This window comes from Protopterus annectens, chromosome 4.part1, assembly GCF_019279795.1.
Source record: "Protopterus annectens isolate FY-2018-M chromosome 4.part1, PAN1.0, whole genome shotgun sequence".
NCBI lineage: Eukaryota > Metazoa > Chordata > Ceratodontiformes > Protopteridae > Protopterus > Protopterus annectens.
Window position 1 is genome coordinate 378,973,960 of NC_056734.1, and position 144,179 is coordinate 379,118,138.

The following is a 144,179-nucleotide window of genomic DNA, read 5'->3' on the forward strand; positions in this document are numbered from 1 at the left end:
AGGTTAAGGGCCTGTGGCTGACAGTTTGTGGATCAATATAAACAGCTTTCCATCTGGCTCCATTTTCCAGCATAGAAGTACAAATGCTACCCAGGACCATGGCCTTAAGACAATGCCAAGTCGGTGCTCTTAAGCTGTTTAACAAAGGTGTCAGAGGTTAGAGCACTCCTTGCCCTTCTGCATCGGTCATACTTATCTAGGAAAAGGAGCATTTTAGTCAAGAGTTATCCCTCTACTTCTCCCTTCAGACGCTTAATACATTACCCCTTGTGGTATATGCACCTCTATAGGACAACTGTAGCTTCTCACCAGTACTATCAAGGGCTTGACTGCGCACTACATACTGCCTTATGGCATTTAAGATTTGAGGGGGGAACCTCTGCCTTGCCTACAAGATCTTTAGGATCTACTCCTCTACAACTAGTGCCCAAGTTTAAACATTCACAGCTATCTACTTTCAAGCTGCAACACATTAGCTGCTGGTGAAAGTGACAGCCTTTGAGTGCAGTCAGATGGTGGGCCAGTATTCATTTTGCCTACTAAAAGCAGTATGTCAAGGAAGCCATCCCCTCAGACATGTTACCCATTGCCGCAGTGGTAACCACAACAAGTTTTGGGGAAGCATTCTATCCCAAAGGCACTAACGGACAGCAATATGCCAACTATACTCAGCATACCCCTAGATTGTCATACTTATGACTATCTTGTCTACTTGGCAATCAGTAATTCAGTTTACACAGCTATGTTCATTCACAAATGGAGGTACACTGAGGTAAGCCCATGTTCCTTGTGAAAAAGTTTAAGAACCTATGGAATATGTATAAGTGAAGCTACATGTTCTATGAAAAATTTGTTCAAATGGTTGAAGTTTGTTACATGCAGGGAGCTCTTCCACTATTAACTGGGAGTGTGACATGAATCCACAATTCATAACATATGCATAGAGTTTTGGATGTTTTAGGTTAATCTCTCACTAGTACAGTGCATACTCCCACTCCAGATTAGGCCATCTTAGCCCCATATTAGATCTTTTCATATCAGTTCATATGATTCTCAATACTGGGTCCTTATTTTTTGTTCTTAAAATTAATCCATTTGTTAATCTTACCCATTCTGCTTAGGACAGCTGCTCTGTGGCGTGGTCCTCGGCAGGCAGTGGCAGGGGCAGTCGAGCTGGTGGAGCTGGTCCTCGCAGAGCAGTGGAGGCAGTCGTAGCTGTGGAGCTGGTCCTCGGCAGAGCAGTGGAGGCAGTCGTAGCTGTGGAGCTGGTCCTCGGCAGAGCAGTGGAGGCAGTCGTAGCTGTGGAGCTGGTCCTCGGCAGAGCAGTGGAGGCAGTCGTAGCTGTGGAGCTGGTACTAGGCAGAGCAGTGGAGGCAGTCGTAGCTGTGGAGCTGGTACCAGGCAGAGCAGCAGTGGCAGTCGTAGCTGTAGAGCTGGTAGAAGGCAGAGCAACAGTGGTAGTTTCTAAAAGTAAAATTAGAATGTTAATACCAATCCTTACCTTTGGCACAATTGGCTTAGAGAATTGAAAACCTTGCCATTAGACTTACCAGTTTTAGTGGTGGCAGCAGCTATTGAAGAGCCAATTGTTGGTTGTTCAGCAGCTGTTGCAACGAAGAACCTAAAAATTAGCATCTTGGACAAACTGAATGAAATGCATGCAAATTCACCCCAGAGAGATTCTGCAAGGCAATATACAGTCTACATCTGCAGCACAAAGCTAGTGCAAAGTTCAGAAGCAAGTGCCACAGTCCTTTTAATCTGATTACATGTTCACTAGTGGGAACTTGAAATAGCCTTTGGTCATTTGGTCATACCATATCCAATTCCCACCATGTAGATATATCTGCTTTCTTTGCTAAAAATGGAACTTTGTGCAATGAAAACTGTTGCTTCCTAAAAAATGCATTAGCCAGGCTGAACACTGATCCATGTGGGCAATTTTCTGAATCAGCCTGGAGATTAAGTGAAGTTAGTGTAAATTTTACCCAAATGCACCAAGTGTAGAAGCCATGCAAAACATGTTCTTGCAGACAGCCCCCTGTGCCAGTTTAGCTGGCAAGCCAGTTATGCAGGTTTCTGTACTGTCTGATAGTGCAACCAATTAGAAGTTTAGTGCCCAGGTTAGATGGTCATGCAACATCTTGACATCTCTAGTCCTGCCTGCCATATGGCAGTGTGGAATTAAATGAAATTTGGCATGGACAGTGGGGTGCAGACTTGAAATGGGATCCGCTCCTAAAATCCAGGGGTTACACCCATACTTGGGTGGAACTAGTGTAAGCAGACTGGTATAAAACCCTGCTGATCATATTGGAGAGGCCCTTTGAGGCCAGTTTGTGGATTTTGGCAAAATGTCATGTTGGAGTAAAGCCATTAAATCAACTATGCCTCTACTTGCTACCAAAGTCTAAAACTTCAGGTTGCAGATACAAACCTCTCCTGAAAACTCCCCTCAACCCTCAGAACAGCAAAAGCAAGAGGCTGTTATGGCACAATACCACTGCCTAAATGCTAATCTCCTAGTTTAAATCCTGCATACTCGTTATTAAAAGCTTATGCAGTCTTCATGTGCCACAATTCCTTGCTCCAGCAATGCTTCCACACAGGGTATAGATGCAGGGAGAGAATAGGTTAACATATCCTCCCAAAAAGTCAAGTTTACAGTTAAGTCGCAAGATCCCATTTAGTCATTCTAATGCACGTGTATACATAAATGCAAACGGAAACCTTTAAGCAGATACGAGTATCCACTGAATTCCAGCATTAGTATTACTTTTAGTCCAGATATGGAATTCCCAAAAAAGAAAAATCAAGTGATATGCATCAGGCTTTAATCTGCATGCAGCCTCACTCTAGCACTATGCAAAGCAAATGCTACAAAGGCAGTTAAATGTAGTCTTCGTACTCAACACTACAGCATTAAAGAGGAGCTTTAAATACTGGCTTCTTTAAATCAATCCTGTATACTCTTGTATAAAGAACTCCGAAAGATTAAAAATCTTTGATACAAGGATGAGCAATTACTTGCAGCTGCAGATATGGCTGTATTAACAGTTCTGTAGGTTGCCACAATAACAGTTTCAAATGGTAGTAGTCTAGACAGTTTTCTTTCCATTTCTGGGAAAGAAATCTTAGGCCCTGGAATACTAAACTTGTACCCTTGTTAGGAAAACTAGGGTAACAAGGCAAGAGCTACAAACTTACATGCCAATAGCTCACCCAGAATGTCTAAATAGCTTCACAAGGCTTACTAATTCACTGCTAGACCAATATACCTTAATCTTCCTAAAATTAACATCCAGCAAGGTAACTGAACCACACTAAGAGCAGTTGGTTCTTAATTCACTAAATGGTAGGGATAGGATACCAACTTGCAGCAACTCGCTTGCTGCCAAACCCGCCTACATTTATCCTACCAACTCAGTTGGGCGGAGCTTGCCCTGATTCAACCCACCCTACATCTGTGCCTTAGTACAAGGACAGACATCTGATTTGTCACTATATCCCTTGGGCTTACCATACAAGGCATTAGTGGAAAATAAAGGTTTGGACATCTTTAGAAGTCTGCCTTTACTACTGGCTAGTAGTGCCATTTGGTTTCTGGAACCAAGCCATACCTCAATATTTCACTACCTTCCTTGGAAATTAGTCCGAGAGCACCAGTTGAAAGTATGGGAGATCTTGCTTGGAAAAAAGTTGTACCCGTGTGCTTTCAAGAAGGAAAGCACAGATCCTTCACAAAGTGAAGGGCTTAATTGGGCCTGCTCCAAGCATTTTATCAACCATTTTAGATATTGGTATATTATATTCAGCAAGACAAGCTTGTTAAGAGTACAAATTCAGTGGTTTGATAGCTTAATACTGTCCTAGTCTTCACCACAGGAGAAACTGAGGCCAAGCAACCCCCCCAAGTGGCAAGCAGTATGCTCAGTTTCATCTTTCCTAGTGGGAAAGAGCCTATTTCCCCTTTCTCATAGCAAAGGGCCAATAAAATGAACAGCCTCAAATGGAAGGCTAGCTGCCTTGATATACTGCTACATTGCATAGCGTTGACAGCTGCTGGACCCATTCTCTTCAATTATTAGGATGGAGTTAGAGTCTCCTACTCCATACTTTGCCGCTTCATATCCCTTTATCCCCTTCAGCTGCTCCTTTCAGTATTCTGTGCTAGCAGTTTAGTGCTAGATACTAAACCATCCAGACAGCAGATGCAGTTTTGCTCTACTGCATGTAGAACAGGGTTCTTCAGCAATCACATCCCATCAAATCCTCCATGCTGATCTTAAGAGCGTTTCCATTGCAAACACTGCAGCCACTGCTATGCCAACCAGTGGCATGCTTCCTGAGGAGTCTCAGGAAGGAGCCATTTACCCTTTTCCACTTTAACAGCACCTTCCCTGGGGTTTGAGGCTTGTTCCAAGTTAGAAATCTGCAATGTGCATCTGCGCCATAGCCTTTGGTTACCTGGACACCATGAAAATTTGTTGGGTCTAGTAGTAGGAAAATAGTTGGTAGTTCCAAATTACTAAGTGTTGCCAATAGGAGTAATCATCCAGGAGCCAAAAAAGCACTTAAATGCCCCACACTCCCATACCTCAATATCCTTGAATGTGCAAAAAGCAATCCACCCCATTTTACATTCAAACCAATGTGCACCACTACTCTGCCTCCAGATATTCCTCCCAGATGCAACCATACACCTATCTAAAATTAGATATTTGCTACTCAACTATTGTACCATACAAATGGCATTTTATCCAGGACCCCATCTAAAACATGCAAGACACCCCATTAATGGACCGTGTAAATCCTTGCATCACTTAATATGTACCTGTTTTACTACAAAAAATCTGAAGCTAGACCTCTCCTCCAGGAAAGCCAGGATGTTAAACACCTATACAACCAGCCATTTCATGCAATGGTAGTACAAATTAAGTCCATGCCAAACCAGTGGGCTAGACCTAGAGGGCCATGCATTCCCTTCCACTATGCATTAAAGTACTAGGATTACATTATGCACCAGGCCAATGGCAACCTCAGTGTAACAAATTCTAACACTGGGCTGACTTAATTGCAAAAATCTGACAGGGCTGACGTTGTCAAGACTCAAAGGACAGTAGCACAAGATGGCAAGTACATGATCTCTTCCAGAGTGGCCAGAGTCAACTTTCAATAGTTTACTAAAGTGCATCTTGTCAAGAATCTTGCTCCCAAAAGCAAGATGCCATACTAGCTTTCATCTGCTTTTCAAAAATCTTCCAGTAGAGGGAACTGAGTGCAGCCCGTCAAGCACCAAAGGACTGAAGAAAACATCTTAAGGCAATCTTCAGAGCCATACTATTGCTTCCTGGCCAGCAGCAATTGTAGGCTTCAAATTTTGTTTTTGAAACTAGTGTAAAAGCATGGCCTAAGCTTCCAAGGCCTTAAGCACTGGCAGAATTTGACTGGCAAGTTAACAGCAAGTGTTTAGCAAGGATAGTTTGTTCCTAAAAAATTAACTACTGACAGGAAGTTTAAATGAGTTGGAAGGTTGACAGTATATAGCTAGAGGCAGAGTGCAAACTGTTCTCAACCCTAGTGACTTTAGGCAGTCTGCTCACTTACAAGTGTCCAGATCATAAAATGAGGCAAAGGTTTTGATTTTCTTGGTCTGTTCCTCAGTTTGGGCTTTGTGGAAATCTTTGAAATTAGTGATATTTGAACTTGACATCAGATCCTTCAAAAAGTGCATGTTAATGAAAATCCAGCTATTCTAGCAAGTTGAGAAATATTGCCCCAATTTTTAGCCTTTGTACCCATTTATTGGCTTTTCCAGCATTTGAGCTTAGTAGAGGTAAGCATCCATCCTTAATCCATTATGGGATGTAGGCAAAGTTTCCTCAGAATCTGAGCAAGGTCTACCAAAGTAGCATGTTAGAAGCCCGAATAGTTGCAAGTAATCTCAACTCTAGATATATACACAAGTTACTGAATCAACTTCCAAGTAGCAGCAGTGCCACCTCAGTGCTAGTTACCATGCTTGCTACTCAGACCCACTGATTGCTGAAGTTCTGTATTCCAAAGGCAAATCACAGGCAATACAAGACCTTCATATTGCACCAAGAACCCATGTTATATCCCACCCAAGTATACTCACCCACAGCCCTCAAGGGAGATTAAAACAAATTGAGACTCAGGTGGAGACTGTCCTGCTGGGACATTAACTGGGCAGCCTACCAAATACACACATCACTTCCTAGATTTCATACATTTGAAATCCTAGCTGGTTTAAGGAACCAAACTCCTCACCAATATAGCCACTATTTTCTCCACCTGCAGTTGCCCCTTCACTAGTTAAATCTGACCATTCAAGTACAGGGACCCAAACCCTAGATAGTTATAATACATTTGTCCTTTACTACAAGATAAAATATCTGCTCACATAATTGAACCAGACACATCAGGAAGTAGCCCCTATGGTGGGATCTTGACCTACTCAAACTTTCCCTGCATTAGTAAGTCAATGCCCACACCACTAGCATCCTGGATCCAAACATGTTGGCAAATTCAGCCTTCTAGAACCATTAAGGCTATTGAATTTCAGCATCTACACTGATGCCTGGAGTGGAGAGCTGCTAGTTATCCCTACCCAAAAATGGATCACCAAACCTGGTAACCTGCCAGAGTATCACTAGAACCATAGTCTACAATCTCTTGACCCAAACCAGTTTGACTTTTTAGGAGGGCTATACTTTCAATGAACAATTACTAGATGCAGAAATACCATGCACACTACCAACTTAAACCTGAAGGGCTCCGATGCCATCCCACATTCTACCATACCAGCTAAAATAAACCTAAACGCAGATCTAACCCATCGGGATAGGGAAAAAGCCCAGTTCAGATGCACTTTTGAAAAAGTTGACCAACAGCACACTCTAGGCATTTGTCCTTGGGTCAGGTTCTTTTTCTAATGTAAATAGTGCAGTCAGCCACAGGTCCTCAACTACAAACTGATCTTTCCATCCCTACACCAATATTTTCCAGAATGGTCCATGTACAAGTAATGGAATCAGGACCATGGCCTTAAACCAGTGCTAGGAAATTGTGTCCTTTAAGCAGGTAAGGCAGCACCCACCTCAGCACCTTTAGGTGGGCACTCTGAACCATCATAGTAAGTAGGAATTTCACTGAGCAAGGAATAGGATCAGATCATGCAGGTGGGTCCACTAGCAGCAAGAGGGAATGTGGTTTTGAATACCCTGGGAACATTCAAAGTGTAGAGAAGGTTTCCTATATCAAGCCCTGGTCAGCCCTTAACTTGTGCAGTTCTAGAAAATGGGAAGCCATGAAAAAAATGTGGGATGAAGTTGGCTGCCGAGGTTGACATAAGACTACACAAAATGAGGGTGCAGGCCACAAGGCCACACTGGTGAACAGCAAGTACAAGCAAACTGGAGTCCTAGCATGGCCTGCTGGAGTGGTCTGAAGTTGCCTTTTGCTGAGGAAGGAAAGGTATATAGTCTGTCAACAGAAATTGTGGAGGAACACAGCTCCCAGCTATTGAATCAAATGCAACACACAAACTAAGTAACCAAGTTAAATCTGATCTATGAAAACCCTTTAGCAAGGGGAATTCTGTCAAAGGCGTGTTAGAGACCATCAGCAGTATTAAAAAATAGTGAACATTAGAAATGGCTTGAAATAAAACCAAAACTGGCCACCAGGCTTTTAGTGCAGATGCTCAATATATTTAGGCTGCAGCGGTTAGAGTTATCACCTCACAGCAAGAGGTTCTGTTAGATTCTCGGCTGAAGCACCTTTGTGTGGTGTCTCCTCCCTGTGGACAAGTGACAAAAAAAAAGACACGCAGGTATGTGCGTGAATGGGTGTGCCTTCCTTGAAGGTTGGGAGTTGGGCTGGCAACTCTGCACCATAATCCACTGCCAGACATTAGCTGACCAGAGTTCTGCTGTGGCAACCCCTAACTGGGAAAAGCCAAAAGTTTTGGTACAGCCATGGTGGTGCAGAAGTCAACATTGTCACCTCACAGCAAGAGGCTCTCCAGTTCGATCTTCGGCTGGGGTGTCTGCACATCCTAAATCACACAAGGAATGCTGAGAACAAATCACTTTATGACGCAAAGCTTTCGGGTATGAACCCTTTCTCAATACTAAATACTGTGGAGGTGTGGGTGTCCTCTGGGTGCTCCTATTTCCTCCCACAGCCCCAAAGACATGCTGCAAGTGGATTGGACATGCTAAAAATTGGTCCTTGGCATGAGGGAGTGTGCCTTCTGTGGAAGGTTGGGCACGGGGTTGGCAATTCGACACCGTAAAAACTCCACTGCCAATCATGAGCGGACAATGTGATCTGCTTTGGCGACCCCTAACCAGGAAAAGCTGAAAGAGCTCAATATATTCGACTTCTGTGAATTACATTGCAGCCAGTTCTGGCAGTTTGGGCTATAGATGTAATTTGTACTCCTGCCACAACCCTTCAAACTTTGCACCTTCTAGAAAGTATTAGAACCTCCCATTACTATACACATTCACTCAACACTTCAATCCAATCCACCCTACTCTAGCCAGCAAAAGGCCATGGGACCCATCATACTTGCAAGCCTCATCCGTTAACCCAAATTTCTAACCCATTTCAATTCATTGTTCAGAAAGGTGGAGCCTAAATGTTTAGGATCTCCCAAACATATGCACAACAGGTGTGCATTCACAGGGGGATTTGTCATGAACTACACTGCGGAGTCATTTAGGCACTTATCTAGAAGTTTGCCAAATGTCCACTTTATGCAAAAAGTACAACATATGCCAGACTCCATCTCCATTGCAACATAGTGGAGAATCAAATTCTACATAAAGTTTTAGCTATCAAAAAAATCAGACCAAACCCTCCTTACTATAAATTCAACCCACAAAACATGGAGTGTTCTTTAACCTCAGCCAGAGAGGAGAGCACCTTCTAGCTATTAAAACAGCCCACGTCTCAACTGTCCAGATTCATTGTGTATTTTTGGTACATTACTCAGTGGTTTTCCAGAAACAGTTTGACTCATTTGACAAATCAGAAAATACATGCCATCACAAGTCCTGTTATTCTAGCAAAGTTCCAAGTTTGAGAGCAATACAAGTCACTGTTCTTGGATCCTCCCTTTATACTTTACTCCAGATTTTTTGTTTAAGAGATTGAAGTTGCAGTTAACTGGAACTGCCTCCAAGTAAAGGAACTGGCATGTTCCCGCTTCTGTAATGGGCACTTAAAGATGTATGAACTGCTTGCAGTATATGCCAAAAAGCATTGCATTTCAGAATGCATCTCTACAGATAACTGGGTGGAAGACATGAGAATGGTCCACACACCCCTTATCCATTGGGGCCAGAACCAGTTCTGTTTAAAGGAGACTGCTGACAGTGGGCTGACGCAGCAAGCAGCACATGTCTACAAATGCCAGCTTCATACCAGGTCCTGACTGCTCAAATAGAAGACTGGCATTTAACTCCAGGCCACAGTAGCCAATTGTATGAATCTGGGAAAGTTGGAAAATTGCCAACTCTTCTAGGACACTATGTACTGCAATTCCAGCAAGGCTTGCTAGAGACCAGGTTTTACATTGATTCAAGTGCCATATTTTACATTTTATGGCATGTGCAGAAAGGGCCCTCACCCACAGGGTGTTCCACCCATGTGAGCCAGTTACCCAAAAGGGGCTAGCACAGGATGCTAGCTACTGTCAATGCACACCAGGAGTTAGCCTCTCAAATGGTCAGCACCCCATTGAGTGCTGCTTCGGCAGCTTAAGGTTTACCCAAGTCACAATTCAGCTACAAACTACAGAACTCTAGTTTCTGATGTAGAGTCTTCATAGTGCAGCACAAATCCCAAACCATACCGCCTGTTTTGACAGTCCCTTTGCAGAAGTGAAGTTAAAATAAAGGCACCAAGGGAATGGCTTCACAGCTGGCATTAATATACTTAGGAGGGGAAAGCCTAAAGCAATGCAGCTTAATCTGTATTGAATATGCAAGGCAATTCAAAGGAACATGCATGGCAAATTGAAAGGTAAAAGCCTTTTTCCTCCAGCAAAAAGTCAGATGTTGCCTTTCTATCCTTTTGCAGACAGCAATTGTCACCTCACAGAAGTTGCACGTTCGATTCTCAGAGTGGTCTTGTGTGTCTACATGCATGAATGGGTGTTCCTTCGCTGAAGGTTGTGCGTTAGGCCCGGCAAGCCAGCATGTGCCAATTAGCGGACCGGATTTCTGCTGTGGTGACCCCTAACCGGGAAAAGCCGAAAGAGTTTAATAAGCTGCAGCTAAAGTTTCAGGATCACATTTTCTTTTGCTTGCCAGAGGAATGGTCTTCCAGTCAGAAAAGCAAGTGCTCTTGCATTTCCTACAGGAATCTATCTAGTATTTTACTGAAGGTCTGAATTTTTGCTTCACTTTTGATCCATTCATTCAAAATTGTGATCAGTTTTACCACCACTATTGGAAAAAACATACCTTGCCATTTAGTGACTTAAGGTGTATTCAAGCACAGGTAATATACAGTAGTTCTAAATATAGAAGCATTTAAGGCACAATTAAAAGGGACTACAGTTCTCCATGTCATCAGCTCAGTACTTGCATTGTAACCAACACAAACACGTGCTTTGTAATCTGTTTTATTCCCTCAAGATGTCAGCATGAAACGGTTATTTGGCATTTTTCCTATATGCTTATATATGTAGCTAGTGGTTAGCTTGTATCTATGTAACCCTTGGCTGCAAAACCCAGTTTTTAATGCAGTTTAAATAGCTAGGTATTCAAGATAGTTAAATCAGTGCATCATTGTAGATAAACATTTTCACAGCACTAATCAAGTGCTTAGATTCAGTTACAAGCGGGCGCAAAAACTGACCCCATTTTTTTGTGTTAGTCATTCAATTCAATCCAGCAGGCCCTGCAAAAGTGTGCCAAATCTGTCAGCATTTTTGCCAAGGGTGGCCATGAACAGATTTGAATTAGCAGACAAGCTTATTTCTTGGTATATATTCCCAATACCATATTAGAACTAGAATGTTCATTTACCAAGGCAAGAGCAGCATTTTAGTGCACCAGTGTGCATCACAAATCTTTGCCCAGCATTTGGCATCTTGTCCCAAGAGCAAATTAAACTACACAAGACTGCACAAGTGTCATTTGATGTGGTGCCTTGAAACATTTACAATTTGCAAAACCAGTCAGATACACTAGAGGGCTGTTCAATACTAGGGAAATTCCATCCTGTACACCTCCCAGAAAGAAGTGACCCTTGGACATTGGCTCAAGTCAACTCTGACAGCTGGTGAATGTGATGGCCTTTTCACAGTGCAGTCTGCTGTTAAACCAGAGTGCTATTGTAAGTCTGGGAAACAAGTCAAACATGGAAGCCCTATAGGCTCTAAGATCTTGCCATTGTCACATGGTAGGAACACTAAAAAGTTAATCCACAAACCTACTATGTTCCTGTACATTTTTTTAATATTTACTCCATTCAGTAGCATTGAGATAACCCAGCATGCTGACTAAGCTCACTGCTGGACTGCCAAGTGACTTTGAGAATCCAGTGACATGGATTCCCAATCACAAACAGTTCAGAACACTATTTAGAAATGGAAGGTACATTGACCAAAATCCATGTTCAGTGACATTGACCAAAATCCATGTTCAGTGACTAACAAGTGAACCCAAGTTTGGAGGTTGAAATAAAGCTACATATTCCACAAAATCTGGGTTCAAATGGGTGAGGTTGTCTCAATTTCTCAATCCTTTGCCCAAGTCATGCAGGGAGGTTTGCTACCAGTTACTGCAATGAATTCATGTGCAGTCCTTCACTAGTGCAACAGTTTGTCCAGAACAGACCTTCAACCTTCACCCCAAAGCAGACTCATCTATGATGGGGCCAAGAACCATCAGTTCATAAGACATTTCAAGCTAGTCTTACCTTAGGCAGTTTTTAAACCAATGTAAGCCATGGCTATCTTACCCATTTTACTTGTGGCAGTTACAGTAGAGCTGGTATAAAGCAGAGCAGCAGTGATCGTTGTAGAGCTGGTAGACAGTATGGCAGTGGTAGCTGGGGCAGTAGAGCTGGTAGTAGGTAATGCAGCAGTGGTTGCTGTGGAGCTGGTAGTAGGCAGTGTGACAGTGGTAGTCATAGCAGTAGTCTACATGTAAAATCAACTTAAATGTGTGAGAAAATCCTTGCCTTTGGCAATGTTTATGCAAACTTTGAAAGCCTTGAAATCTTACCCATTTTATTCATGGCAGCAGCTGTTTGTTGCAGGCAATGCAGCAGCTGTCAGGACCATTGTTTTCATAAGTCACACTGGATAATTAAATGCAAAGTCATTCCAGAAACCCAAGACTTTGCAAGTTAATACATGTGCATAATTTCTGCAGTTTGGTCACTTCACTTTTCTATTAAGCATGTAGGAAGTAGCCTTTGGGCATTTGTGAAAATCTCACCATTCAGCTGCACTATATATCCATGCCCTCACCTTACACCACCAATGGACATTCAGTGTTTTTCCTGGTTATGACCAGAAAGCCTGAAACGTACAGCAAGTATAATGGCAATTAACCCAAACTAGCAAACTATGCAAAAATTCTTGCAGAACCCACACCACCAGTTAGCTACAGACCGTAGTTATGCAGACTATTGTATTGGTCTGGTGGTACTAACCATAAACATCCAATGGGGAGTTTGGGGGACTGAAACCTGGACATATCCTTTACAATGCTGCTAAATCTTGGACCCGGTCCCAATTGGCCATAACTTGTAAAGTTATGGATTCAATTGAATTTGGCATTTTAGGCCATAGCAGTTTACTGCAAGCTTAAATTGAGTCTGTTCTGACATCCAGGCATTACACACATAGCCAGGTCAGTTTAAATTGACCGGTATCAAATCCTGCTGATCATATTGCAGATGTCCTTGGGGGTCTACTTTGTTTTCTTGAATCCCATTTCACTGAATTTCATTTTACTGACTTCACTGAAAACTCAACTATAGTGTGATCCTGTAGTATATAGTTAGGGGGTGTGGTGGGCATAGCCCCCCCAATAAATTTGAGTACATAGTCTTCTGGAGTCATTGGTGTTGCAACTATGCACGTCTATTGATGGCCTCCACTACAGTGGGGAAAAGGGCATATATGTTTTACTTGCCTTACAGTACTGTACACAGTGCCATATATATCAACTGCAGTTCAGTGAAATGAGTTTTCAGCAAAGTGGTCAGGGTAAAATGAAATTCAGTGAAATGAGATTCAACAAAGTAAACCTGTCCCTGGATATCACAATTCACTCATTCCCTACCACAATGTGATGCTTTATTCCAGAGAATTCAAAAAACTTCAGGAGACTAAATCAGCCTGTTCACTCCATCAAGAACTCAGAGACAGTTCATTAAGCAAGAGGTTATGTATACCCATCACAGAACTGCCTAAATGCTAATCTCAGGTTGGACTTGGAAAGTTTCTCTGCCCCCCAGTATGGAGTCGAAGCTTATGCAGTCATCCCATAATTCATTGACCTAGAGAAAAAGCTTCAAAAGCAAGGTATAACATACAAAATATTGGTAGCTTTCCTTGCTCATCTTATAGGTTCATAGGTTCATACTAGGCTATCTGCCCTAGGGCATTTTTAAGCCTAGCCAGAGTGTGTATGGCATTCGCCACCCATATTAAATTAATTTTGCTATGCCCTTTTTCAAGGTTAGTACAGTGACACAGAAGTGATACTCTGGTAAACCTACGATCTCCCATCCACTCAAGATTCCTCTTGAAGAGAGGAAATGAGGGACTCTGCCTAACCTGGACTGGGATTTTATTCCAGAGTGAAGGGAGCCTCTGGGTTATGAATCTGTCCCTCCAGCATGTCCTATTTATTTCAGTGCTGAGGTTAAAGTCCCTCGAGCGCGTAGCTCGATGGGATTTGGATTTTGAGGTGCAGCATGTCCATTAATTCCGGGTTGGACATGGCTTTATGTCAGGCACAGATCGCCTCTGAGCAGGCAGTATGCCACTGAGTAGAGCTGGAGTTTCTTTAACCGGGCAGCATATGGCATCTGTTTGAGCCCCTTGATCCTCTTGGTGAGGTACTTTTGGGGTCTTTCCAGTTGCTGCAGGTGTCTGGTAAGATACATCCCAAAAGGGGCATAATTATGGGTCTGATGAGGGATGAGGCACGATGACCTCCCCTGATCTAGATGTGAATCCCTTCATGATTAGGTGGGCTATATAAAATGTTTTTCTAACCACTTTGGCCACATGGTTGTCAAATGAGAGATTGCTATCAACTTGGGTCCCCAGGTCCCCAATTACTTCTGTACTTAATGGATTACCACCTATGTGGTAATTTGTGGGCACTGTTTTTGCCAAAGGGTATGACTATACACTTTTTGGCGTTTAGCTTGAGGCCATGGCTCTGGCACCAGTTGTCTGTTTCTAGGAGGCCCTTTTGGAGGATGCTTGTGTCGGCTGGAGAGTATTATGGCGCCCAGTTTGCAGTCATCTGCAAACTTGGTCAGCCACAGTCCTTCCATGTTGGCCTGTACCTCCGAGAAATATATACCGAATAAGAGAGGTCCCAGGACTGAGCCTTGTGGGACGCCACTTGTAACTGGTTTGGAGTCTGACATGGCTCCAGCTATTCTAACCATGTGGGTTCTGTCCTTGAGCAAGTTTGCAACCCATCTAGTGACATAGGGGGTTTATATTTAAGCTGGTGAGCTTATCTATAATGCCCGAGTGGGGTATTGTATATCAAAGGCTTTTGCGAGGTCCAGGTAGGCTGTGTGGACCACCTTCCCCTCGTCAATGGCCTTGGTGACAGTTTCAAAGAAATCAACCAGGTTCAAGAGACAGGATCTGCCCTTAAAGCCGAACTGAGTAGGATCCAGTGTCTGTAGGTCCCCAATATCTTTATTTATAAGGTCCATGATGATCCTTTCCATAGCTTTGCAGACCAAGCTAGTGAGACTTATGGGGCGATAGTTTCCAGGATCCGTTGAGGCACCACCTTTGTGGAGAGGGACCACTGTTGCTGTATGCCACTCTTTGGGTACATATCCTGTAGTAAGGCCGAGATTGAACAGTAGTTTTAGGTTTGGGTTTAGCTCTTTGAGTTCATGTAGGATGCAGCCCGGGACACTGTCTGGTCCCATTGATGCTGTGTTTCTTGCTTTGGAGAGGGCAGCTCTTACCTGAGCATCTGAGATGTCAGGGGGGCAGCACTCTGCTGAGATAGATATTAGCCCTTTTGGTGGGGAGGGGGGGGGGAGAGAAGTTTGCACTGAACCTGTCAGCTAGGATGTTGGCAGTGTCTGTGGGTTCGATGTACTTGTCATTTTGGACTAATTCTGAGCATATCTGGGAACTCCCACCCAGGTTCCTAACTAAAGAAAGCCTTGTGATTATCCTTCGTGTCCTGTGCAATTTTTCAATAAGCTGGCCTTAGACGATTTTATGAGTGCCCGTAGTTTTTTTGCCAATACTGATCAGAGATGCCTTCCCTTTTGGGATTTTTCTCTATCATGTAGTAGCTTCCTCCTTCTATTGTATAGTTTGTTTATGGCTGGGGTCCACTAGACAGGAAATCTGCCTTTGGAGGATTGGGTCGCGGTTTTATTTGGGATTGCATGATCCATGCATTCCTGAAGGTGTTCATAGAATGCGTTTATAAAGGATTTTGCGGTCTGGGCCTATTATCCAGAGGCCCGGGGGCTTTGAAGGATTCCACATTGGTTTTGAGGAGTGTGAAATTTGCTTTAGAGAAGTTTTTCACTGTGGTTTTCTGGGCATGGGGTGGGGTTGGGATGTGAATATCCAGTGAGATTAGTTTATGGTCTGATCTTACCAGTGAGGGATACTTCTGGTCTGGAGCATAGAGTCCCCATGTTGGTGATGATCAGGTCCAGTATGTTTTCCCCTCTTGTGGGAGTGGTAACAAGTTGTTCTATAGCATTTGAGTTTATAAATTCTAGGAACCTTTGGGCTAGGGTGTTGGAGCCAATGTTCAGGAAGGTCGAGTGGGGTTCCTGGGTTTGGGAGGGTGGTCTGTAGCAGGCTATAAACTGGAAGGCAGTTTTACCCACTGTTAGTTGCACATGGATAGTCTCTGATGCTTCGTGCTGTGCCACCAACCTGGAGGTGTGGGTATCTGACAAATATTGATACTCCCCCTCCTTTTGTGGTTCAGTCCAAGTTTTGGGGCCGAAAAGCATGGTATGAGGTATAACCTGGTAGTGCTGGGGTGGTCTCGGGAGCCTTGAACCAGGTTTCTGTTACTGCACAGATATCGATGTTCTCCATGCCAAGGAGAGTTTCGAGTGCGTGCATCTTGAGGTTTAGACTTCTGGCATTGAGTAGCATTACTCTTAGTTTCTTATCCCTTGTGATACCTATGGAGGTGGGTTTGTCTTTTGAGCCTTGCCTAAAAAAGGCACTATGGGGGTAGCAAGAGCCTTTGCCAATATCCAAAAGCCCAGGGGTGACCGGTGCAAGCCGTCACTAGCAAAGCATCGTGGCTTGTAGAGCATGTCATCCCAGGCCGACAGGCACTGGATCCCCTTTGAATGACACCAATACTTAAGCCAATTGTTGAAATTATCTTGTCTTCATACTGTGGCATCATTCTTGGTGAGGGTAAAATGCTACTCAAGGTCAGGGTCATACTGGCCTGAACTACATGCTCAGAGAGCTCCTCTATGTCTCTTCATGTAGTCCAGGGAGGTACGTCAGGTACATCTCAGGTCATTCACACCAGCATGGACAATGACTGAGTCATATTTGTACTTGCCTTGGCATGACCTGAGTGCTTGTGTTATGTGGCGGATCCTAGCGCCCGACAGGTAGCTCACCGTGACCTTGTTCAGCCTGGTGAGTGGATGTCAGTGTGCCTGATGATAGTCACCTATTACAAGTGTATCAGGTGTGTTTAGCCTTAAGGGCTGTGACTGTTCGGCACACTGGCTTTGTGAGCTATGTGTTGCACGTGTTTTGTTTTGGGGTAGCGGTTGCTTGGGTGTCTGCTTTGGAGGTCTCTGCTGCTTAGGCAGATTTTTATTTAGAGCCTCCAAGTATGTTTTTGTTTATGTTTGGTTTGCTGTCGTGGTAGGTCTATGTGAGACTGGAATTGTAGCGAGTGTGGTTTCCTTCTCCTGACTGGTTACGCCAGTACTGAGTTGAGAGAGCTTAGCCTCCAGTTTGGCTATATGGTTGCATCTCTCACATGTGTTGGAATTTGTTGGGAGGAGGAGAGGGTTGTCTGTACATGAGGCAGTTGTAACATTGCCTCAAGATTCCCAGATTCACCAGCTGGACTGGAGAGGAGATTGACAACTGACCTTTGGACATGCTAGAATAGTATTAGGAATTTCTTTATAATTGAAAATAATGGCCAATGGGGGGAGCAAGGTACTCCATGGGGAGTTTGAGGGTGTAGTGCTTTTAATTTTTTAGTGCTGACTTATATAATTGCTTTAGTGAGCAAGTGCCAGCTAACTTAAATGCAAAAATGACACAGTAACTTTCTTTCAAGTGAAACAAGGAAATAAGTAGAGTAAGCAATGCAGATATCACTAGGGATCCACAGAAGCGCTGAAAAGCCGCGTTTTAGGTGGAATTAGCTTTTCAGGGAAACAAGCATACAAACAAAACTAGATTCAGCAGGCCTGGATCTAGTCTATGCTACAGCAAACAAGGTGTACCAATTACAGTAAGAAATAGTTCAAATATGCAGGCACTATAAGCCTTTAACCAGAAATTCCCAGCTCAGAAGGGCAAAGTCCAGCCTCTTCTGTCTTGGATCTTCAAATGCATTTCAGTTTGGATTCCATTTTCAGGATTTGAAATCTGAAAATTCAGGTAAATTCAAAGTGTCTAATACAAAGTGTCTAATACATTTTTATTAGAAAGGAGAACCCTTGACAAAATGGCATGACTAAAATGGGCTGTATTAAGTGCTGACACTGAAAAATAAACTTCTGATAAAGACCAAAAACTTCAATCCAGATTTCTTTTCATATGTAGTCTCACTAAGCACCATGCATCTGTACAAGGCATCTGCTTGCCAGGCAAGAATTAGTTAAATGCAAGATGTGAAGTTAATGCATTACTCATTTGCTAAGGCTGCATGTTAAGCAGTTTCTGCCAAATTACAAATTTAATTGTAAGTTAGTTTATGCATGCTGCAATATCTTAAAATCAGAAGAAAATTCCTAAGGATACCTGTATTTACAGGTTTCATATCAATATGCAAATAAAATTAAGTGGAATCACAAAAGCTTTTTCAGCAGTTATCAAATTATGGCAATCTCCAAGACAGATAAGCATGTGGGAGGCTAATGATCATACAAGGTATGTCATTAAGCATAAGTCTTATTTGCAATACACAGCTATGATAAAATAGCAGTACAGTTTAAGCAGCGCTAAAGGGTTTAATGAAGTAACATTTTTTGAACTAACCTTGGTCCAACCTGGAAGAAAATCCTGTTATGACTAGACTAGTATACCTACCTTCAGACAGTAACGGCAGAGACACCATTGCATCTTGGGCTTAAATTCAGCAGTCGTTAGACATAAGCTTAGTTTATGTACCCAGTACAAATTCTGTACACCCTTTTCCAGACAATTCTGAAGAGTTGACAAAGGGATGGTTACCTGACATGCTGGTGGTAAGTGGTGCTGCCATGCTGGAAATTGCAGTTGCAAACATGGATACGTTAGCAGTTCTGTAGGTGGCCATGTTAACTGTTGGTCCAAATGGCAACAATCTCGACAGTCTTCCTCCCATTCCTAAAATGGAAACAGGATAACTACTAACTAGCAATATCTGGTCTTAATTTTACCAACTAGTAATATCTAGTTTGTAGAAACCAAGTACTACAGGATTACATGCCAATAACTCCAGATGCATAGACCATATTTGCACTTCCTATAGGATTACACAATACTTCACTGCCCCTGACCAATCTCCATGAAATTAACATCCAAAAACCCTTACAAAGTTAGCTTCTCCACTGGTTCAGTTAACTGCTGCCAATAGATTGCTCCAATACCAGAATGCCAGGGACAAGATACCAACTTGCAGCAACTACAGTTGGTAAAGCCTTCTGCCAAAACTCATTTGGACAAAACCTTCTGTGGACTAGTCCAGATAAAAACTAGATGCAAATCCTTATTTGGCCATGGCAAAATGACCTTGCAGGAGATTAACCAGAGGTTTGCCTTTATGCACAAGGATCTGTTATTGTACTATATCACCAGGGCTTACTATATGGCATTATGGGTCAAAAAGTTCTATATCCAATAAATGAGACTTCGTGTCAGCAGCATTTTTTTCAAGAACCAAGCCATAGCTTAATACTCCATTCCTCCTTTTTGTAAAATCCTACTGTGACCTCTTACCAGGACACCCATCTTTGAAAAAAATGAAACTTTGGGTAAATCTGACTTCAAGTAAGGCAATGTCCTTTCTACAAGGACATTTGACAATGGATTCCAACTATAAAGGAAGGACTCAAGAATGGACCAACCCCCAAGTATTATACTACCTCTAGACCTGAGGGGCAGACCCATATTTAGCAAGCTAGGAACTTACCAAGTTTGATGTCAGTACAAATTCCCTCAGTTTATGTATCCCTTGCTGTGTCAACAGACAAGGGGAGCAGAGGGTAAGCTACCATGCAAGTTCATAGGTAGGTACTAGGCTATAGGCTCAATGGCCTACGTAAGCCTAGCCAGCAAGGTACCATAGCTTACGCCACCCAAGAAAGTTATTTTCCTGTGCCACTGTCCAGCAAAGACACAAGTGATCCCCAGAGTGTATTTCCTATTTCCCATCCACTCGAGTGCTAATGAACTTTGCTCGACATAGATGGGTAGCTTGTTCCAGAGTATAGGAATTCTCTGGGACAGTAATCTATCCCTCCAGTGTCCTGTTTGTGGTGACAAGGTTTAGGTCCCTAGAGTGCAGCTTGGAAGGATTTCTTTAGGTGTAGCATGTCAGCTCTGGTTTGACAGCTTTATATGTTGGGCAGAAATCACCTTCGAGTAGGCAATATGCTATGGAGTAAAGCTTGAGTTTGAGGCGGTCCGTGTAGGGCATTTGAGACCAGCAATCCTCTGTGAGGTACTTGTGGCCTTTCCAGCTGCTGCAGATGTCTTGTGAGGTGCATTCCAAAAGGGGCGTTGTACTCCAATGGGTACAATGAGTGATGAGTAGAGGGGAACAATGACCTCTTTTCCTGGATGAGAACCCTTTTATGAGGAGGTGTGCCACATAGGACTTCCTGACTACTGTGGCAATGTGGCTATCAAAGGAGAGACTACTGTCCACGTGGGTCCCAAGGTCTCTATCACACATTCAGTGCTAAGTAGATTGCTGCCTATGTGGTAGTCCATGGGTACAGAGTTTTTACCAGGATGACACTGCACTTTTTGGCATCGAGCTTGAGGCCATGGCTCAAACACCAGACATCTCTCAGTGAGGCCCTTCTGTAGGATGTCCACATCATTTGGGGACTTTACTACAGCTCCTGGTTTGCAGTCATCTGCGAACTTAAATCAGCCAGAGGCCTTCTGTGTTTGGTATTTACATCTCTGAAGTACAGGCCAACAGGAGAGGTCCGAGTATGGAACCCTGTGGCACTCCACTTGTCACTGCCGAGGTCAGATTTGGAGTCTGCAACATTTAGTGTGCGTTCTCAGTGAGGCAGTTGACAACCCATCTTGTGACGTAGGGATTTATACCTTGTTTAGTGAGTTTAGCCAATTCCAGAATGGGGGATGGTGTAGAAAGCCTTGGCAAGGTCAAGATAGGTTGTGTGAACCACCTTTGCCTCAGTCTCAGGTTCAGGAGGCATGATCTGCCTTTCACAAACCCGAACTGGGTGGGATCCAGTTTGGAGGTTACCAATGTTTTTGTTTACGAGTTCCATGGCCTTGCAGACCAGACTCATCAGGCTAATAGGTTGATAGTTCCTGGTATCAGTGGTGGCTCCCCCTTTGTGGAGTGGGATAACTGTTGCTGTGCATCATTCAGTGGGCACAAAGCCTGATGCAAGGTTATTGAACATGGCGCTTAAGTGGAGCCAGTTCTGAAGTTCGTGCAAAACGCAGCCTGGGATGTTGTCTGGTCCCATGGATGCTGTGTTTTTGGCTTTTGGCTTTAGAGTGCAGCTTTTACCTGCGTAGTTGTGATTACAGGGACTCTATTCTTCCTGTACAGATATGGGCCCTTTAGGGGGGCGAGAGGGGGGTAAAGTTAGCACTGAACCGATCTGCCAGGATGCTGGCAATATCAGTCGGTTCTGTAATTGTTATGCCTTTGTGCTGCAACTCAGCAGATCTGGGTGTTGCCATCTAGACTTTACATAGCTATAGAATGCTTTGTGGTTAGTCCTTGGATTTAGTGGTGATTTTGCTTTTGTAGCTAGATTTGGAGGATCTTATAAGGGATCTCAGCTTCTTACAGAGGTTGACCAGGGAGCTCCTCCACTCATGGGATTTTACTCTTTTGCAACAGTTTCTTCCTTCTGTTGTATTATGGCAGGGGACCACCAGATTGGCTTCCTTTTTTTGGATGATAGCACAATCCATGCACTCGTGTAAGTGCTTAGAGTGCATTTGTGTAGGATTCAGCAGTTGTAATTGTATTGTCCATGTGCATGGGTGTCATGAAGTTAACTTCTGTTTTAAGAATGAAGTTGGCTTTGGAGAATTTTATTGTGGTTTCCTTAATGGGGGCGGGATGTGGATATCAAGGGTGATAAGCTTATGGTCGGATCAGACTAACTAGGAGTTAAATTCAGGTGTGAAACACCAGTCACATGTTGGTAATGACTAGGTTTGGGATATTGTTGCCCCTGGTGGGGGTGTGGATAAGTTGATCTAGGGCATTGGAGTTAAAGTCCAGAAAGGGTTGAGCTAAGGAGTTGGCAAGAGTAGTTTTCCCAGTTAATGGTGGGGTAGTTGAAGTTGCCCATTATTAGGGTGTTTGGTTGAATCCTAATATTTTCCAGTACATCAAGAAAAGAGTGGGAATCCTGGGGCATGGTGGGGGATCTGTAGCAAGCTACAATTTGGATTGCAGTTTTGCCCAGAGTTAGCTGCACTTTCATCACCTCAGATGCATTATGCTGAGCAACTAGCAAGTGGCAGGCAGTGGATCTCAGTTTCATCATAGCACCATGAGATGGTTATCCCCATATTATCCCCTTACCTTTTCAGATGCTTAAGTTTATTCAAGGATAGTTTCCAAGGAGTGACTAAACATTTTCCATTGCATATCAAACTGCCAAAGATCCATACCCAGTTATCCCCTTCAACCGCTATCCTAACATTGTCCTAATATTCTGTAGGATTGTGTCAAATGTGAAAGCCAGATGATAGGGCGGCCCCATCTGTAGCATTGTACGAGGGCGGCCCCATCTGTAGCATTGTACGAGGGCGGCCCCATCTGTAGCATTGTACGAGGGCGGCCCCATCTGTAGCATTGTACGAGGGCGGCCCCATCTGTAGCATTGTACGAGGGCGGCCCCATCTGTAGCATTGTACGAGGCGCCCCATCTGTAGCATTGTACGAGGGCCCCATCTGTAGCATTGTACGAGGGCGGCCCCATCTGTAGCATTGTACAAGGGCGGCCCCATCTGTAGCATTGTACGAGGGCGGCCCCATCTGTAGCATTGTACGAGGGCGGCCCCATCTGTAGCATTGTACAAGGGCGGCCCCATCTGTAGCATTGTACAAGGGCGGCCCCATCTGTAGCATTGTACAAGGGCGGCCCCATCTGTAGCATTGTACGAGGGCGGCCCCATCTGTAGCATTGTACGAGAGCAGCCCCATCTCTGGGGTATTGTACGAGAGCAGCCCCATCTGGGGTATTGTACGAGAGCAGCCCCATCTCTGGGGTATTGTACGAGAGCAGCCCCATCTCTGGGGTATTGTACGAGAGCAGCCCCATCTCTGGGGTATTGTATGAGAGCAGCCCCATCTCTGGGGTATTGTACGAGCAGCCCCATCTCTGGGGTATTATGCGAGCAGCCCCATCTCTGGGGTATTGTGCGAGCAGCCCCATCTCTGGGGTATTGTACGAGCAGCCCCATCTCTGGGGTATTGTACGAGAGCAGCCCCATCTCTGGGGTATTGTACGAGAGCAGCCCCATCTCTGGGGTATTGTACGAGAGCAGCCCCATCTCTGGGGTATTGTACGAGAGCAGCCCCATCTCTGGGGTATTGTACGAGAGCAGCCCCATCTCTGGGGTATTGTACGAGAGCAGCCCCATCTCTGGGGTATTGTACGAGAGCAGCCCCATCTCTGGGGTATTATGAGAGCAGCCCCATCTCTGGGGTATTGTACGAGAGCAGCCCCATCTCTGGGGTGTATGAGAGCAGCCCCATCTCTGGGGTATTGTACGAGAGCAGCCCCATCTCTGGGGTATTGTACGAGAGCAGCCCCATCTCTGGGGTATTGTACGAGAGCAGCCCCATCTCTGGGGTATTGTACGAGAGCAGCCCCATCTCTGGGGTATTGTACGAGAGCAGCCCCATCTCTGGGGTATTGCATGAGAGCAGCCCCATCTCTGGGGTATTGCATGAGAGCAGCCCCATCTCTGGGGTATTGCATGAGGAGCGCCCTTCCTGCAATCACACTAGCAAGTCCTCCATTCTACTAATCTGAGTTTCCATTTCAATCTGCTACAATACGCAGACAGGTAGCATACTTCCTGAATGTTACAGCCCAACAGGGAGCCACATTTGCTCTTGCAACAATGTCATTAACACCAGCACCATTCCCGAGATTTAAAGCACTGCATTAAGAGTTGTGGAATTATCCAATGTGCTCAATCCCACTACCAATACTTAATGCTCTCCAAACAATTGCTATGATCTCAAAACGGTCAAAGGAACCTTAATTCAGGGAGGATTGTTATCCTTGCTTCAAAGATTAACCAGAGAATCATTTTGATCATTTTATAGTGGTTTCCATATGCCGAGAAATTCTCTGGCTACAATATCGCCCCACTGCCCTCCTCTCACCAATATCTAAAATTCTAGAAAAATGTGTCCAACTTTTGCCTTGCCTTACCTAATTCAGAATCACCTAACTCCCACCCAGCACGGCTTCCGTCCTGGCCACAGTACCATAACTGCCCTACTATCCTTCCAGAAACTGTCAATCTAGCTTGAGACTGGACTTTTGTATCCACAGTACTGCTAGATCTTTCTAAAGCGTTCGACACCATCTCCCATACACACCTTCACCTTGCCAACTTTAATCTCTCCCCTAATACTCTATCCTGGTTCTCCAGCTACCTATGACAGATCTCAAGCTGTCAAATTGAAGAACTCCTCCTCTTCCTTCTTGCCTACACCTACTGGCATTCAAGGATCCATCCTTGGACCCATGCTTTTCAACATGTTTATAGCCTTCACACAGTCATCCCTGATATTACAGTCATCCAATATGCTGATGACTACCTTGGTCTGTGCCGCCCCCAACATTCCTGAACTACTGACAAACTCAAATAGCATTTTCCACTACAGAGAACTGGATGCACCAAAACCACCTTTCCCTCAACTCCAATAAATCTAAAATAATAATTTTCCTCCCCTCCAAGGTTTCCTCCTTTGACAAAAACACTTTCAATGCCCCAAGCCAATCAAACACTGCGATAGTAGTCCCCTCTGCAAAACCTCCTTGGCATTACCTTAAACACCTCAAATTCGATCTTCACATTCAACATAAGAAAACCCACCAAATACTAGGTATGCTATATAGGAACAATCAATTTCTTTCCAACTCCTCTAGGAACACCCTGGCAATCACCTACCTCCTACCTTTTCTTCTATAGGGAGCCCCTCTCCTAACCAATCTGTCCACTTCCAACACCTCTAAACTTGAAGCTTGCTAATCATGGAACTCAAGACATTGGTAATTTCCAAACTCTGGACCCTACTCAGTTTGGATTTGTAAAAGGCAGATCATGTCTCCTAAACCTGATTGACTTCTTTGAAGCAGTCACCAAAGCCATAGATGAGGGCAAAATGGTTCACACAGCTTATCTAGATCTCGCCAAGGCTTTTGACACCATCCCCCACTCTGGAATTATAGATAAGCTCACTAAACTAGGTATAAATCCCTATGTCACAAGATGGGTTGCCAACTGGCTCATGGACAGAACCCACACTGTGAAAGTAGCAGATTCCAAATCCAACATCAGACCAGTGACAAGTTGAGTACCACAGGGTTCAGTCCTGGGTCCTCTCCTGTTTGGTATCTACTTCTTTGAAGTGCAGGCCATCACAGAAGGTATTTGGCTAACAAAGTTTGCAGATGACTGAAAACTAGGAGCCATAATTGAAACTCCTAATGTGGACAAACTACAAAAGGGCCTCACTGAGATGGATACCTGGTGTCAAAGCCATGGCCTGAAGCTCAATGCCAAAAAGTGTATTGTCATCCCCTTTGGTAAAAACTCTGTACCCATGAACTACCACATATAGCTAGTAGTCTACTTAATGCCGAAAATTTGATAAGAGACCTTGGGACACAGGTGGGCAGTAGTCTCTCCTTTGATAATCACATCACCACAGTGGTCAGGAAATCCTTCTACGTGGCTCATCTCATCACAAAAGGATTCTCATCCAGAAAAAAAAAAAAAGGTAATTGTTCCCCTCTACTCCCTTATTAGACCCATTAGAGTACAATGCCCCTTTTGGTATGTACCCCACAAGACAAAAACTGGAAAGACCACAGAAATACCTCAGAGGATTACTGGCCTCAGGTGCCCTATGCAGACCGTCTCAAAAAGCTACAGCTTTACTCCATTGCATATCGACTACTCAGGGGCGATCTCTGCCTAACATACAAAGCTATGTCAAACCCAGAGCTGCTGGACATGCTCCACTTAAAGAAATCCCAATCCCTCCGAGCTACACGCTCTAGGGACCTTAACCTTGTCACCACAATAAACAGAACATGCTGGAGGGATAGATTCCTGTCCCAGAGACTTCCCATACTCTGGAACAGACTACCCATGTCAAACAGAGCTCCTCATTAGCACTCAAAAGAAAAATCTTGATTGAATGGGAAATGGGAAATTCACCCTGGGGATCACTTCTGTGACTACTCGACAGGGGCACAGGAAAATTTTCTTGGGTGGCGAATGCCAGGGTACATTTTTTGGCTAGGTTTGTATGGGCCCTAGGGCTACCTACCTATGAACCTATAATAAGATCTCCAAATTTGCCACTAAATCCAAACTCACCACTGCCTCTGCCTTCAATCTCTGAATTGGTTAGAACTCCCTAACCACGTAGACTATCTCCAACTAACCTGCGCTCACAAATTAATATTCTCCCCTGATAAATGCCCAGCCTTAAAGAACATTCTTCCCCCTTACATCCCAAACAGATCTCCGAGATCTGAACACCAAAACCTAATCTCCATTCACAAACCCAAATGTCCTGCCGGCCAGCTTCTACTCCTCTCTAGGTAAAAAATGGAACTCTCTCTCCTTCAAAAAACAACTCTTCCTACTCCTATCTTCCAAATGGAAATGCTCCTGCATTCACCCTACATAACTCTTCCCACTAAGCTCTCCATCCTCCTGCTCTACTATACTCAACCTTATTCTAATTTCTCTAAATAACCTGAGCTAGCAGACTTCAGATAAACTCCAAGCTTGTAAATATTGTGAACTTCCCAAGAGTAAAAAAAGTGTTTTGCTTTTTTAAATTGTCTCATGTATATTACACTTGCTATTTTTTTTGAATATATGAATCTTACTCGTATATTACACTTGCTATTTTTTTTTTGAATGTATGAATCTTGCTCTTTTATTTCATCTCAATCATATGTAACTTTTTTGTATTTTGTAACCTTTGTTGTACTGTATTGCACATGGAGCTTTTCTCCCCAGGCCTCCACTGAAAACGGGCACCACTTGGCCGAGTGGACTTCCCTGGTAATCAAACTGAAAATAAATACAAGCTACACACCTTCATGGAGGTACTTAATAGAAATTTACTCAAAAAAGCAGATACTAGAATAGCCCTCTACCAATACAACCACCTCCAGACAGTGTGCCCCTTCAACCAAAGCCCTAAGGCTAAATAACTTGCTCAATACACTAATCATTGGTGACTCGATGGTGAGGCACATGTCCCACTCAGCTGTTAAGACACAGCCTAGTGTCTTATCAGGTGCCAGAATCCAACACAATACACACTCAGGTCACTCAAGTAGAAGTATGTCATTGTCCAAGTGGGTGTGAATAACTCAAGAAATCTGCCTGGACTACATGAGACATGGAGCTCTCAGATTATATGGCCCAGGCAGGTATGACACTAGCCCTGAGCAGTATCCTACCATCACCCAGAATTATAGTGGAACAAACAATGGACAATTGATAAGTTTGTGGTGTCAAGAGGGATCCAGTATCTGTCTGCTTGACATGATTGACAGACCTCTGCTTTGCCAGAGATTACCTGCATCTGTCACCCCTGGGCTTCTGGGTACTGGCCAAGGCTCTTGCCACCCCTATAGTGCCAGAGTTCCAAATACCAAATTACCACTATAACAGCTATAAAATGCAATCCAAGGGTCATCCTGCTCAATGCAGGAAGTGTAAATCTCAAGATGCACTCGCTTGAAGCACACAAAATGGAGAACATTTGTGCTGCAACAGTGACTTGGTTTAAGTGGCAGAAAGAACCCCTATGCTACCAGGCTACAACATTCCACACCTTTCAGCCCTGAAACATGGACCAAAGCTCCAAAGGCAGTAGGTCTCCATATTCAAAGGATATGAATATCTCCAGACTAGTAGCCCAGCATAACGCATCCAAGATGCTTCAGGTACAACAGTGGGTAAGATGGAGATCCAGGTCAAAGCTGCTACAGGTCCCAACCATGTTCCTAGACTCACTCCACATTCCTAAGCACCCTGGAATCTATCCAGGTCCAACCCAACACTCCCATACTAGGAGACTTCAACTACCCCTCCAACTGGGAAAACTACTCTAGCAGCAATGCACTGCCTCAATGCTTCCTGGAATTCAGGTTTGTGCCCTGGACCAGCTACCCCCATTACAGGAAGCAACATCTGTGACCCGATTACTATGGGCAACTTGCTGTCCCACCAGTAGTGAATTCCTCCCTGGTTAGATCTAACTACACAAACTAATCGCCATGGAAATACACCCCCCCCCCACAAAGGTATCCACTATGAAAAACTTCTCCAAAACTGAGTTTGGACTCCTAAAAACAGAGGTTGCCAACTTTACTGCCAATGGAAAATAGATGCATGAATGCCAAATCACTTACATAAATGCATGGAAGTAGCCATACCCAACAGAACCAAGAAACAGGTTCTCCTCCAAAAGGAGACCACTGGTGGTCCCCTGCCATTAATACACAAGAAGAAACTTGCAGAAAGTCCCAAGACTGGAAAAAATCTGATTAGCCTCAAGTTGAGATCCCTCATCAAAACCTCCAAAGCCAGCTATGAATTGCAGCTGACACTAGACTAGCACAAAGCCTTTGTTATCAAGAATCTCCATGACAATACCTAGATTTGCTCAGAGTTGCTACACAATGGTACCTCCTATACAGAGTAGATTGCCAACATACTGGCTGACAGATTGTGCCCAACTTCAGTGCCCAACTTTACCCCTCTCCAAGGACCAATCTCAATACCAGAAAAACAGGTACCCTGCATTACTGCAGCACAGGTTACAGCTGCATTATCCCAAGGCCAAGAATACAACTTCCATGGGACCAGACATATCCCTGGCTGTGTTTTACATGAATTTCAAAGTGAACTGGCACCACATCTGTGTTTGTCCCTTATTGAATGGCACACTGCTACAGTCATCCCTCTCCATAAAGGAGAGGCTACAGAGCTTGTGAAAGGTAGATCATGCCTGATCAACCTGGTTGACTGAGCCAGAGCAGTGAAGGTAAGGCAGTTCATACAGCCTACCTCGATCTGGCAAAGGCCTTTGATACCATTCCTCACTCGAATTTATATACTAGGCATCAATCCCTATATCATTAGGTGGGTTGCAAATTGGCTCACAGATGAGCCAAAGTAGCAGACATGTCAAACTGCCGACCAGTCACAAGTTGAGTCTCACAGGGATCAGTCCTGGGTCCTCCCTGTTTTGGAGTATACTTCTCATAAGTATAGAACACACAGGGACTCTGGCTGACCAAATTTGCAGCCAACTGCAAGCTATAAGCCATTAACTCCAAGTGATGCAGACATACTACAGAAAGGCCTCACCAAGACCAATGACTGGTGTTGAAACCACGACCTTAAGCTTAATGCCAAAAATGCTTAGTCATCCCTTTTGAGAAAAAATTACATTGATGGGAGCCCACTGAAGGCGTTAAGAGATCTGTAATAGTTTGACAGCAACCTCTGACCACCACATTGCCACTGTGGTCAGAAAGTCCTATGTGGCACTTCATTACCAAGGGCTTTGCATCCAAGATGGATAATTTCTCTCTACTCTTCCCTTATTAGACTAGAGTATAATGCCCCATTTGGCATGTACTTCACTAGACACCTGCAACAGCTGGATAGGCCACAAGAGTACCTTACGAAGAGGGCCCAGGCCTTAAAAACATGCCCTACATGGACAAAACTCCAGCCACTCAGTATCCTCTACCAAGGGAGACCCAGCTCGCCATTAAAAGCCATGTCTGACCCAGCTCTCCATTAGAAATACTACATCTAAAGAAATCCCAATCCCTCTGCACCACATGCTCCAGCGACGTCAACCTTTACCATAATCTGAACATGCTGGAAATAGGTTCATAACAGACTGCTGATGCTCTGGAATAGACTTCCCATACACGTGAAGCAGAACACCTCACTAGCCTTCTTGAGGCATCTTGATGAAGGGATGGGAAATAGAAAGTTCACACCAGGGATCACTCCAGTAGCTCTACTTGATAGAGGGACTGGGAACCAAGTGACAGGCAGCACAATGCCAGGGCACTTCTATGGGCTTGGCTTGGGCCCCAGGGCCATTAGCCTAGTAAACACCTAGGAACCTATGAAGAAATGGTTTCAGAAAGCATCTTGCCAAAACTGACACTATACAAGCTAATATCTGCTTTGCCAACTTTTTCACTCGAGGGAACTGGGAAGCAGCCAGATGTCAGAAGCACCCAAGGACTGAAGCAAAGTCTGAAAAATGCAGCCACACACGAGAACCTTCAGACAACTGCTGCTACTACAGACCAGGAAGCATCAACTACACTAGTTTAAAAGCAAAAAAATAGTTAAACATGGCCCAAGCTTCCAAGGCCTTAAGCCAGTGGGAAAGAAATTGGACTGCCAAGTTTGCAAAGTGTTCAGCAAAATAAATCTGGACTTAACCAAATAGTGTTTATCATTTAAAATTCTCTAATTTTTCCATTCTTGTGTTTCTAATATGACAGGAATGGACCCCCATTCCAAAGTAAAGTAGGTTAAAGTTCATGAAATTAGTATTGTTTCAGTCAGCCAAGTGCTCTTTGCAGCACCTGCAATGTGCCCAGTAACAACTTCTACAATTTGTACAGGGTTACATGTATTGGTAATCTCCAACTGTATTTAGATACAATACCCATTGCTCCTAGTACTATTGGAACTTTATGGGCATCTCAACATTGCTCATTTCTGCCTGCAAATCCTGATTTTTATGACCATTTGAGCACAAGGCTACTTGTCCACATCATTCTAGCAAGCATCTATTGAACTGTTTGTAAAGGATGATCTCATGTCATGTAGACTTATTTTTATGATGCTTTGTGGCTCATGTTTCCAGTGTTTTTCAGCAACCAATACCATGTTTGCACAATCCTCAGTGCACAGTCTTGCCATATGGCACAGTATACAGGCCTTCTGAATTAGTATGTCAACCAGCAACAAGGTGTGCTGTTTCCAATTCTGTTTTACAAAACCTACATTCATCTCCCACATGTTCAACAGACTTTGTAAACCCATGTGTATGTAAGCACACTATCTTGGGTCGCCAATATTTACCCTTCATCCATTTTGAATTTTCCTCAACCATTCCTGCATTCAATCCTGATCATGAGGTTTTTCCAGAAGTATATTTGGCCATTTCCCACATTCCTTTATTTCTCATCTGGTCCTTCACCTTGTATTCTTTTGGCATATTCAGTTGCTGCCCGATCTACTTGTTTATTTCCATTCCTGCTTGACGACGAATGCTTTTGCTAGATTAAATCCAAGATGAATTCTGCTTATTCTCCACATCAAAACTTACATTTGGGTCTGTAAGTCAGCAGGTATGCAGTTCCACAACTGCAGATCTATACATGCAATCAATTTCAAGGAGGCCCATCCCTCCTTTGGAGCAGGGAATATATAATCCTGCTATGCATGGATTTTTATAAATTTGGTGAGCATGAAGCTTCCTTGTTTTCCTGTCTAAACAAACAAGGCCAATCACTCAAAACTATGACAGGAAGAGCAAATTGGTTTATAGCTAGTGTTTTTCTTCCTAGATGTCAATGCTGTTCAGGATAAAGTAAATTATTCCATACCAAGTTTTTTGTATTTGTTAATGTTTTGATCATAAATTCAAAAATATTTACTCCTCTTGCTCACATCTGCATCATTGTCCCAAACCAAGGTTTTCTTGGTGCTGCAGTTTTCCTGCTTTAAAGACTGCTTTTGCACATTTATCAAGACCAAATGACGTTTATATCTGAAAGCGGACTTGCAGTTGTGCTTTCAGTTCCTCATCTCAGGAGCAAGCTGAAGTCTTTACACTTGGTTTTCTAGGATCCAAATCATAGGTATGACCAATGCTCTTGAAAAGCTTATGGGTTAAGGGCAAGACAATACCAGCAGTGAGTCATCCTGGAATACCCCCTTTGAATTTATCCCTGGGATAATTTTTCCCTTATCATGGCTATTACCAAGTGGTCGGCCACTGTTTCATGGTCACTAATTTACTCTGTAGGTGCATCAAACATTTTAAGCACCCTTATCCATGAATGTGGATACTATCAAATGCTTTTTTGTAGTCAATGCCAGCTAGGTTCTCTCCCCTTTTTACAGTTCTCCTTTGTTCCATACAACTTATTGCCATGAGTTCTTCTAAATGAAACTGTCAGCATCAATTCCAGTGTATAGTTTATTAGTCAGAAGGCAAGTTATTGGTCTATTTTTTAGGGTAGCTTGCAGGCTCACTAAGGAGCATTGCTGTTAGCCAGGTTGGTGCATTCAGGGATGCACATATAAATAGTTCTTGCTCATGGCTAAATCTTCATGTAAAGATGTGAATACTTTTAACCAGAAGTCAAGTACTGCATCTGGGCCTGGGGGTTTTCCAGTTAGAGGCCTTATAAACTGTTTCAGTCTCTGGCTACTTTATCCCATTTCATATTCTGTACCTTCAAACAGATATCCATTTAACATCTGTTATGTTCCTCATGATCTTCATACTTTCAAACTCATTTTGGGGATTTCACTTTTTACCTTGTTTCCCCAATTCTCAATAAAACTTGCGTCAATTGCTTATTTTGTACCACTTTATATTTATCTGTGCATCTTCTACATTTTTCTGCTTGCTTTAAGATTTTTAGTTTATTTGTGATGGAACAGAAAAGGATCATGCACCAATACTGTACATTGCTTTTAAAACATGTTTCCAAGTATTGTTGACCTGTCCCCTCTATACTCGAGGCACTTTAATTGCATTCTAGTTCTCTATTCAATACTTCCATGATCATATTAAATTTCTCCCCTTTTCCCCTCACTACCCTGTGTTCTTGTGGTAGAAAATATATCAATTTAACTGCACAGTAATGTATCCCGTTTACTTCTATCACATGGATCTGTATGGACATTCCTAATTAGTTTCATTTGTTTTATCAAACTTCTGACTTTGGGTTTTGACCTTGTGTAGTCTTATTGATCTTAATGTCTCAAATCAAGCAACTTCTCTTAACTAACTTTGTTCTAAACTGAAGGCATATTTTGTTTTCCACTTTCTATGGGCATTCTATAGAAAGTTCTATAGACTTCTGGCACATTCAATTTCATCCTGTGCTATCCACTGCTCTGTCATATGGGAACTCACTGGCCTATCACTCCATACTTGTTTCTTTTGGAAGGCTCCAAAATATCTTCATAATCATACCCGACTAATGGCTTCCTGTTCTACTGGTTTCCCCTCATGTCCATTGCTCTATCCAGTTTTCCATTTAATTTCCATTCTCTATCTGATGTAGATTTTCTACATTGAATCCTTCACTTTGCAGGTACTCCATAACATCAGTTTATTTCTTTAGCTTCCCTATTACTATCTCCTTTTCCTGTCTTTCGTATTGTAGAATTTTCCATGTCCAGATTCCTTTGCCTGTAATTCTCTGCAAATCTTTGGTGATACTCTTAGTTTTGCTTTCTTTGCATAATTACTATATTAGTCTTTCCCCATGTCCATATTTCTTCCCTAGATGTTTCCTGATCTTCCTGTTTCTGCTTACTTTTTGTGAACTCATTCCATCGTTCTGTGATGTAACCTGTGTTAGACCTACACTAAATCTTTCACTTTGCAGACACTCCTAAGAAATACAGGCAGACATCCACATATGGAAATTTCATGGAATCTTTGGGGCTGCCTTTATATGGATTTGGATTTCACCTTAGCATAAATATTACACCATATCAAATTTCTTTCCCATGTCCATGTCTATATACTTTTCAAAAATTTCTAGGTAGTTTATATTTTTGCACTTCCTCAGATGGAAGTTTCTTGGTCTATATGCAGTTTCATAAATCTGTATTAGGAACACAAGTTTGAAGCAGACAGTATTTTCCTCTAATTTCTCAATATTTTTGTCTGGAATTTATCTTGCATCTTGAAATCCTGGGCTTTGCCCAATAGTCAGTCTTTAGGACTCCTTGGCTCAGTTTTTGTGGACCAATTCCTTCAACAGGGAGACATCCTCCACCTTGGCCTCACCCCACTGTAGGAATGTAGAATCCTCAATACAGAAACTACAAATTTTCCAGTTCTGGCACCAGTATACCTACCAGAATTGGGCACCTTAACCCTCAAGAATGGACACCTGTAGTCTGTGGCAATAACACCTACCTCACTGCTTGTAACGAGACTTCCACCACGCAGACCCACCAGAATTGCAGGTTTGCACCCTTGACCTTCATATACTTAAATCATGCCCCATCACACCCATCTCTGCCCCTCCCCCACAGCCCAAACCATATGTAAAACTTGAGTATACCCTATTCTGCTGGAGCATATTAACTGGGCAGCCTACACTGCCACAAATTCTGAACATTCTAGGATTTCATAAATATTTAAGCTCCTAGTTAGACTAACATTGGATCTGGTCCTCTTCAAAGTACCTCACCACTTTACACTTGCAGTTGACCAGTCACTGTAGACCCTAATCTACCAACTCTAGTTAAAAGATTAGTCATGTGATTAAATTTAAAGCATCCTCTCCTGATAACAGCTAACTAAATTGAAATTATCCACCAAAAGCAGCTTATCAATAAACTTTTCAAAACAAAGAAAATAGCAGTGTCTTAGGTTACCACACTTAAATAAAATCACCTCCAGTTAGCACTTTCATCTCAACTCTAGAGACTTCTTCAAACTGAGGTTAACTTCTACAAGTTTCCTTTAAGGCTTTAATTGTCACACAATTTAAATGAACTTAAAAATGGCACTTCCTCTTCCTTCCAACTTCCAAAAAGCTAACTTTGTGAAAATATAAAAAAAAAAATGAAAATACTACAAAAAAGTTTAAAAAAAACATTTAAAAATACACTCAAGAAATACTTAATACATTTAAGAAACACTTCCACCAACATACACCGTTTTTAAAAAGTATTACTAGTGTTTGAGCCTCTTTCAAATACATAAATTCCTCCCCATCATTTAAACCTGGTGGGAAGCAGTCATTAAGTCTGACCTGCCATAAGCATTCTAGCCCACCCAATTCTTCTATATTTATAACAGTAGTATCACTAGGAAGAGCCTCTACAATTTTTTAAAATGTTTGCTTAAAGCATTCTTTTCATCCCCTCTCTGTATTGCATATTTGGGCTCAAATCCTTCTATAGCTTTCTAGTTTTACATTTTTCAATTTACAATTAAAACACATGGAACTCCACATTCTTGCCCACCTTTATTTCAGAGGAATCTATAGAAAGTTGCACATATTATAATTAAAGCATCTTATCCTTATTTGCTACTTCCTTTGGTTTAGTTTAGCTTGAAAGAAGTTCTTACTTCTGCACAACCAAAGTTCTTTCAAGCTACACTAAATAAGCCAAAGGAAGTAACAAATAAGAGAAGGATAAGAGGCTTTAATTGAAATAAAGGTGGGTAAGAGTTCCAGGTGTTTAATTATAAATCGAAAAATGTTCGATATTTAACCTACCTGGATTGTAAATCCTTTTATATTGGCAGAACTAGAGAGCTATATAAAAGGATTTATGAGCACAAATATATGTCAGAGGGGATGAAAAGAATGCTTTAAGCAAGTTAAAATTGCAAAATAAAATTAACTTCTTGATAGTAGAGGCCCTTCCTAGTGATGTTGTTATGGAATATAGAAAAGCTGGGTTGGCTAGAATACTTATGGCAGGTCAAACTTAATGCCTGCTTCCCACCAGGTTTAAATGATAGGGAGGAATTTATGCATTTGAAAAAGGCTCAAACATTAGTAATACTTTTTAAAAACGTATAGTGTAGTATATTTGTATAGTTTAGTAGTATGTTGGTGAAAGTCTGTTTAAATGTTTTCAAATGTATTCAGTATTTTAGGAAATATAAAGTATTTCCGAGTGTATATTTAAATGTTTAACTTTTTTGCAGAATTTTCACAAAGTTAGCTTTTTGGAAGTTGGAAGGAAGAGGAAGTGCCATTCTAAAGTGAACGTATCATGTGATGAGTTTAAACCATGTGACAATTGAAGCTTTAAAGGAATTTTGTAGAAGTTAACCTCAGTCTGAAGTCTCTAGAGTGGAGATGAACGTGCTAACTGGAGGCGATTTTATGGTTTTATGTGCTAACCTAAGACACTGCTATTTTCTTTTAGATTGAAATTATGCTCACAAATGCTGGTGCTGAGCATCAGTCCAGATACAGAATGGTAAAAAGCTTAGTATAAAACAGCCTACTCATCCCCCTGCATCAGTATCCCCCCCCCCCACATTGTATTGGAGTGCAGTCCAGAATGCCATGACCAAGAGCACTCAGTACCTTGATAGAACCAATTCTGAACAACCTTACAAGCCCCTTAAGCTTATTGAATTTCAGTGTTGCCTCTTGATTTACGCTTTATGGTGAATTGCTATAGCCATCCCCTCCCTAAAAGGGGTCACTACTAACCCTGGCAATTCTATACCTACAAGAATGCCATCCCCTCCCTAAAAGGGGTCACTACTAACCCTGGCAATTCTATACCTACAAGCCCAAAGCCAATGTAGAAACAATGGATCACTAGAACTGGACATTTAGTCTGACTAAAATGCAAGTATACCCTGCCTCTAGAGAGCTACTGGTTGCAGTGAAACAGTCAACACTACAAATGCATCCCTGGCTTAACTAAATCCTTGCAAAACTATCTGCACTGAAAGCAGTTTTGGTTACTCCTTGACTTGTGTACTATACTATGGAAGTCAGCATTTCTGGTAAGGTTTTGAACTACATTTCCAGCCACAGCCCTTCATACTATAAACCCTCCCCACACTGTACCTAGAATGGTTTTAAACTATAAAATGTACCCCCCCTCCAATTCTAGTGACCCATCTTGCCTACAAGCCTTATTGACCCAACAGTCAATATCATTCAATATTTAAAATCAGCTCAGTCTTGAGTGTTTTTAAATTTCTCTGCACATGAACTGTCATAGCACCCTCTTGAATTATCAGGAATTTGTCACAAGAGGCAAACTTCAAGTACTGTGGGTTTTAGTCCAATGTCCACACAGCATTTGACATTCCCTTACTCAGGCTCTAAACTCAAAACTGCTATGGAGTCACTTTGGTTGCCAAATCTTTGACTGCACAATGTTGATCACCAAACACTACATTTTGCTGATCCAAATTAGTTCAGAAGTAAATCCTGATGAAAACCCCCCTTCACACCAAATGTCAGAGAACTGGGCTGGATCCCCACAGCCTTAACACCCAACTCACAGTAAGCTAGCAAAAGAGTTGCAGCCACTGGAACCCCCCCCCCCCAGGAGGGGGCAGTTTCAGTTAAGTCCCTACTTCCACAGTTGGTACTTTCAGATTACAACTGTGAGCCATCAGTCGCTTGTAGTATGCACACAACTAACATGGTATCACAAATTCCCACAGTCAGAGGACTTGAAACTAGTTTTCAAAGCTAATGAAGCTCATGGGTGGAAGACCCAAGAATTGTTCACACCCACTTAGATTCTGAACCATTTCTGTTAATTATCTACAGAATGCAGCCAACATGCACACCTGTGGGCTAATGCAGCTTGCAAGCAGTACATGAACTAGGTACAGCAGTAGTCCCCAACCACCAGGGGCTGGATAGTTTGGTACTGGGCCAGAGAAACCAAGGCAGGAAGTGAAACAGTGAATGCATGTATGTTTGTCTGCATGAGAGACTTGCTTTCATGCATGCATTCACTGTGTGAAAATTGAGTGGAATCCCTGGCAATGGCAGCATCAATTAAGAGGTTTGGGTATCTCAACCTCTATCTGGACAGGTCCACAAACAGGGATAGATTTTAAAGTTTGCTTTTATAAACTCAAGTTGCTAGCACTGAAAAACCCTACTTCCATTTCCAGTTTGTCTTAGTGAAGCAGGGCTTTCTACAATGAGAGCAACCAAAAACTAAATTACAAGTAGATTGGACATGGAACAATTCAGGTATCAGTCTCCCATCACACCTAGATGGGACAGTCTTTGCAGGGAAACTGGCTCCCATTGATTGGGTTATGGTGAGTTATATTTATGCTTCATGTTTTTGCTCACATGTGGTCAGTGGAAAATTATCTTGTGTGAAACGGGTCCTTGGTGCAAAAGGCTGGAGACTCCAGAGTTAGAATACAAACTGCTCAAAGCATACAGTAAGCACAGTTGGAGTGAATCAAACCAGCCAGCTATACAAACCAGAAAAAAGGTGGAAATAGCCAGTTCCATTTGATGTTAATTCACTGAAACAAGCCTACATTTGAACCTTGGAGTTGCTACAAGTTTTAGGTTAGGTCTCATATCAAGAGACAAAGTACCAGGCTTTGTGTAGGGCAGAGCCAGAATTATAGCATATGAATTTTGGTGCCTCTACTTTGAGCAACATGGAATGTCTGAAAGGACATGCACCTACAAATGTGCTACTCAAGGCACACTAGTTGAAGCATCTCAAAATTGTCTGTACCCCCATGGAATGCTGTTTCTGCAGCCTGCAGGTTTTACCAGTCAATTCAGCTGTCAAGTACAGACCTGGCTCCTGATCTAGCTCTGCCTTGCATTTGGCAGAAGGCAAGTCAGCAACTCCACACCATCCCTTTTAGTGCATTAAAACTGAATTCTCTCCTTTTAGCCCTTTTGCAGAGAATAAGCTGCTTTTGTTCACCATGAAAAGCAAGTTTTGGTGAATCTACACGATGTCAGAAAGCTAAACAGAAGTTAATTCAGAGGTTCAGAATTCCATAGAAGTGTCCTGTCCTCATTTTTGGTATATTCCCTGGCAAATCATTGAGAATGCTGTCACAAACATTTGGGTTTCAAATTTCATATCCTCTAAAATGTTGGAAATGCAAAACATTTTGTCAACTTTAAAAGTTGATGGCAACTAACATCTTTCCCCGATTTTGTGAAAGTTTCAGATTTGTCCAGAAACTAGAGGTATGGAGGAAGTATTCCTTTAGGAAGGATTGTACCCGTTAAGCCATCCATTATGGCATGACAGGACATTTCTTCATATTGGCTTTAAGGTTATTGGGTTCTACTGGAAGCATGTGAATGGCTTTTACTAGTTATTCTATGAGCTCATTTAGAAAACCAGGGTCACTAAAGGGAACCCTCCATTTGCTAACAGAATTCAAAATGTTGAATAGAGTTTAGTGTAGTAATAGCACAACAAATTCAGTGACTGTCCAGCTGCTGTAGTTGTAAACCTACTATAGAAGGTTTAAAACCACTAGTAGTGACTATAGATCCAACACAATTAGTTCAGTAGCTTGTTACAAGTTTAACAGACTTGTAAACAGTACAAGTCTTGCAGCCTTACTGGTTAAGGAACAAGAACATTAGCAAGTTTTAAGAGCATTGTCAGTTTCGGGTTGGTAAATTAGCAGTCACTAAAGATGACAGCTACATAGCTAAAAATTACCATTTTAAATGCATGAACATGCAGGCATTGGAAAGTTTACAGAAAAGCACAAGTCTGAGACTGTCTTAGTACACACTTCTAGGAGCCATTAGGATCTCATCCAGGAAGGCACTATGGGTGGGGCCAGAAGCACCACCCAAACTGATCAGTGCATTTGCCAAGGCTGACTCTATAGCAGATAGATTGTATATATAAAATCATGTTTAAGCCTTATCCAATGCAGGCCCATAGGTTCATAGGCGTTTACTAAGCTAATGACCAAAAGGGCCTTAAGGCCTAGCCATCCATCCTAAATCTGAAATTCTGATACCCTTGATAAGTAAGCAGGGGCTGGGGAGATTAGCCATTTACAGATTAATCCCAGCCTCAGGCATTTACAGATTGCCTGTGTCCATTAGACATAGGTGCCAAACCAGGGATGAATTTCCCGTTTCCCATCCAATTGTCAAAGTTGCACTAATTGGGTTAGGGGCTTCACAGGATGGGGAGCCTGTTCCAGAGATGGGGTAATCTCTACAATATATATGCTTCTCTGCAGTAGGTCTTAATATCAGACAAGGTTTGAGTCCTTCGATCTCTCCTCAAAACCCTGTAGCAGACAATACAGGGATAGAGCCTTGAGGTGGTCTGCATAGGACATTTTACTTGAGCCCTATATTCTTTTGAGAAACTTCTGTGGAGGTTCTAATTGTTTGATATGCCTGTCTGGTACATACCAAAAAGGATACTGTACGCAAATGATTGTTCCACTGAATTTGTATTCAGACTCATGACTTTCTTGGTCTTAGATGCCATACTTTTTATAATTAGAGCAAAGTATTTCCTCAGTACTTTATGGTCAAAGCCTAGATTAGTGTGTTCCCAAGTCCCCGACTACTGGGTCAACTCTAAGAGGTGTTAGATTGTTACCAGGAGTGGAGGACTTCCCAAAGGATACTATTATGCATGTTGGCATTTAGTTTTAGTCCATGGCAGACAGTTTGTCAGCCCCTCCTGAAAGTGTCTGCGTGGGATTCAGTGATCGCTAATTCACAGTATGCAAGTTTAGTCAGAGACCACTGACATTGGCCTTTACTCGAATGGCAAAAAGCAGTCCAAGGACAAGACTACCATTGGCCTCTTTGTAGAGGTGGACTCTACAATTTAACTTTCTGGGTCCTGTGAGCCAGTTTGCTATCCACCAGGTGACACTAGTTTTACACAACCTCTTAAATTAGTCACTGCTCAAGTGGGGCAGTGTGAACCATTTTGCCCTCATCCATTGGTTTAGTGATTTTGAGAAGGTCACCAGAAGACTAGGCATGACCTGCTCTTGACAGATCCAAAGTGGGTTGTGTCCAGTCTGGAGGCTTACCATCACCATCATTTCCATAATTCTTTCCATTGATTTACAAGAATCAGACTTGTGGGTCTGCAGTTTCCAGTCTGTAGATGGCCCACCTTTGTGCAGAGATTACTGTTCTCCATTTATGAGGCATGAAGCCTGTTTGGAGGCTATAGTTAAATAGCAATTCCAAAGGCCCTGATAGGTAATGTTTCATGCTATTTAGAAGGCATACTGGAATATTGTCTAGGCCCATTGATGCAGTGTTTTTGGCCTTGGAGCATTAAGAACATGCTCCCTAAAGGGGAGTCTATATGTACTTTATTTCTGTATTTCATATTTTTATCTCCATTAACTCCTCTAGCTGAGATCAATAGATGAGTGTAAAATACTGTTTTTCACTAGTTTTATATTCAATACACTCCCCTCCTATTTTCACTAGGTTTTAAAAGCAAAGTGTCTTCCTTAGACACTGCATCTACCTTTACTGATACTGCTACAACTCCTGGGATTAGATCTGTGCTCTATTGTATAGCCAGTTTACACAAAAAGTATGTTTCAAGCTCATACCACAAATTAGTCTGTCTACTGTACAGGATTCCTGCATACCACTGACAACCCCCCCCCCCCATATTTAGAAACCTTGCCTTGGTCTCTGCCACTGCCCTAGCGTCAACCGTTGGCTATACTTTTCGGGTTGTGGTTTCCTTTTATCTTAACTGCAAATACCTGTGTATACCATGCTATAACATCTCTTCCTTCTGTCTACACCTCCCCACCTCTACTTACCTGCTTACTCAGTGTGCTTACTGTTTCCCTCTTGGACTGCTGAGTTTCTTGCGGTGACTGCCATTTCCTGGCCCATCTGGCTCAGTTTGCCCTTGCTACACTCTGGCTCACTTTGATCCCCTCCCACCCACCATCTCATTTCCTTTATACCTAACCAACTAACCCATTCCACACCTAACTCCACCCCTTCCCATCAACATTCTAAACACCTTGCTCTCCTTTACTTATCACTTTAGTCTGCTGCAAAGCCTCCTTCCTACACATCTCCTATTCCCCCTACAGGTTTTTCACTTAACAGGTCCAACTTACTTTTCCTAGTACCTTACCCACTCCTCACTCCATCCCAATCCTACTTCCCCACCTTAGGCCATGGCTATTGCAACCCTCTTTTCCTCCATTACTTATGCTTACATCTTGTACTACTCCCATTACAACCTGTCCATAGGAGACCCCACTAATGCCATACCAACTTCTCATCTGCAGTACTCTTTACAATCTTCCATGAACATCCCCCTGCCTAAAATCAAACTTCCTCCCCCTCACTCTACCATCTAAAACAAAGACTAAAGTACTTGCTTCTATCAGGAGACATGCATCCAAATACTGGGCCCATCCATCACTCCATGCATAACTATCTCACTACTTAAACTATACTTCCTTTTACTGTGAATGCCTGTAGTATTCCAAACAAAGTGAAATCCATGCTTGGATAGCCTTCAACACCCCTGATGTCACCACCCTAACAGACTTGGCTAAAACCCCAAACCTCTGATAAAGAGGTTCTCCCCTGGTTATAATGTACTCTGCATAGATTGCCAAACAAAGTGGGTGGTGTAGCCATACTCTACTCCAACCTTACCATTGCTGCAAGTATTCTGAAACTTATCCCGCTGCAAGTATTCTGAAACTTATCCCGCTGCAAGTATTCTGAAACTTATCCCGCTGCAAGTATTCTGAAACTTATCCGCTGCAAGTATTCTGAAACTTATCCCGCTGCAAGTATTCTGAAACTTATCCCGCTGCAAGTATTCTGAAACTTATCCCGCTGCAAGTATTCTGAAACTTATCCCGCTGCAAGTATTCTGAAACTTATCCCGCTGCAAGTATTCTGAAACTTATCCGCTGCAAGTATTCTGAAACTTATCCGCTGCAAGTATTCTGAAACTTATCCGCTGCAAGTATTCTGAAACTTATCCCGCTGCAAGTATTCTGAAACTTATCCGCTGCAAGTATTCTGAAACTTATCCGCTGCAAGTATTCTGAAACTTATCCGCTGCAAGTATTCTGAAACTTATCCGCTGCAAGTATTCTGAAACTTATCCGCTGCAAGTATTCTGAAACTTATCCGCTGCAAGTATTCTGAAACTTATCCCGCTGCAAGTATTCTGAAACTTATCCCGCTGCAAGTATTCTGAAACTTATCCGCTGCAAGTATTCTGAAACTTATCCGCTGCAAGTATTCTGAAACTTATCCGCTGCAAGTATTCTGAAACTTATCCGCTGCAAGTATTCTGAAACTTATCCCGCTGCAAGTATTCTGAAACTTATCCGCTGCAAGTATTCTGAAACTTATCCGCTGCAAGTATTCTGAAACTTATCCGCTGCAAGTATTCTGAAACTTATCCGGCTGCAAGTATTCTGAAACTTATCCGCTGCAAGTATTCTGAAACTTATCCGGCTGCAAGTATTCTGAAACTTATCCGCTGCAAGTATTCTGAAACTTATCCGCTGCAAGTATTCTGAAACTTATCCGCTGCAAGTATTCTGAAACTTATCCGCTGCAAGTATTCTGAAACTTATCCGGCTGCAAGTATTCTGAAACTTATCCGCTGCAAGTATTCTGAAACTTATCCGGCTGCAAGTATTCTGAAACTTATCCCGCTGCAAGTATTCTGAAACTTATCCCGCTGCAAGTATTCTGAAACTTATCCCGCTGCAAGTATTCTGTAACTTATCCGCTGCAAGTATTCTGAAACTTATCCGGCTGCAAGTATTCTGAAACTTAGCACGCAGCAAGTATTCTGAAACTTATCCCGCTGAAAGTATTCTGAAACTTATCCGCTGCAAGTATTCTGAAACTTATCCGCTGCAAGTATTCTGAAACTTATCCCGCTGCAAGTATTCTGAAACTTATCCGCTGCAAGTATTCTGAAACTTATCCGCTGCAAGTATTCTGAAACTTATCCGCTGCAAGTATTCTGAAACTTATCCGCTGCAAGTATTCTGAAACTTATCCGCTGCAAGTATTCTGAAACTTATCCGCTGCAAGTATTCTGAAACTTATCCGCTGCAAGTATTCTGAAACTTATCCGCTGCAAGTATTCTGAAACTTATCCGCTGCAAGTATTCTGAAACTTATCCCGCTGCAAGTATTCTGAAACTTATCCGCTGCAAGTATTCTGAAACTTATCCCGCTGCAAGTATTCTGAAACTTATCCCGCTGCAAGTATTCTGAAACTTATCCCGCTGCAAGTATTCTGAAACTTATCCCGCTGCAAGTATTCTGAAACTTATCCCGCTGCAAGTATTCTGAAACTTATCCCGCTGCAAGTATTCTGAAACTTATCGCGGTGCAAGTATTCTGAAACGTAGGGGGCTGCGAGTATTCTGAAACTTATCCGCTGCAAGTATTCTGAAACTTATCCGCTGCAAGTATTCTGAAACTTATCCGCTGCAAGTATTCTGAAACTTATCCGGCTGCAAGTATTCTGAAACTTATCCGCTGCAAGTATTCTGAAACTTATCCGCTGCAAGTATTCTGAAACTTATCCGCTGCAAGTATTCTGAAACTTATCCCGCTGCAAGTATTCTGAAACTTATCCGCTGCAAGTATTCTGAAACTTATCCGCTGCAAGTATTCTGAAACTTATCCGCTGCAAGTATTCTGAAACTTATCCGCTGCAAGTATTCTGAAACTTATCCGCTGCAAGTATTCTGAAACTTATCCGCTGCAAGTATTCTGAAACTTATCCGGCTGCAAGTATTCTGAAACTTATCCGCTGCAAGTATTCTGAAACTTATCCGGCTGCAAGTATTCTGAAACTTATCCCGCTGCAAGTATTCTGAAACTTATCCGCTGCAAGTATTCTGAAACTTATCCGCTGCAAGTATTCTGAAACTTATCCGCTGCAAGTATTCTGAAACTTATCCGCTGCAAGTATTCTGAAACTTATCCGGCTGCAAGTATTCTGAAACTTATCCGCTGCAAGTATTCTGAAACTTATCCGCTGCAAGTATTCTGAAACTTATCCGCTGCAAGTATTCTGAAACTTATCCGCTGCAAGTATTCTGAAACTTATCCGCTGCAAGTATTCTGAAACTTATCCGGCTGCAAGTATTCTGAAACTTATCCGCTGCAAGTATCCTGAAACTTATCCCGCTGCAAGTATTCTGAAACTTATCCCGCTGCAAGTATTCTGAAACTTATCCCGCTGCAAGTATTCTGAAACTTATCCCGCTGCAAGTATTCTGAAACTTATCCGCTGCAAGTATTCTGAAACTTATCCGCTGCAAGTATTCTGAAACTTATCACGCTGCAAGTATTCTGAAACTTATCACGCTGCAAGTATTCTGAAACTTATCCCGCTGCAAGTATTCTGAAACTTATCCGCTGCAAGTATTCTGAAACTTATCCGCTGCAAGTATTCTGAAACTTATCCGCTGCAAGTATTCTGAAACTTATCCGCTGCAAGTATTCTGAAACTTATCCGCTGCAAGTATTCTGAAACTTATCCGCTGCAAGTATTCTGAAACTTATCCGCTGCAAGTATTCTGAAACTTATCCGCTGCAAGTATTCTGAAACTTATCCGCTGCAAGTATTCTGAAACTTATCCGGCTGCAAGTATTCTGAAACTTATCCGCTGCAAGTATTCTCAAACTTATCCCGCTGCAAGTATTCTGAAACTTATCCCGCTGCAAGTATTCTGAAGCTTATCCCGCTGCAAGTATTCTGAAGCTTATCCCGCTGCAAGTATTCTGAAGCTTATCCCGCTGCAAGTATTCTGAAACTTATCCCGCTGCAAGTATTCTGAAACTTATCCCGCTGCAAGTATTCTGAAACTTATCCCGCTGCAAGTATTCTGAAACTTATCCCATCCTCTTCTATTGCTGAACTACTTACACAGCTAACCTTAAAAATAAAGTACCACACGACCACAGTAGCAGCCATCTATATTCCTAAAGGAGACATTCCTCTGCTTGAAAATACTCACTTCTCACATCTGCAATGATACTATCCTCCTTGGGGATAGCAACCTTAACTGGTTAACTCAGTAATCCAAACTTATTTATATGGCTTTACACAGCTAATCTCCCAACCTGCTCAAACTCGCATCTAGTACTAGACTGGATACATCTAATCCTAGATATCATAACCCTGAAATCCTACCAAACACCCTATGCGATCAACTCCCCTATAAAAGTGCTTAGGATCACTCCCCACCAAATCACTTGTCGCAAACCAACTTCCATCCAGAAACCTTTAATGCCCTCCTCTCCAAAGTAAACTGGAAATCCCTTACCCAACTCCCACTAGAAGTCCAAACTGTCCACAGCCCTAAAATCTAATCCTAAAAAATTCTGCAACTCTAAATATTACATCCCAGTAATCTTGGCTCCCCAATCCATGCCTATACAAGACATCCGAAGACTGCCACTACCTTCAATACCCATTTTATCAAATCAATATACCTATTTTATCAAATCAATATCCAAGTTATTGATCCCCAACCCAAACTCCTCTAACATCTCCAACTTTTCTTAACCTAATCCCAATACTAGTCCTCAAATACCTTCTCTCCCTCATACCTGTACCTACTAGCTACATCAAAACTATACTCAAATTAAAACCATGCTCAGCACCAGCTGACAATATTCCTTCCACTTTTCTTCTAGCAGCCGACTCTCTCTCCCTGTATTTATCCTAATCAATCACTCTCTGAATCTAAAGTCCCTTCCATCTGGAAGCAATGCTACACTCCACCTATACACAAAGGAGGCAACTCCTCACATCTCCAACTTGAGTGGGGAGACTATGGCAATCGGTCTAAAGTACTAAAAAAATGTAAGTTCTACAGTATCCAATACAGGAAGAACTGCTTCAGACCCAAACCTAGCACCACTACAGCTCTATTCTCCTTCAACACTGCCTCTATAGCCATGGACAACCAAACTTATTTCTTACCTATTCTTGGACCTCAAAAGCTTTCACACTGTCACTTTTGCAGCACAAACCGCATAACCAACTTCTCTGATACTGTTACATGGTTCTCCAGCTACCTCACAGAGATCAGCGGGATAGGACTGCACTCTCCCCTCCCTGTAAAAATGGGTGTACCTCAAGGGTACATCATAGGGCCTACATTTTAAATATCTTTACTAATCAGCTCTATACCTCCCATCATCTTTAGTGCAATACACAGATGATTCTACAGTCATCTCCACAGCAAACTCTCCAAGCTCTTCTCAGCTACTCTGGCATCTTTTAACTTAGTTGAAACCAGCTCATCCTTAATCCTAGAAAGACAAAAGCTGTTACTTTTACCTAAAAAGTTCAGTAAATCCTCCTCCATCAGTCCATCAGTCTCTCAATACTCCCATTCAGGTAGAATCCAGCAAGTCTATGGTTACACCCAAGAGCCATCAGCTTAAATTTGACTTGCATGTTAATAAACCAGAGACTCATTCAAAACTAGGGCTCCTTTACCAAGGAAATTACTTTCCTCTGAAACCAAGATTACTCCACTACCTTCTACCCAGTCTAATATAATCAAATTCTCATAAATCAACTCTGCACTCCTGACCAAACTCTAATCTACTTACAAGGTTGCTAGATTTACTGCCCAACAAACCTACAAATCCCATCAGTCTCAAAACACCACCAGCTTCTCAGCTCCAAGCTCCAGATCCATTCTATCCTATACCAGCCTTCCTACTGCCCAGCACTATCCCTTCTCATCTCCCATTATTCTCCCTCCAGACCACTCTGAAGCTAACCAAGACCTACTACAAATCTACAAACCCAAGTCTAACTTTGGACACAACATGTACAGCTATTACCCTACTATTGCTTGGAATAGGCTCCCACTAGAAATCAGGACCCTTACATATCCTAAACAATTTAGGACAGCCACCAAAGAGCACTTAATCCCTGGTTCTGCCACTGCACTCCCTCCTTAAAACTACTTCATACCTTAAATCTACATTCTGCCCTTAATACACTTTTCACTAGCTCTCTAATCTTCCTAGACTACTTTCTACTGTCCACAATCTATTAAGCAAATTGCCTCTGAGAAAACATTCTATTGTCGGTCTTGCCTTCATGCAACTATATTAGGATAAAACTGGGTTTTTGTAACCACTTGCCCCAAAAGTTATATTCATCTTAATGACTCTTGAAATAGTTTTGCTATAGTCCTGATTGCTAAAATGCATTTTAATCTCTGCTGTTTAATGCTAATTTAATGAAAATGGTTTTAAAAATGGAGCTTCCCTGCGCCAACTCTTCAGCTCAGTTGGACAGTCCTGATTCAAATGTAAAAAATTTCCTGAGGAAGGTTGAGAGGGAAAGGGGGAAAGTTTAGCCAAATTTCTTGCCCAGTAGGTTTGCTGCATGTTCTGGCTCAGTATAGGCAGCTCCATTTACAATGAGCTCTGCATACAATTGTGCATTACCTTTGAGGTTGCAAACCACTAAAGAATGCCTTGTAGTTGAGGGAGGCCAAATACACAAGATATTTTAGCATGAGAATGCTTTATCCTGGGTGCTGCACCTCCTAATTTTTGCCATTTTCTTCCTCCTGTTCTACAGCCTACAGATTGTGATCTCACCAGGGTGGCTTGTTTTAAGTTAGTTCTGTACTTCCTGGATGGGTACAGCTGACTCTGCAGCTATAAACATGCTTGTACAGGGTTTTTGTAAACAGTTCTGTATAGGCAGCAGTGTTGAGGCTTGAAATTCTGCTATCGCTTAATAGCAAGTTAGACTTGGAACAGTTCCTGAATATTCCAATTTTAGCTCGGGGGGGGGGGGGGTCCAGTTTTTACTTCAAATGAGAATTTTGTGGTCTGACCTTATCAGGTCAGACATTGCAGTAGGGGGTGTGCAGCATTCTCCCACATTAGTGAGGACAAGAGCCAGTATGGTTACATTCCTGACTGGTGTACTATCTGGTTCAGGGAGTACAAATCTCTGCCTGCAAGTTTGGTGTCATAGGATTTCCAGTTAATTGTGGGGTAATTTAAAGTTGCCCATGAATATGGTATTAGAATTACTAGCCATCCAACCCAATAAGTTGGAACACATGGTATGGGTTGCCTGGGTCAGAGGGGGACCTATAGCTGGCAAGGAGAGACTGGATTGTGTATGGTGATTTGAGCAAGTGCATTGTCCTGCGCTGACCAGCCTTTAGGTATATTTGATGTTTTAAGACCTCCACCTTTAGATCAGCTGCTACACTGTGTAAGGCATTATAACCTTAAACTGTTGTGCTCTGCAGTTTTAAACCATGTCTAACTGCAGACATCGGCATTCTCTAGGATGAGGAGAGCTTCTAGAAGCATTTAGACTCCTAGCATTGAGCAGTAATACCTTTAGATATTCTTGGTTTTGATTTGCTATGTTGGAAGTACTTGGCATGGTCTTCTCCACAGTGGTTTAGGCAGTGTTTTAGCCAATATTTGAAAGCTTAGAAGGGAGGGAGTCAGATCATCCCTGGCAAAGCAATATGGTCTATTGACCATTTCCTTCCACTCTGACAAATGTTGCACTGCCCTCCCTAGAATGCCACCAGAAAATAAGCAAATTAAAGTAATCTTTTGACTTGTGGCATCATCCTTTGAGAAGGATGAATACTACTCAATGCTAGGCTCATACCAGCTCAAGAGAGCTCCAGGAGGTATCTTCATAGTTTAAGATCTCCGGTCATTTACTCCCAACATGGACTAGGACAGTCCAATATCAGAATACATGTGTAATGCAGTGGGTCCTAGTCCCCGATAAGCAACTGGCCACAACTTCCTCCTTACTCAGCAACTGGCCACAACTTCCTCCTTACTCAGCAACTGGCCACAACTTCCTCCTTACTCAGCAACTGGCCACAACTTCCTCCTTACTCAGCAACTGGCCACAACTTCCTCCTTACTCAGCAACTGGCCACAACTTCCTCCTTACTCAGCAACTGGCCACAACTTCCTCCTTACTCAGCAACTGGCCACAACTTCCTCCTTACTCAGCAACTGGCCACAACTTCCTCCTTACTCAGCAACTGGCCACAACTTCCTCCTTACTCAGCAACTGGCCACAACTTCCTCCTTACTCAGCAACTGGCCACAACTTCCTCCTTACTCAGCAACTGGCCACAACTTCCTCCTTACTCAGCAACTGGCCACAACTTCCTCCTTACTCAGCAACTGGCCACAACTTCCTCCTTACTCAGCAACTGGCCACAACTTCCTCCTTACTCAGCAACTGGCCACAACTTCCTCCTTACTCAGCAACTGGCCACAACTTCCTCCTTACTCAGCAACTGGCCACAACTTCCTCCTTACTCAGCCTGCTGAGAGGGACAGCATCTCATGGAGTAGACCATGACCAGAATGTTGGTGTGGCGCCTTGCTTTATGGGCCTACAGGTAGAGGCTCCATGAGATGCAAGTAAAAAAAAGTGTGACTGGCTGTCGAAGGGTATTTCCTGGGTACTTAATCTGAGAGGTCTGTGGTTTAGGAAGGTTACGTTTAAGTGCCACAGCATATGTAGTCTGTGCCTGCTTTGAATAGTAGTGTACTACTGACAGCCTTGACATTAGGAGTACTTTTATGCAAGTTTTGCCTCTAGTGACATTGTATAGATTACACATACCATATCAGTTTGAGAATTGAGTGTTCCAATGAGAATTTCAACATTGCCTCAATGCCCACATCTGCCAAACTGGTAATGAAGATTGTGGGAAGTACATATCCATGGCAGACATTGTTCAGATAGCTGGAGTGAGCAGGAGTATTCAGTTTACAACTAGTTGTAATTGTGCAACTAGGCATTTGAGAAATTTCAATTCTGCTTTTACAGGAAAAATGTCACTTAAGGCAAGTCTGCACAGGGCATGGCCAAACAAAGGAAACCAATATTTACACCCTGAAAAGTTAGGTATGACATTTAGGCAGATATTCTGAAGTTAGAAACAAAATCAAGCAGTACTTAATGAAAAGAATTAGCTTGCCAAGAACGGTGAAAAAAAGGGGGTAAATGGCTACTGCTGGTCTCGGCACAGTTTCACTCTGCTGGGATACAATGTTCCTTTGCTTTTCAGAAGCAAACATTAACCCCAATCCTAAGATAAGCAGGCCACAACCTGTTTGGTGATGCACAGTACAGTCTCAGATGATGCACAGTACAGTCTCAGATGATGCAAGGCTCTGTATGCAAGTTATGGGCTTTTCTTACTAGATGCCTTAAGTAGCAACCAGACCAAATCAGGTGTGTTAAGCACACTCATGGTCCAGCCAGAAACTGTTGAAATCCATGCACTCTACTCTCATCGGGAGCAGAAGCACAAATTCCAATCTGTCACCTATGAAGCAGTTTAGGCTTTTTTTGGTGATCAGTCTCCAGGAAAGAGACTCCCAGTGCTCCTCACCAGGAGAACAGAAGCACCAATCCCAAGATGAGGCATAATGTGGGATCCAATACAGTTTTGCAATAAAGGTATTGCCAAATGGGTTATAAGCATGGCAGTGTGTAGTGGATATAAAAAAGGGAACAAGTTTCAGCTGTAAGTGGAGACATTAATTTGGAGATTGGAGGGGTGGGCATCATCTTCTGGCTCTGAACACAGTGCCATGGCCAGTAAATTTAAATTGAAGGGGAGTGATAATTGTGCTTACAGCCAGTGAAAGGGGAAAGAGAAGAGTTGTGGTCAAATTAACACAAGAGGCAGGCAACTAGAAAGTTGTTTAACAGGGTGGAGGTGTGACTAGACAGCTGTTGTCTAGTGCCAAGAAAATATGCAATTCAAAGGAAAATTGATTTAACAGTGTAATGAAATCCCAGTAAACAAAGCAATGAATACAAGTTAAAGCCCAGGTTAGACTCTTCCCCCTTACAGCCTTCACTTCTACTCCAGACCATTTCCTTAAGCATTAACGCTTATATCTAAACTCCATTCCATCCATTACTTGCTTGATTTCATCTATACGCCCCTACTTATAAACTCCTTATAAATTAAGTAAAATCCCTCAAAGTATTTCACTCATACGATCATTTCTGTTGTATACAGTCTTAAAAATTCCTACTAAATCTCCTGCACAACTATTTAGGACTTTTAAAACTTTATTAGAATTTTATCAACTTAATGCTTTTCTAATATGTTGCAACTACACTTACTGTCAATGCTGTATTGTATGATTCTGCAGAGCTTTTCTCCCAGGGCCTCCACTGAAAAAGGAGGCATCCAGATGGACTTTCCCATTTAACAGTTAAAATGTAAAATAAAGCAAACTAACCTTTCCCTCACAGCAAGCTGTCAGTCTTGGTGAGACTTTCCAGTAAAGGCTTAATGAGCACTTACTGCTACTGGGACAATAGGAACATTTAGTGCACCACTGTGCACCTCAACTTTTGCCCAGAATTTGGCATCTTCCAGATGAAACACTGAGGGGTTTGTCCAAGTACTTGGATACCCATGTAATAAATGCTGGTGAAAGTCAGTTAGAATTTTAGAACAGACAAAAATGTAGGAGCCCAGTTGCTGCACATTTTAAAGAATATCGTGTTAGTAATGTGGAAGGACTTCAGGTCAGTATATTAGAACAGGTTAAGGTGGATAGGTTCAATAGCTTAAGTATGAAGCTTTAGTCCATGGGACTTTATACCAGATTAATAAGTTTTGTAATTATGCAAATGCTTCAGTTTTTATTTAATTAGCAGAAACTGGTTTACATATAAAGTATGTTTTTTTACACTGAAAAGGCTTTTTAGCTGAAGTGCTGAGATTTTCTGAATAAAACTGTTGAGAACTCTTGCTACAAATGCTGAATTTTAGTTTGTAGTGCTTAATGCCAATCTGATCCTGCCACCCAGGCAACACATATCCAGCCTGGACAGTAGTACAAGCAGATAGTACAAGCTGACTGGTAGCAAACCCTGCATATACCCTTGAATGAGACTGCCTATTCCTTCCACAATGTAGATTTCATTGGCAAAAATGGGTGTTCTAGTAATGACTAAACTTTAGTGCGTCTACACCCCCCCATACCTCTCAACCTCGGAGGTCTGGATAAAGCCATAGAGGGAAAAGGCCCCATAAGAGGGACAAGTTTTTAAAGTTTTCAATTGGTGTGAATTTTCTGAAAGTCAAACCCCATACCCTATCATTTTCCAACTTCTATCCTCAAGGATTTGTCAGAAAAAAAATTGTGGAATATACCAAAAATGAGGCAAAAATCTGAGCAGTTGATGTCCTGCCCCCCTTCCAAGAATACATAGTGTGTCTACACCCAATCACTCCCTCATTCCAACTGTCATCTTTCCTACTGTCTTCACATTTATAAACTGCATATTTAGGAAAAATACAAAAAAGTAAAGCTGATTTTTAAAGCAAGATCAAAACCAAAAGGTAGATTTTTGCACTCTTCCCCCATGTAGCAAATTCCTAGTTCCAGAAGAGCTTCAAAGCTGCATTCAGAACAGACAAGATGCTACAGTGAGTCTTATCCTCACCAAGTCATCTGAAGGGCATTGCTTATCAAAGCAATATTGCGAAATTTGAAATTATCTACCTATAAAAGTATCCACCAATGATTTTAATGTACCTTCTTACCAGGCAAGAATTAAATATCAAATGTACATTCCAAGCAGCTGGTAGTGACTTAACAGGATCCAAGTTTACAGATTGCATATTACAACTACTGAAAAATCAGAAACAGCATGTTGTACTTTGTAACCCATGGACTTCATGCATCTAGCACAGTTATGGCAATGCTCGATTTAGAGCAACATCCCCATGAAGCCAATGACCATTTAAGGGATGGGATTTAAATTAAGCTTTTACTCCATATGAACTGCCAGTTTGGCCAAATGGCAGAGTTATTTTGATGAAGCACAAAACTGCCAAAGCTTTAGAACTCACTTGTCCTGCACAAAACAAATTCAGAATAAAAACACCAGGACTTTGAGACTGCTGTAGGATCCAGTATAAAAATCTTATTATTGGACAAGCTTTTGTGTTTTATTCTGGAGTGGTTTTGAATTAACCTTGTCACTCACTGAAGTCTAGACATTGTGGAAGAAATCTGCCTTCATTAGACAAGAGTCGAGCTGCAATGAGTCCATGCTTAATTTCAGTGGCGAGTTATGTAGGTGCTCAGTCAATGGATATAAAACATGCAGGTGATAAGTGGTACTGCCATGGTAGAAAATATGGGTGCAGACATGATGCATTAGTTCTCTAGGTGGCCACATTAACTGTTCATCCAAAAGGGTAGCCATCTAGACAAGTTTTCCTCCTATTACTGTTAGATTAGTGGCCTTTCAGGTCCTACTAAAATTGTAGTAGTCTGTTACTAGAACTGGCTACATGGTTACATGCCATTAACGCACCCAGAATGAGTACACAATATAGGTCACTTAATTCACTGTCACAGACCTATACCTCAAGCTTTGAGTTAACATGCAAAATAACTTGCAAGTGTGATGTTCTGATTTTACAAATTAGAGATACCATCTTTTAACAGTTGCACAAATGCCTTTTTTCCTAACCAAACCCAGCTGGACAAGTCCTTCAACTTTCTAGATAATGGATGAAAACACCTTTTCGTTCTAGTGAGGTAATTTTGCTTTGTCCAAACCCTCTCAGCTTCACAAGGACTGACATTTCTAGTTCGTCACAGTATCCTCTGTGCCAACTTACATTAAGGTTTGACTGAGGCAAGATGTTTATTACTGCAGATTTAGGGTATTGCCAATATTCTTTATAAAAGAAATAGCACAATACTCCTGCTCCCTTCCTCACTTATTGCAGCATCTTACCAGGGTACCCACCTTTTGAAACGCCTTGAGGGAAGCAGTTCATTTCCTTTCAACAAGTTTTTAACTTTGTAGTTTATCTATAGTAAGGAGGACTCTCCAGACTGGGCCAACCCTCAGCCCATGTAAACACATTTGGTAGTCATTTGAAAAGGCAGATGGCTTTACAAATCCTTGTGTCAGACTAGATGGCATGCATTCCTTGCCTTCAAAGGATGGCACTCATGACTGAATCACTGGTATTGCAGCTAACCCACATCATCCCCTTTTCTTTCCACAGATGCTTTCAAGAAGAGTGACTAACCTTCATGCCATAGCAAGCTTTCAAGAAGAGTGACTAACCTTCATGCCATAGCAAGCTGCCAAAGTAGAGTCTTAAAAATGGAATGTTAGCTGCCTCAGTGTATCACTACACTGCATAGTGTTAACAGATTGTGGAGCCATAACTTTGGTTACTAGAGTCCTCCTACAGGTTAAGAGGTGATCTGGGTTTGGCATATAAAGCACAGATCCAACCCAGAGCACTTTTTGAAACATCTACAAATCAAGCAGTACCAAACACTAGATCCAAGGATATGAACAGAACGTGCAGGGAAACAGATATGAAGTGGAATCCCATCTCCAGACTACCAGTGGATGGAAAATTGCAGATCCATCCCCAGATTGACCCCATGTCAATTACAAAGAGACTAAACATTCCTAGAATACCACCCCCACCCCCCACATATCACTCACATAACACATCACAAGGGATGCTACAAGGGGGCACACTGATTGGGTCAAGTGCCTAGGCTTATAAAAACCCTGGAGTAGCAAGCCTAGTATACATGTATGGACATTTACATACTCATCCCCTCTTCTATGCCCCAAAATAGAATGTTCTATCCCCAGTGCCCCCTTCAGAAATTAAATGCTAGCCTACCATTATCCTTTCAACATGTGGTATTAGCATTTCAGTGCCAATATGGCAGACTCATCTCTGCTGTACAGCAAATAGCACGAGCAAGGCCCTTCTGCAATCACACCCTGTTAAATCCTCCATCTTGCTAATCTTTGTTTCTATTTCAACTCTGCAGCCACTGCTATATCATGCAGACAGTGGCATACTTCCCAAAATCTTGCATCTTAAGCAGCTACATCTGCCCCTTTGGAACCACCATCAGCTGGTAAACTCCACAGCTCAGGTTATCACATTGTGCCAGACTGTTGCAGGGTATTTGCTGTAGAAGGCCATGCAACAGTCCAGATAATTCTAAAACTTGCAAGGCAGCTTAATTGTAATAAAAGATCAAGGATCACTGTTCATCTTACAAAATTCTGGTACCCTTGCTCACCAGTTAAAATCAAAAATCAGTCAAGTTTCACACAGGCATAACACTTTCCATACACCATGGCTAGCAGTACAAACATCAGAACACTTCCTATACAGACAAGTGTAAGAGCTACCTCCATACCAGTACATAAAGGGACTCCATCCTGGGTTGGATCCAAATTCAGTGGCACACAAACTGCATTCCTTGTAAGCATACATACAACCCATAAGTCTCTAGACCTCCATATACAATATCTGAAGTATCTAAGCCTTCATAAAAGACTCCTAGAAACATGAATGGCAGTTCTCAAAAGGTAGCAAATGTTGCCAGCGGCATTCTACTCATCCAGGAGTAGAAGCACTATTTGTACACTACAATTTGTACTCTTAACCATGCTGGGGAATTCCCAAGCCAAATCAAAGAAAGACCTTTAGCTCCATGTCAAAAAATGCATACCATATCCCTCATCTGCAACCCAATAACCAAGCCTCCTCAAATACTTTTACTGGCAATTTAAAATATCCTTCCACTAACCCAGCAACCTACTACAAAATATGCACACTTTAGAGTTCCTGGTTGGTCTAACACTTACATCCTTGGATGCATGTACAAGAGTAGCCCATCATATACACAACATAGCTGGCAGCTTTCTTGCTGCAAAGATATCCATCAGGATGAAACTTTGCTAGATTCCCTGCTTGACAATTGTTCTACCATACAACCAGTAAGATGCACTATCCAGGACACCATCTTGGAAGCTATCCTGAGATGCACTGCTAATGGTGCTTGTAAATCAATCACTGAAAAATAGTTCTGCAGGGACAGCTGCTTTAGCACAATCATGGGTTTTTCAAGAGTTTCCAATAAAACCAGGCAGCTCGTACCCTTGTCTACATCATACTAGAAGGTGGCAGCTCTAGAGTATATAGTTATACTAGAAGGTGGCAGAGTATATACACCACTCCAATGATATGCAATGGAGAGAATCCAACCTCCCCCTTAGCACCTACATAACCAGCCATTTCATGTGTCAAGAGGAAGGCTATGCAGTGCTATGTCAGATCATTAAAGTATCTGAAAGTACCATGCAAGTAAAGTCAATCTCAAAGTACAGTATGTTCTACTTTGCTAACAATCAAGAGCTGGGAACCAGCCATGAGGGAACTCCAGAGCCAGCAAATGTTTTCTGGCTAGTGGCAGCAGCTGTAAGACCTGGGCTAGGTCTGCTTAACTTAAATGTTTTGAAACATCTAAGCTTCCATTTAAGGACTTGTTGGTTGAGAATAGGACTGCCGAGAGCTTGATTAGCATATCAAGCATTTATAAAGTCTGGTTGGTATTTTCATTCTGTACTCCAAAAGATGGAGATTTAACTTAGAAGTTAAAAAGACTGACCATTAAGAGGCAAATGTTACATGTAACCCATGTATATTGAGCATGACTCCTGCCCCACAAAGCCTCTTGCTACTCCATGTTAAACCTGCATATTTGCTCTTAATGGCCTTCCTAGAACTTCAAACTGGCTTCTGCTTAGCTGTAGCAATAGCAACTCCTCAGTCCCATGTTACAATATCCATCTCCAAAAATAAACATTGTGGTAGTGCAACTATTCCCAGGCCAAAATCAAAGAATGACCTTTATCTCCATATCAAAAAATGCATACCATATCCCTCATCTGCAACCTAATAACCAAGCCTCCTCAAATACTTTTTACTGGGAATTTAAATATCCTTCCACTAACCCAGCAACCTACTACAAATTATGCACACTTGAGTTCCTGGTTGGTCTAAGGTGCCACTGATCTAGTCTGACACCAAGATAACCCCACTCTGCTCTAAACCTCTAGTGGACTGTTGCTTACTTCTAAGATCAAACACTGAAGACAGCCAGATCTACAAAACCCTAGATTCAAGGGGGACTAGCCTTCCCTTGACCCAGATTGCCATTTAATATGCATTGGTAAATAGACTCAGTCAATGCAAGTACCACAACCTGAAACTTAGGCAAAGTAAAGTCCTCCAAAAAGCATGAACTGAAAGATATCAGCTATACAAACTGGCAAACCTTCAAAAATCCAGCACTGCACTGAGCCCTCTGGAGACAACCCTACTCCCAACATTCTGCTTATTAGTATGCCCACCTCACCCCTTCCAATCATAACAGGAGGGAAGTTCTGAAGGCTTTGAAACCAAGAACTAGCACCGTGGATCCAGACAAATCAACCTGGCAGAACCCACAGCCTTGTAGGCTTAAGTCTATTGAATTTTATCTTCACTGACTTATGACTGGTGAGGACATAGTCATCTCCTCCGACATTGGCAAGTATACCCACAAGCCTTACTTCAGCCTTGTGTAAAGCAATGGAGTACCACTAGAACTTCAGCAGTCTAGTCTCTACCCAACCAGTGTGGGTTGATTGAAAATGCTGCCCTACAACCTGAAGGTCTTCAATGCCGCCCCTCATTCTTCCAATACAGAACCCAGTTGTAAACCCCTATGTAACCAAATCAAGGCAGATGAAGCCTATTGCCTTCAGGGATCAGTCTTTGGGCCAGTTAAGTAATTAACTCTGATGTCTAAGCCAATTTTAAGGGCCTGTGGTTAACCATGTTTGTAGACAACTGCAAGCAGAGCTATCAGCTTCCACCTGGCTGGCTCCTATATTCCCCAGCATGGTCAAGACTACAAAGTCTAACAAGACCATGGCCTTAAGCCCATACCAAGTGCCCTAAGAACAGGTACCCCCATGCCTTCACTTCAGAGGGTGCCCCTTAAAATTGAGAGATGTGGGCTTTTGCATTTAAACTATCCTTTCCATATATCTGTCATGAAGTCTGTTTATAGGAGCCTACATAAAGGTAATTATCACTACTCCCGTAGACCTAAAATATAAATGCAAGTAAATAGTCAGATGTAAATACAAAGAAAGATCACAAAGATTTCAAATTGTAGACCGCCTCAAACATTTGAGGGGATCCTTTGCCTTGCCTACAAGGCCTCAGTGGATTCAATCTTATGCAACCTCCTACACAAACACCCACAAAGTAACCCAGTCCCAATGCATCATAATCTTTGTAGGAAAACTTTACTCCAGGCCTCTGCAACACTGGACACAAGTCTAGGAAAACCTGGCCTGGCCCCTCACTCATTTTAGAGGAAGGAAATTGTGTTGCAGGGTAAAGCTTACATGAGTTTTGTTACAAGTGATATGACCAGCTTAGTATGAGCAAATCTGCTTAGGCCATACCAGCCACCCTGCTGGTAAAAATCAGGTGGGGAGGTGCACTATGCAGAAGAGAAAACAAGGGGATTGTTCCCACATGTGGGCTGGTCCACAGAGTGCAAGAGGGCATTGAACAGAATGCTTTGCATCCTCTGGGAAAAGCATTCAAATGCAGAGAAATTCTCCATATACCAAGCCCTGGTCATACCTTGATTTGTGCAATTCTAGAAACTGAATACAACGTATAGTTTAGGAAAGAAAAGCCATGAAAAAAAAAAAGTGTTTGCTGCTGGAGCTCCTCTGATAGAGGAAGAGGAACAAGTGGACTTTAGAATTGTTTATTCTAGCAAACTACTGGAATGGTCTGGTAGGGACTTCTATGTAGCCCAGAAGGGCATAAACAGTTGTAAAGGGCAATTGAGGAAAAAGGCAGTCTAGACTGAAAGCCACTCCATTAGTCTACATAAACTAAGCCACTTCAAAATCAGCCTGAAGCTTGGCAAGGAGCCAAAAAAAGCTATCCCCTTTGGACAATTCTGCTGGATAGACTTTCCAATCTTTCACTAGATCAGCAACACTTTAGACCAGAGAGATGTCTAATTTGATTCTAGAGGCCTAGATGAAATGAAAAGCATCAAACTGGCCACCAGGCTTTTAGTACAGCTACTATACACCCAGCTTAGTCCTCCCACTTTACTGTACTATGGCAGCCAGCCTTAAATCAGCTCTGACAAGCTATTTGACCTACAGTTCCATTCCTGTCACAACCCTTCAAGTATGAACCCTCCACAAAATGCATACTCAAACCCCACCCTACTTTCCACTTGATATGCAAGCTAAATATTCCATTTTACTATTTAGCTTCTGTCCACCCTTCACCTCAAAAACCTAGACATCTTCCTTACCAATGTGCCAGTTACTCAAGACTGGCAAACCCATTTCAATCCTTTGTCTTCAAAGGACAGTTTTGCTTAACCAATTTAGAGCTTTATAAAACTAGACATTGGAGCCAAATCACATCCCTGCTCAGATGCTCATTTTATAGCACTATGCTCACTACAAATTACTACATTTCCATCAGCACCTGTGATTGGTCCCTGTAGCATTCTTTACAGAGAGTCATCAAAACATTACACATTGTAGGGCAATCACCAAAACAAAGCTAGTAGTTCAAAATCAAATTCTGATCAAACTCTCCTCCACACAGAATGCAGAGGAAGACTCTACAAATCCAGCCCACTATGAGTAGCAACACTGTTCTGGTTAACTAGAACTTCTCAGAAGGCAGCCTGTGACACTTAGATTACTGCTGGGAAAACTTTCAGACATGCCTTGGCAGTTAGCCAAGAGCTGCATGAAGTTTGCACAAATTAGTTCTGTTTGAGGCATGTATGAACCATTGAGTCTGCAGTATATGCAGAAGCATGGCAGTATAGAAAATGCCAGACTATTTTGGCAGCATTCAAAATATTTAAAGTTAACACTTGCAGCAGAGCTTAGTTTCCAAGCTAGTGATGTAAACAAAAATGACAGTACTAGAGCAGTCTAATAGGAGCATAGCTGGAGTTATCCAACAAATACTATTGAAACTGACAGAAAGTTCCATGTGGTACTATTAGAGTAGGCAAAGACTTAATGTAATTTCTAAAACTGAAAAGGACTTTTGAGCCAAACACCAGGAGTGCCAACAAAAATGTTTGCATCTGAAGTGTAGCTTGCACATGCAGGCCAGAATTACACCATTTAAATAATTTTCAGACTAGAGACTTGTACCAACAGATTTGACACCCAATGTTAGTTTGCCTTGCCACAAATGGCCACACCCAGAGGTGACATTGCCAGTACACACCAGGAGTGCAGACATGGTCTGCAACACAAAGTGATTTTCCTGCAGTTGGAAAGACTTATCTAGGTTAACTCCTGTTCCATGTAGCCTACAAAGTATAGTAGATTTCCTTGCTGCCTTTTATTCAGCTGAAAGCAGATAGTCAAGCCCTGCACCATACCACCCATTATAGTGAGGACAATCATTTGCAGAAAATCAATTAAGGCAGAGGCCAAGATACTCGCAGCTGACAGTCCTCGTTACTTGGGAGTGGAATAACCTGCTGCATGGGATTGCTTGGCTCTGAGTATTAAAAAAGATTAATGCTAAAAGCCATCAGGCATTTGACCCATGAAGAGAACTACCTTTTACATCTAAAACATCCAGCATAGTCTGGTCATTCTTGTGCCAGAGCTGGACTGAAAACAAATGCTCACTGTCAAAGAGGACAGTTACACAATGTTCTACAGGAATCCAGAATACCCAGATTCTTGCCTCATTTTAAGTCAGTTCCTAAAAATATCTGATAATGTCAGATAATGTCATGCCAATGAAAGCATGAATCTGTTCCAGATTTGGGGACTTTGGATTATCAAAATTAATGTGCCATTTACTCAGCCAAGACCATCAGTGCTCTTTGGACGTGCGTAAAATAGTGTTTGTTAGAATGTAAATGCATCAGTTTTGATTAATTATAGGGTAAATCTACGTATCAAGAGGTCTGCAGTATCCAGTGTAAGCACAAAAGTCTGAGCAAGTTGTCAGAATTGTCCAAACCATTAGAAATGGACAGTGCCACCATGGGTGCAACTGAGAGCCAAGTCCAGTAGACCCAAAGTGGTTAAATAGTGTTACATTTAATGCAGACCATGAGGTTGTTTGACGTGACAGATGTTTTAGCAATTTTAGCAATATTGTGGGAGGAATCTTCCAGCATGTGCAATCTATAACACGAGATACAATAACTCCCATTACACCTCAAATCCCTTTGCTCAAGCATTTGATTCCACTGCCCAATGGGTTTCTGATCACTTGCACCACTACTGGAGGGTGAAGAGCAACTAATACACCATATGCACATCAAATTCCTTTATCCAGCACTTAACCCAGACTCAGAGGTCTGTGGAGACCAGATTTAGAAGTAGCTTACTGTTGTGCCCAAACGCATATATTTACCAATCTGCTAACTAGATTGGTTTAGCTACATCTTAGATGTACAGCCGGGAGTTATGAAAGCCTACCCCAGCTAGGAGTTGATTTGCCCTAACTGGCACATCCATGTACTCAAGCCTTAGCACATTGAACAGCTGGTGAAAGTGATGGCCTTTTCACAGTACTGTCTGCTGTTGGGCAGTTAGACAAGGGCTATTTTGTACACCTAAAGTAACTGTTAGGAGAGCCATTAAGTAAAGTAGGACAGACCTACAAACTCCTTGGGCATGATACCCATTGCCACATCAGTTAGGAGAGCCATTAAGTAGGACAGACCTACAGACCCCTAGGACATGATCAACATTGCCACAGTTGAGTAATACTAGAGTTGTCCAAAACATACTATGTCCCACTGCATTTTGGGACGTCTAGCACTATAAAAGTTACCATTCGAAATGGCACAAAATTAGGTTCCAAAATAGACTGGCTGAAAAAATAGGCCTACATATACCAAGTCAGAGATGGACATTTCCCAGAATATTCCCTTCCAAAGTATGGCAATCTTGAGGAACTTGCATCTCAACATTGGTGAGGGTTGCAGGCAGCCAAGAACAGCAGTGTTTGGAGTTTGCCTTCATCTTGTTGGCACTACTTGGAAGCATTAGATGGTGGTACTAAAACACAAGTAAATCTAGGTTGTTTGCACTATTTTGACTTTGTCCCCCCACCAGTCATGCGTAAAACTCCCACCAGTAATGCATGAAACTTTTGCACCCGTCACTGAACTTTTACAAACTGGATTCATAATTCCAGAAGCCTTAAGTTTACTAGTGTAATGCATTCTACTCCAATATATACCCTCACTTTGTAGTCTTATCATAGATCAGAATGAATTTTTGAATGCCTGTTGCTGTACTACAGCTTGAGAAATACTAGCTTCATCTTAGGCTAAAAACTAAAAAAACTGAAAGTTTTATTGGACATGTAATACACTTAGTAAAGTGTGTTGACTACAGTAAACTTAATACCAGTCCATACCTTAGGCACCATTGTTATGGAAATTGATTAGTAATACCTATTTTGGGCAGTGCAGCAGCCGTCGTTGCAGAGCTGGTCGTGGGCAGTGCAGCAGCCGTCGTTGCAGAGCTGGTCGTGGGCAGTGCAGCAGCCGTCGTTGCAGAGCTGGTCGTGGGCAGTGCAGCAGCCGTCGTTGCAGAGCTGGTCGTGGGCAGTGCAGCAGCCGTCGTTGCAGAGCTGGTCGTGGGCAGTGCAGCAGCCGTCGTTGCAGAGCTGGTCGTGGGCAGTGCAGCAGCCGTCGTTGCAGAGCTGGTCGTGGGCAGTGCAGCAGCCGTCGTTGCAGAGCTGGTCGTGGGCAGTGCAGCAGCCGTCGTTGCAGAGCTGGTCGTGGGCAGTGCAGCAGCCGTCGTTGCAGAGCTGGTCGTGGGCAGTGCAGCAGCCGTCGTTGCAGAGCTGGTCATGGGCAGTGCAGCAGCCGTCGTTGCAGAGCTGGTCGTGGGCAGTGCAGCAGCCGTCGTTGCAGAGCTGGTCGTGGGCAGTGCAGCAGCCGTCGTTGCAGAGCTGGTCGTGGGCAGTGCAGCAGCCGTCGTTGCAGAGCTGGTCGTGGGCAGTGCAGCGGCCGTCGTTGCAGAGCTGGTCGTGGGCAGTGCAGCAGCCGTCGTTGCAGAGCTGGTCGTGGGCAGTGCAGCAGCCGTCGTTGCAGAGCTGGTCGTGGGCAGTGCAGCAGCCGTCGTTGCAGAGCTGGTCGTGGGCAGTGCAGCAGCCGTCGTTGCAGAGCTGGTCATGGGCAGTGCAGCAGCCGTCGTTGCAGAGCTGGTCGTGGGCAGTGCAGCAGCAGTCGTTGCAGAGCTGGTCGTGGGCAGTGCAGCAGCTGTCAGGACTAAACAGTTGGAATTTATAGAAATTGTTTTATGAAATGCATGTAAAATCAGAGAGTTTTATTTGGTATTGACAGCAGCTTAAGAGTTGCTGTAAAGATCACTTACTGAAGTAAAGTTTTCTATACTATGCAACTTGCAGTACAATTACAGAAATTCACTTGTGAAATTTAACACTTCAGCAAGTAGCCTTTGGCCATTTGCGTCAGATATACTACTGCACTAAATCCATGTCCCATTCCCACTACACAGATACCTCTGGGCTATGTTAAAACACCAACTCCTGTAGGGAAGAATGTTATTCCACTAATTTGTGGACCAGGAGTAGAAACACTGATGTGGACCACTTTCAGGATTAGCCTGGAAATATAGAATATATACAGCAAAATAAAACTAGTACAAGCTGCTAGGATAATGGCAATTCACCTGAAACAATAGTCGGGCACAAGTTACCAACCCCCATAACAGTTTAGTAAACAGAGCTACAGTGACCCAATGGTATCAAGCCTCCAATTGAGAGATTGAACTGAACTTCCAGTCTGGACAACTTTGCATACAATGTTAATACTATGAATTCTGCTATCAAGTTGGAACCCATCCTACTGGTCATAACATTGCAAATGCTGTTTTACTGAAGTTTGGCATTTTAGGCTACAGCACTTCACAAGTTAATGGGCCTGTTCCTTCCACCTGGACACTAGTTAGCAGACTGGAATCAAACTCTAGCGATCATAATATCGCAGAGGTCCTTGGATATCACACTTTGCCCATCCCTACCACATGTATTTCATTTTGGCAAGTGAAAAATGTTCTAGTAATGGACCATTTGCTCCCTTGCTCCAGCAAGGAATCCTCAAAGAAAGAAATCACACAAAAGGTTGTTAGCTTTTCTAGCCAAGCACACCTCTCAGCCTCTTAGCACTATTTGGAATAGCCTAAAATAATGGAGAGCAAACACCCAAAAATAGGAACAGATTTCAAATATTGCTTATAAACTTGGAGATGCTGGAACAAGATGCGTTAGCATTCGATGAAGTCTGAAACTCAAATGTCATTCAGCACCTTCAATCTTCAGTAGTATGCCAGAAAACTGAAAATTCTATGAAAAAAACATACAAGGTAGAAATCTGGACATTTGAAAAGTATGTGGTTAACATCTGAAAAACCTACAGGGTCAGCAATTGCCATGGAGTTTCAATTTTCAAGATTTGGAATTAATCACCTATGATAAAAGTAGGAACTCTAGTTTTCTACTGCTTTTATACACTAAAACAAATTGACGTAGCTTAAAATGTTAAATGATTAAATTTCATAATTTTTGGTAATACTCCTAGATGAGGAATTCAGTACTTCAGATTCAGTGCCCATTTGGTCTTAAACTTCATATGCAGTCTTACAAGCAGAATGGAAAACCATAAGCAGCTATACAAATTTGTCAGAAGTGCATTTGTTGACAGAAGCAAGGGCTTGCCAAAGAAGAATTAAGTTTCCCAGCATGTGAATTTTTTGCACTGTCGACAGATCCTGGCAATTCTTAATTCAGTTTTTAGCTATATGCCATATACATGGTATTTACATGAGACTAAGGATGCCTTCTCAGAGGATAGAGTTGGTACTCACTTTGCTTATAAGCATTTGGATATTTTCATATGGGCAAATGTGTTACCAGCCTTGCTTGCACAAGTTTAACTGACATTCTAAAATGGAACACATGCTGACACCACAGGGCTTCCAGAGGTCATTTCACAGGCTACATAGCTGCTGATTTCTTGTTCAGATTGCATTTGTGTTCAGTTGCACCTGTTACAGGTCTCTTCCCTCATACCCACTTTCAGATTAAAGCTCCAGATCACTTGAGACCTTAAATTTGTCCATGGGCAAAAAGATAGGGTGCAGTTTGTATAACAGTGTGGACTTGCAATGTGATAAACAATTGTGCACAGGGGTTCCTCTACCATTCATTAGAACATATGTAACAAGTCTGTGCCAGTCAATCGGGGGAGAATCATGCAACTATATATACTACATTTGTTAATCTAGTCATTTCTGCAATAGGTCCTACATCACATGGCCATCACTTAATCTTGCATTCTTACATCTTGTGGAATTATCATGTAACCCCCCACTCCACTTAGAACCATTTGCAGCCCTTAGCCATTGCAAGTGCTCTTTAGAAGTGCCCCCCATGGCACTAGCTGCTGGTAGGTTCATAGGTGTGTAGTAGGCCAATGACCACTAGGGTCTGAAGCCTAGCCATGAATACCAAGTCTGAATTTCTTGTACCCTTGAGAAGTGCAATTCGGTGCTTGGGAGATTAAGCATTTATAAGCCATGTCCATTAGAGACAGGTGCCAAACCAAAGATGAATTTCTTGCTCCTCATGCAGTAGTCCAAGAACATTTGATTTGGGTTAGGGTGGTACTCTGCTTCACATGGATGCACAGCCTGGTTACAGAAGGCATAGTCTCTGCAACACCTGTATCACCATTAGAACCCATTTATCACAGGCAAGGTTTAAGTCTTTAGAAATGTGTTCTTCTGGAGCAGTTTTGTGGATATGCAGAAAGTATGTCAGGCATAGACCTATCAACAGCCTGTAGAAGACAATACAGGGATAGGGTTGAGATAGAAGTAATATCTTTTATGCAAACTATCCTTCGTGATGAACGTCTGGACGTTCTATTTTTTGGATGTGCCTTGTTAGGTATATCAAAGCGGAAATTGTACTCTATGACCCTGTCAAAACTAAATGTGTTCTCTCCCATTTACCATTTCTTTGGATAGTGAACATTGGAGGGAGTAGGTATGAAACACCTTTGTGGAAGAGGTAACTTTACTGTTGATTCAGTTGCAATACTTTGGAAAGAGTTTTAATGTATGCAAGGCAAGAAACTGACTTGAGGGCAGCTATTTACCAAAAAAAGCCCTTACCTACACCATTGATTTCAGTGCACACAGCATATTATGAATCATGAAGCCTTCAGGTGAGACCCCAGTAAACTGTTCCAACATCAAATCTCACTTACAATCCAAGGAATACAAAATGACAGTGGACAGACAAGAGTGCAGAGTAGCATTGGTTGCATACAGCAAATCAGGCTTAACCAAATTGCTTCCTCATCTTTCTGAATGAAGAAATTACATCCAACCATGGAAATTAGTGCAAGTAAAGTGTGCTGTATTTCATTATGGTCCTCCCAGGAAACTCCTTAACCCTAAAACCCAACAGCACTTCTACTTTATTTCATTACTTCCATGAATGAACAGTTTAAGTCAAAGAAACAAAGGCCAAAACACATGCACATATATAGCTAGTGGGGTTTGGCTTTGACCAAAATGTACCTATAAACAAACTAAAGTCATGCAGCTGAAACACTGGTATGTCTAAGGTTGATTTCCATATATCCCATGAACCTTCACTACACAAGTGAAGATTTTACACAGCAAAGACTAGCTTGGTCTTTCCTGCAGTTTAATGAATAGACACTTCACTGTACTAAAATACATTGCTTTATCAGAACATCCCCTACAACCATTGTCCATATGGTTTACTATTGAAATGTCGAATGGCACTACATCGACTGTACTATAGTCGAACACGGAAGTTCAAAAATAGTAATGTTGACGTCAAAAAAACAATCTAGGACTGTGTTTTAACATGGGTCGAGGTAGGGGAGAGGTTTGTAGTTCTGAATACTGAACACCTACCTCGACCCATGTTAACACCATTCCCAGATTGTTTTTTTTGTTGACATTACTATTTTCGAACTTCCGTGTTAGACTATAGTACAGTCGATATAATGCCGTTCGACATTTCAATAGTAAACCATCCATACAGATGTAGCAAACTTTAGTATTAGTTAATAAACATGCCAAGTCATACTCACATACTCACTCTAGACTGAGGCATCTACTAGATTACTATGATCAGAACATAAATAACTGAGAATGACAACTTATGGTGCAAGTAAACTTTTGATCTGAGCAGTCTTGTCCAGTAGGTAAAATGTATGATGTGTCCAACACTTTGATAAAGGTGTGCAGCTGATTTAAATACATCCTTCTCCAGCAGCAAGCATGCATTAATTATAGGTTCTTACCAAGTAAATGGACAAAGGGACCATCAAGAAGCTCAGCCACATCACCCAGTACTGGTGGAAAACTAGTAGTGTCCCCCATTAAGTGCACTCTCAACATATTCCTAGTGAAAATGTAGCTCACTCATCTAGACTGGTTTTAAAGGTTGCTAGAAAGGGCTCTGCTTGATAGGCAAGGGCAACCTATACCAGAAATGAGTGCGCATTGGGTGAAGTTGACACATCAGATGGTATGACAATTTAGGGCTCTAGAATGGGAATTTGCTTGTGTCCTGCCATCTGATCTTATGAGTCAGTTTGGGGCTCTAGAATAAGTGTTTGCTTTACCACTTGTTCCGTTTAAAGGAGTTCAAAGACTGCTTAGCTTCCCATGCTACAAAGGAGCAGAGATCCCCCTATGATGTCCCTTAACTGATTAAGCAATATGGCAAAGTGGCTGTTGTACATACCAGTCTAGCTATTTTGCAATTTACCACAGACAAGCAGTACAGGGTTTTGAGCCTCGCTAAGGGAAATTGACTAGACTTAAAATGATCCACAAGGACAGCTAGCCTAGTACCTACCTTGGAATCTGTACAACATTTGAGATCTTTGAGGAAAAATTTCAAGCAGAGGTCTTTTTGGTTTGGAAACAGATTTCAAGCTGGTTAAGGTACTTGGGGAGGTACACACCAAAAGGTGCATTATCTTCAATGATGGGCCTAATAAGGGATGAATAAAGGGGGCCATCTCCTTTGGACCTTGAGATGCCATAAAGGATAAGATGTGCAAGGGAGGATTTTCTAGCCACCAGATGGTCAAAGGAGAGAGTTATCAACCAGTAGGCATTGGCATGATGGTTAAGGTCTTTACCTTAGATACAAGGTTTGATTCCAACTTCTGGTTAGAAGTCAGGCTTGTAGTCTACAGACTGAACCCAATATTTGCCTTGAGCCCATATGTACCAGAGTCCTTGACTCAACTTTAAGCAGAATGTATTCTATATAGGTAGTGTTATTTGCCAAAATAAACTGCCACATTTTAGTGTTAAGCATAAGAGCATGATTAATGCCCAGTTATTTGGTGCAGCTGTTGGGAGGAATTCAGAATGGGATTCTATAACCATCCCAATTTGCAAATGGCAAGCTTAGTTACAAGTTGCCAGTATCAAAGACTTTGGTTCACAGAAATACACACACAAGACGGGAACCAGGACAGGGTCTTGTGGGGCACCACTGACATTTCTGTTGAAGCCAAATACTGAAATTGTATAGGTTCTACCCAACAGCCAGTTACCAGTCCAGCAAAACATGTACAGGTTAATGCTGAATTAGTGAAGTGTAAATCCTAGCACTGGGGATGGTGTCAAAGGACTTGGCCAGGTCAGAATAGTGTGGACTATATACCCCTTTATCCAGTAACTCAGTAACACTTTCAAAAAGAATTCAAACAGGTTGATAGGCATAATTTGCATTTTACACCATCAAAACTGTGCATAGGGATCACTATCTTTAATCAAATAACCGTTTGATCTTCTCCAGGGAACTTACCACCAGAACAGTGTGATACTGTGCCTTCTACAACCCACCAGAACAGTGTGATGCTGTGCCTTCTACAACCCACCAGAACAGTGTGATGCTGTGCCTTCTACAACCCACCAGAACAGTGTGATGCTGTGCCTTCTACAACCCACCAGAACAGTGTGATGCTGTGCCTTCTACAACCCACCAGAACAGTGTGATGCTGTGCCTTCTACAACCCACCAGAACAGTGTGATGCTGTGCCTTCTACAACCCACCAGAACAGTGTGATGCTGTGCCTTCTACAACCCACCAGAACAGTGTGATACTGTGCCTTCTACAACCCACCAGAACAGTGTGATACTGTGCCTTCTACAACCCACCAGAACAGTGTGATACTGTGCCTTCTACATAACCCTGTATAGTGCAAGCCCTAGGTTAGGAGTGACCAAGTATTATTCATTACTAGTAAATTACTTGCCAGCATTGACAAAGTTCAGATACTACAACACAGCATATTATCTATACTCATATTGCTAAGTACCATCACAAGTAATAACAGGGCATACATTATTTACTACTACAGGGGAAGGTGGCATGCCAATAATGTTCATAAATAAAAAAGCTGACATTTATGGTCATTTTAAGTTGTGTATACAATACCCACATGACCAAACCAGGTCACTTCAGAACTTTCCATAGTATTAAAGGATACCCTAGCTAGAAGCATAGCCTTAAAGACACAATTTGTAAATACTAGTAGGGGAATCAAATGCAGAACAGAATGAAACTCTGTAGCAGTTTGGGACTGCACAACTACAGTCTGAATGTTAGCATAAGCAGCAAAAAATTAAGAGCATGTCCAACACACTTCAGTGTTTCTGAAGAGCAGTACTAAACAGCTTTGATGGGGCTGGGGTGGTGGGGGAGAGTAGCACATGCAGTAAAGGAAAGCATAAAGACAAGGCCAGTAATAAGCACAAGGAATAAAAACTGGAGACCATCATAACAATGGTTCGTTACCAGAACCTTGGACATTCCCTCAACTGTGAAGGAAAGAGTATGCCTTTATTCAACATGCTTTGCTAATATTCTCTCCAGTCTCAGCAGTGAGTTTTTTGCACCAAGAGTCACACATTTAACCTCACATTGTATTCAGAAGCAGGGGGACATTAAAACTTCCTACTGTACATTCTCCACAGCCACAGGTTTTATATCCCAGTCATAAAAAACAGCAGTACTGCAGGTAGTTAAACTGACCTCACATTTACCTGAATTCAATACAATAAGTTATATACAATAATATTACTATCATTTAGAAATTACTGAAAACAGAATGAAGGTTATAGCTTCCTAGATTACTAGGCTAACAGCTTAAGGACCCTTACAAGCCTAGCCAATATAACCCAGTTTCAACCAACATATGGTCCTTAGGGGCAAGAGGATAACTGCCTCAGTCTATAAGGGACATGGGCACTACCCCAGGTGTGAATTTGCAATTCCCCATCAATTGATCCAAGCTGCATTTGAGAGCCAGGGAAGGTGTTTGTTTAAACAAGCTTCCTAGTCACATTAAGCAAAGTACAAAATTATAGTTCTATTGCATGCAGGACTGGTTAGAATATACTGCAGAGGCTACACCCCCCACTCAAACTTAGCCACACAAGTTTCACTAGTAAAAGGCAACACAGATAGGAGTATTATATTGAACCACCTATCAAATACTACCTTCCTCTTGCTTAATCTCAAAATAACTGTATTAAACAAGTTAATTTAACCTCAAGAGTCAGGTGGAGCCTATTGCACCTAGTGCCAAAGGAAATCAAATAGCCAAGAACTTGCAGATATAAAGGAGGGTAAACAAAAATGCATAAACTATTACAAAAGTGTGTCACTATCCAACCTTTCAGAAAGTCAAAGGAGAAGAGTGTCAAGGTACTAGCCCATCATATTTCAACCTCGTATAGCAAGAGGTCTGGACAAAGGCCCAAAAATAGAGATTACCTATTGCTCCTTCAAGCTAAGGAAATTGATAGAACAGGTACCATAAATTTTCTGCAGGGTATGAAATCTGAAACTCAAATGCCCATTTTCTGGCTTCAACCCCTCAATTTACCAATTATTGGGCATAAAACTACAATTTTATGAGAAATATGAGGCAAAAATCTGGACATTCAGCAAAAAAATCTGTACAGTTGAGAGGTACTGCTGCATTATACCAGAACAAGAAATGCAAAACAATACCTGTTTGGGTATTTCCTACTGTAATACACAGCAGTGCAAAACCAATGCAGTAACTCCAGAGCATCATTTTGTTTCTTTTCACCAACTCTCACACTACCATACAAAGAAAACCAGCAACCACAGCACTATACACAAAAAGAAACTAGATGCTTCCTTCACATACAATCAAGAACATTACCTCCAGAATGCCCTTAAATATGCAGCACTTAGCAAGGCGTGGCCTCTGTTGTCAGTTATTCTTAAAAGGAATTTTCATTTACAAATCAAGTTAGTTGCTGCTTTAAGGATGAACAGCATTGTAGCAACACATAACATTCTTTAATTTTCTCATACTGTTCCAAACTTTAAACAAATGTGAGCATTTTGAACTTAAGGGTCCCATCATGTCTGTTTGAAATGAACCATTTCTATTAGAGTCAAAGCAAAATTAAAAGATACATTTGTTATGCCTTGAAAAGGAAGATACTCATTTGCTTAATAAGTAAAATATGTCACTCCTAGAAAAAAAGTATTTGGAGGGTCCCTTAAAATTACATACAAAAAGTAAACAGCAAACAAAAGACAAACAAATCAAGTATTTCATTTAAATATAGATATCTAATAAAACCAGAAACAACTTAAAACCTTGTCTTTGTGGTCTTTAATGTTCCCAGCTGATTAAAATAGAATCTATACTGTGCAATGAAATAAGGACTCGACAATGCTGTCATATTTTAAAACATCTACTAACAATAGGTACATTCCTGTTACTTTAACATTTGTAAGAACAGCCCTATAAACAGTTACATTTCATTGTTTAATCATAACTTAATCACTAATATAAAATTGTTTTGTTATAGTGACCTGTGCACTAACTTACAAAGCTTATAGCTAGTGAGTGGAAACAATGGAAAATGGTAATAATATACAATTTCTGAACTTCGCATTTGAGAAGAGCTAAAACATTGAAAATTGCAAACAGAACATTCCTGTGTGAAAAAAGTATACATGTGTTTTCTGGTAGTGATGTCTGAAAAACATATTTGAAAAAAAGTTGTGAAAAATTAAAATGGGGCTTGGCAGTCAAGGTTTAGCACAAACAACAGAAGGAAAGAGGACAGCAGTTCAAGGAGCATTTACTTCTGATTAACTGGGAGGAATGATTATTGCTGCTGTTTACGTATTGCTTTTTACGCATATTGCATAATTATACAACTGTCATACTAACTTTTCAGTTACCCATATAAGAAATATTTTATGAAGTATGAGGTTTTCAGGGGAGACCACCAGCTCATCTAGTGAGAATGATCTATGTTACATTTATTAGGAACATTAAACAGTAATACCTGACGGGATGAAGATTTTAGAAAAATAATTAAAGTTTAGAAGTGTCACAAAGACCAGTGCCACAGATGGAAGCCCTTTCCATCCCTGGCAATTTCATAATTTTCCTATAATGCCTACCCTGGAGGGTGTTATTGCACTTCGCAAACAGCCTCTGTGTCCATTTTTGGGAGAATTTTATATGCATGGTTCTGTGACTTTTAAAATATGTCTGTTTTTTGGTGGTTTCAAGGAGCAGGATTCGCTTTTCTTGTTTTATGCATTATGTATTAATTGCGATATATAATAATATATAATTAATATAATTATTATTAATAAATAATATAACTGCAATGTATATAATCTAGTCAGCTAACAAAATTTCGCACCTGCTAGTTATTTGCAATTAAAGGCTACACAAATAATAACACTTCTAGAATGTTTAAAATAAAACGTTTCTAGTGTTTTGTGGTAAGGTGGACAGTAGGTGTAATAGTTTCAAGTTTTTCCCTGAACTCCATGTAACCCTTGGCAGCTAGTGACAGCCTTAGTACCTCTCGTAAAGTTGGCAGTGTACTAGTATATTTCTTTAATTCCTGTTAAACCACTTGGATACAAAATCGCCCAATAAGAGGTTAGAATCTGACAACAACAAATGAATAAGCAGGGTACCACATATGAGGGTAGCTGAGCAGGCAGTAAAACCTGCAGGAAGATGCAGGTCCTTATGTTTGGATATTAGAATTTTTGTAGAGTTATAGCCATGCACACATTCCTTTTGTTTATTGTTTTAGTCTTTTTTTCCCTTCCAATGGATTGATGAGCCCTTTTTTCTAAGCCTCCACTGTTATGTTACAGAATATATATGCAGCAAAGTTTGTGAAGAATTTAAAACATAAGGCAGCACGTTTTGAAGTGGCTGTGATGGCTTTCTTGTAATATACAATTAATTTTAAAATGGTAGCATTATAAGACATGCAAGTGAAAAATGAAATTCCAAATCTATTTAAATGCACCAAAACAATAAAATCACAACAGTTTCTGAATAAGTAATCAAGAAGAAGAATAAAGCATTAAAATAATGAATTTATAATTACATATGATAACAGTTGCAGTCTTGTATTCACTTGATATGAAGCCTGTCTGGAGGATATGGTTAAACAGTTATTCTAGTAGTCCTGATAGTTATATTCATGCATGATTTTAAGTACCCCACTATAAACTATGGCTCATACATGACCCAAACATGCAGGCATAGAGATTTCTGAACTTTGTAAACACAAACACCCTAGACCAGCTAGTCTGTATGCCCACTAGGAGTGCTAATCTCCTTGACTTGGTCCTCACAAACATGGGAGAACATTGCACCCCCAGTGTAATGGTCAGGTCAGACCAAAGAGCTGTCTTCTTTGAAAGAGAAATAAAACCTGGGATCCCAGCTAAGCCTGGAACGTTTAGGAGCTATTCTACAGTAATTTTGATATAGGCAAGCTCAAGCATGTCATACTGTCTAACCAGCTTTGAGGTGCTTTTTTTCTGATGTATATCAAAACACCTCACCTCCACCTTTTATCCCTTCCTGTGCAGTAGCTGGTCCAAATATGTGGAAGGCATTCTATCTCTGCATTGCCAGGGTGTTCTCAGCTTTAAAACCATGTCTCAGTAACTGCACAGACATCATTCTCCAAGGTGAGGAGAGCTTGCAGTGAGTCAAGTTTCTTAGATCCCTGGCATTAAGGAGTAGCACCTTTAGATTTTTTGGGTTGCTTTTGTAATGTCAGAAGGTTTATCAGGTTGTCAGTTCCTAAAAAAGGCACTAAGGGAATAATCAAGGTTTTAGCCAATATTCAAAAGCTTAGATTGGACAGGTGCAAACCATCCCTGGCAAACAGTGTGGTCTCTCAACCATATCCTCTCAGGCTGACAAATGTTGTATCCCTTTTGAATGACATCAAAAAATAAGCTAATTATTAAAGTCAGTTATCTTCTCTTCATATTGTGGCACCATCCTTGGAGAGGATAGAATGCTGTTCAATGCTAGACTCATACTGGTAGGTTATGTAGTCTGAGAGCTCCATCATGTCCCTCTTTATATAGTCCAGGTAGGTGCATCTCAAGTCGTTTATACCCACATGGACTATGGCTGAGTCATACTACTACTTGTGGTTGAAATACCTAAGTGATTGTGCCATCTGGTAAACCTTGGGTCCTGACCATGACTCTGTCCTTACTCATCATGGTGAGTGGTACATATGTGTGCCTCTAAATGGAGTCTCCTATAACCAAAATATTGGGTTGTGTGGTAGTTTGCCTTATGGGCTTAGAAGTTGAGATGCCGTGAGAAGTAGTTGTATACATTGTGGTGGGTGTTGTTATGGTAGTGTACTTTTGAGGTTGCTGAGGGTACTTATTATAAATGCAACATCGGGGAGGCCTTTAGAGTTTAGAAATATAATCTTTAAGATCCTCTGCATATATGAGTCTGTGTGTCTGGTGGGTGCTGTGTGTGTGCCTGACAACCAGTTTAGTATTATATGTACTTGTATATGAGAGCCTTGCCTTCAGTAACATTGTGTAACTACATCTCTAGCATACTGGCTCAGTTGGTTTAAGAATTAGTTGGATGTCAGTAAACATTAGACAATTACCTTAGGATGCCCATATCCATCAAACTGTGTGCAGAGATAGTAGGAAAGTGTATATCCATGGTTACAGATCCTTATTACGTGCTCAACAAGTGGATGGTACAAGAGGAGTTTACAGCAGGCTAGTATGGTTAGTCTAAGAGTACAGATTATGGTCAAGACTATCTAAGACTAAACTCTTGGGGCAGTGATTCTTAACACACAAACTAGTTGCACTTTACTTAAATAAGCACTAAGGAAATTTCAGAGGTAGTTTTATGAGGATAATTTGAATTTTAAATTCCTGTGTTAGTACAGGGCGCTGCTAACAGCTGCTGTACAATGCCAAGCCTTGAGTAAAGGTTACATTATACATGATCAGAACACCAGCTCCAAGTATTTCAACTTTAGTCCATTCCAGCATTCCGGAGTAGGATCGATGTTCAGTACTACAACTGATATACTGGACAGTATTCGGAAACGTTTCTTGTACTGCAGCTCAGCAAGAAGTAACACAGATTCCATGATCTGCATACCTCTCAACCTCTTAGAGCAAAAAAGCTGGACAACACCATCGATAAAAGTGGGAGAAAGGCCAAAAATAGGGACATTTTTTAAATATTGCTCTTACAAACTTAGAAAGTTGACAGAATAGCATTAGTATGAATTTTTTGAATGGTATGAAGTCTGAAACTCAAATGTCTGTCATTATTTTTTAACTTCAGTCTTTAATGATTTGCCACTAATTTGCCAGAAAGCCACAATTTTATGAAAAACAGACCAAAAATATGAGGCAAAAATCTGGACAGTTGAGAGATATGATGGTCTGGCATGGCCAATAGCTGATTAGCCATGGATAATGACTGGTACAGTGCCAGTATTCTGAGAAAAGGGCTGAATAGTACATCACTGCTGGTTTGTTACAGGCAGTGGTCATGCTAAGGAACTGTTGGAAGGAACTCTTGGACAAGTCAAATGGTCCAAAGAATAGGAATAAAAAGCAAACACAGGCGGTGCAGTGGTTCAGTGGTTAACATTGTCACCTCACAGCAAGAGGTTCTCCCGTTCAATTCTGGGCTGGGGTGTCTTCTGTGCATGCATGTCCTCCCTACATTCGCAGGGGTTTCCTCCCACATTCCAAAGACATGTGTCTGCAGCTTTTCTCCCCAGGCCTCCGCTGAATATAGGCTCTGTCCTAGTTGGACTTTCCTGGTAAAGAAAACGAATAAATAAATAAATAATAGTGCATGTGCATGTTACAGATAGAATGGCAATTGTATAGTGCAGTCATGGATACAGTATACATACCCAACCACCAGTAGTGTCTTTCAGCTTACCTCAGGCAGGATTCTCTGTGGAATTCATAGTCCTTGCCAGGTATAAAGAAAGTAGACAGAATTCAGTAAATTGTGAACTTGTTAAAAGACAGCAAGGAAACAGACAATAGCCAAAATAGTAAATTAGCACACTCACAATAACCGGTGCTTGCTGGTGAAGCAGGTCATCGTGGTGCTAGGTTGTTATAGTGGCTTGCATGAATTGATGAACTTATTACTCACCATCCTGGCAAGTTAGTGCCAGGCATGCACTTTATATAATGCACCCTCATAATGACCCAGAAGACACTCCTCTTAGTCCCTGCATAGCAGAGACAGAAAATGTCTGGCCTCACGCTTGCAGCAGTTAGGAGCCTTGTGGAAGTGAGCACCTGAAGAGGCCATGTCCACTCATGGTCTTCATAAGGAGCAAAATTGTAGCCCCTTATGCCCAGCTACATATCTGAACATCACATGATCATTCTACTGGATTGAAACTGTACACCAGTAAAAGTATCAGAAGTGCAGAGCTAACGACATATTGAAATGTTAACATCTGAAATGCCAAGTGCTGACAAATCAAAAAAAAAAAAGGCCAAAAATACAGAAGAAGAGCGAATTTCAAAAATCGCTCTTCTCTTTTAAACTTTTGTTTTCAAGGAGGGGCAAGCTGCCCACATCCCCCAAATACCCCCAAATACTATATATATATATATATATATATATATATATATATATATATATATATAAAAGAACAAATCTTGAACAGCTGAAATATCAAAATTGCCGTTCATCAATACGATCTCGGAGTTGGTATATATAATTAGGGGGGGGGGTGTCAGGGGTGCAGCCCACCACAAAAGCGATTTTGATGAACGGCAATTTTGATATTTAAGCTGTTTGAGATTTGTTCCTTTCGATGTTGCGATATAGACCCTATATAAACTCTGAGATCACCATGCTTTAGAGAAAAAGGAATATTCTGAGAAATGGGTCTTGAACTTGCTTTATGTAACTCCAGTCTTTTGGCCATTCAGTGTCCACTTTTTGGGACTCACTCTAGCAGGTACCAACATTTCAAATGGTTAACACAGAACTATATTTCTGTGGACTTCATAAGCTCCATACATGAGTATAATGTGCATACGTCCCATTATCCCTAGGACATATTGGCATGAGTATGTTAGTGCTACTTGGTTGTAATAGAACAATATGTTACAGTAATGGTTTGGGGGAGATCATGCTAAATTCTTTCACTGGCATAACTGCCATGCTATGAGGCCCATTTTAGTATGATAAACTGTAAGGTCACCATATTGCAGAAGACCACAGTAAGAAGAGAATATTAGAGATAGCAATTCTATAGGAGACAATGAACTTTGATATAGGCACAATGAAAGAAGCACGATGCCTGGGTACCTCTGCACCATACTGGACACCTATGGTAGATAGCAACACCAGGGACACATAGGATCCAGCAGATAAAGTAAAACAGTATGTAAAGTAACATAGGATAACAGCATGAGTGGTACATGACCATTTGGTAGGACTTAACGTGGTAGCGAATGCCGCACTAATGCATGGCAGGTGCAGTGATAATATGCATGTTGTTGATGTCAATATAAGACAGAATAGTAATAGTCACAGCAGGACAGTAGACAGATGTGTGGCCTACAAATGGAAGAGGGAGTGCAGATGCATGTGGCTCAGTCAAGGATAGTAATGCAAACACACACACACACACACACACACACACACACACACACACACACACACACACACACACACACACACACACACACACACACACACACACACACACTTTCCAGTATTTGTAACCCACAGCTGTGCATGTCTTTTATGCGCCTATGAGTGATGCAATGACATGAAAAGTTCACAAACCAAACAAATGAGTTGTAGCTAGAGGCCCTATCTATGCACATGGCACATGCATCCTTGACAAATGCAAAACAGACAAGGGTTGCTAGGACCAAGTGTGGCAGGGAGTGGTACAGGACATCAGTGCTGTGGGTGACCATAATATGACACTAGTATGTGAGTGTGATAGAGGGTCACATATATTATGCTGCATGCCAAGACCAAGGCAGTGGAACTCGTCCTGCACTGGAGATGGACCACTCAACACAGAAGTAGAGCACAGAAGTGGAAAAATTCCTAGCTTCTCTGTCTGGGACGGGTGAGGGGACCCTCACACCTGTCTGTGGCTTGGATTTGGGAGTTGGGCTGGTGATGATAGCCTGAGTGCCTTTAGATGATGTATTTCCATGTGGTAGAGTGACCTTTATTTGAGATGTACTTACTAAGCACAACATCTCTGCATACTGTTTTCCAGGTTTATTGGGGCTGCAACTACACAACCCAGCATCATGAGGTATTTATGTGCCTACATGTTGTTCACAGAACCAAAGCCATAGCTAGGTGATTTAGTACCTTGGGAACAGTCTCTCTACTATATCTCCTCAACCTGAAGTTGAGAAGCAAATAGAAAAAAAATGTCTTCTGAAGTTGAAGACCAAAAAAAAAGACAAGTAAACACCTTTAAACTGCTGAACTATAATATACTGAACATTCATGAATTGCTTAATTGTTGTTGATCTGGCATGAGTGCAGCACAACAGCTTATTAACTGAATCATGTTACTAAATTCAGGCCCAAATGACAATTATTAAGCAGTACCAGTTGTACCCACTGACAAGACTGCACCTGGGACACCTGTCCTCTTTCCCCACCTTAGTTATGGTACTACACAGAAGTAGCATGTTCAAGTATGGGGTTGTGAGATATATGTTCCAGTGATGTTACATGTATGCTAGCATAAAGTATGCATGTTCCAGTGATGTTACATGTATGCTAGCATAATACTAGTATGCATGTTCCAGTGCTGTTACATGTATGCTAGCACAATGCTAGTATACATGTTCTAGTGCTGTTACATGTATGCTAGCATAATGCTAGTATACATGTTCCAGTGCTGTTACATGTATGCTAGCACAATGCTAGTATACATGTTCCATTGATGTTACATGTATGCTAGCATAACGCTAGTATACATGTTCCAGTGCTGTTACATGTATGCTAGCACAATGCTAGTATACATGTTCTAGCGCTGTTACATGTATGCTAGCATAATGCTAGTATACATGTTCCAGTGCTGTTACATGTATGCTAGCACAATGCTAGTATACATGTTCCATTGATGTTACATGTATGCTATCATTATGATGGCACATGCTTGATGTTAGCAGCACACCTATACCTAATGATAAAGGCAATCTGTGTATGGTCCAGTCAGATGACACAATTTCACTGTCAGCAGTGCTAAGATTGGAGGGCTTCCATATATCCCCCCCATTTAATGTGATGATGGAGAGACAGGATGGACTTTTGTCATCAATGTTGTTTGAAGCTGAATATAAAATAAGTGTGATTCCACTTGGGCTTCACAGAAACCACCACCACAGTTACCATCCATCTGGCTCATTACAACTGATGTGCATGCACAAAGAGATGGGTTGGTGTGCATCTACACCGTGACTCCAGCTATTTCCTTTACCTGGGTACCATATTTGGCATCAATCAGCAAATGTGCAGATCAGTGATCCAGGCACAGCCATTACCTACACCATGGTAGAAGAAGTAAGTGTGCTATGTATGAGTATGGTATGTGTCCTGGATGAAGATGTGCAACAGTTTAATGAAATGTGTGATACCCTGTGGTAACTGCAGAGTGACCTGGCATACACAGACTTGGAGCAAACATGTATCTCAGTTTATTTCAGAGGTATAGCTATGGTGGGATGAAATGGGCAGCCTCCCCAGGAGCTAGGTGTTAGGGGGCATGAGTGGCAGAGGCCAATCAGATGGTAGTGCAGTCTCTGCATTCAGAAATGAATGCCAATACTGCATTTGCAGTGAGGGCTGAAGCCATTCAGCATTTCATATGCAGTATTCAGTTATAATAAGCCACTTGTTGCATTTGTAGTGCACTGTTTGCTACAGGTTCTTATTTTCAAAGGAAAAGAGTTCATTAAGGATGATAATTTTTTAGTCCTCAACTTAGAGTTGTGCGGGGCTTGCCAGATCGGAGAACTGTACAGGGTATGGTTCTTGGTCATTTATCACCTACATGGCATCCACTGGTGTATCCATTAAACAGGTAGCAACTGTCCCATCACATTAGTGTTCCTGTTCATGTTAATGAAATGTCACTCCATCTTATAAGGAGGGGTTGGGACTGGAGCTGGCATAATGACTAAGGTGTTTACCTTGCAGACACAATGTACAGAGTTAAATTCTCAATTCTGGGAAGTATGATTAGACTTAAAAAAGCCCCCCTGGGGTCATTAACCTAGTAATTACCTGTGAATCTATGAACTGGCTTCAATTGTGCCCCTACAGGCTATACTATATGTGGCTATGCAGGGATCTGACATAAGTGGGGAAAGCTCACTTACTGTGTGTACAAGGATAACACATATCATTCTCCAGACAATATGGCTGTCATCCCTGGACAAAGTAACCAACACACATGGGCCAAAGATGCTCCTCAAACTCCACCTATGGAATGTCACCTTACTGTTCACTCCATTTCCTGCAGTTCTATATTATACATAGCTCACGTTGGCCTACAGAATACCACATTTATCTGTGACCATCATCAGAGTTATTCCCACACCATTTCTAGCCTAGCCTCCTGAGTAGTAGATTCTGGATCCCAAGCCAAGTGGCTTTGTTGCATTGCCCTTCCATCTTGTATCCTGCATATATAGGATGTCCAGCTTCCTCTTTACTGCTTCCTCCTTACCATAATGTCATCCACTTCCAAGCTCCATCCTGTCAGTAAACCTACATTGAGTCTAGCAATTCTTAATTCATGTTTGGTAGGTAGACTGATTTTAAGTCCAGCTTTCACTCAACCGGCTGGCCAGTGGCTTATTGACCCAGGGCTGCTGGGCTTTATGGAGGGCACACATTGGCCAATAGAGGCACATAACCTCTCCCACAGTTATCATGGATCCCTGACATAGGTCGGAGGAGGCTGTTCCTTCAACCCACTTATCATTGGCAAATGTCCATGATCATTTGGTGACATTAGTCAACATGACTGAATCACCCAGAGCCACATTTTACATGTTGAGAGGATAGCCCTGTTACGGCACTCAGTTTGTGATCCTGCACACCACAGTATATGCTCAAAGTGATGGGTCTCTACAACTCTTCCCCCATAGGGCATTGTATAGAATCTGTGTTGCTGCTCACAGCTCCATTCTTGAATGAGTTCTAAATGAAAACACTCAGCATGTTTTTCAGAAATGGGAGGAGTCCCACAGAGACACAGGGAGAACATGCCAATTCCAAACAAGCATTAGCTGGAGGTTAGGGTCGAACCTTGTACCTTATGCAAGGGAGGCAAATACCTTAACCATTATGGCAACTGATCTCAGAAGCTCAGAGTCAGTTCAATGATATTATGCAATCATTTGCATACCATGAATACCATGCAGTTTAATCCATAGCATTATCACATCACATGTGTCTCTGAATTGCTCCACCCTGTACATTGCTGGTTATCATTCTTTTTCACTTAATCCTGCATACTAAATTAATCTGAATATACACCACTGAATGCATGTTGAAATAAGTTAGATAAACATGCTTACAGTTCTTACATTCTCTTTATAGTACTTTTCCAAATGCAAACTGGTTGAAACGTTCTCACTTGTCAGTCAACCCTTTTCTCATTAGGGACTGCTTTCTCTCAAGACTTGGGAATGTTAACTATTTTTTTAACACAATAACATTGTTTTGCACATATTAAAACACTACTTTTTCATTTTTCTTCATATAATAATGCTGTCAAGGTGGATGTTATAAAGAAATAACAGATCTTCCAAGGGAGTAGGAGCCCTCTGCCCATGGTATTGGGCCTCACAATACCCTGGTCAGTCTATTATTTCCTTATAATTGACTACCCTCTTAGTATTATTGATTATTACTTAAAGGATCAGACCCATTTGCAGCTGATTTTTGCCTTGCCTCTGTTACTTGTTGGGATATACTCTGTTCCTGCAAACCTGACATGGATGACTGCAGGTATAGGAAATGGATGTTGCAAAATTGTAGTTATTTGTATTCCTTTTTATTCTGAATAAAGTGTTTCAGTCATAGCATCATAGTTTACGACACTATTTAGAAGAACTTTTTCAAAATACTTTCCTACTAAATATCAGAATATTTGCAATTCATAATGATTTTCCATTGGATGCAAATGCTCAGATTAGAAGTCTCCTGTGAATAACGGGTACAACAGAAGAAGGAAACTATTATATGATAGAGCAAAATCCCAAAAAGGGAAGACATCCCTGATCAGTATTAGCAAGAAACTACGATCCCTCATAAAATCATTCAAGGCCAGCTTCGAAAGAAAAATTGCCAAAGACTCTAAAGATAATCACAAAGCCTTCTTTAGCTATGTCAAGAATCTAGGTGGCAACTCTCAGATCTGCTCTGAGCTAGTGCAAAGTGGCAAAAAATACACTGAACCAACTGACATTGCCAACATCATGGCTGACAGGTTCAGTGCAAACTTTACCCCACCCCTACCCCCAAAAGGGCTTGTGTCCATCCCAGAAGAATGTAGAGCCCCAGACATCACAGACACACAGGTGAAAACAGCCCTCTCCAAAGCCAAAAACACAGCATCAATGGGACCGGATGGTATCCCAGGCTGCGTCTTACACAAGCTCCAAAATGATCTAAACCCTCACCTAAATTCACTGTTCAAACTCAGCCTTACCACAGGCTATGTACCCAAAGAATGGTGTACAGCAGCAGTTATCCTACTCCACAAAGGTGGTGCCACAATGGATCCTGGGAACTATCGCCCTTTAAGCCTGAGTAGCCTGGTCTGCAAAGCTATGGAGCGCTTCATCATGGAACTCATTAACAGAGACATTGGGAACCTCCAGACACTGGACCGTACCCAATTCGGCTTTGTTAAAGGCAGATCTTGCCTCCTAAACCTAGTTGACTTCTTTGAAAGAGTTACCAAGGCCATAGATGAGGGAAAGGTAGTCCACACAGCCTACCTGGACCTCGCAAAGGCCTTGGACACCATTCCCCACTCTGGCATTATAGATAAGCTTACCAGCTTGAACATTAACCCCTATGTCATGAGATGAGTTGCCAACTGGCTCATGGATAGAACTCACATGGTCAGAGTTGCAGGTGTCATGTCCGACTCTAAACCAGTTACAAGTGGCATCCCACAGGGCTCAGTCCTGGGACCCCTCCTGTTCGGTATATACTTCTCTGAGGTACAGGCAAGCACAGTAGGACTATGGTTGACCAAGTTCACAGATGATTGCAAACTGGGGGCCATAATTGACTCTCTGGCTGATTCAGACATCCTCCAGAAGGGTCTCACGGAGACGAATACCTGGTGTCAGAACCATGGCCTCAAGCTAAATGCCAAAAAGTGCAGTCATCCCCTTTGGGAAAAACAAAGTGGCCACGAACTACCACATAGGTGGTAATCCACTAAGTACGGTAGATGTAATTAGGGATATGGGAACCCAAGTAGATAGCAACCTCTCCTTTTATAATCACATTGCCAAAGTGGTTAGAAAATCCTTCTATGTAGCCCACCTAATCACGAAAGGGTTCACATCTAGATCAAGAGAGGTCATTATGCCCCTCTACTCATCGCTCATCAGGCCCATAATAGAGTACAATGCCCTATTTGGGATGCACCTTACTCGACACCTGCAACAGCTGGAAAGACCACAGAAGTACCTCACCAAGAGGATCGTGGGCCTCAAACAGATGCTCTATACAGCTCGACTAAAGAAACTCCAGCTCTACTCGGTTGCTTACTGCCTACTCAGAGGTGATCTCTGCCTGACGTACAAGGCCATGTCTAACCCAGAAGTAATGGACATGCTCCACCTCAAGAAAACCAAATCTCTTAAAGCCACACGCTTCAGGGATTTAAACCTCAGCACAACAATAAATAGGACATGCTGGAGGGATAGATTCCTGTCCCAGAGATTTCCCTTGCTCTGGAATAGAATCCCAATCTATGTTAGGCAAAGCCCCTCACTGACTCTCTTCAAGAGAAATCTTGAAGAGTGGATGGGAAATCATAAATTTACCCCTGGGATCACTTCAATGGCCCTGCTGGACAGAGACTCAGGAAACTATTCTAAAAGGGAGGCAAAAGCCAACACATTCTGGCTAGGCTTATAAATGCCCTTGGGCAGATAGCCTAGTACCTACCTATGAACCTATGAACCTATAAGGTGATAACTCTTTCTACCACTTCCATCCGAAATCTGGTTTGCTGTATATCTCTCCAGTATAATTGCTTTAGAGATTAGCCTAACATAAGATGGCTACTGCTCTTTGCTTTAATCTTACCGTACTAATGGTTGTGACTAAATTACTTCACACAATACCATTTTACGGTATAATTCCTTTCTCCAGACATTAGGACTCATGCTTTCATTACTTTCTACTCGAAAACTGTTTACAATAGCTTTGCACTTTCAATCATTCTGCTGTCTGAAAGGTTCCCTGTCAGCTGTGCACAGTGACAGGTCACTGCTCTGTCAGCAGATGGCAGTACCACCACAATAAAATGAAGCACGCGGTTCTATCTTCCTCACTATGGCAAGACACCGCAGTAAAAAAGTGACCATAGAATAATATATTGCCTCTACTGTTGTAGGTGTGCTTTAGGTTATGGGATGCTCCACTTTTCTTTAATACTATTACTGATATTTCCTAAGATAGTCACAAGGTAATCATGTTTCTAATAACACCAGTTTGACTCAAGTTAAAGAACTTAACTCCAGTCAGTAGTTGCAACCTCAGTCTTACTGCTCCTAGCTGTATAAGCCTATCTCTAGGGGGTTATAATTGAGCCATACCCACCCAAAGTCCCTACTTTATTTATTCACACAACCCTTTATGTTACTTTCCCCTCCATGTATGCATGGACCTACACAGAAACTTCTCCAATTCATATTTTCCATACAGCCCTCTGCACAATGTTTTGAATTTATCAAACAATAAAGCTGTGTATTGAGAGAACTCTTCTAATTCCCTTGACCTTCCAAAGAATACTATCCTCCACTCACTCATCAAATTCCATGATACTCTCCTGTCTCCGTACTCTGGATCTGTTGCCACATACTCCCAATAAGCCAAGTTGTGCTATACTTTCTTTTATCACATGCAGTTGGCAATAAATCAAACAAACATAGTCAGGAAAGCCTTCTATAACATCTTTATAGTCAAGTTGCACCACACCTGAAAACCATGATCATCTTTTATCCCACTTTCCACTTCACTTTCAGTGGCTCGTGCCCCTTTCCTTATTCTTGGCGCTTAAAGTGATAGGTTACTGACAGCAATTTGAACAATAACACACAAACCATCACACAATTCGACCTTAGGGTCTGCTTAATGTTATTATTATTTATTTATTTTGTGAGGTAGGGTTATACATTTGCTCCACTGCTCATTTTATTATCAAAAGGCATTAATGCTTCCCTCTTTCAAGGATACCACTCATAAATATAAAGACATTTGACTGGTTTATATATATGCTTGGATTGTAATTCTTAAATTCACATAAAACAAGACCTAGCCTAGATACCATTCCCTTAACATTTTTGTGGTCACTAAAACCTTTGTCAGATCATCTATAGCCAGCCAATGAAATGACATAGATGAAATTAAATACTGATCGCTCTATTCAGAGTAGAAATACCAACATATTCATTTGTGTGAAATATCATCATTAAACTGCACACAGACTCATAACAGTAATCTCAAGGAACTTAATCTGTCAGTACTTCTGTTTTTATTAAGAAATTACCTTATTTTGGACTGCATCTATATTGTCCAAAAAAAAGCTTCCACTGTTACCAGAAAGGTATTTCAGGTACTAACACCTGTCTACCCAGGTAGTCTCATATAGTAAAGTCCACCCAGGTAGTCTCATACAGTTAAGGGACTTTAGTAATGACTGGTGTAAGATGACAGGAGATATCCTATAAAGCCCTTGCTAGATCCTTGTAGTCCCTCTCCCATCCAGACTAGCCCTACAACAGGCATACATTTACTACAATTCCCACTATCCCCTAAACTAGTCTTTCCATATCAGATATCTTTCTATCTATCACAAGATCCCCAACCTGCAGTCATAGAATATTTATACAAGATCATTGGCTACACGTAAATGTTACATATAAAATCTCCTGCCATTGACTGAACTCCATTTATGCAAATTGCTTAACTGACTATATTGTACCAGAGCAGTCTAAATCCATTTATATAGTGAAGCCTATCCACTTGATGACAAGAGGAATCACTACAAACCCAGCTGCTCATTGGCTTCCTTGTCCAAGTGTCAGCTGTGAAACCAGTCTGGAGCCCAAGCTTTATCAGATTTTCACATTCATTTATAGTATATCCTACATCAACTGCTTCTTATAAAATCACCTTTGCAAATTAATGAATATCTTTATCAAAGAGAGATTAACTGTGGGAATCTTAAGACATTCCTTTCACCAAATGGCTATACCAAGTCAGCTTACTGGTACACAGACAGAAGTAATATCTGTGGATAAGTACAGACTGATTTGATGAAGACCAGATCTCTGTTAAGGGCTCTGGTTGCAACCACTATTAACAAATAGATACGAGAAGCAAAGTCAGGTAATGTCATGCCTTGTAGCATGTGAAAGTAAGCCTGCTGGCGGGATGTGTTGCTGTCACTCAGTCTGAGGGAGTTCAAGCAAACAGCCAAAACAGAGTGATGTCTGCAGTATGAAGAAGCTGTTGCTTTCAGGAACTTTTATCTGTCTCCTTACTACCAGTTTCCAGCATGTATGTGCCAAGCAAACAGTTTCTTGCAGAGAGGGAGAACTCCTCCAGTAAGGGGCTATATCTGGCTAGACTGGAAAGTTGTTTGGGATCACAAAGGGGAAAGAATGGGGTATAACAATAGACTGATGGGTTTGAATAGAGGTCACTCAAGTCAACTGACGTTATATTAGGCCCTTGAATGTAGGCATCCTTACAAGCTTTGTCTCTTAGGACACCTTTGGTAGACCTGTTTCTCTTCCTTTCTTCCCGCATATTGCCTCTACCAATAAACTTCACCTAACACAAAGTCTTATTTTCAATTTTGATACCTTGTGGTTAGGGTAATTAAGGATATGCATCTTCCCTCAAGAAATAAAGCTGTTCTGTTACTGATGTCCACTCTCCATGTTGCATCATATCTGTTGTTTGCAGAGCACAGTCTCTGTAATATAGCTCTGTACCGAAGTGCTATAACCACCCTGCAGAAGCTTGTAAGCACTGTTACCTTCTACAGGACAGATCAAGCTTATCTTCAGATAAACTGCAAATTAATACATCAGCCATGTCCTAGAATGGCTGATTGTTACAGTTAGGATTTTATCTACAACACTAGCAACCTCACTTCCCATCAATCCAGCATTGTCAAGGATTAGAGTTTACAAGAATTATTTTATTATTTTATTTGTTAGTATTTTTTCATTTAATATCCAGGTATCTGAACTGATGTAAAACTAGGCCCGTTTCAGCCACAATCCAAGAATCAGAAACACGAAGGCTCATCAATGTTATCAACTTTTAGAAAGGTGTCCCAAAGACATGCTCTAATGACAAGAGGAACCTCTAGAAAAGCTTACGCCATTTAACTGGAGAAGGGGAACCTCATAGAAAAGCATATGCCATTTTCCTGGAGAAGGGGAACCTTATAGAAAAGCTCATGCCATTTTCCTGAAGTGGAGACTTTGACTAATACTCAGACCTGAAATTCAGAAGAAACAATACAGGTTCTGTTGAGGTCACACAACAGTGAACCAGCATTTAGCCTTGAGCATTTCTCTGAGGTATGTTTGGAGTTTGCTAATTCAGCCTACAGCTGTTCTGGGCTCAGAGAAAGCACATAACTGTTTGCTCCAGCATGTCTGTGAGCATATGAGATAGGGGATGCTACTATATGCTGTCCACTCACTGTATTAACACAGTTGTACCTACATTTTTGGTATTAAGGCAAATGAATTCAAGGTAAATGTTGAGATGTACCAAGGTTGCTTCTTGCCATGACTCCCATTTATAAACTTTGAAGTCAGGATAAGAAGATATTGTTGAAGTTAAGATGGCGTTCAGATTGGGGACGTAGAGCTGGCATGTGTTGTTTGATAATGTTGCCACTTTTTTTTCTTTTTAGCTTTGCCTAACCATTCCTTCTAGCATACAATTTTGCAATATGCAGTAAGGAACAAAAATGTAGAGAGGAGAATTAGCACCTCCAAATCTGAGGTCATAGTACTCACCAAGAAAAGAAGGTGGAGAAGAGCAGCTGTCTTTTATAGGAGAGTTCAAGTACATTAGTGATTTGTTCAAAAGTAATTAAGGGAGATCATGAGATTGGGAAGAGGACTGGGGCAGGGGTCAAAGATTTTTAGGCATCAAACTGATCTGTGATGGTGAAGTTGGAGCTGCATTCTCAAAGATTATATCCTTACTTACCCCTATAGCCATAAGCTGCAGGTAATGGTCAAAAGAACAAGACCACAGGTACATGCATTGCAAATGAGGCTTCTTCACAAGGTCACTCTGCTTGTTCTGTGGAAGGGTGAAGAGCTTGGTGATTTGGAGCAGTATGATAGTACAATCACACCTATTTAAATCAACAGGAGACAAACAATATGTTCAGGCATCTTGATTGATGCCTTATTGGTGCCTCCCATTGGAGTTGTTCTTACCATGTTGTACTAACAGGAAGCCTCTTGGCCAAACCAGGGCATGTTGAGGGGATTATATTTTTGTTTTAGTTAGGAAAGACTGTTGCTCCTGCATGATAGGCTGGAATCTTGGAATCTATGAATATGGAAAGAGAAATTTGTTCTCCCCAGTTAGTCTTGTTCAAAAGTGACCCTAACCTGGAGAAATCAAAAAAAAAAAAAACTCTGTTAACACTACTGAAGGTGCCGACAGCAGAAATGAAAACTGCAAATAAATCCTTCTGTAAATCACCATGGCAAAAACTTTAATCAATATGTAAAACACCTTAAAAAGGTAAAAACCAGCAGGAACAACAATATTCAGCTCTAATAAGCACTTTCAGCTGTATTAGTCTCATTAGAAGGCCACATCCCTTGCTTTAACCAATGAGATGATGTCCAATCACAGTCATTCTAGGTGTCAAGGTGGCCTTCTTATGAGACTATGATTGGTAAGTAAGATTGGAAGCAGGAAATGTAACATGATCTGATAAAGGCTAATACAGCCGAAAGCACTTATTGGACCTGAATGTTGTTCCTGATGGTTTTTACCTTTTTAAAGTGTTTTACATATTGATTAACATTTTTGCTTTTAATATTTGAGCCGTGGTGGTTTACCGAAGGATTTATTTGCACTAACCTGGAGAAATGGATGAAAAGGAGTGAATGAAGAAGATTTAGATCATAAACTATAGATTATGACTATAAATGAACATGTTTTAGTGTAAATGATTCATTTTTATTATATTTTTATTACACAAAAATCCTCTGAGGAGTTCTTTCATCAGGGCATCCCTGGGAGTTAGACTCTACATAAAGGGTTATGAATAAAAACACAGTAATAAAAATAAAACAGAGGTTATTTTTATCTGATTTGAAGATATTGAAAAGATGGAAAGCAAGAGACTGAAACTTTTTGGAGAGAGAAGAAATACCAGTAACGCAGTCAGTGAGTTAGAGGAAACGATACAGAAGAAGAGCAGAGGCAGCTCTGGTAAGGGTGGAGAACCCTGAACTGCGAGAAACAAAAGAACAAAAAAAATCTGTGTTGGGCTGCATTATGTACATGGTCGCTGTTTGACTTGCTGTAAAGTGGGTTGTCTGCACAAGAGCTTTTTCTTATAAGGAACCTGTAAAATCTATACGGCCTTAGTAATCCAGGTCTGAGACTAAATAACCAATGTCAAGCACAAATAAACACACCCTGAGCTTCTGTAAACCCATGACCAGGTAACTAGGCATTGCTGCATGCATTTGTACTAAGTCCATCCAGGTCTGAGACTCAAATAACCAATGTCAAGCACAAATAAACACACCCTGAGCTTCTGTAAACCCATGACCAGGTAACTAGGCATTGCTGCATGCATTAGTACTAAGTCCATCCAGGTCTGAGACTCAAATAACCAATGTCAAGCACAAATAAATACACCCTGAGCTTCTGTAAACCCATGACCAGGTAACTAGGCATTGCTGCATGCATTTGTACTAAGTCCATCCAGGTCTGAGACTCAAATAACCAATGTGAAGCACAAATAAACACACCCTGAGCTTCTGTAAACCCATGACCAGGTAACTAGGCATTGCTGCATGCATTTGTACTACGTCCATCCAGGTCTGAGACTCAAATAACCAATGTCAAGCACAAATAAATACACCCTGAGCTTCTGTAAATCCATGACCAGGTAACTAGGCATTGCTGCATGCATTTGTACTAAGTCCATCCAGACATTATCCTAAACAAACTGAACGCAGTTATAGTCAGTGTAAGAATTGCCTCATGATGTCTGCTAATCATATATTACTCAAACAGCATAATGCAGTCAGTATGAGATGTACATATATAGTGTCCTTGAAGGCAAAAATCTCACACATAGTAAACTCAAATACCAAAATTGTCAGCAGTACACCAGTTCCACACCTCACCAGCGTCATCACAATACACATAATCCATAATATGCTGAGGTTCGCGAGATTAACTTGGCTAAACTTCAAAGACCTCCAAAACACAACACAGGCGCAAAGCACACTCAGCTAGTTCAGCCTACCTCCTCACATAGCACAAGGATTCCCAAAGTCACAGATGCTGAACACGTGAGGCAGGCATCGACCCAACTAGTTACAGGTTACTCCAGTGTAAGTCATACAGATGTAACTTTTACCAGGCTGAAAGAGCGATGGTTATTTGCTTGTCTGCATCCATCAGATCACACTCCAGCTGTGCAGGCCTATAATGCCTTCCACACATTTAGACTAGCTACTACACAGGAGAGGAAAAAGTGGAGGTGTACTAACTAAAGGAACTGGAATCACTCAGTATTAAACCCAGTACCATTTTCCTAAGTTATTTAAATTATCCAGCTATAAAATGGGGAAAACTACATCATCACTCTTGCAGAAGCACAAAAATTCCTGGACTTTATCAATATAACATGCTTTGGAACAGTAAGTCAGAGTACCCACTAGGGGAACAAGAAGATCTTGGATCTTGTCCTTATCAATATGGGAACATCTTGCACCATCCCCTGTATATCTTCATTACTTGTTAGAGTTGAAGATTAAAATAGCCTCCTTTTGAAATAAAAGTGAAATCAGAGACCCCCTCCACCAAATGTACCTTTAAAACTTACTCTAAGGCAAGCCACCTACTCCTAAGTGATACATTGCCAAGCTTCAAATCCTAACCAAACTCAGTTAACTCCACTGAATACACAGAAATATACATCACCACTCCATACCATTCTACAAACAGCTGCATAGATGTAGCTGTATCCTGCAGAAATAAGTGCAGGGGAAAACACGAGAAACCATACCCTTGTGGTGGAACCATAATATCTGCAAGCTTCACAATAAAACAAAGACAATTTTCACCAGAAATAATAAGAGTAATTCCCAGAATGATATAACCCTCATCAATAAAATAAACAACTCAGGGGCTTAATAAAATCCACCAAAGCCAAGTAATGAGGTAAAATAGCCACCCAAGCCTAACACAATCACAAGTCCTTTTTTGGTTATGTCTGTAATTTCAGAAGAAGAACACAGCAATGTGCTGAGCTGATTGTGAATGATGTAACTTACACTGTGGATGAAAATATAGCAAACCTACTTGTCAATAACTTAAGCTCAAATTTTACCCCTCTCTTCCCTCCATCTGTCCCTCAAGATATACCTGAAACTGACCTGCCTCCAGCTATCAGACAAGACCAAGTCCTAAAAGTACTATCAGAAGCTAAAAGTACTTCATCAATCGGTCCTGACAACATCCCTGGATGCATCTTAAATAGCATGAAGCATGATTTAGCCACCCGCTCCCCAACATTTTTCAACCTCAGCCTCCATACAGATTTTGTACCAAATGAATGAAGAACAGCTACAGTCATTGTCCTGCATAAAGGAGGACCTTGCTCAGACCCAAGCAATTATGGGCCCGTAAATCTGACCAGCCTCGTATGCAAAGCCATGGAAGGACTTATCATGGAACTAACTAACAAGGACATAGAGGACCTCCAAATACTGGACCCATCTCAGTTTGGATTCATTAAGCATGGGTCATGCTTACTTAAGCTGGTGAACATTTTTGAAAAGGTTCCCAAAGCAATGGATGAAGGTAAAATGGTACACACTGTATACCTTGACCTGGCTAAGCCATTTGACAGAATCCCTCACTCAGGCATAGTAGTAAAGCTAAATAAACGTGGAATAAACCCCTATATCACCTGCTGGATTGCTGGCTGACTCACAGATAGGGGAAACTACCTCCACAAGGAGGCTAGTCATCATTGGAGTCCGGGGTTTGGTGGGTGCTGGAACCTCTCCTGCTTTGCATCTACGTCTTTGAAGTAAAAGCCAATACCAAAAGCCTCTGGCTGACTAATTTGCAGATAACTACAAACTAGGTACAGTCACGGAATCCCCAAATGACTTAGCCATCCTGCAAGAAGGTTTGTCCCAATCAAATAACTGGTGCCAGCATCATGGACTAAAACAAAATGGCAAAAAATGCATTAACATATCCTTTGGGAAGTTGTCTAATCTGGAGAACTACCACATTGACAATACGGTCCTAAGAATTGACTGAGTTGTTCAGGGTTTGAGAACTTATGTAGACAGTGACCTAGCTTTCAACCAAAATGTGTCCACTGTCTATATTTTGCAGCTCATAAATAAAGTGATTTTAAAACTTACCAGACTAATTAAGTAAACAAGGCCAATTACGAAACCAAGATAGCCTCACAGGCTAAAGACAAACTACTAGCATAACCCCCCAGCTATTAACAGGGAGCAGGTCCCAAGGCCAAAAACACAGTCTCAATGGACCTCCTACATTGGGTGGCACAGTGGTACAGTGCATAGTGTTGTTGCCTCACAGGAGGTTCCCCAGTTTACTTCTTGGCTGGGGTGCCTTCTGTGTAGTGTCTGTATGTCCTCCTTGTGTTTGCATGGATTTCCTCCAGGTACCCAGGTTTCGTCCCACATTCCAAAGACATTTGGTAGGTGGATTGGACACTCTAATTTGGCCGTAGGTATGACTGCATGTGAGGGTATGGAAGTAATACCGCGGCAGGGCTAGCTGCATGGTGGTGTATACCTTGGCTCTAGACAATTGTCACTGTTGAGGTAACACCCTTACCCATGTGCAAAAACAGGAAAAGGTATTGTGGATAGATGGATATAAATCTAGAGATGTCACTGTTCCCCTTTACTCAGCCCTCATTAAGCCAATTATTGAATATAATGCCCCTTTGAATTGTATCTGTCCAGATACATGCAACAATTGGAATGCCCACAGAGATACCTTAATAAAAGATAAAAGGCCTGAACACTATGCCCTACATGGACCGACTCAAAGCCCTCTCACTATCCTCAGTATCCTACAGACTGCTAAGAGCTGACTTGTATCTGGCAGACAAGGCATCCTCTGACCCATTACTGATGGACTTATTTTACATCTGCAAGTCAAATTGTATCAGAAATACTTGATCCAGGCATCTAAACCTCTTCAGCAACATCAACAGAATGATTTGGAGAGGCAGGAATATCTCACAGAGGATGCCACTGCTCTAGAACATGCCCCCATCCATATTAAACAAAGCTCATCCTTATCCATATTCAGGAGCAACTTAGATCTATGGATGGGTAATAGAGAATTTATCCCAGGACTGCCTGCTGTTCTACTAATGGACAGAGGCAGCTCCTAAATGCTTTATCCCATGCATAGCCATCCTCAAATTATCTATTATATGATCCAAGTTATTCTTACTTGGGGTAACATAATTATCAACCATCAGATATGTAAGTCCATTCTATTGAAAAATGGGATTGGTTAATCCAAGAATCATAAGAGAAAGTGGCCAGGCTTAAAATGGCACTTACATTTGAACCTATGACACCAGGTGGAAAGATGGGATATGATATGAGAGCACAATCGCATTACTGAGCCAGCTGATGGAAGAGAGATGTAAAATGACAGGGGATGTAGGAGAGGATACAGTAACAATTGCAAGAAAGCAGCTTTAGTCTGAACAAGAGGAAATAATTCATCATGCAGAGGGCTATGAATATGTGAAAAGCCCCTAAAATATGAAACATATAGTTAAAAAAATGACAGCTAAAGGGTAGGGGCAACTATGGCTTGCTAGCTGTAGTAGTCAGACAAACTAGATTCTACCGGCAAAACATATACATATAGGCAAAAGTATTTATGTTTGTGTTATCTATATATGAATGTGTGTGCATGTGTGTGTGTGTGTGTATGTGTGTGGGGGGGTGTATGTGTGTGTTTGTGTCTGTGTCTGTGTGTATGCCTGTGCATTTATTGACAAACCAGAAGGCAAGGCCAGAGCAAAAGAAATAATAAAAAAATCATGAACCTTATTATGCATCTTTCATCCATTGGTCCTAATAGAGTTCCTGTGTCAACATTCAAAGCCTTAGATGAGTTTGAAAGAAAAAAATAATTTTTTTAACACTTGGATTTTTGTAAATAGAAAATGATTTACACTCTTGCGGTTTAAATGATAAATGAAACAAAAGTTGTTTAAAAAAGTCATAGCTTTTAGCAATTTATTTTTTTAAAAATGGAAAACATCTGCTCCACCCATATGGTACCTCTACTGTATGCCTAAATGGTTTTCAGTAATGCTATGGTTATGGGGATTTGGCCCTGCCAACAGGATAAGTCAAAAGTAGTGATTTATTCATTTTGGCTTCTACCATATCTGCACTCCACTTTTTTTGAGCAAATAAAATACCAACCTTGAATCGTGAATTTGTTATTACGCTAAACTCAGTGTGTTATAGTACACAACTTAGCAGATAACATTTTATTGCAGCCAAAATGAATAAGCTATCCTACACACTGAGATCTGAGTAAGCAATGAGTCGTCAAGTATAAGATGTAGTTGTTCCTCTCTTCCTTCTCAAAACACAACCAGTGCTGCACTCCAACCACTGCTTTCAAATATCCAACCAAACTATTTGTAGCAGCTTAAACAATATGACATCTTTAACTCTTTTGCCATGATTAATTATTACCCCCAGTTTTACTTGTTGCCACAGACACCAAAAGAAACAGTAAATCGTTCTTCAGCACACATATCCAAGGCCACAAATCTTTCTTCAGCACACATTTCCAAGGCCACAAATCTTTCTTCAGCACACATTTCCAAGGCCACAAATCTTTCCACAGTACACATTTCCAAGGCCATTGCAATACACCATCATATGCTGAAGTTCTAAGATTAACTTGCCTAAAATTCAAAGACCTTCAAAACACAGCACAGGCACAAAGCACACTCAGCATATTAAGTCTACTTCTTCACATAGCACAGTAAGTCCCAAAGTCTTTGATTCTGAGCTCATAACTCAGGTATTGACCCAACCAAACATTCTTGTTATAGGTGACTCCACTCTAAAACATACAGATGTGCCTCTTACAAGGCTGAGCAAGGAAAGAGTGATGGTTAGTTGCTTGTTTGGTGCCAGGATCTATCAGATCACACATGCAATCAAGTCCTGGAACAACAAGCAGTCATTCTTCAATCTAGTGTCAATGACTTGAATATTATATGAAGAGAGGCATGATGGACCTCTCAGCCTATGTGTCCAAGGCAAGTATGAGCCTAGCACTGAGCAGCATTTTATCTTCTCCAAGGATGATGCCACAATATGAACAAAAACGAATTGACTTCAATAATCGGTTTAGGTTTTCATGTCATTCAGAGGGGGCCCGATATTTGCCATTCCGGTAGGATATGGTCAACAGACCACATTGCTTCACCAGGTATGGCCTGCATCTTTTCCCACTAGGGTTTTAATTACTGGTAAATGCATTGTTTACCCCCATAGTGTCTTTTTTAAGCAATGCCTTTGACTTTGATATGGTTTAAAATAGCAGAGAGCACTCCAGCTGAGCAGCGCTATAATGCCTTCCACATGTTTATTTTTATTTATTTATTTTTTTTATTTAACATTTGTTGACCGGGAATGTCCAACTAGGTTCCACAGAGCCTATTTTCAGCGGAGGCCTGGGGAGAAATGCTCCAGATGCATGTCTTTGGAATGTGGGAGGAAACCGGAGTACCCGGAGGAAACCCACGCGAACACAGGGAGAACATGCAAACTCCACACAGAAGGCACCCTAGCCGAGAATCGAACTGGAGAACCTCTTGCTGTGAGGCGACAACGTTACCGCTGCACCACTGTGCCGCCCAGCTGGTTTAGACCAGCTAATGTGCAGGAGGGGAAAAATGTAGGGGTGTATCAGTCTACATTCAGAGAGACTCACATCAAGGCTGGTAAAGCAGAATGAAGTACCACAGCTTTTTCATGTTCAAATAACCATCAAAAGGGTACCAGACCATATACTAGCTATCTATAGAAATCCCTCTATGACAAATGAAAGCCACAATGCCTACCTACATGAACTAGAATCAGTCAGTATTAAACCCAACACCATTTTCCTAGGTGATCTAAACTATCCAACTATAGACTGAGAAACCTACACCACCACCAGTGCAAAAGCACAGAGATTCCTGGACTTTGTAAATACAAATGCCCTGGAACAATTAGTCAGAGCACCCACTAGGGGCAATAACATCTTGGATTTTGTCCTTACTAATAAAGGAACATCTTGCACCAGCCCTTGTTGTGTATCTTCTTCATTTGTTAGGTCAGACCATGAAGCAGTCTCCTTCTAAATGAAACTGAAACCAGATATCCATTCCACACAAGGTACATTTAGAAATTACAAACTACTTACTCCTAAGGGATAAATTGACAAGCTTCAAATCCCCACCAAACCCAGTTAAGTCCAGTGAATACACAGAAATGTACACCACCACACCATACCAGCATGTAAACAGCTGCATAGATGCAGCTGTACCACATAGGACCAAGTGCAGAGCAAACAACAGAAACAAACCCACTTGATGGAATCATAATATCAACAAGCTTTCTAATGAAAGATAAATAATTCTGACCAAGAGCAAGAAGAGTAAAACCAGAATGTCAGAGCCCTTGTCATTGAAACAAACAAACAACTCAGGAGCTTAATAGAATCAACCAAAGTCAAGTCTGAGGCTAAAATAGCTACCCAAGCCAAAGACTATCATGAGACATTTTTAGTTACATTCATAACCTCAAATACACAGCACAACAGTGCTAGGTGATTGTGAATGATGTTACCTACGCTATGGCTTAAGATATAGCTTACCTACTGACCAATAAATTTAGCTCTAACTTTACCCCTCTTCCCCCCACTCCATCTGTTCCTCAAGATATACCTGAAACTAGCTCACCTGCAGCTATCACACTAGAACAACTCCTAAAAGTGCTACCAAAAGCTAAAATACTGCATTGATGGGTCCTGACAATATCCCTGGACGCATCTTAAATAGCATGAAGCAAAATTTAGCCACACCCCTAACAACACTGTTCAATATCAGTCTCCATGCAGGTTTTGTACCAAATGAATGAAGAATGACTACAGTCATTCCCCTGCATAATGACGAATCTTCCACAGACCCAGGCAATTACAGACCCATATGTCTGACTAGCCTCATATGCAAAGCCATGGAAAGACTTATCATGGAATTAATCGATCAGGACATAGGGAACCTCCAAACTCTAGATCCGTCTCAGTTTGGATTCTTCAAGGTTAGATCATGCTTACTCAGCAAGGTCACCAAAGCAATGGATGAAGGCAAAACAGTATACACTGTACCCCTCAACCTGGCTTAAGCTTTTGACACAACTCCCCACTCAGGCATCGTAGTACTAGCCATCCTTCAGGAAGATTTGTCTCAAATAAATAACTGGTGTCAATATCATTGTCTGACACTAAATGCCAAAAAATGTAATATTGTATCCTTTGAGAAGTCATCTACCCCAGGAAACTACCGCAATGACAATACACCCCTAACAGTTGACCCAGTTGTTCTGGATTTAAAATGTATGTGGACAGTGACCGAAATTTTGACCAACATGTATCTATTGCTGTAAGAAAGATCTTCTATATTGCACAGCTTATAAACAAAGGGATTGCATCTAAATCTAGGGATGTCATTAACCCCCTTTACTCAGCCCTCATCAGGCCAGCCATTGAATATAATTTCCCCTTTGGCATGTGTCTGTCCAGGTACATGCAACAATTGGAATGCCCACAGAAGTACCTTACTAAAAGGATACAAGGCCTAAACAACATGTTCTACATGGACCGACTCAAAGCCTTACCACTGTACTTGGTATCCTACAGACTGCTAAGAGGTGACCTGTGTTGGCATACAAGACATCCTCTGACCCATTAATGATGGATTTACTGCACATCACCAAGAAAAGTGCAATCAGAAATACTTGGTCTATGGATCTAAATCTTTTCTCCAACTTCCACAGAATTGTTTTGAGGGACATGTATATTTTGGAGAGGATACTGCTGCTATAGAGCAGTTAATCCCTGCCCATTTTCAAATGCAACTTAGATCTGTGGATGGGACACAGAAAATGTACCCCAGGATACCTTCCTGTAGTAATAATTGACAGATGCAGCTCCTAAATGCTTTATCCCATGCATGGGTCACCTCAAATTATCTATTTAATGATCCCAGTTATTCTCATTAGGGATACTATATAATTATTGACTATGGGATGGGCAAAGTTGATCTATAACCAAATGGGATATGTTATTTCAAGCACAAAAAGGGACATTGGCCAGACTTAAAATGGCCCACAAGGGCAGCTATCCTAGTACTTACCTATGAACCTATGAACCTATAAGATGTGTCAGAAAATTAAGGAATAATGTCCAACAATGCTCTGAACTCCTCCATAATTAAATCACGCACTCTGATCCCAAGGATATAGTCAATATATTAGCAGCCAAACTTAGTGCTAACATTATCCAGCTACCCACAATGTTGATCCCACTATCCCTGAAATTTTAGTTTCCCCTGAAATCACATTAGAACAAGTCTTAGAGTGCTTGTCAAAGGCTAAAATTAATGCTTCCTGGGGGCCAGACAACATACCAGGTTGCTTTCTCATCAGTAACAAGTACGTGCTATCTGAGCCTCTACTTAAACTGTTCATCTCTACCTATCTCATGATTTGTGCCTGATTCTATGAGAATAGCCACTATGACTTTGGTCAATAAGGGTATCCTCTCTTACTGACCCAGATGATTACAGGCCAATCAGTCTCTTCAGCTTTATATGCAAAGCCATGGAACATATCACAGCAGAACTAATTTTATTAAGACATAGGCAACTTAACTAAATTAGACCCCAATCAGTCTAGTTTTGTGAATGGCAGGTCCTACCTCCAGAACCTAGTAAGCTTCTTTGAAAACATTACAGAGGCTGTAAACAGTGACCATTCTGTGCACACTGTTTATCTTGACCAGGAAAGGCTTTTGATTCTATTTCTCATGCTGGAACCATTGAAAACTTTAGACAAACTTAATATAAACCTGCATTGTTTGTTTGTTGGATTACAAATTTCTGAATGTGAAATTGTAATGACCGGGGTGATGCAGGGATCCATGCTAGGCCCCCTCCTGTTTGTCTTTAGTTTGCAGACATCCAAGCCAATATCACAGAAGTTTGATTGATCAATATTATTCATAACTGCAAGCTAAATATTGTTATCTGCTCATCCAGTTATCTAAACATCTCCAGCACTGAAATATGCACATACCTGGTGTTCTATAAACAGTCTTAATTAAATGAAAAAAGTGCAACATAGTAGCATTTGGCAAATAAGCTGCTCCCACCTCATATGTTATAAATGGTACACATATTCAGACAGAGATAGTCATAAAAGACCTGTGTGGACACCACTCTTTTATTCGATCTTCATGTCCCGACCTTAGTTAGGAAATCCTTGTATATGGCCCAGTTAATTACCAAAGAAATATCTTCAAGAGACAGTAAAGTCATTCTACCCCTTATTCTTCCCTTATCAGACCCATCATCAAATGCAGTGCCCCCATTGTTATGTATAAATTAAGGCATATCACTCACCTGAAATTACCCCAAAGATTTCTAACCAAGAAAAGTAAACATATTGAATCCTTCATCTATCTTGAAAGATTAACACTACTCTCTGTATGTTCAGTAACCCAACAGCTGCTCAAAGGTGGCCTGTGTCTAGCTTTTCAAGCCATGAAAGACTCAATCCTGTTTGACCTCCTATTCTTTGCAATACCGATGCCTCTACAAATTTACACCAAAACATTCATAAGACTTCCTGGAGTGATAAGTTCCTAACATAGTGAATTCCCAGTCTATGGAGTAAGTTGCCACTACAGGTCAAATAAAGTACTAGTTTAGCTACCTTTAAGGCTACTCTTACCTTTTTTTAAATATTATTTTATAAAATTTTAGAAAGCACAACTTTGCAAACCCAAATAACCAGAAAATTAAAAAAAACATAACTATAGATACTCCCAACACCCTCCCAAAGAGCACCTTTACAGAGAATGTCATGATCTGACTCACTTCAACCCAGACAATTTCATCTCCACTTTGTCCAACATAAACTGGTCCTTCCTTAAAAACCTCCCCCTTAATCATGCTGTAACCTCTTTCAATACTCTATTTCTAGATGTACTAAACTCCATGGCACCTTACAGGAAAATCAGGGTAAAATCAAAATCTGCTCCCTGGTTAACTAAGCAAACATGCTCTATCATACATTAGAAGGATGCTGCCTAGAAAACTTGGGCCAGAAATAAAATTCCTCCCTTACTCCAAAGCTACAAGGAACTTAGAAACAAGTGTAAAAAACTAGTTATCAGAGACAACAACTTTCTTTGCCTCCAACCAAAGTAGCCCACATAACAACCCTAAAAAATGTTGGTCTACCATAATTAAAATCCTCCACCCTGGTAATCCTCCTATCCCCAACCCGTTCCCTCTCAATACTGCCTCAGACACAGCTGCTCTTTTAAATAATTACGTTATTGAAACAATCCAAAAACTAACTCCACATAGCTCTATTGTCTCCTCTCTACCTTTACATCCCAGTCCTCCTTCCACCAATATATTATCCCTACAACCAGTTCCCATTGCCTTCATCAAATCCCAACTAAATAAACATAAGCCCTGCTCTCCTTCTGCTGACAATCTACCTTTGCACTTTCTTAAAATTGCTGCTAATGCTATTACTTACCTTGTCTCTAGCTTTATTAATCATTCTATTACTGAATCTCTTGTCTTAGATGTATGGAAATCCTTCTACACAATCCCTATTCACAAAGGAGGAAACTCCACTGACCCATCCAACTATCATCTCATTGCTATACTATTCCCCCTTTCCAAAATTCTAGAAAAGTGTGTTCACACTCAGCTACTTAAACACCTGCTAGATAATAACCTTCTTACTCCCACCTAACATGGCTTCAGACCCCACCACAGTACATCAACAGCTCTACTCTCATTCACTCAAACAATAGTAGAAGCCCATGACAACAACCTACTGGTTTCCTGCTTATTCCTTGACCTCTCCAAAGCATATGATACTGTCTATCATTCTAAACTGATAACTAAACTCTCTGACCTTCATCTCTCCACCCCCTCTTTAAGATGGTTTTCTAGTTACTTATCTAATAGAAAACAATCTACATGCTGGAAAACTGTCAACTCCCCGTTTCTTCCTGTTAACACCGGTGTCCCCCAAGGCTCTATATTGGGTCCTCTCTTGTTCAATATTTTTACTAACAGTTTATGCTCTGCTACCAACCTCTCCACACTCTTACAATATGCCGACGACTCAACCCTTATTACCACTGCCCATAGCATCCCAGAACTCCTTGCTCTTACTCAAGATACTTTTACTTCCATCAAAACCTGGCTCACTGATAATCAACTAATTCTTAATAAAAAAAAAAAAAAACTAAACTTCTACTTTTCCTTCCTAAGACACTGGCAACACACAAATCCACTTTCTCTATTACCTCTCTCAACAATACCACTATCAGACCAGAACCCCATACTAAATTACTTGGTGTTATAATGGACGACAAATTAAAATTTGATATACAAATCCATCATTGCATAAAAAAAAAAAAAAAAAAAAAACACCAGAAACTTGGTCTCCTGTACCATAACCACAAACTGCTTTCACCCTCCACCAAACCCTCTGTGGCTCTGTCTCTCCTATTACCCTGTCTTTTGTATGCAGCTCCACTTTTAACTAACTTTCAGTCTTCACTTCTCTCTAAACTAAAGCAAACATACAATAAAATGACTAGATTCACCTCTAATCTCCCCTACATATCCAACCACTGCCTCGCTCTTAAATCATTACAATGGTCTAAATTCCCTAAGCAATTGTTTCATTCTCAACTGCATATCACACATTCAGTTCTTTATAATCCCACTTCCTGTCCCTCCATCTCTAATATTGTATCTCTATATAACCCCTTTATACATCTGACAAACATATTCTTGACATTTACAAACTGTCAAAAAATATTGGTAAGTCCCTATATAAATACTTTGTAGCTCACACCTGGAACTCCCTTCCACTTAAAATAAGAAGTATCCTCCATAAGTTCCATTTCAAACTACAACTCAAACACTACCTTCTTAAGACCTGGTCCTGCCTTTGCCAAGCTCCCACCTAATCTCTAACTGACTTCTTCCTAAATTCTACTTTTGATTACTTTAAGTTTTTCTCTCTTTTTATCCTCCTTTCTTTCTTGCTCTTCTAACACACAAATTTACAATATATCTATGATCAGGTTCTTGTAAATATTCCGATTTTTTGAAACATATATAAATATATTGTCGTTGTTGATTTCATTTTATGTAAATGTTTCTTGTCAATATTACTATTGTAATGTTTTGTCTTTGTATTAATTACTGTTTTTTTTTTTGGCATGTCTGTAATTGTAATGGGAGCTTTTCTCCTTGGGTCTCCACTGAAAATGGGTCTTTGGGTCAGTTGGACCAACCCAGTTAACAAATGACAATAAATTAATAAATTTACAAAACTCCACAACACAATTGATAAAATAAACCAAGCCATCAACGTGTATAACAAATCACTTAACTTTAACAAATTGTCTATTTTGATATGTGAAATTAGAAGTTTTTGTTTTTAAGGTTAATAGCTCTTTCTTGCAAACATTGTTAGCCAAATAGATGAATTCAGTAAAAGATAAAGCAGATTTACATTTCCAGTTTTTTGTAACTACTTTCCTTGCTATGGGCAGAATGGCCCAAAGGAGAGGCACTTATAATTTGGGGATAAAATCTGAAATGGGAGAATTAAACAAAAATCAATAAATTAGTTATAATTCATTTATCTGTACACAATGCTTGAGAAAAGTTCCTAAACTCAGTTTAGAATAAGGTAACCATTTTGCATTCCATTGTCATATGAACCCAGTCTGCAACATAATCATCATTATATCTCCAGCAATTATTTTTTTTCCAGTTTTATATATTAATTCAATTTTATGAGGGGTTAAAAAAACTCTATGAAGAAATTATCAAGTATAAATTCTTCAGTAAAAGGAAGATGTAGTCGTTCTGCCACACTTTAGAATTAACTTTTTGTCAGTATTAGAAAAATCAATCCCATTAATCTTTAAAGGGTAATTCCAAAAGGATGAATCTAAATATGTGAACTCCACTCTTAAAATCTTATATATTATTGATAAGTTAGATTTATTACTACATAAATTCCTGTTAACATTAAAGAGAAATTCCAGGATTTTAGGGATATGCTTTTTTTGATAATACATGGAGATTTTAATTTTATCACTTATAAATTTTTTACAGCTCTGTGTTTTTACCAAATATTTTTTTCTAAAGAATATTTCACAAGAAGACAATTTGTAGAACATTAAAGGCAATCAGAAAACACAGGTACTGGAGCGAAACAAAGCTGTTATAATCCAAGCACATCCAAGTAGAATAGAACAAGTCAGTCCAGCATCAATTATTTTATTAAGACAACAGAACAAATTCGGTAAGCACTTTCACCCAACAGGGCTTCATCAGAGCATAAATCCTCACTTACACCTGCTTTATATACACATAAAGGAGCCAAACTGAATCTTTAAATTTAAAAATTAAAGTGATAACACTCCTCCCAATATAAAAACATACAAATACAATTGCAAACAAGATTCAAATAAAATATGCACATGAATACATATAAACACATATAATACACTCTCTATAAGCATATGCAAAATATACTAAAACATATGCATAACATGTGCATAACTTCATATACATTTACAATTAAAACAACTATATACAGGTGATTATACTACTACCTAGGGCCTCTTTACTTCAAAAAGGGCTTTAGGGGTACCTTGTCATTGAGGCCTGGATACTGATCTGCCCTAAATCTAATGATCCATCTAGCCTCCTGTGTTTCAGTTCGATTTCTAATGTCACCACCTCTAGAGCTAGTAGATAGTACCTCGATGACCCTGAAAGTAAACATATGCGTATCACCTCTCTCTAGAACATGTTTAGAGAGTGCATTGACAGTGGATTTTATCTTGATCTGGTATAGGTGTTCACGTATCCTATACCTAAGTCTCCTGTCTGTCTTTCCGACATAAAATCTTTCACATGCTGTACAGCTAGCAAGATAGACCACATGTTCAGATAGACAATTTGCAGAGACATTAAAGTCATAACTAACACCATTCAAAGGGTGTATGAAACTACCCCTAGAATCTATTAAATGACAAAAATTGCATCGCTTGCAGGTGAAAGTACCTAACACGTCATGATTCTTAACCCTCCCCTCACATCTGGGATAACACAATAGTTTCTTCAGGTTAGATCTATTCTTATAGACAAACCATGGAGTGTCTCCTGCAACGTCCCTAATATTGTGGTCCACTGTCAACATCTCCCAATGTGACCTAATCACATCTTTAACATTACCAACATCCCTAGTATAAAAGAGGTGTATCCTAACACTATTTTACTCAGCATGAGCTTCAAAGCACCCTGATCCTCCTGATCAGTAGCAATCTCCATTAAATCTGAAAAATAAGGGGTGACCGCACTTCCTCTCAAAGTGGATAACCCAGTGATCCCATTCTCAATCTCCTCACTTTTGTATGCCCTTGACTTAAACCTCTCACACAGGTCATGCAACTTGGTGACAAAACCCACTTGGGATGGATTATACCGAGATGTCCTCATGGCTTGACCTCTAACCACATTTTAGAATACATATCCTGGGTGTATACTATATCTATGCAATAGAGCATTACGATGACATGACTTCCTAAACACTCTAGTGTTCAACAACCTATTAGCCATCCTCTCTATATACACATCCAGAAATGGAATCCATGTATCCGAAAGTTCATACGTGAACTTTAAGACTCGAGAAAGACCATTCACGTTGTTAAAGAATGTGGCTAGTTCACCTGTGGTCCCTGTCCAGATGAAAAAAGGTCATCCACAAAACGTCTGTAGAAGGGGACCCTTAGATGAAAATCGTCTAATTCAAATAAAGATTCCACCTCCCAAGCGGCCATATATAGGTTGGCGTAGCTATTGGCATAAGAAGTGCCCAATAGCTACACCATCCCTCTGTAAATAATACTGAAAATCAAAGCAAAAAATATTATTCTCCAACATGACCTCCAGGAATAAAACTAGGAGATCCATGGTGGAACCACTCAACTACGCATAACATCTAAGATAATCATGGACCCTTTGGACTCCTTCCCCATTGGGAATCATTGTAAAGAGGGAATGAACGTCCATTGTGACCATAAAATAGTTAGAATTCACAGCTACTCCCTTGATGCACTTATAAAGATCTAACAAAAACTGCTTCGTGTCTCTTTACACATATTTATTTGCATCCATAACTGGGGATAGAAACTTTTCAACATAGACGGAGAAAGGCTCAGTCGACCACCCTCTACCTGATACAATAGACCTCATAGGAGGCCTAATCCCATCCTTATGTATCTTGGGGAGGCCCTGAATCAAAGATATGAGGGGGTCGCTGACTGACAAATATTCTAATAATCCCTCAGTAATGATGTGACTTTTATATAAATCTTCAAGCATCATAGATATCCTACGTACATGCAACTCCAACGTTTCATGCACTATAGCCCAATAAAACCTCTCATCTCTCAACATTTGTTTCATGGTATCATTATAAAACTCAGAATCCATTAATACCACACTGCCCCCCTTATCAGCTGGTCTAATTGCTAAGGTAGAATAATTTCTCAGGGCTGTCAGAGCTCTTCTCTGTTTAAAGGTTAAGCTCCCTCTCCTATTAATACAGTTACCCTCATCTTACATCCTGTACAAATCATTCTCTACTAATCTGCTGAAAGCTGCCACAAGAGGTGGTGCATTAGGAACATAGAGGCTAGGTTTCTTGAACCGTTTGTCATTAGACTCAAATGTCCTATCTTAAACTCTAATTACAAACACAGATTTCTAACAAACAACTTAAAATCAACTAAAGTGTCAGTGAAATCACTATTACAAGTTGGAATAAAAGAATTTTGCTATGGACAAATTAAATAAAACTAATCTCAAACAATTAAACTTAGAAACATTTAGACCACCAATCATGGAATGAAAAATTCCTGGTTTGATGATAAAAATCATTCAAACCAGTCACTAACTGATCTGTTCTACTACTAACAAGACTAAACAAATGCTACTCCTTCCTAAATATAACAGAATAATATTACAAAGCTAGAGATTAAAGCACAGTCATCATTTAACAACAAAAGGTCTCCCTCCTGAAGAGGTATAAGGCATTTACTTTTCATTCTAATTTATAAATCTAGAAAACAAAACATTCTCTAAAGTATTATAACATAATATGTATAAAAGAATATGCTTATCACAGAAGATCGCTATTTTCTTCCCATTTTCTATTATTCCTTATGTAAACTGTATAAGCACATATATCTGTCTTATTAATTAGCCTTTCAGCATGAAGTATTAGAAACTGTAAACTAATGTTTTCAAATACCTGTTCCATTTTTATGTTAAACTTCAGTTTGCAGCTATAAATAAATTGACAAATATTAACAGCATTTACTGTCGTTTGAATGATTAAATATGTGAAATTCTTACAAAGCATATAGAATATGTAGTTTTAATTTAAAGTTCTTATAAGAATATCAAAGAACATTCCATCTTGACAATGTAGAAGACAAAGCATCTGTTGCATTCAATTTAATGCAACCACTGCAAAAAAGATAGCTGCACCATAACAAGTGCTTAAGTTATATGATGATCGCAAGGCTTTTACTCTCTTGCCCTATAATTTAATCCTAGCATTTTTAGTTAATGATGTTTTCCTCACAAAGTCCAGTATTTTGGATTAACATCAGATAATATATAGAAAAGTGAAGCTATGTTTACTTGTTTGCATTTACATTTTTAAAGCACACCTAATGTTTTAATTCAATAAACGAGTAAGGCCTAAATTGTATTATTGGAGCAATAATTTAAATGGTTCCATCTGACACACCAGGGAGAGACAGTTGTCATAAGATAATTGAAACTGCACAGTCTTTTTTTCCTTGCTCACAGCTCACTTTTATAGAGCTAACTAGGTTATATAATAACGTATCATTATGTGCTCCCAAATACATTGGTATAGGTACAGTAATTCTAAGCGAGGCTTAGTTGTGCAAGAAAGCATCTAGTTGTAACGAATTTGCAATAAGCTACCATTTGGAAAAAAAAAATACCATGTAGGAATAGTCCCCAGTCTCATGATACTGGTATATGTATATTTAAAGCACCTCATTTCCACTGACAGAAATGCAAACAAAACAGTATGTTAAAAGCAGTAGAACCAAGAGAAAACACTAGTTACATATTAAAATGACATCTCTATAGTAATAGAGCAACTACTATACCATTCAAAATACAAGAGGTCTTGATTATTTCATTCTGGCACTCTGAACTCTCAAGTGAAAACTGTCTTAATTTCAAAGTAAGGCTTCTGTGCAAAAAATAATAGTTAAAACTTTAGTTTATAAATTTTCCCCATTTGCTACTTGTTTTCAATTAGTTTACTTCCTGTTCAGTGCCGGGTCAAAGTTCTGGACATTCCTTCTTGCTTGTAGTCTGGAACAAGAGAGAGTATGAGCTGCTGCTGTGTTTAAAAAAGCTTGAGCTATTAAACCTATATTATTTTAATGTAGTTTGTGTTGTGAGTGGGAAAACAGATTAAAATGAGACTCAACTGTGTTGCCAATCATGAATGAAGAGAAAAAAGCTATTAAGCAGATTTAAAATTTAAGAAAATTATTTCCGTTAAATAAAATATCAGTGAACCTTGAACACAGCCCATAGACTAAATAAAAGTCTCCCAAACCACTCTCATGTTAATGTTAAAACCAGAAATATTCTATTTAAATATGCAAAAAGTATTAAAGTAAGTAGTCACTAAAGAAATAGTATAATACGACAACTGGTTAATTTAAATAATACAGGGCTGCTTTTTTTGTACAGTCCACCAATCGCCTCATAGCAAGACATTGTCCCATTCGATTCTCAGCTAGAGCGTCTTCTGTGTGGAGGCATATGTGAATGGGGCATTCCTTCGTTGAAGGTTGCACGTCAGGGCTGGTAACCCGGTAAGTAAAAATCCACTACCAATCATTAGCGGACCGGAGATCCGCTGTGGGGACCCCTAACCGGGAAAAGCCGAAAGACACAAACAAACCAAATCTACTGTTGCCCTTTCCTTTATTTCCCCCTTTTAAAAAGAAAATGAAAAGTATTAATGGATAGAAGTGAAAGCAATAACATCTTAAACATATTACCTTATATTAATGCCTTACTTCTATAGTTAAAGAGAAACAGAATATTAAATAGTAAGAGGTTATGGTTAATAATAAAATATTAAGAATATTGATAAGAAGAAAAAACATTTACCTTATTCTTATTTTTGATGATGAAATGTTAAAGCTGACAACAGTATTTGTACAAAATTATTAAGTTAAATAAATAACAGTAGCATTACTTTTCTTTCATTTTTTTGTGTTTTTTTATTTCAAAGTTCAACCATTTCTTGTTGCTTGTCTCTTCAAACTGGTTAGAGGCCAGTCCCTGCTTCAGTTTTATCCAACAACTTCTTTCTTTGTGCGAATTCTAAGGCATCTTCTAGTGTATTAAAAGTGTTTTGTCCATCAGGTAAAGAAATCCTAATTCTGGCAAGAAAAAATAATTGAGCTTTGATATTCACTTTCTTCAAACTTTTTATAAATGGAACACAGGATTTTCTTTTAGTCATAACCAAAGAAGTATAGTCATTATCAAACCTGATGATATCGTCTTTTATTTTTACTGGAGAAATAGCCCAGGCTGAGTTCAGCACCAAATCCTTATCTTGGCCAGAAAGGAACTTAACAATGATAGATCTGGGAACCAGATTTTTTTTTTCGGTGATGCAGTTGAAAGAGATCTATGGACTTTCTCAGTACAGAGAGCCTCTGGCAAGTTAAGAGCTTTTGGAAACCAGTTATTCAAAAATTGTAACACACTGTCCCCTTCTTACCCTGGAATTCCACATATCCCGATATTGTTTCTTCTAGACCTGGTCTCTAGATCTTCTACTTTCTCCAGCAGCAAAGTATTTTGTTTTAAAACAAATTCTGTATGATTTTCATTTTCTGCCATTCTTCTGTCTAAGTCACCTACTGCTTCTTCTGATGAAATCTGCTCAGATTGTTGTCTTTAAGACTTCATTTAACATATCCATTTGTTTTCTGCAATCTTCGTTTATGTAGTCCATCTTGGTCTCAAGTTTATTTAGTTTCTGGATACTGCTCACAATAGTTTGTAATTCCTTTTTCACGGAGTTTTCCTGAGAGTTCAATTTTGAGTGGCTCATTTTGCTTTAACAGGCAAATTAATACTTCTGATAGAAAAAAGTAAAAAAAAGTCTTAAAAACTTGTTTTTTTTCTTTCAAAATGTTATCTGAGTTAGTTTAGGAGGCTCATAATATATAAGAAAGTACGTATTTGTTGAATTTAAATAATAAAATCCTGTCAGAAAAAATAAAAGGAAGCACAGCAAAAACTTTGTGCTTCTAGCTGATCACCATCTTGGCCATGCCCCTTTTAAGGCTAATCTTGATATCTAACTGGGATTACACACATTTACACTAGACTTATGTACGTTCCTGGTCGGTTTAGGAAGTAAGCAGGATTAAGTGTTTGCCAATGGTGGCAAGAACCTTTAAGTTTGTCTGCTTAAAAGTATATATGACTCAGTATGTTATGGTCCTGATGGCTGCTTGCCGTGTATTATTCATTTGTTCCTATGTACCTATTCATTTATTTATCTATTGCTATTTGATAAGTCAAGCAGGTCTATTGACCATTTTCATCCATGTCCCAGGCACAATGAGCAAGAGTATTTATGAATACATATACATATTTCTATCTATATAGATAGATAGATAGATAGACAGACGGATAAATAGTACAGCAGCATATAATGACAACAGTATTAACATTTTAAAAGTAAATTGTATACATAATCATGACAGCAGCATATTTCTAGTTCCTTATGTGTACACAATTAACAGGAAAATGCATTCACTTTTTTATATATGCAGTCCATAACAAACACAATAATTGTTTGTGCATTTTCCACATACCCGCTTTTATAGCCATATAAGCAGGAAGTAAAATACATTTTTGAACATCCAGGGTAACGTATGGTATATTGTGCGTGATCTATATTAAAGTGTTTTTTGAGTTAATGATATTTAAACAATATCCTTAAAAATAAAAGCACTGTGTTTATTTTACAAGATAAAGTTATTTTGTAGCAGCCTGCCTTAAAACTGGTCAATGTATGATTTGCCCTTATATTGGGAAGGTGGGTATGATTCCAGACTAAGGGCCTACTCTGGTAAATGCTTTTTCCCTTTTGGTTAACTAAGTCTCATACGTTCATACAGTCATCTTGAGTCCATCTGTGTGCACAAACATGTTCTCCGATTTGTACCTTTGAGATGAGGTGTGGATAATAGCAAAGAATAACTAGTTTGAACAAGGTTGAGCTAAATTGTAGCATGGCTCTAGACCTGCACTGAAAGCCATTTGACTATCTTTAGGAGGTTGCAGTGGTGTATATGTTCCTGTGCCAATAGGACACATTTGAATATTTAATTCTGTACTCTTTGCTCCAGAGAAAAGGGTGAGTAATGACAGGCAGTTCAAGAAGAGTCCTGGCTATTGACTTCTTAGCACAGAAAGATAATTGTTGTAATTCTAAATTAAAATTTCCCCCATTTTTCAGTACAAATTCCCTCTTCCTGAAAAGAAAAAAAATGTGTTCATTCTAAGGTTTTAGAATTTGTTTAAACATTTTGAATACTCTTTATTTGTTGACTGTTTTTTTATGCCCCATGATTTTTATGTCACATGCTTTTGATTGCTATTAATAAATACCACCATGGACAGGGAAGTAATCAGTCTGATGAAGTCTCCATGTTGTATGCATGAGTGATGAACATGCTTACCTAAAGGTTAAAAGGTTTTTGCATCATTGTCTATTGGGTTTTCTCCATTTCCTGAACATATTGTGCATATTATTCTTAAAATTGTATGTAAGTTCAGCAGACTGTTTTCCTTTAAACTTTAACATTTGATAACTGCGCGGTATTTTACAATTTACTCATGCTAGTAAACTATAATTTCTAAGATGTTAGGATATCTTCTAGTCCTATTGCAGACAAACTTTTGAAATTGTTGGAGAAATATTTTGTGATGTTCATTCGACACTGTATTCAGTAATCTTAGTTTTTAAAATCTAACACTACTGTTTTACAGAATTAGTAATAATATCTAGTTAGTCATTTCTTCTGTATTGTTGTTATAGAATCTTTGACTTGAACAACTGTGTAAAGTTCAGCTGAAAAATACGGTGTGCTCTTAGCAGCTTTTAGTTGCTTTAAAATTATGTTCTGCCCTTGGTTTAATTCATGCTGTACAGTGGTCCTTTTGTGATAAGAATACAGTTTCTTTCTTCTTTGGATCAGTTCTTCTCAGTATTTTACTGTTAATGGTCAATGTCTGTTCAAAAGTTGGTATGTTATTTTTTAATAAAATCAATATTGGTGACTAAGGTACAGTTAATTGAGAAGTATCTCTAAAATCTCTCAAAATCATTTGAATATACTGTTTCCAATGAATTATTTGGAAGCTTGCAAGTCTCATTACATTTCCTAGGCAGACCATAAATCTTTTCAGCAGTGATTTAGCATTTGGCCATTAAAGCTTGATTCTTCTATGCTTGAAGCCTTAATATATAGTCAAATCAGGAAAAAAATGTCAATCCCAAAGGGTAAAAGAGCCCCACAGACAGCTATTCGGTAAAACCTACAAGAAAGACCCAGCCAAGCTGGGATCTTCACTGGGTGATGTCTTTATCCTCCTGTATTAGAGGCCTGTGGGATATGTGCAAATGAGACCTTAAGGACACACCTGTGTTTTAACTACATGTCTTCTGAATTCCCATCACTTTTTACTTGTTATGACTTTATGAGTACATTCAGACCAATAAAGCCAAACCTCATGAGCTGTAAACATGCCATGATTCAGCCTTTTTCTGACCTCATCAGTACAGGAAAAATGGAGGTTTGGAGGTACTTTAGAAACACAGAAACCAAGCCTGATGTCTATAACCATTAAGGTGCCTGAAAGATATCCTAAATAACATCAAAACTGAAAGGTCATCAGTTTTCATTAAACTACAGTATAATCTTCTGTTAATAAAGACCCCCAGAAATCCTCACTCAATAAAGTGCAGGTTTTGTTGGGAATTCTGACATGATAACTTGAACAGAAATTCTGCTTTGTATGTTTGCTTGGGAAGCCTGGATCCCAGATAGAGCAGACAAGAAACTAAACAAAGCTTTGGTGATCACACTTCTTTGATTCTTTCCTTGACTACCTCTAAAGCTCTTGTAGCATTTGTGTTAATATTGACATTGCAAGCTGTTTTCTTTTAATATGCATTTGACATCTGATTATACCATTAGATCACATTGACAACGTACATACTTCTTTATGACTGGAGTGTGTGGTGTTTTATTTGTAGGTGCATAGGTAAGAGCTAGGCTAGCTGTCTTTATGGGCCATTTTAAGCCTAACCAATTTCCCTTTTTGTACTCAGTCTGCGTAATTTAGTTATAGATTGGCTTTACCCATCCCATGGTCAATAATTATATATTACCCCTAATAAAAATAACTAGGATCATACCAAAATAATTTGTGGAAACCCATGCATTGGATAATGCATTTAGGAGTTGCCTTTGTCCATTATAGTACAGGGGACTGTCCTTGAGTAAATGTTCTGTTTTCCATCCATAGATCTTAGTTGCGCTTCACAATAGACAGGGATGATTTTTTTATGTGGATGGGGAGTCTGTTCCAGAGCAAAAGTATCCTCTACAAGATATATCTGCCCCTCCAAACCATTCTGCTGATGTTGCATTTGATGGTACATAATATGTACCATGTATTACTCTAACATAAATACACTGCCCTTTTGTAATATTGGCTCTCGTTCAGTCTGTATTGGGATTTCCCTGTGAAATCAAGGTCTTTCATCATAGATTTTGTGAAATAAAGTTTTCACATACCTCAGCTGCTTTTGGCTCCCTCTAAAAAGTTATTGATTATTGTTATTGTTTATATGGTGTCAAAGCATGAAACTGGATAGTTCATGTCTTCCCCTTTTGCAAATAATTTTAAAAGAATAAGGTTGTAGACTGATTTTTCAGACAAAGAAGTTATCACCGTCTACAAATAACAAAAGATACCACCCTCACACCTCACACGTCCAAACTGGATACTCTCCAAAGACTGTCTTTCTTATGTTAGCCTTTCAATGAAAAACATTGTATTCTTTACCCAAAAATCATGGAAAGGAGGGTAGAAAAGACACAATCTCAGCAGACTACTACACTCATCTTGAATGTATTTATCTTAATATGAAAAATGCACGTTCCACAAAAACAGAGACAGAATCATATGCAGAGCCAGCCACAAGATATTCCAAGGTATATAACCATATGCCTTCTCCAAGTATACAAAATTGTAACCATTTGAAATGTTGGGACCCACTAGAGTGAGTTCCAAAATGTGGAGACTGAATAGCTGAAAGATCAGAGTTTCATATATTAAGTCTGAGATGCTATTTCTCAGAAAATTCCCTTTTCTCTAAGGTATATATAAGTTCAGGAGTGTGTCTGGAGGCCTTGGTCTCCTCACATGGAGGGATGCAGTGGGGATTTGGCCTCTCTGAAAAAAAAAAAAAAAATTAAGGAGTAGAATGATTTTTTGAGATTCACTCTTCTCCTGTGTTTTCTTTTTTTTTTTTTTCTTGTTAAACAGAGGTTTATTATTATCTTTGAACACACTGAATTTTGAAATTATTTTCAGACAGCATCGTGCCACCACTTAGGGTTGTCACAGTACTTCATCAAATGTGAATTTCTTTTTTTTTTTTTTCAATAATTTTTTATTTATTTTTTTCATTGATCTAAAACATCATACATAGAACAGGTAGAGGTAAGACCTCTTCACAGTAAGCAGTTGATATACATTGAGGGTAATACACATAGAAATAAAACAATCAATCAATACTATTTACACTATATACATAGATGCGTTCAATATTCGAGAGAAAAATTGTTACATTTCAGTGAAAATTATTGTGATTGCGAGTATATCTTAGAAAAAGGAGGGAGAGGGAAAAGAAGAAAAATTTCTTGAGTTATGAATATAGTTTAGTATGGGATCTCTTATTTGTAATTAAGTCTGATATATTGTCATGAGCTAGGCAAGAATGATATTGAAGATTTGTTCCCATAATTTCCTGTGTTTGATGTTTTTATTACCCTTGTCGATTAAAATTTTATGGGCTAAAAGATGTTTGGTCGCCATTAACTTAAAATTCTCCCAGGATATGTTATTTAGGTTAAGCCAATTGGTTGCTATATATAGTTTCAGTAATAGAAACATATTGATCATAGTAATTGCTTGAGTTTTAGTGATGTTGTTTGGTAGGATATATAGAAGAGTGAATTCCCAGGTGAGTGTGGATGTTTGATAGCCCATTTCTTGTAATTGGAATTTAAGGGAGTTCCAAAGTTTAAATACACATTTACAACTCCAGAATAAATGGAGAATATCAGCCGTTTGCATTTTACAGTGAGGACAAAGAGGGGATTTCGTAGAGTTAAATTTATGTAAGATAGCGGGTGTGAAATGTGCGTTGTTATAGATCATCAATTGGGTAAATGCCAATTTCTTAAGAGGTATGGATTTATTTGTTAAGTTGATAGCTTGGTTTAGTTGAAGGGTATTGATGGAGGGATTGTTCTTTCTCCAACAGTCCGAGACAAGCAAATCTTTTTGGAATTTAATGTCTTTGATTAATTTATATGTATTAGTGATATATTTTTTAGTTTTGAGGATGGTCTTCCATAGTGAGTTACAAATTGTTATATCATTGTTGCTTATATTGGCATTTTGTAAATAGCTGGTACATAATTCTTTAATTTGCCTTAAAATCACTAGATAGGATTTAGGGAGGTTCAAATGATTCCTTATTTCTTGTATAGAACCGTTGGTGCATGGGTATATATCTTGGATGGTTATATTAATTAATTTAGGAAAGGGATTCATGTTTAACAACGGATTGTTAATTTTCAGGTTGGGATTTTTGTGTAAGGATTGTAGCATCATCATAGCTTGAATCAGATTTAGATACTTGAAGAGTTTTTGAATTAGTGATATGGAGTTTGTAAGGGGTTCTAATATTTTGCACGGTTTTATTAAACTTGTATTTAGAAATGGTAAGGGTTTGGGGTTGATATCCAAGCTTTGGATATGTCTTTGGTATATTATAATCCACATCAGGGACCAGTCTTTATTCTTTTGGTTGTATTCAGCTATTCGCAGTACCCTATTAGCGTTCGTAATTAGGTAATATGTCTCAAAATTGGGATGGTCTAGACCACCTTTGCTTTTTGGGGTCGAAAGACTGGTGCATGAGATTCTGTTTTTTTTTTTTTTTGGTTCCCATATAAATTTTGTGAGCAGAGTGTGAGTTTGTCTAAAAAATGTATTGGGTATATTTAATTGAGTAGTCATGAATATGTAAAGCAATCTGGGTAATACATTCATTTTAATTAATGAGACTTTTGCCAGGAAAGGTAGTTTTAGATTTTTCCAACTATTAAGGTCTAAAATAATATTTTGCCATTTTTGAGTTATATTATTTAAGTAAAAATCTTTGTTTGTTGTGAAAGTGATGCCTAAGTAGTTGATTATCTCTTTTGTTTTTATTTTTCCTATTAATGGTAAGAGCGAGAATGGTTTAGGGGGTTTTAAAGGAAATATGCTAGTTTTTTAAGATTCAATTTGTAGTTTGATATCTTTGAGAAGTGCTCTATAGCCGATAGTATTTTGTTTACATCTGAGATTGGTGTGGTACAATAGATATTCAAATCATCTGCAAAGGCTGAGAGGAAGATTTCGGTATTAAATATTATTGGGGGGTTGTGGTAAAGATTTTGTTTCATATTTAAGAAGAGTGGTTCAAGATATAAGTTAAAGAGTATAGGAGATAGAGGGCATCCTTGACGGGTTCCATTTTTAATTGGAATTCTGTTAGACCAAGTTTTGTTGATATATAAAGATGTACAAGGCTTGTTGTATATAATTTGTAGGATCTGGATACATTTTTGTGGAATATTAAAACAGGGTAATGTTTGGAGTAGAAAATCTATATTTACTCTATCAAAGGCTTTATGAGCATCAATAATTAAATCATATATGTTTAGATTATACTGATTAGTCTGGGATATTAGAGTATTAAGATTAGTGTGTTATCACTTGTTTGTCTAAATGTTGTGAAACCAGATTGTTCGGGGGAGATAATTTTATCTAGTAATTTTTTCAGTCTATTTGCAAGTATGGATGTTAGTATTTTGGTATCAATATTTAATAGTGAGATGGGTCTGTAGCTGTCTGGGTTTTTTGAGTCAGCTTGATCCTTGAGTATAAAAATAGTTTTAGATGCATTAAAGTGTAGGTCATTAATTTTATTGTTTATTATATAGTTCAATATATGGAATAGAATTTGAGCTAAGATAGGGGAGAAAGTTTTGTAGAATTCAACTGTGATACCGTCTGGGCCTGGGGCTTTATGTGATTTCATTTGGTGGATAGTTGTGGTTATTTCACTGATAGAGATAGGTTCAGTTAACCTTTCTTGTTGCTTTGAATCTAGTTTTGGGAAGTTGAGTCTTTGAAGGAAACTAGTTCTTTCTTCTTTGGAGGCTATTGATGTTTGGTCTCCATATGTCTGTGAATATATTCATTCGAAGATTTTACTAATATCTTCAATATTTGTGTAATGGATATTTTCATAGAGTATTTTGGATATTTGGGAGGAGGGTTTAGTTTGGGTTATGATTCTGGCCAGTGCTCGTAATGGTATTTGTATTTCGTTAGCATAGTTAGCTAGCATTTTGGTTTCATAAAAGGATAGTTTGCTGTTATGTAATAGGTATAGGTCTTTTTGAAGTTTCAAGATTTCGGATTCAGTTTAGGTATTATAATTTGTTAATAGGTCATTCTCAAGCTTTTGAATTTTGGCTTCTAGGTACTGTTCTTCTTTAAGATAAATTTTTTATAGTAGGATGCTTTTTTAATATGTATTCCCCTAATTTGGGCTTTGGTTGCTGCCCATTCGATATGTACTGGTAGTTGGGGGTTAATAATGTTAGATAGGGTTGATTTGAGTAAGGTTTGAATGTCATTAATTATTCCCTTTTTAGTTAGGAGGTTGGGGTTCAATGACCAATTGTAAGCTTTTTTCATTGTGTTATTCACTGTGATTCCATTGAGGTTTAAAGTGATTTTGGAGTGGTCTGAGAGGTATCTAGTGTGTACGGTCATTTTCAGGGCTAGTTTGATAAATGAGTCTGAGATAAAAAAAATGTATTCTCGACCACATTTTGTGGCATTGGGAGTAAAATGTGAATCTGTTGGATTTATTTAGACTATCTCCATACTTAAAGGGGTCATATAACTTGTAATCCTGAATAAGTTCTCTTAGTGCTAGGTGAGCTTGTTTATTAGGTATTATATTTGTACTTGTTTTGTTTTTGTCAGGATTTAGATATGTGTTCCAGTCTCCACCTAGGATCATGTAATAATCTTGGAATTTACTTAAGATAAGGTATAATGAGGCGAAAAAAAATGTGTTGGTTTTTACAAGGGGCGTAAACATTAAGGACAAGAAGAGGTTTAGGAAGATTTGGAGTTAGGATAGTTACATAGCACCATCTTCCCTCTTTGTCCACTTGGGTTTCTAAAATTTTATCTTGGAACTGGTTTTTAATTATTATAGCTACCCCTGCACTATTAGATTTGCCTTCAGAAGCTATGATATCCCTTATCCATTTTTTCTCTTTAATTTCTGACCATTGTTCAAATGTTAAATGAGTTTCCTGGGTCAATATGAAGTTCAATTTCGCTTTCAGGATGAGGTGTAAGAAAAGTTTTCTTTTCTTCTTATTCTGGTGCCCTTTGATATTCCATGAGTCAAATTCCCACATTTATGTAATTGGGTTGTTTGTGGACTAAGTCTAGAGTGATTGTTTGAGATGTTGATTTCTGTTTATGTATTGATAAAATAAAATTAAGAAAGCATCCTTTTATTCCCATCCCCACCCAGTGCCTAACCACCACATCTTTGGACCAGGAATAATACAGGGAGTATTTATTAATTTTACAGATCTGTAGTACAGTATAGTAATTATGAAATGGGTTATCATATTTAGGTAAGTAATGAAAACTAGTATCCCTGCAAAGATTTTCTCTACATATATAAAGCTTAACAAACTAATTCCCTAAAAAGCACCACTAAAGTATCCCTAATTTCCTCAATAATTTTGTATCTGTCTAATAGAATATTCAAAGTGTACATTCTATGTGATTATCAATAGCTGAGAGGTGTGATTTGAAAAGGTCTTATAGTAGAACCATTATATTAAGTAAAGGTCCATTAAACAAGGTTTTTAGTATAAATGCACAAATAAGTGTTAGTATAATATAAAAATATATTAGAAGATATTAGTAGAACTATTAGTTATATCATTTAACTATTTTCACTAACATTGAAGTAGTATATAAAGAAAAAAGAAATTTAGGATTATTTTATGTGTTCTCCTTTGTTTTCTGTTCTTCTCTGCCTCCTTTCCATTAGTATTATTTCCTTTCCCTTCATGCTATAAATAGGACTGTACATCCATAGTATTATATCAGTTGTCTGTGATGTTCAGCTGTATTAGTCTATTTGTAGAATTCAGCCTATAGGTATAAGAAAAATATCATTATATTACATAGCTGGACCCCATAGTATGCAGGACAAGCCTCAAATCTCCCTCCTAAGATGAGGGACACCACCAAAACAAGGGGGTATAAAGATCCAAAATCAGGTGAAATATTTAAACATCACTGTAGAGCATTTAAGAGCTGATGGTACAAAAGATGCTGCCCTAACATGCATTCTCTGAATGACAAGACACACGATGCTCCAACATCTGGTATCACTGATAGACAGACAGCACTCCCCATACAAATCTATGCAGCACTTTTTGTTCTGAAGACCAAGGTTGACTATGCCACTGGGGCACTCCAGTATAAGCAGAGTTATCAATGTATCGATTGCAAAACTATCTTTGAAATGCAAAATCAAACAACACAATCCTATTTACTGTAAATCAATATGCCAAAAATTGACTGCTTTATGGACTGCAACCAGCCTCTGTTGCCGTGTGCAACAACAATCTGCCTGGTAGAACATCAATCTGCATTCACATCTATTATTCCAGTTTCCTATCAACTCATTTCATAGTCAGCAACTTTCGGCGTGTCATGTCACATCATGCATTTTGAATGTCTCCTATATTGATACTAATAGACATCTCAACGGCTTTATACACGCTTAAGCAGTGACTTAAAAATATGTTGTACCAAGTGAGTACACATTATTTCCTGTATTTAAGGGAGGTATTTATAGTTTGTGCCACTGGTATCATTACACTAGGTAATTGTAGATGGTCTGTGTTCATTTTATTTTAAATGGAGACAGATCTCTGTGTACTTTTTTGTATATAGATTCCCTATCTAACCACCAATGTTTTAATGGTAGCAAGTTTGAGCTCATTTAAGTACCTGCTGTACAGGTATTTTTTGTAGTGGGAGTTTTAATCTAATAACATGAACACTCAGACTTAGCAATCATGTAGCCCAGCTTGATACCTATTACTGTCTCTAATATATACTGTCTAATCCTACAACAGTCACCTCTGAATGACAGCTAATAACCCTGCCTTAAAAAAAAAAAAAAAAAAAAAGTCAATCAAAGTGTAGAGCTCTGCTTGATTTCTCAACTAGACAGAGTATCATTTGTATCTCTGAGATATGTTAATGCAACCAAGAATGTAAAAATCAGCTTTCACATTATAGTATGTTTCAACAGTATGTGTTTGGGCCATTCAGGTTTGACGTTATTTAGACCCTACTTAAATCATTTTCTGTATTTCTGTATCTGTAGTCATAACCTTTTCTTTTTTTAAGACTTACAGATTTTCTTTTTTATTGTTTATAGGACGTGTTCACACAGGCTTCCTTTTTAACATTAGTTGTCTATATAACTAGGTGGCATCTGAAGCATGAATGCACCAATGATGTTATCCGTTTTAGGAGTGCTCTTCTGTTTCACCTCCACAGCGATGTATTCTGTTTAGCTGAAAAATCAACAGAGCCAGAGAACCTCTTGCTGTGAGGTAATAAAGCTACCGCTGCAGTATTGCGCCATCCAGTTTGTACAGCATCATAAACAATGACAAACAGTATATCTAAAGTGGGATACAAAATGAACTGCATGTGTGTTCTAGTTTTTAGTAGAGTATATGTAGTGCATACTTTCTTTGAAACCAGTACATTTTTTTTGTTACTGCTGTTAAAATAGGCTAAGTACTAGCTTAGGGTTTAATAGGGTCAAGGGCTGTAGCATAATTTTTTAAAAATTTACATTTAGTGATAAATCAACAGTCTAAAATGTTTTCTTTTCTTTTCCCTTTGTTTGCGTTTTTGTAGTCAGAGCACTCGTCGCTCGCTTGATGTGTAGAGGAGCATTCTAACAGTTAAGTAAGCAAAGGGGGACAGTCAAAGCTCACTGGATATCCCAGAAGTGTCACATTTTGAAGAGCCTGGTGTAGAGCATGGAGGGATATTTTTGGTTCCTGCCGTGGGAAAGTTAAAAGAAGGAGGCAGGTCTAGCTTTTCTCAGTCGGCCTCATGGTGTTTGTGCTGATACATCAGTACTACCAATCTGTTGATATAGGCCCAAAAAAGTTCAAGAATACAACAGAAAGCAGAAAACAGTTTCAGAAGGCCAAAATGTGATTGATCGTTCATCCAATGTTCATACATCACTCCGATAAGTATATTTAGCGATCTAATGTTGGATTTTTCTTGAAAACAGCTAGGAAGGTTTCTCTGGCTTCCTTTGGTTAGCGATCATATATTTAATTCCTTCTGAGTGAAAAATTAGTGTGTTAGGGTATTTCATTTGAAATTTTATTTTTCTTTCAATTAGGAACTTACAATAAGGAGAAAGAAGCTGTCTTGCTTGCCTTATTTGGAGGGGGAGATCTTGGGCCAGTGATATTGTATTATTTTTCCAGTTAACAGTTCCACCACATTTTTTAGCAGTCAGCAAGATTATATTGACATCTTGGAAGTTTAGCAGTATTGCATAAACAGGTCTGGGTTTGTAAGTTCCTTGGGTTTCTCTTAGTGCTCTGTGTGCTCTTTCTATTATTATTTGTTTAGCTATTCCAGGTTCTTTGAGCAGTATGCTGAAGATTTGTATTGTAGAGGGAATCAGTTAATTATGGTTTACAGCTTCTGGGATGCCTCTTATGATAATATTATTCCTTCTGGATCTTGCTTCCAGGTCTGTGATCTTGTCTTGAATGTTTTGAATTTCTTTATCGTGGGAGTCAGTCTTTTTGGTTATTAGAGTTATTTTCTCCTCATTTCCATGGTTTTGGCTTCAGATTTATCCAGTCTGTCCATTATTTGGTTAAAGGTATTTCCAAATGATTGTAGTTGTACAGTTAATTCTTTTATTGCCTCTTGGATGGGAAGTAAGGCTGTTTTAATATCCTCTAGATTTGATGGTTGATCAGATTTATTTTTGTTTCCAGTTTTAGATGTATCTGTTTGTTTTATTATCTTCTGCCTTTTTGAGTTCAAATCTTTTTCAGGAGATAGTAAATCCGAACGTTTGGTTTTTGATGAGGTAGTGTCCATGTTTTTATGTTCTTTTGACATCCTATGCTGTTTGTTGTCTTCAGTTTTGAATGTATTTTTCAGTAAGCAGGACTGTAGGAGCACATGGCTTAAGTTAACTTCTCTGTATCCTTACTAATCTTACTTGATTATAAACTGGACCAGTCACTTTTCCTTGTTAACTTTATTTCGAAGTTAAATAGAGTTGATATTTCAAGATATTTTGTCGAAATTGGTTCTGAATAATCTTCTGGGTTTATTTTATTCAAGATATTTAGAGGAGCTAAGGATTAGCAGTGCTTACAGAACAGCGCCCATCTTTGAATCCTTCTCCTGTGTTTTCTGTCTTTGTTTGACATTTCAGGTACAGATATTTCAATAGGAAGCCATACAAAATACATATAGACAGCACTGGCAAAATACTTCTACAACTCCATCAGCATCTGTACAAAAACAAAGAGCTGAAATAATAGTTCATGGTCAGGTTGAATTCTATATTGCTTTTCGGAGAGGTAGATAAAACCCCACCAGTTTTTCATAGTACTATCTTTTTAAAGCAGAACATGCCTACCAGACTCAGGAGTAGAGTGTATATAATCTGTTACACTTTTCTGAGATAATCTAAGTGATATATAAACATATTTCTGTTATGAAGTATTAGGACAGTTACTATTTTGTATAATTTTTCATATGTCATAACTGCACAGTCAGTACTGTCCTATAAAGACAGGAATGTATAGCAACCTTAACTCATTCTCACTTTTTGACAATAGTTAAATGGAGTAGCATGTTCCTTGCTTCTGACATGCTGGGCAGCAGTTGCCAGGACTTTGTCACAGTAAATTTAAATGTGAGGAACATCTTTAAAACCAATTAAATCAAGCAGTGTTTTGCATTACTTCTTCAGATAGAATATTCTTTTTTTTTTTAATTTAAACTGCTTAAAGTGATTTGCCAATGATCTATGGGTCTATATCATATGAGCAAATTGCACAAATTGTGAATGCTCATAATATTGAATGTACCGAATGTCGAAGTGCTTTTTCTGAGATCGCGTTACAGTGAAGAATGGGATATTTGCACTTTCCTCACTGTAGTGCAATCTCAGAGTTGGAATATATATTTAGTGGGGGGGTGGGGTGCACAGCCCCCCCACAATAGGAAGTTCAAGGTCCGGTACGTTCAATATCATGAGTGTTTGCAATTTGTGGGATTCGCTCATATGATATAGACCCTGATCTATAACTTACTTGTCCACCATGGCATAGGATACATAAACTGCTCATCAAATGCCACAATGTGTAAACAAACATCGGCAAATAACTTTAATGACAGCAATGGATGCCATGGTTTCAGAACTACAATTAAGTTATATTAAAACAACAGTGCTGTATACATGGTCTGGATTTCAGGACTTGTAGGCTTGTGTGGACAAAGCAGCCCTTACAACTATTGCTTTAGACATAAAGTTGAACACAGCAGGATTGTTTTTTAAAAACCTTAGCAAAACCTGTTTTGTGGTTTCCTTCTTGATCTTTAACATCTTCACTATTGCTGTCTAGCATCATTTTCAGATAGGAGTAAATACCTTCTAATTTAGTTTGACAATCAAAGGTGATTATTAACCTTCAAACAGTTCTACCCCCTAGAACTTGTTTACCATTACTCTGCTGTTTTTGCTTGTTTGTTTGTTTGTTTTTGTCTCCATATAGCATTGCATTTAATATATCTTTGTCGTGCTTGTGCTTATCTTTATATTGGCACCCTGTCAAGCAATGTAAAATATGATTCCATTTGACTTCACGCATATCTTTTCCTTTTTAGCCACTGTACTGCAAGTAATTAGGAAGAATCCTGTCTTCTGCAAACCATTAAATATGCAAGACAAAAAGTATCCAAGATAATTCTCTTGTTAAAATGAACTCCTGTCTTTATCTCTCTTGGCTATCTTAAAGTGTGTTGATATTCACCTCAATCCTAAACAGATTAATCAAAAAAAAAAAAGAAAGAAAAAGAAAGAAAGAAATAGTAAAAGAAAAGTCGATAAAAATAAGACAGAAAGTGAGAGAAAATCAACTTCAATAGAAAAATACTTGTTTTAAAAATAAATATTACTAGAACTTATCCTCACATTGGCTATGATAATAACATATTCATTCATGTTTGCCACAATCCTTCAAATAGAAATTCTGGTAAAGGTTAAGATACCCACTCTTTAAGTAAACACCTTTTGGTCATCACAGATGATAAGGTAACTCCATAAATCTCATATTGTGTTGCAAGCCCATCACAATATCAGACATAAATATCTTAGGTTCATATTGTATACCTCAGTTCCAGGTTTAAAAAATAAATTATTGGTTTTAATGGTTTTAATCTGCTAATAAACTTGTAGGCAACCGCACAAAATTGATAGGTATTAACCATTTCATATCCATGATGTCATTTCTGAAAAATAATAGCTATGTACATATAAAATAATCTTTATTGTTTAAAATTAATAGCATATGCATTTTCAACTGTATTGAAAAAGGCACCAAAATAGGACATTTGAACATACCAACAATATTATTAATCAATGACTTAGACTGAAATATGTAATTTATTTTGGTTTATCATTTTGTTTTCTTGATAATTGTTCAGATATATCTATAGAAAGAACTTCTTTTTGTACTTTTTGTAATATTTTTATCCAGCATTTATATCTCTTTGTTAGCTAATAAGTTTACATTTTTTGGCTTTAAATCATATTTCTGAACTAACTGTCCTAAATAATTCTGATTATGACTTTCAATATTACTAATGGAGTACTTACTTGAAAAAGACTGTCAGGCAGGATAAATTAATAACTGGAAATTGACATCTATGGAATTTTTTTCCCAAAAACTTTATTTTATTTTATATTAACCGTCAACATGTTCATACATTCACAGTGTTTAATTAGAGTTATATCAAACAAAACATAAACCTGTATACACTTATTTACATCTGTGCCATTCAACTAAACAAACCATACATTTGGTAGTATAAATAATTCATACATTGAACAGTTATGATGTAAAATGAGGGCAGATTAACAATCCAGTATAAAATATAATGGGCTAGTTGGAGGAAGTCATAGCATTTACCGGGATGATGTAGTATTAAATAACTTTTCCAAGATTTGCATTAGGCTAGCTCCCTTTTTATTCTCATAAATTAAAAGAAAAAGAGTAGTTAGCATGTGAGTTTGATGGAGTAATATAATCATTGGAGGAATGTGAAGTACTGTAAATTCCCATGTTAACGTTGATTTTTCATATCCCATCTTTTAAAGTTGTATCATTAGGGAATTCCAAAGTTTGTATACACATTTACAGCTCCAAAAAAGGTGAAGTGAGTCTGCTTTTTCGTATTTACAATAAGGGCTATTTGCTGAAATGGATGTATTAAATTTATGAAGCACCATGGAGGTAAAATAGGCATTATTATTTATTTATTTTATTTTATTTCATTTTTATTTTACATTTGTTGACCGGGCTGGTCTAACTGGATATATGTCTATTTTCAGTAGAGGCCCGGGGAGATAAGCTCCAAGAGAATTTAGTAACAAAAAAAAAAAGGTTAGTATAATACATTAACAAAGGGTGGAAGCTCAACTACATAACTATCTATCAAACTTATCGCATATACAAAGAAAATCTCAACAAGACAAGGTAAGGTAAATAAAGAAACTAAATACAATTCTAAAATTAAGAAATATCAACAGAACAGGTCAGTTAAGTATAGCAAGTCTAAAGTTGTATATATAATAAAGGAGGATTGGAGTTGGTACTGAGGGATTAGCAGGTAAGCAGAGCCCAGTAAATAAGGGAAGGTTAATCAGGTTTAGAACAGGGGCATAACTAGTGTGTTCTAAGGTAAGGTTTCAGTTTATTTTTGAAAAGTGATAAAGAGGACAGTGATGCAAGTTCACTGGGAAGTAGGTTCCAGGATTTTCCAGCAGTATTAGAGAATAGAGAGTCACCGGCCATGTTGTTGGATTTACATATACTGACAAGTAGTTTATTTGATGAACGTAAGGTATTAAGATTGTTATAGGGGGTAATGAGGGTAGAAAGTATTGGAGTATTGGTTGGTAGGTAAAGAATCTTGTGGGCAATGGTAAATTGGTGAAATTTAAGCTGATTTTGTAGCTCAACTTAATAATCTTGAGTTGGGTGTGCATTAAGTTTTTTAAAGGAAGTATCTTAGAAGTTGTTTCAATTGCTTTTCTTATCTGCTGCTCCAAGATAGAAGGGTTCAATTTTAGCCAATAGTTGGAGAAGAATATATTTTCCTGATATTTAATCTCAGTCATCATTTTGTATGTATTAGATATAATTTTTTCTCTAGATACCATTAGCTTCCACAAGAACTCACAGTTTCCTATATCCTCAGTTGTTAAATTACTATTATGGAGGTGGTGAAAGCATAGCTCTTTGATTTGCTTAAGAATAATTGTATATGCTTTAGGTAATTTGAAATGAGTTATTTTTTTCTGTAATAAAACTCTCACGATAGGGGTAGAAATCCAGAATTCACTTATCTTTTAGCAAGGGGAAATTATTTAGGTTAATCATTAAGTTATTATGTCTTAGGTTTGGGTTAAGATGTAAGGGTTGTAATGTTTCCAAGGCTGCCAATAATTTTAAAGCTGCAAAGAGTTTTTGTAGATTAATAATAAAGTATTTTATTGGGTCGATGATCTTGTAGGTTATCAGTTCTCTTTTGTAAACAAAAGGAAGTGCTTTGGGATTAAATTTGAATGATTTTACATATTTATAGTATATTGCTAACCATATTGGTGACCGCATATAGATTATTGGCTCATACGCTGTAATTTTTATTATCCTACTACTGTTAATAATGTTGAAATACAACCCAAAGTCTGGCAGATTTAGACCTCCATTTAGTTTCGGTTGCATTAATGTTTGGTATGATATCCTTACTGATTTAGGGGACTACATAAGTTTAGCTAAAAATGTGCGCAGCTATGTGAAGAATTTTGTTGTGAAGTATAACTTGGTCGGTCATAAAGATATATAATAATCTAGGTAGTATATTCATCTTGACTATAGCAGCCTTTGATAGGAAGGGCAGCTTTAGGCTATTCCTTCTGTTACAATCCTGCATTATATTTTGTCATTTAGTCAAAAAGTTATTTTGATAAAATTCCTTTTTGTTTTGGTAAAATGTAATTCCAAGATATCCTATAGATTGTTTTATTTTGATTGTGTCTAAATGTAGAAATAATATTAATTTAGGAGGACTTAAAGGAAATATATTTGTTTTGTTTAAGTTTGTAATTAGATAGCGTGGAAAATATATCAATTGCCTTCAGTAGTCTAGCTATATCAGAGCTTGGGTAGGAGAAGTATAAATTTAAGTCATCTGTGAAAGCTGTCAGGAATATTTTATTATTAAAAAGTATTGGAGGATTGTAATAGATAAGTTATTTAATATACAGAAAAAGTGGTGCTAAATATAGGTTGATGAGAAATGGGGATAAAGGGCAGCCTTGTCTTGTTCCATTTTTGATCATGATTCTATTGGAGAGGTTTCTATTTATGTATACGTTTGTATAGGACTTATCATATATTTTTTTAATTATTTGAATGAAGTTGTTGGGGAAAGCAAAATAGGGTAACACTGAAAGTAGGACATTTAGATTCAATCTATATGGGTTCAGGCTCCTAGGCAGTAAGACATTTCCTTGTGGTACATTTGATTGGGGACATTCAGCTGCAAAGAAATATGGCTGTTTGCAAATTCCCTGTGGGCAAAGAGAAGAATATGTTGCCATGCCCACAACTTCAATAACCAAATGCACAGGGGGAAAACAATGTCCATGGTCTCCAAGGGAACAAGAGACAGCAGGCAATATATCAGGCATCAGCAGCCGGCTGGCCAGAAGGTATGTCAGTGGCAGTAAAAGTGTAGTGCACAATGGGCAGTGCCTTTGTAATTGGAGTGTGTGGACCACTACCCCCTTCACAGTGTCTATAGGAAACATTACCTAAAACACATACTGGAGTATAAATGTGACTACAGTAGCCTATAGGATTTCCTCCATGCTGTAGCACACTTCTACATGTTGTAGTTACATAAGTATGTACTGTACACTGAGCACAACACTCATTACTTCTTTTGCCACCATGCATTTGGTTATTAAAGCTGTGAGCATGGCAGTGTGTGCTTCGTTTTGCTGACAGGGAATTTGCAAACAGCCATATTTCTCTGCAGCTGAATGTCACTTCAGCCATGTGTCCCCAGTCTAATGTAGCACAGTGAAATTTCTCGCTGCCTAGGCGCCTGAACCCGCGTTATATGCATCAACTACCGTCACAAAAAATGGAATTCTCTATTGATTTGCAAATGTCATTAGAGCTTCAAGAGTAAGACCATCATCACAGGTTTGTCTATGAGGGGTAAATCCAGGTTGTTCAGGTTAGATGATATGTGTTATGATTTTCTTGAGTCTACGAGCAAGGTTAGATGTGAAATGTTTTATATCAAGATTTATTAGTGAGATAGGTCTATAGCTTTTAGGGTCTTTAGGATCAGCATGTTCTTTCAGAATAAAGATTGTTTTTGAAGCATTAAGATGAATGTTATTATTTATAATATAATTAAACAGGTGTTGCAATATTTTAGCAATTAGCAGAGTAAAACCTTTGTAAAATTCTGATGTGAAGCCATCTGGGCCAGGTCCTTTGTGAGACTTTGCGTTCTTTATTGTATTAATGATTTCCTGCAGTGAGATAGGGTCTGTTAGCATTTTCTGTTGATTATAATCTAATTTTGGAAATGATAGAGTCTGGAGGAAAATGTTCTGTCATGTTCTGAGGTTGGAAGAGTTTGCTCTCCATAAATCTGTGTATAAATTTGTTCTAAGAGGTTTAATATTTCACTATTACCAAAATATGTCTTGTCTGAGTAATTAATTTCAGTTATAGTAGGTATAGATTTATGAAGTGAAATTAATCCAGCTATTACTCTGGATGGTACTTGTACTCCCTCAGCATATTTGGCCAGGTTTCTTATTTTGTGAAATGAGAAGTTTTTGGCCTTCAATAGGTAAAGGTCTCTTTGGGATTTAAGCAGTAGTTCTTCGTTTTTTTTTTATTAAAGGACTTCTGCAATTCTAGTTCCAGTTTTTATTTATTTTCCTTTATTATAGTTTCCTATTTCCTTTGTGATTTTTTTATAATGCAACACTTTACTAATAAGGAAACCTCTTATATGGGATTTAGTTATGGCCCATTCAATATCCATTGGGTATTGAGAGGAAGGGATTTTAGTCAATAAGGTTTTTAAGAATGTGTTGATACCTTCAATTGTATCTTACTGTAATAGAAGGTTGGGATTGAGGGACCAATTGTAACCTCTTCCAGATAGATTCTGTTTATCACTCCGATTGATATTTCATGTAATTTGTGAATGATCAGAGAAGAATCTAGTATTAATATAGCATTCTGTATTAAAATTTAAAAACAGATCTGAAATTGGGAAGAAATCAATTCTAGACCACATTATGTGGCATTGTGAGTAGAAAGCGAATCTTTTTATTTTGTTATCCTTAATTTTATATTTGAACAAATCAAAGAGTTTGAAATATTGTTTAAGCTCCACAAGTGCAAATGTAGCCTGTTTATTATATGTTTTATTAGGGTTTGATTTGTCTGTTGCGGGGTCTTGGTAAGCATTCCAGTCCCCTCCTATAATTATACAGTGGATCTTAAATTCAGTTAGAATATTATATAGGGACATAAAATAGTGTTGCTGATTACTGCAGGGGGCATAGGTATTTAGAATTAAAATCAGTTTCTACAGGTTATATAACACCATCTTCCATTTTTGTCAGATTCACATTTTATATTGTCCTGGAATTATTTTTTTATTATTATAGCCACCCCCGCACTATTAGATTTTTTTCCCAGAAGCTACAATCTGTTTGATCCATTTTTTCTCTCCAACCTTTATCCATTGCTCCTTTGTCAAATGTGATTCTTGAATTAATATTATATTCGCTTTAGTTTTAAGAGTGAGATGTAAAAACAGGTTTCTTTTATTTTTTGGCTGTATTCCCTTCACATTCCATGATTCAGTCTCCCACATTTTTCCTTAATCTGTGTGATAACATTAGAAGCTGGTGATGTACATTATGCGTTTTGATATGGGTATGATATTTATTTCGAAATCTAGCTGAATGACACATGACCATTCTTGCCCCTCCCCACTGCATATCCATTATCACTCTGGACCAAGAAGGAAGAGGAAAAAATAAGAAAAGTTACTTTAACTGATTGGTTTTGTTCAAGAATTATAGAATAAGTATACCTTAGGTGGGATATTACAGAGGCTCAAATTCTAAACCTACCACCCTAGAACACCAAAAAGGAAAAAAACTAAGGGTAATGCTGCTCAATGCCAGAAGTCTCACTCTCAAGATGCACGCACTCGAGGCCCTTCTCAATTTGGAGAACATCGATGTCTGTGCTGTGACAGAAACCTGGTTCAAGGCTCCTGAGAGCACCCCAGCACTAACAGGTTTCACCTCATATCATGCGTTCGGGCCCCAAAATCCGGACAACACCAAGAAAGGAGGGGGGGTGTCCATATTCATAAAGGACACCCACACTTCAAGGTTGGTGGCAACGCACGATGCATCGGAGACCATCCAGGTGCAATTAACCATAGGCAAGACTGCTCTGCAATTTGTAGCATGTTACAGGCCACCCTCTCAAACTCAGGAACCTCACATGGCCTTCCTGAAAACATTGGAGGGGATAAATGTATCTCCAAACACCATCATACTAGGTGACTTCAACTACCCTAATATAGACTGGGAACACTACTCAAGCCCAAACACTCTAACCCAAAGATTCCTGGAGTTCATAAACTCAAATGCCATGGAACAACTAGTCACCATCCCCACAAGAGGAGAAAACATACTTGATCTAATCATCACGAACATGGGATCAAAATGTTCAACACCGGAAGTATACCCCTCACTGGTGAGATCAGATCATAAACTAATCTCGCTGGAGGTCCTCATCCCGCACCCACCTGAAACCAAAAAGACCACAGTGAAAAACTTCTCAAAAGCCGATTTCACACTTCTAAAAACTAGTGTGGTCTCCTTTAAGGCCCCTGAGCCAGTGATAAACATTACTCAAACCGCTGAATCACTTACAAATGCCTTCTACCAGCACCTACAGGACTGCATGGATCAGGCAATCCCAAACAAAACTAAGACTCTCTGTACCAAAGGCAAGCGTCCAGTCTGGTGGACCCCAGCCATAAACAAGCTCTACAACAAAAGGAGGAAGCTACTACAAGATAGAGCAAAATCCTTGAAAGGTAAGACACCTTTGATCATTATAAGTAAAAACTAAGAGCTCTCATAAAATCATCCAAGGCAAATTTTGAGAGAAAAATCGCCAAGGACTCTAAAGACAATCATAAGGCCTTCTTTAGCTATGTTAGAAACCTAGGAGGAAACTCCCAGATATGCTCAGAATTAGTTCAAAATGATGTGAAAATTACTGAACCTACACACATTGCTAACATACTGGCCGACAGGTTCAGTGCAAACTTCTCCCCCCTCGCGCCCAAGAGGAGAGATATCTATTCGAGAGGATTGTAGCCCCCAAACATCTCCAACGCCCAGGTGAGAACTGCCCTCACTAAGGCAAAAAACACAACATCCATGGGACCAGATGGTGTCCCCGGCTGTGTGCTTCATGAACTCAACGAGGAATTAAACCCACAGTTAGGACAGCTGTTTAATCTTAGCCTCACCTCAGGATACGCACCCAAGGAGTGGCGACGGCGACTGTGGTCCCACTTCATAAGGGCGGTGCCTCCACAGACCCTGGAAATTACCGCCCCATTAGCTTGACAAGCCTTATCTGCAAAGCCATGGAGAGGATCATAATGGAACTCATAAATAAAGACATAGGGAACTTGCAGACTTTGGATCCAACCCAGTTTGGCTTTGTCAAAGGCAGATCCTGCCTCTTAAACATGGTTGACTTTTGAGACAGTCACCAGGGCCATTGATGAGGAAAGGCAGTCCATACAGCCTACCTCGACCTGGCAAAGGCCTTGACACAATACCCCACTCAGGTATCATCGAAAAACTCATCAGCTTGAATGTAAACCCATACATCACAAGATGGGTTGCAAACTGGCTAAGTGACAGAACCCACAGGGTCAGAGTTGCTGGAGCCATGTCAGACTCAAAGCCTGTCACAAGTGGTGTCCCACAGGGCTCAGTCCTGGGTCCACTCTTGTTCGGCATCTACTTTTCTGAAGTACAAGCAAACACAGGAGGGTTATGGCTGACAAAGTTTGCAGATGACTGCAAACTGGGCCATAGTCGAAAACACATCTGACACAGATATCCTCCAGAAGGGCCTCACAGAAACGGATAACTGGTGCCAGAGCCATGGCCTGAAGTTAAACGCCAAAAAATGCATAGTCATACCCTTCGGGAAAAACAAGGTTACCCCTAGCTACCATATAGGTGGCAATCCACTGAGAACAGAAAAGTCATCAGGGATCTGGGGACCCAAGTTGACAGTAGCCTTCGCTTGACACTCATGTTGCTAAAGTAGTTAGGAAAACCTTCTATATCGCCCACCTGATCATGAAGGGATTCACATCTAGATCAAGGGAGGTCGTGGTCCCCTGTACTCATCACTCATTAGACCTATGATTGAGTACAATGCCCCATTCGAAATGTATCTGACCAGACACCTGCTGCAGCTTGAAAGGCCCCAAAAGTTCCTCACCAAAAGGATAAAGGGTCTCAAAAATATGTCTTATGCTGCCCGACTGAAAGAACTCCAGCTCTATTCAGTCTCATACCGCTTGCTCAGAGGTGACCTGTGCCTGACATATAAGGCCATGTCAAACCCAGATTTGATGAATATGCTTCACCTCAAAAAATCTAGATCCCTCAGAACCACAAGGGCGGGAGACTTAAACCTTGACACGGTTATAAATAGAACGTGCTGGAGGGACAGATTCATCACCCAGAGACTCCCTATGCTGTGGAACAAAATCCCGGTACATGTGAGGCAGAGCACCTCGCTGGCCTTGTTCAAGAGGAATCTTGACCAATGGATGGGAGATCGCAGATATACCCCAGGGATTACTTCAGTGTCACTGCTTGACAGAGGCACAGAAAAATGATAGGCATAGTTTTTATTCAAACTAAAGGGGTGGCGAAAGCCACATAACTATGGGCTAGGCTTATAAATGCCCTTGGGCAGATAGCCTAGTATGAACCTATGAACCTATGAACTCAATAAAAACAAATACTATATAGAAAAAGCCTAAGATACTAGTTCTCTATTCAACACCTACTATCCATTCCCTAACTTTTCTAACATAATAACACCTTTGTGAAACAGAAAACAAGGGTTCCAATGCAGTATAAATGTATAAGCAATTATACAAGATCCCTTAGTTAGCAAAGCAAAAATTGCTTTTGTTTTTAAGTAAAACATTTAGTTTATGGAACTGCTACCTTGGATAGGGAGAAGCCCCCTACGCTGTACATTATATTACAAAAGTATTCTAGTCTAGCCAAAGTGGTTAATTATACATATTATATCATTATTACCACTTTACATTTACTAAGGCGCTTTGGATTTTCTTTATTTTATCAGGTTTCAAATAACCAATAGCCAGCTTCAAGCCTTCTATTCTCTAATTCAGCATTTATTTTTTTAACTTTCGAGGCTTATCATTCAGTAATGCTGTTTGCAAACTTGTCATATAACAGTTTTGTTCTTACATCTTCTTACATGTCGCATACAACTGTGTTAAGGTTTAACAGAAATTTGTCTTTACGACTAGTAAGCAAGTAGCAACAAACAACATAATTAAGCTTTACATTTGTAAGTAAACATTGCTTTTTAGTAGTATAACACATCATTTGGAGTGGTTCCTGAAAGAGATTCTGATGTATAAATTACTATAACTTTGCACTCCATTAGTCTGTAATATTTGATGCTACTGTCACTAATACCTTAAAACTTTATCAACATTAATACTGATTAGAGAAGCAGAAATAAGGTTAAACTGCGATACAAAGGGACACGTGTACTTAAAATATGTATCTTTTAAGTAGATGACAATTTTATAATTTTTAAGTAACAAATATTTGAACTTAGACACTATGCATCAGTGTGTATGCCATATTTTTATGTTTTCAGCATTATCTGCAACTATCTAGCCCTTTAAAGAGAGTATCACTATCTAATTTGATTGAAACAAATTATAACACAACAAAAATTACAGTGTTTCTTCTCTGTAGCTTATTTTCTCACTATTCAGCAAGTCCAATCATGGGTTTTAGTTGAATTCAACTTTGTATATAACTTATATATTATGCATCTGTTTAATACATCATTTCTGTATATTTTACCCAGGTCTATATCACATCATCAAACGTTTAATAGTTTGAATCACTAAACATTGAACACAACTGATCGAACTATTAAAAGTTTGAATTGATGTGAAAAGCATTTTGCACCCAAAAAAACCTAAAGGGTGTAAGCAGGGGTGCAGCCACCCACATGGAGGTGGTGCAGGGAGGGCTTGCCCCCCTGCATAGAGCGTTTTTTTTGTTTTGTTTTGTTTTGTTTTGGGCTTAAAATATATTTTTTTTGACATTCAAAGTATTACAGTTTGACCATTAAAGTTCGGACTTTAGTGATTCGAACTTGCAATACTTCAACAATGTGATATAGACCCTTTTACCCAGAGAGATTTATGAATTACAGTACCTTAAAGGGAAATCAGTTAGTCTGGGAAATGAAGATTCTTGTTATGTATAGTACCATCCCTGTTGTTCCATTTTTCAACAATTAGCAAGATATATGCAGGAAGGTAAATGTAGCACAAGCACCACCACGAATTAACTGTTTGCGATGAGCGGAAGATACTAACTTACTTGCAGGAAGTGCTTTAATTGCAGGTGCAAATAGTATTGGCCTCTTCTTAACCTGCTCAGTTGAGAAACAAGGAGCAAATATTTTGTTGGAAACAGGAACAATGAAACCCACGCACGTATGGCAAAGTGCACGGCCCAAACAAAACGTGTAGAACCAAAAACCAAACAGGTCAGCACTAAATTCCAACAAACTTTTGTACAAGATGTCATTAGATTTTGTCACAAATTCAATTTAAAATGATATTTTGCAGATTCTGAGCCATATGGTGAGAATTCACATAATTTCAGATTTATAGGTTCATAGGTTAATAGGTAGGTACCTGGCTATCTGCCCAAAGGCATTTATAAGCCTAGCCAGAATGTATTGGCTTTTGCCGCCCCCTTAGATTAGTTCCCTGTGCCTCTGTCCAGCAGAGCCATTGAAGTGATCCCTGGGGTAAACTTTCTGTTTCCCATCCACTCATCAAGGTTTCTCTTGAAGAGTGTTAGTGAGGAGCTTTGCCTAATGTAGATTGAAATCTTGTTCGAGAGGATGGGAAGTCTCTGGGACAGGAATCTATCCCTCCAGCATGTCCTATTTACTATTGTGGTGAGGTTTAGATCCCTAGAGGATGTGGCTCGAGGGGATATGGTTTTCTTTAGGTGGAGCATGTCCATCAATTCTGGGTTGGACATGGCTTTGTATGTCAGGCAGAGATCACCTCTGAGTAGGCAGTATGCAACCGAGTACAGCTGGAGTTTCTTTAGTCTATGCATACGGCATCTGTTTTAGGCCAGTGATCCTCTTGGTGAGGTACTTCTGTGGTCTTTCCAGCTGTTGCAGGTGTCTTGTAAGGTACATCTCAAATGGGGCGTTGTACTCTATGATGAGTCTGATGAGTGATGTGTAGAGGGGTACAATGACCTCTTTTGATCTGGATGCAAACCCTTTTGTGATTAGGTGGGCCACATAGAAGGATTTTCTAACCACTTTGGCAATGTGATTATCAAAGGAGAGATAACTATCTACTTGGGTCCCCAGATCCCTTATTACACCTTCTATATTTAGGGGGCTACCACATATGTGGTAGTTTGTGGATACTTTGTTTTTTCCAAAGGGGATGACTATGCACGTTTTGGCATTTAGCATATGATGTAGGGGTTTATGTTCAGGCTGGTGAGCTTGTCTATAATACCAGAATAGGGAATGGTGTCGAAGGCCTTTGCGAGGTCTAGGTAGGCTGTGTCGACCACCTTTCCCTCCTCTATAGCTTTAATAACTGTCTCAAAGAAGTCCACCAGGTTTAGGAGGCATAATCTGCCCTTAACAAAGCCGAACTGGGTTGGGTCCAGTGTTTGGAGGTTCCCAATGTCTCTGTTAATGAGATCTATGATGATGCACTCCATAGCCTTGCAGACCAAGCTAGTCAGGCTTATAGGGCAATAGTTCTCAGGGTCTGTTGTGGCTCCACCTTTGTGGATCAAAATAACCATTGCTGTGCGCCACTCTATGGGCACATAGCCTGTGGAGAGGCTGAGTTTGAACAGTGTGTTTAGGTGAGGGGTTAGTTCATCTTTTACCTCATGTAGAACACAGCCTGGGACACCATCCGGTCCTACTGATGCTGTGTTTTTGGCTTTGGAGAGGGCTGTTTTAACCTGAGTGTCTGTGATTTCAGAGGCACTGCATTCTTCTGGTATGGTTATGGGAATTTTTGGGGGTGAGAGGAGGGTGAAGTTTGCACTGAACCTGTCTGCCAGGATGTTGCCGATATCAGTCGGTTCAGTGTATTTTGTGCCATTCTGCACTAACTCAGACCAGATCTGAGAATTGCCACTTAGATTCTTGACATAGCTAAAGAATGCCTTATGGTTATCTTTGGAGTCCTTGGCAAATTTTCTTTCGAAGCTAGCCTTGGATGATTTTATGAGGGATCGTAGTTTCTTGCTGATACTGATCAGGGATGTCTTTCCTTCTTGGGATTTTACTCTTCTCTGTACTAGTTTCCTCCTTCTATTGTATAGCTTGTTTATGGCAGGGGTCCACCAGACTGGTTTCCTTTTCTTGGACTCTTGGTTTTGCTTGGGATAGCATGATCCATGCATTCTTGCAGGTGCTCATAGAGTGCCTTTGTAAGGGATTCAGCTGCTTGGACAGCATTGTCTTTTATCATGGGGGCTTTCCACCTTGGTCTTAAATAATGTGAAGTTTGCTTTTGAAAAGTTTTTCACAGTGGTTTCCTTGATTGGGGGTGGGGGCGGCATGTGGATATCCAGAGTGATTAGTCTATGGTCTGATCTAACTAGCGAGGGGTTGACTTCCATTGTGGAACACTGGTAGCCCATGTTGGTGATGACTAGGTCCGATATGTTGTCACCTTTGGTGGGAGTGTTGACCAGTTGATCCAGGGTGTTCGAGTTTAAAAATCTAGGAAGCATTGGGCAAGTGAGTTAGTACTTGAGTAGTTCTCCCAGTTATTGTTTGGGTAATTGAAATCACCCAATATTAGGGTGTTTGGTAGGACCTTCATATTTTCCAGTCTCCAGAAACGCGGAATGGGGTTCCTGGGTCATAGTGGGTGATCTGTAGCAAGCTACAATTTGAATTGCAGTTTTGCCCATTGTTAGTTGCACATGGATGATCTCTGAGGCATCATGCTGTGCCACTAACTTGGAGGTGTGGGTATCCTTGATGAATATGGATACACCCCTGCCTTTTGTGTTTCAGTCTGGGTTCTGTGGCCAAAAAGTATGGTATGAGTTATAGCCTGGTAGTGCTGGGGTGCTCTCTGGAGCCTTAAACCAGGTTTCTGTTACTGCACTGATATTGATGTTCTCCATACTGAGGAGTGCCTCGAGTGCATGCATTTTGAGCTTTAGACTTCTGGTTCTGAGTAACATTACCATCAGTTTTTGGTTACTTGTTCAGCATTTACAGTTTGCCAGACTTAAACTCTTTAGATCTCAGAGAGAGAGAGGTGTATTAACCAATGATGCCACAAAAAGAGGTATATCTGATTTGCCATAAAGAACACACTTGAAAGGATTACATCATTATCTGATTGTAATGATTATGGCTCCCCTAACATGGAGTGTGAGACCTAAAGAACTGTCCCAGCAATCTTTGCCTATGCCATTCCTGTCCTTCACAGTTGTCTGAAAAACCGATCTTACCAGATTCAAATTCCTGTCAATCCTTTACAGAGCAGTGTAGTAACTGCATCTGACACAGGAGATAATAATGGAGGTTGTCACAAAGAACAGACTTCAAGGTTTGAAGTAAGAAAGGCTTCTGATGTTCATTTATCCAATACAGATTATTTTGAAATTTCAAAAGGCTGTAGCAATGTTACTGTTAACACAAGTGTGATTTACCAATATCAGTGTCGGTTGGCTAAGCCGCTCTTGTCTGTCCATATAGTTTTGTAAATACACAATCCCAGATTCAAACCACTGTCTATCTGCATATATATATATATATATATATATATATATATATATATATATATATATAAAACTTCATATTATGCCGGGAAACTGATGGTAAGGAAGTGCTTGGCCAGCATGTTGACCTTTACCCCTTACCCCTTACCTCCATGGTAGTGTGATCTTGGAGTTGGTATATTTAGTTGGAGGGGTGTAGGGGGCACAGCCCCCCACCATAGGGAGGTGTGGGGGGGGTTAAGCCCCCCCTACGTGGGTTTGTTTTGCTTGCTGCCATTGTTGTGTGCTTTCTGGGTTGGACAACAGGTTACTCACCATCAGTTTCCCATCGGTGTTCCGCGCGGTTAGTGTTATGTCCTGTTGGTGTTGTTGGCTCGATCATGTGAAAGTCGGTGAAATGGCGTTTTGGTAATGTGTAAATATATGGGTCTACTTTGTTTCATTGAAAGCTCATTTCACTGAATTTGAATTCACCCTGAACAAATCACTTGAAAACTCAAATTACTGAAAACTCATTTCACTGAGGTGAAGTACTGGCACTGTGTAGAGTACTGTAAGACAAGTAAAAGGTATATGCCCTTTTCCCCACTGTAGTGTGATTCTGAAGTTAGTATATATAGTTAGGGGGAGTGGGGGGCACAGTCCCCCACTTTGGGGGGTGTGGGTGGTGTGGCGCCCCATTTAGTTTGGGTATGTATTGTCTTCTGGAAAGAGTTAGTCACATGGTGTTGTAAGTATGCATGTCTCTGGTTTAAAATGTATTGTTTTTAAGCTTTCAGTAAAATATAATACAAAAACCAAATTAGGAACCCCCCTAACTATATATACTAACTCCAGGATCACATTACAGTGGGGAAAAGGGCATATACCTTTTACATGCCTTACAGTACTCTGCACAGTGCCAGTACTTCACTTCAGTGAAATGAGATTCGGTGAAATGAGTTTTCAATAATTTGAGCTTTCAGCAATTTGCTCAGGGTGAATTCAAATTCATTGAAATGAGCTTTCAATGAAACAAAGTAGACCCTATATATATATATATATATATATAGGTTCATAGGTTCATAGGTTCATACTAGGCTATCTGCCCGAGGGCATTTACAAGCCTAGCCCATAGTTTTGTGGCTTACGCCACCCCTTTAGTATGGGGAACTATACCCATTATTTTGCTGTGCCTCTGTTGAGCAGTGACACTGAGGTAATCCCTGGGGTATATCTGCGATCTCCCATCCATTGGTCAAGATTTCTCTTGAACAAGGCCAGCGAGGTGCTCTGCCTCACATATACCGGGATTTTATTCCACAGCATAGGGAGTCTTTGGGTGATGAATCTATCCCTCCAGCACGTCCTATTAATAGCCGTGTCAAGGTTTAAGTCTCCCGCCCTTGTGGCTCTGACGGATCTAGATTTTTTGAGGTGAAGCATATTCATCAAATCTGGGTTTGACATGGCCTTGTATGTTAGGCAAAGGTCACCTCTGAGCAAGCGGTAAGCGAATGAATAGAGCTGGAGTTCTTTCAGTCGGGCAGCATAGGACAGATGTTTGAGACCCTTTATCCTTTTGGTGAGGAACTTTTGTGGCCTCTCCAGCTGCTGCAAGTGTCGGGTCAGATACATTCGGAATGGGGCATTGTACTCAATCATTGGTCTGATGAGTGATGAGTATAGGGAGACTATGACCTCCCTTGATCTAGATGAGAATCCCTTCATGATAAGGTGGGCAATGTAGAAGGTCTTCCTAACTACTTTAGCTACATGGGTGTCGAATGACAGACTACTATCAACCTGGGTCTCCAGGTCCCTGATAACTTCTTCTGTACTCAGTGGATTGCCACCTATTTGGTAGCTAGGGGTAACCTTGTTTTTCCCGAAGGGTATGACTATGCATTTTTGACATTTAACTTTAGGCCATGGCTCTGGCACCAGTTATCCGTTTCTGTGAGACCCTTCTGAAGGATATCTGTGTCAGATGTGTTTTCTGCTATGGCCAGTTTGCAGTCATCTGCAAACTTTGTCAGCCATAACCCTCCTGTGTTTGCTTGTACTTTGGAAAAGTAGATGCCAAACAAGAGTGGGCCCAGGACTGAGCCCTGTGGTACACCACTTGTGACAGGCTTTGAGTCTGACATGACGCCAGCAACTCTGACCCTGTGGGTTCTGTCACTCAGCCAGTTTGCAACCCATCTTGTGATGTATGGGTTAACATTTAAGCTGATGAGTTTTTCAATGATACCCGAGTGGGGTATTGTATCAAAGGCCTTCGCCAGATCGAGGTAGGCTGTATGGACTGCCTTTCCTCATCAATGGCTTTGGTGACTGTTTGAAAAAGTCAACCAAGTTTAGAAGGCATGATCTGCCTTTGACAAAGCCAAACTGGGATGGATCCAAAGTCTGCAAATTCCCTATGTCTTTATTTATGAGGTCCATTATGATCCTCTCCATGGCTTTGCAGATAAGGCTTGTCAAGCTAATGGGCCGGTAATTTCCAGGGTCGGTGGAGGCACCGCCTTTGTGAAGTGGGACCACAGTTGCAGTGCGCCACTCCCTGGGTACGTATCCAGAGGTAAGACTATGATTAAACAGCTGTCCTAGCTGTGGGTTTAATTCCTCGTTGAGTTTGTGGAGCACACAGCTGGGGACACCATCAGGTCCCATGGTTGCTGTGTTTTTTGCTTTGGAGAGAGCAGTTCTCACTTGGGCGTTGGAGATGTTTGGGGGGCTGCAATCGCTTGGTATAGATACCTCTCCTTTTGGGGGGGAGGGAGAAGTTTGCACTGAACCTGTCAGCCAGTATGTTGGCAATGTCTGTAGGATCAGTAATCTTCACATCATTTTGAACTAGTTCTGAGCATATCTGGGAGTTTCCTCCCAGGTTTCTAACATAGCTAAATAAGGCCTTATGATTGTCTTTTGAGTCTTTAGCTATTTTTCTCTCAAAATTTGCTTTGGATGATTTTATGAGAGCTCTTAGTTTTTACTTATAGTGATCAAGGGTGTCTTACCTTTTAAGGATTTTGCTCTATCTTGTAGTAGCTTCCTCCTTTTGTTGTAGAGTTTGTTTATGGCTGGGGTCCACCAGAGTGGACGCTTGCCTTTGGTACAAAGAGTCTTTGTTTTGCTTGGGATTGCCTTATCCATGCAGTCCTGCAGGTGCTGGTAGAAGGCATTTGTAAGTGATTCAGCGGCTTGAGTACTGTTTTCCGTCGGCTCGGGGCCTTAAAGGAGACCACACTAGTCTTTAGAAGTGTGAAGTCGGCTTTCGAGAAGTTCTTTACTGTGGTCTTTTTATTTCAGGTGGGGTGGGATGAGGACCTCCAGCGAGATTAGTTTGTGATCTGATCTCACCAGTGAGGGGTATACTTCGGTGTTGAACATTGTGCTCCCATGTTCGTGATGATGAGATCAAGTATGTTTTCTCCTCTTGTGGGGATGGTGACTAGTTGTTCCATGGCATTTGAGTTTATGAATTCCAGGAACTTTTGGGCTAGGGTGTTTGGGCTTGAGTAGTGTTCCCAGTCTATATTAGGGTAATTGAAGTCACCTAGTATGATGGTGTTTGGTGATACATTTATCCCTCTAGTGTTTTCAGGAAGGCCATGTGAGGTTCCTGAGTTTGTGAGGGTGGCCTGTAACATGCTACAATTTGCAGAGCAGTCTTGCCTATGGTTAATTGCACCTGGATGGTCTCCGATGCATCGTGCGTTGCCACCAGTCTTGAGGTGTGGGTGTCTTTGATGAATATGGATACCCCTCCTTTCTTGGTATTGTCCGGATTTTGGGGCGGAACGCATGATAAGAGGTAAAACCTGATAGTGCTGGGGTGCTCTCAGGAGCCTTGAACCAGGTTTCTGTCACTGCACAGACATCGATGTTCTCCATACTGAGAAGGGCCTCGAGTGTGCATTTTGAGATTTAGACTTCTGGCATTGAGCAGCATTACCCTTAGTTTTTTTCCTTTTTGTGTTCTAGGGTGGTAGGTTTAGAATTTGAGCCTTGCCTAAAAAGGCA

At 40.1% G+C, this 144,179-nt stretch overlaps 1 protein-coding gene across 1 annotated transcript; it reads right to left on the reverse strand.

The window, feature by feature from the left end:
• Window positions 1-1,117: 1,117 nt before the first annotated feature.
• Window positions 1,118-71,951, reverse strand: LOC122801214 (streptococcal hemagglutinin-like). Its single transcript, XM_044070767.1, has 4 exons — window positions 71,787-71,951; window positions 63,127-63,948; window positions 18,683-18,817; window positions 1,118-1,464 (listed from the first exon to the last, which is right to left on the reverse strand). Exons 1-4 carry the CDS (start codon window positions 71,851-71,853, stop codon window positions 1,118-1,120), a joined length of 1,371 nt encoding a protein of 456 aa, XP_043926702.1. The 5' UTR covers window positions 71,854-71,951.
• Window positions 71,952-144,179: the final 72,228 nt, after the last annotated feature.

Coding starts and splice junctions, on each gene's coding strand:
- LOC122801214 (XM_044070767.1), bottom strand. CDS start 71,853: ATGATGCTCTGGAGTTACTGCATTGGTTTTGCACTGCTGTGTATTACA. Junction 63,949..71,786: donor AGTAGGAAATACCCAAACAG/GTATTGTTTTGC, acceptor CCAACTGTTTAG/TCCTGACAGCTGCTGCACTG. Junction 18,818..63,126: donor TGCTGCACTGCCCAAAATAG/GTATTACTAATC, acceptor TTTCCATTTTAG/GAATGGGAGGAAGACTGTCG.